Source organism: Akebia trifoliata, chromosome 2 (assembly GCF_017979445.1).
Source record: "Akebia trifoliata isolate Shusen 1 chromosome 2, ASM1797944v1, whole genome shotgun sequence".
NCBI lineage: Eukaryota > Viridiplantae > Streptophyta > Magnoliopsida > Ranunculales > Lardizabalaceae > Akebia > Akebia trifoliata.
In genome coordinates, this window is record NC_141376.1 from 410635 (window position 1) to 535744 (window position 125110).

The following is a 125110-nucleotide window of genomic DNA, read 5'->3' on the forward strand; positions in this document are numbered from 1 at the left end:
TATGTATTAATTAATGAGTTAGTTGAAGCAATTCCAACTTCTAACTAAACCAAATCAATTATTGATAGTTGCACTTAGACGAGAAATGAGAGATTGATGCAGAAGTCAGACTAATGCAAATGCGATTTCAACGAAAGAATTCTCATTCAACTTCCAACCAACTGTTTTCAAATCTAAAAGATATAATACCCTTTTCAATGATCCATCACGATCATATTCATGAAGTGTACGGGCTATAGAGCACTACATGATGATTTGATGCAACGGAAACCTCATCATCCTTTAGAGCTCTATGACTGTTTTCTAATCTAAAAGATAGAATACTCCTGTTGACTTGGCATGTGCTAGAATCATAGATTTTTCCTCGGAATACACAATTGCATATCATCACATCAGGAGAGTGTGAGGTAGTATATCAGAGGGAGAAAATCGCGAGTCAATTTTTTTTTTCAACTTTGTAATATATCTTAATGGGTTAGTAAAACTTTCATAAGATTTTGGTAACCTAAACCTGTACATAAGATTTTGTTAGGGCACACGTTAACATGCAATAAATACACTTTGAAAATTGGAATGTGAGGGTATTTTGATAAAATGAATTTTTTAACGTGCATTTTTTATACAAAGTCTAATTTCTAAAGTGTATTTATTGCACTTTAACGACCCTAACAAGACCCATACATATATAACGTTTTATATTTACATTTGTTGCGTATTGATGGTATGATCTAGGTCCAAAGTCCATTTTAACTTGCCTTCATCTCTATCATCATTAATTCTTGTTTGTCTAGTAAAAGAGAAAAATAATAGTAAATTGTTATATCAATCTTTAAAAAAAAAATAATAATAATAATAAATAATATGGTACGTGATCTAAAGTTAATCATTATGTATATAATAATCTAAATTCAATTTAATCTTTGTTAACAGTATAAGCCATTGCAAATTAATCATACTATGTCAGGGTTTAATGGAGTCATAGAGACATTTTAATCATAAAATGAAGTCGCATTGGTCAAAAGATTAACCTAACTTTCAAAATTCAAATATCCCATTCTTTACATAGCTTGATAGATAAAAGGGTTTAGCCAAAGATGTTGAACATTATGGCATGTCTTGATGTTCTCTATCAGTCTCTCACATAAGACCTTGTTCCCAAACATATACCAAGACCATTAGGGAAGAATCCGACTAACCTCAGTAAGTTAATAAGGATTTTACTGAGGAAAGTTTTTGGCTTAAGTATACGTGAAGGGTACTTTTAATTAAAGCAAACTTGTAATAAGTTTACAAGAGCTTTGCCTAATAAAGATGAGACATCTAAAAACTTCTCATGCCTACTGTAAATTCAAAGAGCCGACACTAAAAAATCGTACGTTTCTACTCCGTCACCTTATTAATAATATCTAAAGCTTTGAAAACTTGGATTCAATCATCCCACGTCGTTAAAAACGATTGGAAATTTTCTAGTCTCAACCCACGGTTGAATTTGTCTATCAAACGAACGGTTGAGATAAGAATATAATTTTGTTTTTTTTTATAAATCAGATTTTGTTTCAGTGGATCAATAAAAAATAATTTAGAGATATATTTTCTAGGCCCTATCATTTCAACTGTCACTTTGATGGACTTTTTTTTTTTCTTTTGAGAAAAAGGGACAGAAAGAAAATAAAAAATAAAAAATTCTTGGTGCTTAGCCTCGAATCTAATGACCACGTATCATAACTATTTGGATCTATCGCACTTGGCTGGTAGCTTAGGTTCATTACATAGATTCGCATATTTAGTTGACTCATGCATTTTTATCATTTAAGTATTCAAGTTATAAATATAATAATACGATTTAAAGTTATAAATACAATAATACGATTTAATCCAATCATTTTATCATTTAAGTATTCAAGTTATAAACACAATAATATGATTAAAAAAAAAAATTTAACTTTTTATCTTTGTAATTTGATTTGTTGAACTCAATTAAAAAATTTGATGAATTAGAATGATTGGATTTGCTAATTGATTAAAATGATCATTGCATTTCTTGAACCTAATACAAATCACAACGTGAATTGATTTGCTTTGAACTTATTCGTAGTTCAGTCATGAAGATCGAATCTGGTAACACAAGATTAGATCATAGCTTCAAAACCCGAAATTGATTCAAATGTTCATCGACTCGAGCTAAGTCGAAATCTCATAAGTTGATTTGTATGAGTCAGATTAAAAATTAAATGTCTTAAAATATTCTCATCTTGAACTTTTGGTTAACTAACCATGATTTCCTTTTTTTTCCAGAAAATGTCATCTTTAATCATACGGCAAAAATCATATAAGATTTTTAAGTAGAAAAGATGAACATTTACTGAGAAAAGATTTGTTCTTCAAAAAGTAATGCTAATCAAGTTTAAGAACTTGAAGATAATAGATTTTCAAATAGTTGGTTCCAATGGGTTGTGACCAAGTCAACTCGACGTCCAAATGATTCGAGTCAACTCGACACGCAGCAATCAATCATGGAAGTGGGTAGGTACACAATGAAAGAAAATAAATTAATAAATAATGAGGAGCACGTGGCAGGTAGTGTCTTTGAGATGTGGATCTATTTCAAGGAATCACATTTAGGACAGAATTGTCTATTGTCCATTTCAAAGTTTGTTAAACAGTTGCCGTCTCTGTTTCACTCGTTACTGAATAAAAATTGTACAGAGGAATTTCCACAAACACCCTTTGACAAGGTAAATGGTTAGTTGTAGAAGTTGACCAGGACCAGGACCAGATCCGTCCGTCCGACAGTTTTTGTATTTTTTTGGACCACATTATATAATTGATAAATTAATAATATAAATAGGGTACGGGTGGTTCCAATCAATTCCCACTTGCTTTATTGGGATATTAATGATTCTTGAAAGAAGAAAACTTTACTATCTTTTTTTTTTATTTTTAAATTACTTAAAAGACCTTGGTGGAGGGATTTTTTTCTTAATAATCTATTTATTAAACTTTTCCCTTTCTTAACAGCCCAACACCTCATCTCCTACATTTCTCACGATTAATTATCTTAATTATTCAAACTCATCGTTTTCATCTAAAAATTTAGATTTTTGACATCTCAATCGAGTTTTGGAGATTCAAGTCTATCAAAAATGATTTAAGAAGGAAGAAAAAATCATTTTAAAGGATTTTTTCTCAATCGAGTTCGACGATAAAAATTATGAACTCGATACTAAATAATAATAAAAAAGCGTCTAGTTCCACAATAACAAAATAGTGGTGAACTCAATAAATAAAAAGATGGTGAGTTAAGAAATAAAAAAAATTACTACATGTCCTATCAAGCAACTCCAGAAAACTTAAGGATTATTTAGAAAGAAACCCTTTCGGAAGGGTCCTTTTAAGTAATTTTCTCTTCTTTTTTTTTAATGGGATCTCAATCTCATTGGGTTATTGATGGGTTTAAATGTAGATAAATGCTATACTCATACACGACAAGGTGAGCACAAATTGTTAGATGTTTTTCCTAGAGATGAAGTTTGGGTGTTCGAGAAAAAACAATGGTTTTCTACACAAACAATGCTGAAGAAAGTATTGAAGGGTGTCAGTGTAGCATGGCTCATTACTTGTTAGTTGTTACACAACAATGGGCCCACACCCACAATTTGAGAGAAGAATCTACTGACTCGAGAGATGGGTACACCATACACGTGATAAATGTGATGCACTGTAGCATTACTTGTTTCAGTCCGTGTGTTTAAAATGATTCTTTTTAAACGTATACTATGATATTGACACATTCTCGAATTCAATGCATGTTTCTATCAGAGGGTTTAGGAAATTATCAAGCATGACTTACTAGACGTAGTAAAATATTTTTTCAGGAGTGGTAACCTCCTTAAGGAGTCCAATGCCACATTTATTTCTTTAGTCCCCAAGGTAGACATGCCCTCTGCTTTAAGTGACTTTAGACCTATCTCTTGTTGTAATGTGATTTACAAAATTATTTCTAAGGTCATTACTAATAGGTTTAGACAGGTAACTCACAAGTTCGTGGGCATGAACCAGTTTGCTTCAATCAAAGGTCGGAGTATTGCTGATAACATTCTCTTGGCACATGAGTTAGTCAGAAACTACCAAAGGAAGAACACCAGTCCTAGAGGTGCTATGAAAGTCGATCTGAGGAAAGCCTGTGACATTGTAGAATGGGTTTCCATTGAAGCTAGTCTCGTTGCCTTCAAATTCCCTAAGAAATTCATCAATTGGACCCTCAAATGCATTTCAAGTGTTTCCTACACCATATCTCTCAATGGTTCCTTTGTTGGTTGGTTTGAGGGCAGAAAAGGATTGAGACAAGGGCACCCCATGTCACCTTATCTATTTGTGCTGGTTATGGAGGTCCTTAATCTACTCTATCACAAGCAGGTGAAGCTTGGCAAGTTCGATTTTCACCCCAGATGCAAGAATCATGATCTTACTCACTTGTGTTTTGCTGACGACCTTCTTATTTTCTCTAAAGGCAATCGTAAGAGAGCATTTGCTATTAAACTTATCCTTGAAGAGTTCAAGGAGTTCACTGGGTTGGAGGTTAATTTTGATAATAGTGTTTTCTTCTTAACTGGGAATGACAAAGGCATGAGAGAGGACTTTGCCACTATCCTTGGGATTAGAAAAGGTTTTTTTTTTCCAGTAATGTACTTGGGTATTTGGTTCATTTCTTCAAGACTTTCAACCAGAGACTATATCCCCTTTGTCGAGAAGATGAACAAGAGGATCCACTCATGGAAAGGAAGATTCCTTTCTTATGCTGGCATATTGAAGCTTGTGAAGTATGTTTTTCTTAGTATCAAGGTGTATTGGTGCAATTGTTTTATTCTTCCGACTATGGCTATAAAAAAAATAGAGAGGTTGTGTGCTAGATTTCTATAGTCTGGGCTCGATAGCCAAAGGAAAAATAGTGTGGTTAGTTGGGAGGAGATCTACAAGCCTATTGAAAGATAACTGGGGTTGGTCAGTATCTTGACTTGGAATTCAACCGCTATCTTTAGATTTGCTTGGATGTTAGCATTTACCAAAGATTCTTTTTGGACAAGATGGGTTAAGTTTCACCTCATCAAGAGCGAGAATTTTTTGTCTTTGAAGATTCCTAGGTAACCTTCTTGAAGTTGGAGGAAGATCCTCAAGGCCAGGAAGATTGCCTTGGGCAATGCCATGCACTTGATAAGGAATGGTAGATCAACCTCGTTGTGGGATGATCCTTGGCACCCTTTAGGTATTTTGAATTCATATTTTCTTGAGACTCTCATTCACGATGCTAAAGTTGGTCCATATGCCAAGGTTTCAGCCATAATTAGATAAGGTAAATGGGTCATCCAACTGGGAAGGAAGTCTCTTTACTTAATGTTTCTATTCTCCTCAATCAAGTTCCCATTTTCATTGATGCCACTGATCATGTGGTGTAGAAAGACAATGTTGATGGCCTTTTTTTGGTCAGTTCTGCTGGGAAGACTTCGTAAACTCCGATTGTTTCTCCTACTTGGGTTTATCTTGTTTGGAACAACAACAACATACCCAGGCAAAGCTTCATTACTTGGCTTGCTCGTAAAGGAAGATTGATGACTCTTAAGAAGCTTAAAACTTGGGATATTAGAGTGGATGCTACATGTGCTTTGTGTGGAGATCCTACCCCTTTGCAAAATGGGTTTGGGTTGAGATTATGAAGAAAGGCCTTGTGAGAAGAATGGTTAGGGAGTGGGCTAGTGAGGCAGAATGGGCTATTATAAGCTTCAAGGGTGGAAACCCTACTCAAAGAATGAAGAAGGTGGCCTTTTGTACCTTTGTTTACCATACGTGGAGAGAAGGTGCACTAAAATCTACCAAGCCAAGTGCAATAGTTCGAATTTGCTTTTGTGTAAAATAGTTGGCTAAGGCTTACAATAGGCTTTCTAGATTCCATCAATAAAGGAATATATGTCAAGGGTGATGATAGAAAAGTTTCTAGACTTTGATGTTTACTTTATGAAAGGAAATGACCTACGATCATCCAGAGAAGGTCAGGATATTAAATTAACTTGCCCACATATGTTTGGTAACAAAAGTGATTGATTTGCCCTAACATACTGAGATCAGTTTAAAGTAAGAGTCGTGATAATCTAATGCCCCCCTCTGACATACATCCCCATCACAGAATCGTAGATTATTTGTCTCGAGATATGTAGAATCATACATCTTTTTCTTATGTATCCCGAGGCAAATGATCTACAATTCTGTGATGGGGTGCGTGGGGTGTTGAAAATCATTATTTTTATAGGAATAGTTAAACTAATAAAAACCTAAGCATGACACATGATCTAACAAGATTTTAGAGAGAAATAAAATTGTAAAAGTGTATACTAGGTCGTAAAGTTGTGGGGTCTGCATTTTTTATAATACTCTAATGATATGTACTTTGTACTTTTCGATAGATTCGATTCTCAGATTCGTCAATTTGGATGATCGATAGGTAGGTTTCATTGGATTGATTGTTTGATTAAGACATTTTATTAGACATGATCATTTGATGATTGATCAATTTGATCATTAGTCAAAGGACATTGATCGTGCATGATTGAGTTGATCATTTTATCGATGCGACAAAATTTATGCACGATGATGGTTTAAGCAATTACCTTGACTTCTACACAATAAGAATTTGAACTCTATTTTCAATACAATTGGAAATGAATTTCTAACACCATTTTAAACTTAAAACTTGTTGTTTGGGGTGTGATCATGCAATATTCAGATCTTTTTCTGCTGGACAAAAATCAAAAGAGAGAACCAAACAACCAGGCTTCATTGCATCTTTAGAATGTGGTTACCAGTATTTTTCTTGTTATTGTAATTCAGAGTGAAAGAGGCTAAATAACATTTAAAGAAAATGTTGATTTCAACGTTCCTCGAAGATTAATATTACTCAATTTTCACTCTTACTAGCTACTTTATCATGCTATCTAAGATACAATATAGAACATTAATTAAAGAAAAACCACACTAACAAAGTGGACTCTTCTTCCATGTCATTGTAAGACTTTAATGGTAGGTATCACTTGTAAACTATAATTGTAAATGTGTTGTAAGGACCAAAGAATGTTGCTCGAGGGAGAGACAATGGCTATTAATTGAGTTTAGGCCTATGAAGATAGGACGACTTAGATTTTAAAATTTCATCCCCATGCAATGTTTCGGATTACAAAAAAATTATTTAAGACTTGAAATTTCAAACATTTCAAAATAGGCCAAGGGTCTTGTTAGTGTAAGGCACACGTTAAAGTGCATTAAATACACTTTGGAAATTGAATTTCCTACCAAACAATGCCCTCAAAAGATTTTGTGTGACTGAAAATACACTCAAATGCTTATTTTCAATGTGTATTTAATGCAACTTAACGTGTGCTTAGGGCACATGTTAACAAAACCCATAATTTGAGATCTATCTTTGATTTTGATCTTAGTAAAATAGAAATATCTCGGTTGAAATATTTCCAGACACAGAATCTTTAAATAATGACATAGCTCTCTCCATGGAGGACAATGTGCATAGATGGGTCATACCAACTTGTGTTTTGCATTATGCATTTAGCAGTGGTTGTTGCATTGAACGTTGAAGAGCACGCACAGCTCGATTCTAATGACCCTACAATCAAAATAATAGAGCAATGTTTTGGATCCACAAACCCGTGAATGCTTGTTATAGGCCACATATATTGAATCAATTAATTGGATGGTTCCAACTTATGTACGTTGAAGGTGATGGGGGCTATAGGACTGTAGGACAAAATACAAAAAAAAGCTAAAAACAAGTTTTAGGGACCCCATAGACATATTTGGCAAGTTTTATTGACTTGCATATCAAAAAAAATAATTGAGATGAAAGTGACTCTTTGATTTTAGCATATTATGATGATTAACACTGGAATGACCTCAATGGGAGACACACATGTGGCATCTTGACATGGTGGCGCGCACATGCCCGCTGATGTGTTTTCTCCAAGATATGAGTAAAATGCATTTATGGACATGCGTGTACCACCATGTCAAGGTGTCCACCATTGAGGTCACTCTAGCATGACTCTATTATGATGCATCACAAGAAAGGTCGATAAATAAAAATTCCCAAATTGAACAATTAGAAATCATTTGTGAAACTAATTTTATTTTGCGAGTCCACCAACAATCTAGAATTAGTAGACTTTAAAGATTTTCCATCTGCCATATTTAATTTCCATTTAGGATTTTAAGAGAATGTATTTCTTTTCTTTTTGTGTTCAAATGACATTTTCTTTTAGTTATTAGCATTTTAGCAAAATCTATGCTTGGAAAAAGAGTCGTTCTACACTGACTTCCTACGACATTGTGTTTGACACAACATTGACGTGATGATGTACACAAAACCATAGATCTTTTCACTTGTATCTCAAGAAAAAACATCTTATGATTCTGTACTCACTGCCACATCAGCACAATGTTGTACGAAGTTAGTTTAGGATATTCTTTGGAAAAAAGAAAATGTGGGTCCAACACATTGGATCCCACAATTTAATCCTATGTACAACCCACAATAATTGTGGAAATATTTTATGAACCAAATCTAAACCATTAATAGATCAAATTTTTTCTAATAAGAATGCTGAACTGACTTTATAGGACACTGCCACATAGTGCAAGTGTTGAGTGTAGTGTCATAGAAAGTCAGTCTAGAAAAACTCTGTTTCTAATTATAATAAGAATAATGATTTCCTAACCAGAAAGTCTTCACTCGATCAATACTCGGAAAATGTGGCATGGACACAGAATCATATATATTATTCCTGCACTTTCATTATTTCCGTGAATCAAAGCTTTTTTAATATTACATTAAATCATTTCATGCATCAAGAGAGCCCAGATATTGAAAATCTTGGGGACCATCATGCTATTGATTTGATTTATAGAGATTAATAATCCAAAAGTAAAAGTATGAAGGTACGGATTGAAAATTTTGTCCACAATGCCAATTTTTTTTTTTTCGTTTTCTAATGATATAATTCACTATTGATGGTTTTTTTATATTAGTAATTTGATATTCTTAAAATCATAAATTAGCATTCTAACTCTGGACCCCATCTAATAATAAATGAATAAAAAGGGTTTTAACTTTAAATTCCCTATTGTGGGCCACCTCATCTTATAAATTATTTAATAAAAAATATAAAGTTACTCTTAATACGCCAAAAAAGGGTAATCAAGGCATTTAATTTATTTTAAGAATAATGATTTTCTAACACCCCTCTTTGACATACTCCCCTTGACATGGTCTGTGTTAGAATCATAGATTCTTTTCCTCGAGAGACACAATTATACATATTTATGAAGATATATAATTGTGTATCCCAAGAAATAATATCTATGGTTCTAAATTATACCATGTCAAGGAGTGTGTTAGAAGATCACGACTCTTATTTTTAAACTTTTTACCTATCTTTAGATCATTGCAATCGCTTTTGCAATGAAATTTTAAAAAAAATTTACTAACCATGTAAAATGTAGCCATTTTTGTCATTGAGAATCTCAAAAGCAATTGTATAAAGAAAAGGAAAAAAATCAATGGTCACATTTTTGCTAGGAAATATAAAAGATAGGTCTGAAATATTTTAGTTGAATTTCCGAAAGGAATGATCATTAACACGATTATTGATTGAAAAGTAGTGATTGGTGAGGATGATATAGGATGCACATTAGTAACAATCACTGCAATACCATAATTGTGATAGTATAATAATGCTCACTATGGTAATTTAGTAATCACTACAACATTACTACTAAATAGCTCTACCTAATCCAATTCGACGAATTTAGAGGCATCAAATGGATTTTATTTGGAGCCTAAGTATATCTGAGATTCTTAAGTAACCCACTAATCCTTGGGGGCATATCTCTTAACTATGGACCCTAGCATCACCCACCTCATTTATTCAAGTTACTCTGAGAAACTCCCATCATTTATGAGATTAATAATTTATGTGGAAAATTATTTTTATTTATGTATGATACATGTCACCGACTAAAACTTATAATGATAGTCTTGATATCATGGTGTGATTGATAGAGAAGAATCATGGTAATGTATGTGTGGTCAAAACTGACCATCCAAGGCCCCAAGGCCTTCTTCATTAATTTGAGTCTGGATTATTCTTGGAAAGTTAGGTGTATATAAAATATCAAATTTTCACTCTCGTTGGGATTTTTTTTTTTTACAAACTTCTTAAGATTTGATGGGTTTTGTATGTTTTTGGGACTTTCAACGAATTATTAAGTAAAATAATAATAATAAGTAAAGAATAAAGATTACAAAAGCATTATTCAAAAAGTCACTTTTGATTGTAAAATGAATATATAGTAAATAATTAGTATTTTAAATTCAACCCTTTTGATGTAGAAATCATATTCAACTCCATGGCCAAAGGTCATCAACTTGCACATAAATATCACAAAAATTCAAAAGGCCACCACGATCAATTACGAGTGGAACATTGCATCTCAAAAGACAAAAATAATTATTGTTTTATCAATAATGAAAATTAAGTTCGTGCATCTTGCACTCTTTATTTATTATTTTGCGTTGGCAAGCGAGCTTATATTCAGTTGGATGCCCATAGATTTTGAACCTAGGGCATGGTACTAAAACCACTCAGACTTTACCTAGTTGGAAATTATTAAAAAACTTTTCTTTTCTATTTTTAATTTCCTATACCATTACAATCCGTAGATAAGTTGGATCTATGGATCCAACTCATAATGCCCTCCACGCGTATGTGCCAGATTGGGCCAAAGCATGTGGAGATATGAACTGAATGACATGGAAGAGAGAAAGTCCTACTTTGATACCATGATAAGTTTGGGCGTCCAAGTCAAAACTAATTGGCAATGAGTGCCCGATGTGGGATTAAACTCAACAGTTACCAAATTGGTTCTTGATAATTGGACAAACTCATGATAAGAAGCAAATTGATTCGTGATACAGTTCATAGTAGTTCGTGGTTATAATGATTTGAGTCACTCGACTCTTATATATTTTTTAAGTTTCACTCTAAGAAATTTATAACATTATGACTGTATTGTAACTTTGTATGGTTTAATTAATTATGTATATGCACAAAACAAAAGATGATTTTTAGAAAAAATAATTAATCCTTAAGTTTTTAAGTCATTTTTCAATTAGTATCAAGGTGGGATATGTCATTAGAATGAAAACATAGGGTTATCTATAATATTCATCAAAACGTGATGGGGTATATCTTGATCATCCTTAAATTGTTTAATGAATGTGATTTCCATGTAGATTATTGGATGAGTTGGATTCCCCAAGAATCAGACAAGACCAAATTACCAATCGGATCTAAAGTTCAGACTCGAACCAAAATCTGGATCATGCAAAGCTATACCATATAGTTGACCAGATGTATCATGATCTAGCCTTTTGGGCCTACTTGTAAAGGGACCCACCCACGACATTTAAATAAGTTAAGAAGATAAGATAAGATAAGATTAAGATCAAGATCATATATATCATCGAAATCAGTTTTTCTATTTCAGCTAAGTGTTGTTCTCATGACCTTTACTCATTAAACCATTCTAGTGTGAACTTCAAAGTGGTTGGCATGGTTTTGGTTCACAATTAAGTTAAAAGTCAATAGGTGTTATAAACAATCCATCGATCCAACCGTTCGGATGTTTGGCTATAATAAATGGGTTTTGACCGAATAATAGATGAGATAGGTCTTGATCTCAATATCATTAAGTGGGTTTGGCCACCTGTTTGACTAATTTATCCTCTCGCACGCTCGTACCAAACTTCTCATGCTACTTTACTAATGACAAGATTTAGAAAGCGTTCATTGGTTTAATTGTTTTGAATTAAATTGGATTGTTGTTTTATTCTAATTCCTTCTTCTAGTTGAGCTCTAGGCATCATTCGCGGTCCTTGTCATCCTACCTTCATCTCTGTTATGTATGAATAAAGGAGGAAAGATTGCATCAGCTTGACAAGATCAGATTTTTTTTTTTTTTTCCTGAAAAAATATAGACTATATCAATTATGGGGTTCATTAATATTTTTATGATGTGGTAATATCACGACTCTTAATAAATTAGACTCTACAGACTGATTTTGCATCATTTTTCTATTTAAAATACGTATAGGATGGTGTTCGGAGGCCCTAAAGAGAATCAAATATTATGCTAAACATTTTTCAAAATAGGAATTAGAAGTTTTACTGACCTATTGAGATGAAAATTAAACACCAGTAGCACAGGACGTTTGAGGCTATCCACAAAATGAACTACTCAAATCGGAAGATTTAACACAAAATGGATTTCCTAAAAACTTTTACTGATCCATAAAACATTTGAACCCATTTATAGAGCAACTGTGTTTTATCACAATATTTGATGGAGAGTTATTTGAGGTCAATTACAATCATAATTACTTAATTAGGGTTGTGTCAACAAACACTGTATTTTAGAAGTCAAAATATAATGACTATTATAGGTAGATATTTAATGGCTCTGTTAAGTGTATTATTCTTGAATCTTGACTAAACATATAAGAGATAAGAGATAAGAGTCAAGTTAGTAGGCGGCGTAATCATTATTATTATTATTTCTTCCATGATTCCCAAATTCGGTCAATCCCAACTTGACCTAGTCAAGTCATAATAGGATTTAGAGGATTGGATCGAGCAAATTTCCAACTATAAAATCAGACCCTCTAAAACTTGAATTATCTTTGGTCTGTTACTTGAAGAGTTTTTTTCATAGATGTAATTGATATATATTAAATATATATATATATGGTGTTTTACACAAACATGTTGTATACATTTTGAAAGGGGTTGAAATTGGCTAGTTTTAATTAGAAAAATAAAGAGTCTTTGACTAAGGATTGAAGTTGAGGGCATTTAGATCATTTTTCATATGTCTATAATAGAAGAATAAGGTCAAGGGATATGTCATCACTTTAAAAATAAGAGGTATCTCAAATATTCACAAGAACTTGGAGGGGTATGTTTAAATCACCAATGACTTTTAAATAAGGTACGATTATATTGAGTTCAACGTGCAATCAACCTTAAAAAATTTGATTATATATAACCATTGGATTCATTAGTGACAAACTCGGGATTGTAGGGAAAAATAAGACGAGCAAAGTCCTTGCGAAATCGGTAAAAAATAATTATATACTATTTCTTATTGATAATATAAAAATGCACATTTCATTTGTTAAACAAAATAACAAAATTTCATATCAAATATATTATAAAAATGTATTTTTCAATACATGGGAATTAAATTGTTGATTGAAAGAATTGTGAACAAAGCGCAACTTTTTCAAAAGAATCGGAGAATTTCGTCACTATGGTTGGATTTAAGTAATTAACCATTTTCTAACGAACATTGCTGGAATAACATTAGAATTGACAATTTATTTTCGTGGTAACCAACAGGCCCATGTAGAGCCCACAACCACCTGTTCCATTTTAATCTAGGGGTGGGGGGTTGGGGGAGTTTGTAATTAGTCAGTTTCAATCAGGAGAGCAAACATTGAAAATGACATCGTTTCACACATTGGTGTGTCTAGAATCATAAATGCTTCTCATTCATATCTCAATGAAAAGCATCCATGGGTGGGTTGATACACACATCCATGTCAACAATGTGTGAAACAATGTCAATTTCAATGTTACTTCAGCATTTTCGTTTTCTCACAATTGGCTTAAATCCCACGCACGAACTAGTTCTTAAAGTCCACTATAATGGCCCACCACATCAATTCCATTATTAAGTCAGTGTTGGGCCTCGTTTGTTTAATCCATAATGGGACTGGGTTGTTATTTGCCTTATTGGGCCAAGGTGGGGAATAATAGCAAGCGACCACAGCAAAATGATACGGATCCAACCCGAATTGGATTGCATTACATGATCTGGTTCTTATTTGAATCAATTAAAGTAAAGCTAAGTAATGATCCGAAACTTTTAATCCAGGTATGATTTCTTAACTATTGCGTAATCAAAGGTTACTAGACCGTATTTAGGTTAGGGGTGTTAATGGGTCGGTTCCAATTCGGTTCCTATGAATATTTGAACCATAATCGCTATATTTTATCGGTTTCAATTTCGGTTCCGGTTTTAAAATAAGGGGAATCGGAACCGGAACCACCAAAAATTACGGTTACCCGTCAGTTCCGATTCTCAAGAATCGAATGAGAAAATTTATTTCAAAATCATTACCAACAAATTCCTTCTAAAAAAAACATATTATTTCTAAAGTATCAATTTGATAATAATTTGTTCCCCTAAAAGGATGATTTAATGACTTTTATTTTCAAAAATTAAAATTTATCTCCTTTACAAGTAATAAATTTAAAAAGAAATGACCGATGTTAAGTTCAAATATTTAGTTTATCTGAAATTTGAAAAACTTTACATCATATATGTTAATTTTAAAATATAGGATAACCTTCAATCATGTATAATGTAAAAATAAATGACAAAATAAATTGGTTCTTGGTACCAATCAGATAGAACCTAATGGTTCCAGTTCCTATCAGTTCAGTTCCATATTAGACCCGACTCTAATCGGTTCCAATAAAAAGGGAATCGGAACTGGGGTTTTCGATTTCGGTTCCGGTTTGGCTCTAGGTAAATGGGTACCATTGACACCCCTAATTTAGGTTCGATATAATAGGAGATTAGCCAATAAACAAGAGAAAATTAAGAATGTGAGCCATTTTTTATATGAACAGCTATTGATCGTACAATTGGTGACAAATTATATATCACGTTCGTAACTCATGAATGACAGCCCACGCCTTGATGGACTTCCTTAGAAAAAATAACCCTTTTTTAAGGGAAAGGATACGTTCTACTAGTTAAAGACTCCTTGAAACTAGAGTGTCCATTAAGCCAGTCGGCCCACTAGCCCGCCCAGCCTGTCCAAGAAAACAAGGGTCAGGGCTTTCCTACTGAACCCGCAAAGGTAGGGCCGAGCTCAATAATTTTCAACCCATCAAATTCAAGTTGGGCTAGGGCCTTATAGTGTCCAACCGCCTCAGTCTGCTATTAAATCTTATATAAATATTTGTACTACATTTAATTGAATGAACATTTTTCTAATGAAAGTAAAATGGTCTACTTACAATTTGACTATCATGTATAAATTTTAGAGGTTAATAAGACATTAATTTTAAATATGACTTGGATAAAAAATTACATTTCTTCATTAAAAATGTTGACTTTTAGTTATTTTATTTAGTTTGAACCTGACCCGAGCCAAGCCTGAGCCCATTAGGGTGGGCAAGGGCTTAGTAAACTTAGGTCTGATAATAGTATAAGGCTAGTCTACGTAGAGTCAGCCGCCTTAGCGTCCGCTTAGGGCTCAACCAAGCCCGCCCTTTGACACCGCTACTTGAAACCATGGGCTCGTAACATTGGATATTTTGTCTTTTTCACAATAATTAAAATTCTTGTTGTATGTTATATTATTATATGGTTGTCAATGGATCAGATCAAATCTGAAATCCGTTAACTTTGGGTCTAGATAGATGTTTTGGATTCCAATACTTTGATTCGTTATCTTATTGGATCGGATTTGGGTCGACATGTCCCAGTCCCATAGTATGTTAGAAAGTATATAAATAATATTATAAATTTGTTGAGATGTATAAAATTTATTAATTATATATTTGATTACATATATAAAATTTATTTAGATTTTTTATTATATAAAGTCGGGTTTAGCCCAATCAAGACCCAATCTGATTGTTAATGGATTGGATTGGATCTCGATCTTAAAATTGAGATCTAATAAAAATCTGTTCCAATAAGTATCCAATCTGATACTTATTGGATCAGAACCAAATCGACCCTGATCTGATCCGGACTTGATCCACTGACATCCCTATCATTATAGATAGATTTCAATTCAAGGCATTTATTTAAAATGGATTTCAATCAGTAATTATCAACCTTCTCACATGTATTACAAGAATGATGATAAATGGATAATAAGGACCTTTTTGTAGTTTCTAAATATTGATTAAAGTAATTTTGAAAATATGATTGACACTTTTTTGAAAACTAATTTACAAGAATCTCGGGACTGTGGAATTGTAATTTTATCTGTTTTAACGAATATAATCTAAATAATATTAAAATTAAGTAAAAAATATTGGGACACTTTTGAACTTTCAAATTTTGGTGTTGAACCACTTCTACCGCGCCTTCTCTTATTATAAATTATAATAATAAAGATAATAATAGGGTGCAGCTGTTAACATATGTCCTAAAGGCACGCTTTAAGACGCATAAAACACTTTTCAGTCAGTAATTTTTATGCCTTTCAAAAATATTTCTTTGCCATTAGACAAACGCTATTTGTGGGATAGGTTCCTTTAACCAAGAATCTCATCTCATCTCACCTGTTTGTGGGATACTCGTGTCCAACAACGTTGGAGGCAAGAATTTTCTCTTCTTTTAATTGCTTCATGGCGCGTTGTTATTGCAGTGTCGGAGAGAGAAGACTTACAAGTAGAAGACCTTCATAGTCCTAGTTTTGAGTTGAGCTAGAGAGAAGAAGAAGAAGAGAGAGTTTTGATTTCCATTTACTTATAGACTAGGACGGAAATGAAATCTAGTCAAAAAGTGTCATTTTTAGATTAAGGTGAAAAATCATCTCTAAATATTTATTCGAATGACCCATGAACCTCAATGACCAAGTATAATAATTTAATTTTTTAAAGAAAAATGCATTTCAATATCCACATTTTTTGAGAAACCCATACTTTGTAGCACTATTTTCCTATACCTCTTATATTAGAGTTCATAAAACACCTTGATCCTCTTGAAGAAAAAATAATACCTTAGTCCTCTTGGTTTCAATTTTTCATTCTTCGTGAAAAATTTGAAAATGAATAGTTGTTGATCTCTCAACGTACGGATGTCTCTGTCTTGATGATGTGGTGTGCTTTGAACCCTTGGTAAGAACTTCAAAAATAACAATCAAGAGATGAGTATTGAATTTCTGATATACGTTTGAGGAATTAAACGTACTGCTGATATAGAAGGCTGAGTACAGATTTTCTAGAGATGAGTATTGAATTTCTAGAGATTCAATTAAAATTGAGGTCTTTTGAAGATCTTTCCTTCTGAGTCATATATGTTTGATGTTCGGCATCAAAAGTTGTACATAAATCTAACAGTAGTTGGTTGGTAACCAAATACTGTAAATAAGGGCCTGATCCATATTTCAAGTTTCATGTTTATGGGCCCATCAGACTGCGGACTTTAGGCCGACACCAATGAACCCAAAGTAGTTTTCCACGTTGCAGTTTTGAGAATAAAGATTTTTCGATACGTTGAAACCAAGGCAGTTGAATTTGGACTTGTCTACGCATGAGGTGATGGCATCTTCTACCATAAAATTTAATTTAATTTTTTTTGACTTATCTATTCTATTCTTCTATTTTCTGTCCCAACTCTGTGTGTGTGTGTGTGTGTGTGTGTGTGAGAGAGAGAGAGAGTTGTTTGGATTTGCGTGAATGTTAATGGCGGAGGTAGAGAAGGAAAGAGTATGTGTAACGGGTGCTGGTGGGTATGTGGCATCGTGGCTCGTGAAGCTTCTTCTCTCCAAGGGCCACATCGTACATGGAACCGTTAGAGATCCTGGTACCTCTCTCTCTCTCTCTCTCATACATTTTCTTCTTCTTGAAGAACCCCTTGTTTAGATTATTTCTTTACTATTCCTTAATTTTGTTAATTTAATTAATGAAATCGAGGATTAATGAGTCCTCTTTGAATATTTGAGAGCACCTTTTACTCTAAATTTTTTTTCCAGTATTTGTTGATTTTATTAGCATAATTAGTTGATGAAATAGTCGATATTTTCTATCTGGGTATCCTCTTGATTCTTGAATAAGTCGATGGGTGGTACCATTTTTTGTGGGTCTTCTTATACTTTTTATTCAATCATCCTTTTTAACATTTTTGTTTTTAATTTTAATTTTTTTTAGATGCTTTGATTCATAGAATCCTGCAATGGGTTGATGAGTTAGTTGGCTTATCTGGATTTGGTTCAAAAATGGGCATAGAACCCGCAACAAAGTTTCATTCACTAAATTCCTTAAACTTTCAAGCAAGGAATTTTAAAAAAAGCTAAACAATGGAGGAACATTACCTTTACTAGCAATTATTTTGTATAAATCGCGCCTCTGTTACTTTCTTATTTTCTTCAGCCATTTATGATTTTCTCTTAATCTTCTGGTCTTGGCACATAAATTCAAGGACATTAGAGATGCCTGCTTGTGTTTAGAATTTGAAACTTATATCCTGTAATTTCTTTCTGATTTTGTTTATTGGTTTCAGGAAAGTTCTTTACTCAGGGACTATTCTTAATTGTTTTTCTGTTCTTTATATTATTTTTATTCGACTAGTTTTTCTCTCACAAGGTCTTTGATTTTGTGCTATTTCCCATTTTGGGTCTTCTGTTGGAGATTTACTTCATTTTCCCGAGAATGGGTTGTTATTAAAAATAAATAAATGAAATCTCAGTTTTGGAAATATGTTAGAGAGCAGAGCTTAAAATTGTTCTTAAATGTGGAGGGCTTTAACAGAAGATACAAATGAATCACTAAAATTCTTTTGCTAAAATTCATAAAACTATATTCCTTTCTTTTGGCCACCTGAAGTTTTTTACATTGAAAACTCTGTTCAATCAATAGGTCTCGACATAATTTTTTTTTTCTAAAATCTCAGATTTGGATTTTTTAACCCAAATTAGGTAATATACTAAAATGAGTCTCTTATTTTTATTTATTGTATTTTTTTTTTTTTTATTACTCTGTGTTCATTAAAAGCTTATCTTCAAAATTTTACACTAACTCATCTTATATCTTTCATAGGAGATGAAAAAAATGCTCACTTGAAAAAACTTGAGAGAGCCTCCAAGAATCTGAAACTCTTCAAGGCTGATTTGCTAGACTACAGCTCTCTTTGTGCAGCCATCACAGGAAGTAGCGGAGTATTCCATGTCGCTTGCCCAGTCCCATCGGGCACTGTATCAAATCCCGAGGCATGAATTCTAGTTTTCCATGTAATCCCATGTTAGGTGGCTTGATAGTTCTAGGGGACGATGTTTCTGTGTCCTGCATGGATCACTATCACTTTAGCTATATCCTACATACCCAAGGAAATATAACTCAAATAGACAATTCTACCTACTGTACCAGATTATTACATGCACATTTTTTCTTCATACATATGAGTTGACATAATGTGTTTTCCTTTCCTCATCTCAAATTAACTGCCTTGCAGGTAGAAATGATTGAGCCAGCTTTAACGGGAACATTAAATGTACTTAAGGCATGTTCTGAAGCACAAGTTAAGAGAGTTGTGGTTGTGTCATCTGGAGCTGCTGTTGCATTGAATCCTAATTGGCCAAAGGATCAAGTTATGGATGAGGCTTGTTGGTCCGACAAGGAATACTGCAGAGAAAGCAAGGTAACCAAGGGGCAAGCTATACTGTTTAATTGGCTGTAATTTGGCCAAAAAAAATGCTATTTTGATTTTGATCTCTTCCTAGATTCCTTGCATTAAAGAGTTTCCATTTGTATATTCATTCAGTGGGAATATTTTTGTAAAATCATGATGGCCCCACCTTTCTTTGTTTTAGTAGCAACTCCTGCCACAAGAATGCAAAATTTTGATGGGAACACACTCTATTGATTAAATTGCTGCAACATCCTATGTACATGGATTTACTTTGATGAAATGGGTCCTTTTTTTCGGTTGTGGGGGGTTGGGTTGTTCTCCAATTAGTTAAGACTTGAAGTTTTCATAGGATGCACATTTAGTTGAACCAAGACTTGAATTTTTGAACTTAGGTTTAAGAATTTGGAACTCAACAGAGACTTTTCTTGCCCCTCTACCTGAATGACATTTTTAGCTTCACAAGTAGCAAAATTAAGTTAACAGCTCTGGTATGTTCACTGGCTAGTGACAAGGTTCTCTTTCTTTTCTATCTTTTAAAAAAAATAAAAATAAAGAAACAATATATCAGCATTTGTATCATGAAAAGAAAAGAAAAGAAAAGGTGAGGAGGAAGACGAGGTGGTGTGACAAGTTTTCTCTTAGCATTGGTGATCCTAAGTTCTCTATTAATTTGTATTTCCTCTACATTACACTAATTCCCAATTTCCATGAATCAGAATTGGTATTGTTATGCCAAAACAGTGGCAGAAAGCAAGGCTTTGGAGTATGCGAAAGGAAGTGGGCTTGATGTTGTAGCAGTTTGTCCCTTCCTAGTTATCGGGCCAATGCTGCAGTCTACAACGAATGCTAGTAGTTCTGTTCTCATCAAGATTTTGAAAGGTCTCTCACCTTATGCCATAAGCTATATCCATTTTCTTTGTGTCTGTGTTTGTATGCATTTATTTGTCTGTGTGAGTGTGGTGCATGGATGTCTGCATATATAGGTTTAGAATGCCAAAACAATGTTTCTGTTCGTCTCCATACTACTGGATTTCAATGCTTAATTTGTCCATCTTTCATGATGTGCATTAGCTTTGTTAAACTCTTTCATGAATTTATAAAATCAGAATTTTAAATCATTAGTACACTTGTTTCCATGTGGGAAGTTTGAATATTTCTCATTTTTTATGTTACATTCTCATCCTACATGTGTCTGTAAACAGATGGAATTGACACAACGGAAAACAGAGTACGTCCGATGGTTGATGTCCGAGATGTTGCTGAAGCACTGGTGCTTGCATACGAGAATCCTGAAGCAGAAGGGAGATACATATGTGCGTCACACACGGTCAGTGTGCGGGATTTGATCGACAAGCTGAGGATGATTTATCCCAACTATTACTATCCAAAGAAGTGAGTTCATTACAACCACAATTCAATATAATAAGATAGAACTCCATACATACATGTTGAGTAGATCATATGTAGTACTACATTTGGCACGTATGAAGAGTGGGCCTATGGAATATCTTATTTCAAAAACATATTTGCCCATGTTATGCAATCCTTAACCATTATCATTTCTTATTCGAGCCATGCATCCTTTATGCTGCTGAGAAACCATTATCATCGACCTTAGATTTCCCTGGTGACATGGGTTTTACCCAATTTTACTAATTTATCTATCTTTGGGCAGTACTACCGAGGTAGCGACAGATGGGACAGTGACTTCACAGAAATTACAGAAGCTGGGATGGAATTACAGGTCACTGGAAGAGACCCTGATTGATTCTGTTAAAAGCTACCAAGAGGCCGGTCTCTTGAACAAGGAATAGATCTCTTTATCGCTTTCCTTCTTTTTTACTTCACTTTATTTACTCTTCAAAAAATAAACAATTGGATTAGATTGTTGGCAGTATCATGTAGAGGTAAACTTCTTGGGCTGCTGGTGTGAAGGGATTGGAGAAATTACTTACAATGAAGCCGAGGCATTCATATATATATATATATATACATATATACATATATAGAGACCATCCTCACAAAAAATCAGCCTATCCCGAAACTTCTAACCCATCCATCGAAAACAATGTTTGGCTCTCTCTAGGGCCTCCAAACGCCACCCATATATATACATATATGGATAATCCTCACCAAAAATCAGCGCATTCCGAGACTTCTAACCCCATCAAAAGTGGTTTACAAAAAAATGGACGGTCCACAATTCTTGAACTTGTAAATTGGGTTAGAAGTTTCATAATGGGCTGATTTTTTGTGAGGAGATCACCCCATCAAAAGTGGTTTATAAAAACTGTTGTCATAGATATTGTCACAATTGTTTTCATATATATAGGGTGGCGTTCGGAGGCCTTAAAGAGAGTCAAACATTTTTTCAATGTATGGGTTAGAAGTTTCGGAATGGGTTGATCTTTTGCGAGGATGATCTCTATGACAAGTAGGACATCCTCATCAAACAGACTATGGATTTATATGGTCCGTTTAGCAAGTAAAATTGGATGATACAGTGACCATTCCAAGTCTCATAAATGAGCCAAATATTTGTTTTTTTTTTTACTCACTCTCTCAAGATGCCATCAAATATTCTAATAAATTTTTGTGAAGCACTTGATGAGTGATTTATTTACACTGTTTGGATTGTGAGAAATGGAAAGAAAAGAAAAACTGTGAATTTCTCTTCATTTCTCTCGTTTGGATTGTTAAATAGGGAGAGAAGAAAACACTTGGAGAGAAAAAATGACTGTTTTTTCGTCTCTCTTTGATTTGGAGAGAAAAGAAATGTTGGAGTTTGATGGACCGCTTAAAAAGACTAATGTACCCTGATCAAAAGATTACATTTTCAACTTATGTCTTAAATCCTAATAAATCAGAAAAACTCAAAATATTTCAGCTTCCATTGCTCTCTACCGCCATAAGGAATTAATGGGGTTTTTGGATTCTTTTTGTGATATAACTAAACTACAACTTTGGGATTGTTAAATTTAATTATGCTTTTTGTGATATAATTTGACCATAATTTTTGGTGATCATTATCAATAACTTAACTATAAGTAATGGATATTTTATTATGATTACTTTTTGGAGTCAATATATAGATTTTAAGATTTTATTTTAATATATATTTATTAAGAGATGGGATTATATTGATTGAAGGACTATTTCTATGGACTACATGTTAACGTAGCACCAAATACACCATTAAATGCCACGCCTATATTAGAATATGAAATTTTATGAATTCACTAAAAAAATAGAATTGAAAAAACAGATTTTTTCATTGTTGGATTTAAATTTTAAATCTAAGAGTTCAAAGGCCGGCAATTTTTAAACTTAATATCTAACTCCCAAAAATACTCATTTTTTTATTTTTTATTATTTTTTCAAACTCAATTTAAACTACAAACAAGAGGCCTCAGTTGTCATTTGGACCAATAGGGTAGTCCACGTGACTCAAATGTGGACGTTGGTCCATGCAACCTTTTCTCATATATTAATTTACCTTAATTTATTTTCATAAATAAGAAAATCTTGCAAAATTGTTGGTTTACAATAAAATATAATTGTGACAGATTTCCATCGAGCTTGATCAATTAATTAATTTGATTTGATTTAAAAGTATCAAATGAAAAGACTTTAAAACTTGTAAAAGACAAAAATGAACATAAAAAAGACAAGACTAAAATTGACATTTATACCCAAAAAATAAAAGAGGACATTATTGATTATCGAAAATGATGAATAGTGATAGTTGTACCTTTAAATCTTCTCTTTCCTCATCAAACATAAAATAATGAATAGTGATTTAAAGGTGTTTTCCTCAAAGCCTAATGATTTTCTTATTCGAGTATTTTCATTCAATCTATCATGGCAAGGGCATGAAACCATTGATCAGTTTCTTGTGTACCCCAAAGAAATCAATCGCAGCCCTGGTTCTATGCACTTGCCATTTCAAATCGAGTGAAAATACTCGAGTTAGAAAAACATGACTTCTTCAAAATAAAAGAGTAATTATTTGCTCAAAGTCTAACATTGGTTTGACATGTGGCACTTATGACATAAGTAACAAGAGAAAAGTTTCTCACTTACCCGTATATTCGTTGAGCAGAAATCTTAATTTTTAAATTTTAAATTTAATAAAATATTGTGGGATCGACATGGGGCAATATTGCCAATTTAACACTACAGTTTTTTACATTTCATTAAAAAAATGAGAAAAAAAAAAAAAACAAACAAACAAAATTTTTTGAACTTAATCAAGGGTGTTGAAAATTGATGGATACGGAACACCCAAATTTAAAATTAAAATTCAACCACAAAAAATAATTTTTTTCTGAAAATTCATATAATTGCATCCTCCACAACTGTGCGAGAAGGTTATTTTTAATAAGAAAATTTTGTTTTTACACTGGCAGGAGGGAGAAAAGTTATCTTCTTATTACTGTCATGTGCAGCACATGTCAAAACGGTTTTGGGCTGTGTGAGCAAACAATCACTCAAAATAAAGGAGGTATTGGTAGTTGGGGGAAATGGGAATCGGGTCCTCTGTAATAGTTTTTAATGCAATTATCTATAATAAATTTAAAATAGCAGAAAATGAGATGTTAAAAAGAAGATCTAATATCATATCCATGTAAAGATTATTCTGTAAATCAGATCTTTAAAAAGTTGAGAAAAAAAAAAAAAAAAAAGAAGAGATTTTTCAAGTATGATCTTAGACTTAACGATCTCCAAACAACTTTAAAAAAAAATTTAATGAGTGAATTATTATTTTTATATGACGTGACAGTCTCTCATCCGATAAAATTCACTAAAGATCGTGTTGGGACTTTGCGAGTCCCAGTTGATTTTATTTTGAGTCGTGCTGGGGTGACGTTAAGATTGTACCTTACATCGTGACATGAAAGTATGATGCTTTTTGAATTGTATTTCAATGAAAAGTATCTATTGGATTTGGTCCTACATACTTTCTCGTCAGTATGTGCAATTGGTTATCATGATTTTAAAACTTGTTTGTCTCGTTTATGAATTAGATCGGGTTGTCTTCGATGAATTTTTCCATGTATTTCAATCATCTCATTTAAAAATGAGAAAAATACATTATAATTTTAAATCTCGTCCTCTATCCAGTCGTCTCTTTCCTGGGCGATACGGACACGTTCCGTCTCAAACAAGATTACTTAAGAGGTGGTCCAAATTTACGTTGGGACGTGGATGTCTGTCTCCCACAAGATCCCAAGTGTGGGGACCATATATCAGAGAATAATGATTTTCTCACGTAAGTGCTTGCGTCAGCTAATACGGTGATCCGTTCCTAAAAGAAAATGCACATGCCACGTCAGAAGAGTAGAGAGAATTTTTATTGTATACAGGATCATAGATGAGTCCTGATAAATGGATTCGCCAGTGGACTCGCTGACATGGACAAGTTTGAAAATCATAGATAATTTTGCCTTGGGATACAATTTTTTTTAATGGAGAAATATAATCGTATATATTAAAATATATAGATTTACGATTTTCAAACTTATCATGCCACTGAATTAATTGAGTATGCCACCTGACGAGTCATTTTATTTAGACTCTTGATAGATATTTCTCATCCTATCTCTAGGAGGAAAAGCACATAGGATTTTGTATACACTTCCACGTCAGTTGAATGCAGTTTTGTGAAATGTCAGCCTAGCATTTTAATGTAATTGATGTATGTATATAGCATGTACAAGATAATATCTATGTTTAGTAAGAAAGAAAAGTTAGATATGAAGGTGGGAAAATGCCAGTTGGCATTTGGCGACACTCATACTTCATTTTAAGGTCTAGCCCTTGGATGTTCCTAAAGATTTGTTCAGTTTCATTTAAAGGACCATCAGCGTTCTGGGCTTTGACATTGGAGCTCCTACATCATTCTCATCAAACCAGTATTTGTATTCTAAGCATAAATACTGCATAGATTAAAGAAAGAGAGAGTGCTTGGAACATATATACTGGTTTCAGATTTCACAGAGAGAGAGAGAGAGATGGTGGAGAAGGAGAGAGTATGTGTGACAGGTGCAGGAGGATATCAGGCTTCATGGCTGGTGAAGTTCCTCCTCTCCAAAGGTTACATGGTCCATGGAACCGTTCGAGATCCAAGTAAGCTTCTCCTCTGTCTCTGTCTCTGTCTCTGTCTCTTAAGGCTGTTCTTGAAACTATCATTCTAATTTAATTAATCCTATTTATTCTATCATGTACCAATACTATTTGTTGTTTCCTTTCTTTCTTAGTATATTTGATGAAATCATAGAGACAAGTTTTATCTGGATATATCTTTTAAATATTGGAGTCTTATTGTTATGGTTCTTGTATATAAATTTGATTTCCCTTCACTTTCATAGAGTAGTTGATGAAGAAATCATGGATGATTTTCCTCTGCGATCGCTAAGGAAATTATGTAATATTTTCTTAATGGTTATCATTTCTATTTTTGGGGCCCGTCTCTGGAGTTGAGAGACTTCCTTGTTTTATCTTTTACTGATTTTCCTTCTTTTACTCTAAAATAAACAAGACTTTTATTTTACTACCGTAAGATGCTTTCAATAAATAATGTAACTCAACAACGGCTTGTGTGTCGAATTCGCGGAAAATCTTTTCAGTAGATTCTGGCACTGTGTATTTATCATCTGCCCCTATGCTTAACTTGTTTCTTCTTCTTGGTGCTCTTTTTTGTTCATGAATGATTTTTTTTTTTTTTTTTTTTTTTTTTTTTAACTTTTTTGTTTATTTCTATTTCTTCCATGAAACTGATCAAGTTTGTGCCATTTCCGATATCTATTTGGAATTGAATTAGTCCCATTTGCCAAAAGATAAAGAAATCTTAGAAACTGATGTATGATCTGAGAAACAAAGAAGAAAAAAACGACATAGCAGGGGAGGAGCCTGTATTTTCTTGTAGGGGAGAAAATTCAAAGGTTTTGGTTAACGTTGAAGAAGAGGGCATTTAGGTCATTTCGCAATAGTCTATGAGAGAATGCCCAAGTCAAGGAGCAATGCCATCAGTTCAAAAATATTGTCCCTCTTTTGGTTTGAAAAAAAAACATTGGTTATCTCAGCTATCCACCTAAACACCCGTATGCCCCCTGACCTCGGTGTTATCCAGTAGCAAAATAGGTAAATGACTTCATTACCCTCTTCAACTTGAAACCAAAATCCTTTCGAATTCGGTCTCTTCCCAAAGTCAGTCATCTTCAACCATGTCAGTAAAAAATTTATCCTAGTTTTCAACCTTAAGATCTACTTTAACTTTCAAATCTAAAGATTAAAAGATTTTTGAAGTAGAAGATGATGAAATTTTTTATAGAAAATTCTAAGGTTTTATATAAGGGATTAAGACAATGTTCAAACCAATGGATTGAAGATAAAGTTAAATAGACCAAAACTAATTTTTTTTTTTTATAGAAATTGAAGCACTTAAAGATGACTAATTTTTGGAAGAAGAAAAAAAAGTTTTGATTTACAAGTTGAAAATGAGGGTATTTAGGTCATTTTATATAAGTCTAGAAAAGAAGAAAAAGGTCAAAGGGGGCATGAAATCAATTTGAAAACAAAGGTAGGGGTATCTCAAATATTCACCAAAGTGTAAAGAGTGTCTAATCACCCAAAAAATTAAAGGGGGGGCAACATGGTCAAAGTTGGGGAATGTCATCAGTTGAAAACACACGGGTATCTCAAATTAAAACCAAAATACACTTGTATCTAAAATCACCCAAAAAAAAATTGAGCGGGGGCAATTTCCCCCTCTAGCCCGTTACTAGCTCCGCCAGGGGCGGAGCCAGGATTTTCTTGTAGTGGGGGCAAACTATGGTTAGTTGTATAGTTGAAGAACTTGATGGTGGGAAAATTATTTGTGCTGGAAAATACGATTGGAGGGAGGTGAGGGTGTGGGGGCAAATAGGGAGAGAGTGAAGGAGTGGAGACAAATGTGGCATGTAATTAGTTGAAAATATAGGGGTGTCTCAGAGTTCTGTGGGGGCAATTGCCCCCGCCAGCTCCTTACTAGCTCCGCCCCAGCGACATGCATAGTCCTCGAATATCAATTTAATGGAAAAAATTTAGCCACCCTTTGTTTAAATATGTTCTTTGGCTGGTTTTTTAAATTATTATTATGTTTTTGTTATTTTGAAATTTAACAAAAAATTGGTATATTCTCTTCCATAAATTTGGATATTTTCTTCTCTTTTTATAAAGTGATTATAGTGTGATACTATTATTTGAATTTTATATTTTCAGATAAATGTACTCAAAAAACTTTTTGATCAAATTTTCTTAGTAACTTCTGTTGAATTCACAACAAAATCTCTTGCAGGTGATGAAAAGAATGCTCATTTGAAGAAATTGGAGAATGCCTCAGAAAACCTGCAACTCTTCAAGGCAGATTTGCTAGACTATGATGGTCTTTGTGCTGCCATTGCAGGATGCACTGGTGTGTTCCATGTTGCAAGTCCAGTTCCTCCAGGCAGTGTGCCCAATCCTGAGGTAATAATACGTTAAAAAAAAAAAAAAAGTTTTTCTTGTGTAATCAATCATTAATTGGATGAAAATCTGTGTGAGACCAGAGTAATATATAGTGTTTTACATGAATTTGTAGAAGCCCATGGGCTTAACTCTTCCTCACATGGTCATATATTCATGCCTCTTGAAACAATATGTTGTACAGAAAATCGCTCCTATTCACATTTTTGGATGTCTGTCTCACAGGTTCAACTGATCGAGCCTGCTGTAACGGGTACATCTAATGTTCTAAAGGCGAGTTCCATGGCCAAAGTAAAAAAGGTTGTGGTTGTGTCATCTGTTGGTGCTGTTATGGTGAATCCAAGTTGGCCAAAGGATCAAGCCATGGACGAATCATGTTGGTCTGACAAGGAAGCTTGCAAGACAACTGGGGTCAGTAACTAGCAAAATAATTTTTAATGGTAGATTTTGGGTAATATTGTCTGTCTTGAATGTTGACTAGCCATTGTAAACCAATAATTTGAGTTTTACTGTCTCAAAAAATTCATTTATTACATGTCGTATAAAATTGTACTAGCCATTGCTTTGACAATATAATTCAAGTCCTTGTAGTCATTTAGTGGTCAAGGTCTTAGTTGCACGAAGTGGAATTGGGTGCGTGAATCAGAACTATTTTAGGAAGTGGGATGAGGACCAGAACATATGATAGAAGGTTCATGCAACTAAGATCACAACATATAGTTTTCACAAGCTATTGTCAATATAAGGCAACCTGTCATTCAATTATCGCCTCCTTATAAAAAAAAATTGTCGCCTCCTTTCAAATGAGTTCATTGTTGAGCTTCTAAAGGACTCAATTTTATGTAGATCTTGAAAAAACTGTATTATCTTTCTTGACTGTAAGTTTTGTATGTACCATAGTGTTTTAACGTTTTTTTTATATTTTTAATCATGGAACCTGATAAGATTGATTAGATCACTGATTCCACGTTCACTATTCCAACTTTTCCTTATAAATGGATTACATTGGAGGTTTGTGTTCTGTTCTATTTTAGATTCCCACGACCAATCTGACTCTGGATAATGTATAGGTAGGGTTGTTTCATGTAAACTTTAACTTCCTTCTATTTGGAATTAGAACTGGTATTGTCTTTCCAAAACGGAAGCAGAAAGTCAGGCTTTTGAGTATGCAAAGAGAAGTGAGCTCAATGTCGTAACAGTTTGTCCATCTCTTATCATCGGGCCAATGTTGCAATCCACAATGAATGCTAGTAGCTTGTTTCTCGTCAGACTTTTGAAAGGTATTTCCTCCTACTATAGCTATCATTCTTATATATGTAGTTACATTGACGGATGCGGATATTTATTACTGTCACCACCTTCATGTATCTAAGTGACAACATCTCATGCTTTCATATTGGCTAAGGTTTTCCTATGGAAATAGATCTCTGATGCTTATAATTATTCATTATTGCCAATAATCTATCAGATGGGTGTGAAACTTTGGAAAACAATGTCCGGATGATAGTAGACGTGCGTGATGTGGCTGAAGCCCTTCTGCTGGTGTATGAGAAGCCTGAAGCAGAAGGGAGATATATATGTGCATCTTACAGAATGACAATGCGTGATTTGGTTGACAAGTTGAAGGGCATGTATCCTAACTACAATTACCCAAAACTGTAAGTCTATATTTTTAGTAAGGGTAGTGTCAGTTTATTTATTTTTGTTACAGTTGATACTCATTGTGCACCGCCATGTGTCCTCATTTGTTTATTTTGTGTATATATTTTCAGAATTACTGAGGTAGATGGAATTCTTAAGCTGAGTTCAGAGAAATTGCAGAAGTTGGGATGGAAATACAGGCCATTGGAAGAGAGCCTTGTAGACTCTGTTCTAAATTACCAGGAGAAAGGGATCTTGGATAAGGCATAGTCAACACATGGTTTTCTAGGATTATTGCTAGTAGTTCTTAATTTGGGCCAAGCAGTTGCTTATTGTATATTGTTGGCTATTATATGGCTTGGATTTTGCACATGTTTCCTTGATAATGGATCTTGGTAATAAAAGATGTAGTTTCAGATAGAATTTGACAATTGGATTCAACTCAGTATAAAAATTTTATTTATTTATTTTGCGTGTGGCTAACCCGAAGGGTAGCCGAACATGTATGGGATTAGTGAGCCTGAAAGATTGGTGGATACACTTGCGTATTCGGGTGAAAATTGAGAGCTTGCAAGAAACCTTGCTAAATAACTTAATGATTAAATCCATATGGACATCCTCAATGTGACATGTTCGTTTGAATAGTTTCTCTATTGTATCAAAAAAAAAGTTTGTGCGTTCCTCTTGGGTTTTATAAAATAAAATGACAGCTATTTAATTGATGAAGATGATGATGATGATGGTACAGTTCTCAATTTGCACTTGTTTAATGGAGAGGATACCTCCATTAAACACAGAATTTGACAATTACATTGCCTGCAGCTTACTAAGGGTCGTTGAGCTCACCACTTTGCATCAAAAACATGATCCGATTCCGCAGGGATGTACAGGACAAAATTCTATCAACCTTAAAAAGAATATATATATATTTCACCGTTAAATTCTAATTTTAAATGTGGGAGTTCATCAGCCATCCATTTTAAAAACCTTGGATCAAACCCTAATGAAATTAAAAGAAAGTGTTTCTCTTGATAAAACACTGGATTGTCAATCTTTAGAGTTTGTTCTTCTCTAAATTATGTATTTTCTCTGAAGAAAGATTTGTGAATTTGAACTATTTTTGACACTGGAGTCCAAACATCCTTCATAAATTTGATCCAGGGTCTAGGTTGGAGTTCTTATAGGGTCGTCAAGGGTTAAAAGGCATTGGAGGGCTTGTTGGGCTGTCAAGGGCTTGGTTAAGCCCTAGCCCAGTCCTAAGGAGGTGGGCTGCATCCCATCCAACCCTAAACCCCTACCAGGCCTGAATTGGCCCCTTTCCAAATGAGCCTGGGCAAGTTGAGTTTCAAGCTAGATTAAATTTTCAAGGATGCTTGAATTCAAGGAATAGCTAATACCTAGATTAGTTTAGATTTTATCATCTCCTAAGACATATGTTTCTTGAGATGTGTTGTGTGTGTGTGTGTGTGTTTCATTGTAATGTTTGGGAGCACTTTGTATGTACCATGCACTATAAAGGGAATTATTATTTAGCTGGATTTTGAACATTTAAATATATTAGGTGTTGAAAGAAAAAGAATAAAGGATTAAGACTAATGATAATCTGACGCTCTTTTTTCATTCACCCCCTGACCTGATAGTTACAGAACCATAAATCTTTTTCTTGTGTATCCCGAAGCAAAGGATCTACCATTTTGTGATGGGGATGTACAGGGGCCATCTGAAAAAAGAGCGGCATATGATTACGACTCAAGGTTTAAAGTTTCAGATTCTAGTCTCTACCTTTCTTAGCGATCTACTTGAAAGGAAAGAGTGTTGGAGTAGTATGTTTGCTGAATCTCTAATTTCTCCAATCCCTTCATCAATGTTTGTGCCAATATAACCAAATTGAACTTTTTTTAAGGACTTTTCTAACCTCAAACACACGGTTGAGGCTCTCCATCAAACTAATTAAACTTCTTCTCTTTATTTTTTTCTTAATATCAAACAAGCTCCTTAGGTTAGTAGAGAGAGAGAGAGGTGGAGGTGGGAGAAATGGAGAATCCTCTCAAGAATTTAGGGTTTGTATTTATATAAAAGAATCATTTTGACCTCAAAAAGGTCACATGGATCCTATAGCACACTTTCAACGGTTGTAAGAGCACCACATCAACGATAAAATTAGATCTCACACTTAAAATATGGAGAGTTCAATAATTATTCATTTTAAAGACATAGATTTGTATAAAAAAAACTTGTATTTTAAATTTATTTTTAATCAAATTTAAATCATGATCACAAGAGATTGAGATGTTAATTTTTTTTTTAAATACCCCTCTCTCATCCTTTGAAAGTGTACTATAAGATTGCTACTAAAACCATTTGCTAGGGAGAATCCTTTTCCTACTTTTTCAATCAGGCTAGATTGGGTTAGTTGACTAGCAGGTCCAATAAACAATCCTAATGACTTGTTCTCTAATGGGGGCTCAAATTTTGGTCGTAATTTCAAATCTTGGAATTATCTCATATAAATGCTCCCCAATGCAAGTGCATATGGTATGATTTTTCCAAAATAATGGAGGGGAGGGGAGATATGCAAAGAAAGGATACGATGTTTTTTTTTTTTGCCTCTACATCTTTGAGTTAACTATGTTTTAACACTATTAGAAAAAAGAAGGAAGAGTAAGTAGGTAAGCAGTGGGTGGGCGGGCGGATGCGTACGCTAGACGAACACGTGGCCTTGGGTTTACCTACTTTCGATAATGCAACCCAATTCACAATTACTCTCTACATCTTACTTCACTAATATACAGAGAATACGAGTGAAAGACAGTGTGAGTGATATCGAGAAAGAGAGGGAGAGAGATGGTGGAGAAGGAAAGAGTATGTGTGACAGGTGCAGGAGGGTATCAGGCGTCGTGGCTGGTCAAGTTCCTCCTCTCCAAAGGTTACATGGTCCATGGAACCGTTCGAGATCCAAGTAAGCCTCTTTTTAACTGTTTCTCTTATTCAGGTTCTTCTTAAACTTACAATCTGTTGTTTCTTTCATGTTCTTAGTTATTTGATGAAATCATATATAGACAAGTTGTCTTTTTAAATGATTGAATTATTGGAGTCTTGTTATTGTTGTGGTTCTCCCTTCACTTTCATAGACTTGTTGATGTTGAAATCATGGATGATTTTCATCTGTCTTACTCCTTTCTTCAATTTCTGATTGTTCTTCGTGTTCTTGGCTTGGTTCATGAAAGGTTGATCTTTAAAAAGAACCAAGTGAATTTGGCGTCTTTTTGTTCTTTTAAATTTTCTTGCTTCTTTCTATTTCTTCCAGCAATGTGATTGTGTTTGTTCCATTTATGATCTGGATTTGAAATTGAAAAATTGCCCCATTTTCCAACCAAAAAAAAATGTCAAAAGGCGAAATACATACGATAGAACTGAACTACATGACATGGTTCATTGATATCAACTTAAGAGAGGGAAAATGTAACATTCTTTGATTAAATATGTTCTTCCATTTGAAAATGTTTTCTAGGTTGAGGCTGCTATAATCGGTGTTTTCTTTGTTTTTTTAATAATTGGTACTTCTATTAGAGTTTTATACTTTTAGATACATGCAAAATCTCTTGCAGGTGATGAAAAGAATGCTCATTTGAAGAAATTGGAGAATGCCTCAGAAAACCTACAACTCTTCAACGCAGACTTGCTGGACTACAATAGCCTTTGTGCTGCCATTGCAGGATGCACGGGAGTCTTCCATGTTGCAAGTCCAGTTCTTCCAGGCAATGTACCCAATCATGAGGTAAGATCATTTAACATTCAAGTTTTTTTTTTCCTTCATTTTTAAGTCGTTGAAATCTTCTGTTTCAGAACAGAGTAGAATCATACTGATATATGAATTGAGACTTATTTAGTAACATCTTGCTATTGGAGAAATCTAAGCTGAAAAATGGTAGGAACATAAGGATGGTCTTTCCAATGGAGTATCCATGGGGCGTGGACATTCCATCATTTGAAGACCCTTTGATTTCCATTTATGGGATACTTTTCATCCCATGTGTCTCTGGCATATATGCTCTCATTCATTCCTTGGCTTTCAAAGGCTGTCAAGTTTCCCATATTAATGTCCTTTAAGCATCTATCCAGTTTTCGTGCCTCTAAAATGTATATTATACAGAAAGTTGCTCTGGTTCACATTTTTTGATACCTGTCTTGCAGGTACAACTGATTGAGCCTGCTGTAACGGGTACATCTAATGTTCTAAAGGCAAGTTCCATGGCAAAAGTAAAGAGGGTTGTGGTTGTCTCATCTACTGGTGCTGTTACAGTCAATCCAAGTTGGCCAAAGGATCAAGTCATGGACGAATCATGTTGGTCCGACAAGGAAGCTTGCAAAACAACTCAAGTAACTAATTAGCAAAATTGATTAATTATTGTGAATTAGGTATACAGATAGTCTGAGTTTTATCATCTCAATCAATGTGCCTTTAAACAATGTTTCCTAACCATTACTTTGATAATAGAGCTCAAGTCATTGTAGTCATTTAATTGATCAAGATCTTAGTTGCTTGAAAGAGTCGGTAAGGAGCAGGGAAGCAAGTGCTACAAACTAGAATGAATAGAATTATTTTGAGAAGCAGAAGTGAGAACTGCACTGAAGATAGAAGCCAACCTGTCATTCAAATCTCACATCCATCCAAATGAGGCTAAGCTATAAATCCATTCTTGATCTTCTCAAGTACTCGATTTTCTCTATATTTTCAAAAAACTAGATTACCTTTCTTAATTTGATGATTATAGATTTTATATGTACCATAGTGGTTCAGTGTTTTATCATGGAATGCGATAAAATTATCTAAAAATTAGTGAGTCCACCTTATCTCTTTGACATACTTTTTTCCTTGTAACTGGATAAAATTGGGGATCTATGCACTGTTTCATTTCTAGATTGACGTCGCCAATCAGAGTCTATAGTTATGTATGGGTAGGGTTGTTTAATGTATACTGAACTTCCTTTCCTCTATGGAGCCAGAACTGGTATTGCCTTTCCAAAACGGAAGCAGAAGGTCAGGCTCTAGAGTATGCAAAGAGAAGTGGTCTCAACGTCATAACAGTCTGTCCATCCATTATTATTGGACCAATGTTGCAATCCACAATAAATGCTAGTAGTGGGTTACTCCTGAGTCTTTTGAAAGGTATCTCCTTTTCATACTTTAGCTATTATATTTTGTATTGAATTATTGATATCTATGGATGTGGATTGATTTCTACACTTTAATAAACCTTCGTACCAAAATCTGATATTGTCTATGGTTTTAAGCAATGTGTTATCATCATTCCTTCCATATTGTCTAAATTCCACTTATTCCATTTCGATGCGATGAAATGAAAACAGATGGGCGGGACAGACTGGAAAACAATGTCCGGAGTGTCGTAGATGTGCGTGATGTGGCTGAAGCCCTTATACTGGTGTATGGGAATCCTGAAGCAGAAGGGAGATATATTTGTACGGCATACACAACGACAACGCAGGATTTGGTTGACAAGTTGAAGAGCATGTATCCTAACTACAAGTACCCAAAGAAGTAAGTTATACATACGAATCAAGATCAGGTAGGGTGTCCCATTCCTATAGAATAGGAACAGTGTCTATGTGGCATGTTTTGGTTGGAGTTTCATTGGGCTCCTGACCAAGCCGTTTACTAGATGGCATGCAGCTCGAGATGTTTAATCTCCAACCAAAATGTGCCACGTAGACACCTTATGTTGCTCTAGCATTGGAACACCATTCTGGATCACGACTTGTTAAGTTAATATACCGGTAAGGGTCAGGTCAACTAGTCAATGTCCCATGTGTGCCAGGGGACTGTTTGGGCAACTGTGGACAGTCCTTATTGTCTTCCAGCAGCTTATTCTTATATTAGAATATGTGTCACCCTCTATTTAGGAATGTATTTATGTCTCTCTTTGCAGAATTACAGGGGAAGATGAAGTTTATAAGCTGAGTTCAGAGAAATTGCAGAAGTTGGGATGGAAGTATAGGCCATTGGAAGAGAGCCTTGTAGACTCTGTTCTAAATTACCAGGAGAAAGGGATCTTGGACATGCCATAGCCAATTTTGATGATATTATAGCTAACGCTTATTGTATATTGGCTATTATATTTGGAATGATTTTGCAAATATTTCCTCAGAGTAATGATTTAGGATGATCTTCAATAAATTTCAGGTTTACAAAACTGGGTCGATTTGTTGTTATACTCATAACTAGGGCTGCAACCTGGGCAGTCTGGCTCGAACTCAACCCAGGTTCAACCTGATTGATGGGTGAGCTTGGGTTGAGTTATGTAGAAAATGAGTTGAGCCTGGGTTAGAATATCTCAGCTCAGGGCCAATTTCAATTCATGTTGAGCTTGGATACACGCAACCCAACTCAACCCAAAACCTATTTTATATGCTAATATATAAATATTTTTATATTAATGATAGATTTATTTTACTTAACTTTATTATTCCATCTTATTATTATGACTTGTGGATAATTAGTTAACATCAATAAGCTAAAGATGGAATTTGGCCTTTGATATCATGTGAAATTGATTAGTGATGAAAAACCATAACATTCAAGCACCCGAAACGTATTCTTATCCAATGGCTAAAATTCATCCCCGATAAATATTTAATATCTGATGCAAAAAAAAAATCACCAATTAAACTGATTTGGGTGTTTAGATATAGACCAAGATGGAATAAACTTCTCTTTGAACGCAACGGATCAAGCTTTCAAGAATAGAAGATTAAGAAATGAATATTTGACCTCTATCTTCCAAATGGCAGGAAGGAAAAAAAAAAAATAGAGGTTTGATTAGCTAAAGCAAAAGATGATTATCTATATAATAAATTATTTGATTTTGATTTGAAAGATTGATACATTATAAGGGAAATTTGATGTGACAATGAAAATTCTAAAAAACAAAACATGGTGTTTAATTGTGGTGGTAGTTGTTCGAACGGGTTTGAAACTGAAAGTGCTTCATGTGCTACATACCTTACTGGTATCCCTTTCACACGTATGGACCTTATTATCTTTTTAACTATTAATAGGGAATACTGGGACAAGACTGATCTTCAATTCATGTTGTTAGTGAGCTTTTATTTATCCAATTAAGGATTTTCACTTCAACCAGGATCAAAACCCCCCCCCCCCCCCCCCCGCCCCCAATAAAGTGGTCCCCATCTTACTCCCTAGTTTGTTAACATTGACAACTTGGCCCAACTTAGTTGCATAATTAGGGCCCATTGGACTCAGAAACAACATGTCAATCTTGTGCTAGTGGCTGGTATTTGAAATCAATGGGGCCCAATTACAACTGTATTGGGCCATGCTTTCAATGTTCAATATGGGGACTACAGTGTAGCCACTAAGGTACTGAGAGTGACCTTTTTGTAATTTTTCAATTAAAAAAATGGATAAATGAATATACAAACCTTTTTAATGAAATAAACCATGAATTACAAACTCCATCATCGTCCTTATTTAAGTGAATTTCAAAAGTGGGGATGTTTGATTTCATATAAAAATATATGATTTTATTTGAAAAAAAAAAGTTTTATTATTGTAGTCGGAGCCTTATCCCTAAAATTTGGCTAATTCAATTCTATCTAAATACATTTCTTCTGTTATTACAAATATAATAATGAACAAAATACACCAAACATTCACTTCATTCAGATTTTCATTTAAAAATGTTGCATACAGACCAAAGAAACAAAATTAATGTGTTGAATTAAGCTACAAAATCTAATTAGAGAAAAATATATATTTAAATATAAAATTTAGGATTTTGAAGGATTTTGGTTCCTAGTTCCAATCTTATATAGAAGTTCAAATCAATTTGTAACTCCAACAATCTCTGAATATCTACGACTTGAGTACTAATCAATATGCAATTCTAGAATTCAATCTTGGCATTTTCCCTTTTTTTTTTTCTTAAATTATTATCTCACTCTCAATAATAATAATAAATTAAGGACATTGTAGATAAGGGTGTCAATGGATAGCCGAAATCCGAATTCGAATTCGAATTCGAATTCGAAAAATCGGATATTATCCGAAATTTTCGGATATCGGATTCGGATTCGGATGCCATTTTTACATTCGAATGAGTTTCGGATACGAATTCGGATAGTGCGATATCCGATTCGATAATATCCGCTCCGAAAATAATACATATATTATGTATTTCTGTTGTACAACAAAACATTATATATGCAAATATATGGTGTTAAATATTCGTGTCATACAACAAAACCTATTTTCAAATCTTTATCTTCTCAAACGAACCCACCTTCAACCCAAATAACAGAGGACGTTAACAGTGGGTTTCCGTTTCGATCGAACTTCGTGACTACGGTTTTCTCCGGCCGGCGAGCCTCAGGTATTCTCTCTCTCTCTCTCTCTCCCTCCGATCTAATCAATCGAAGTGATTTTTTGAAGGAAATATATGGGTTTCACTTCAAATATGCGAACTCCGACATGTCTAATCCGGCCGACGAGCATCCAGGTATATATATTCTCTCTCTCTCTCTCTCTCTCTCTCTCTCTCTCTCTCTCTCTCTCTATGATCTGAACCCGCCGGAGTTTTCAGATGAAATCTATGGATTTCGACTGTACAAACTCCGATCGGATCGGATCGGATATTATCGGATATCCGATATAGTTTTCGAATTCGAATTCGAATGTTTGTTAGGGATATCCGATCGGATTCGAATTCGAATTCGGATAGTATTTTTTTTTTCGGATTCGAATTCGGATATAGCAGTATCCGATCGGATAGCTATCCGTTGACAGCCCTAATTGTAGAATGAGAGAACATGATTTGTTTTACTAAGCCCAAATTGTTATTGGTAACATGTTTATCTCCTAGACCTACGACTATGTTTGGATTGAGAGAAGTGGAGAGAAGAGAAAAGAAAATAAATGAATTTCTCTCCATTTCTCTTGTTTGGATTGTTTAGTGGGGAGAGAAGAAGAGAGAAAAAAATGTGGATTTTCTTTCTCTCCAAAAGTGAAGAGAAGATGAGAGAAATTTTAAAATATTTTTTAATGTCAACTCTGCCCTTAGATCTCTTTTAAGATATTTTAAATTTTCAAAATTGCCCCAAGTTCTCTCCCATCAATCCAAACATAGTGGAGAGAAATTGAGTTTCTCTCAATTCAAACACAACCTTAATGGTTGAAGTAAGGTGTTTAATGTGACAACCCTTGAATTATTTATCTATTTAAAAAGTCCATGTTGTGAGACTCAGTCATTGATGCAGCATTTTAAGAGGTAGCTGTGAGTTTTGAGAATTAGATATTGGATCAATATTCTTGAGTCTTTTAGGCATGTTTTGACACTCATATATAAAAGTTTTAGCTGGTGTAAGAGTAATACCTCACCACGTACTTTAGCTTTAAACAAATTACATCATAAGTCACTTTATATGAAATTATTTAATCATTTTGATTTTTGTAAAAAAATAATAATTAAATAATAAATATATTTATCATAATTGTATCAACAATGGCTATTATGTATTATTATTTCAGTTATTTAAATTAAAAATCATCATGGGATTAGCTGAGATGGTAAGGGCGATTGGATTTGCTCCCTAAGTCATACTTTCGAATCTCAATATGTCCTTACACATAAAAGTGATTATATTTAACTACTTAACACATGCTAGGATGGTTGGTACGTATGGCCCACCAAAGAAAAAAAAAATATATATATATTATTTAAATTAAAAACTCAAATATAATATTATATATGAAAGGCCAACCGTTACAGAAAAAGAAAAGAAAAAACCGTCATCCTATTTGTGAAACATTATCAAATCCATTCCCTCTCAAATCACTTTTAGGTCTCTTCCTTTGACCAAAATTCATCAATGTTGACTAGCGGGGAGATTATGTTGAACTAAAGTTTTTAATGTTAAAATTACTATTATATATATTTTAAATTGGGTTAAAATTGGTCTAATCAATGTCATCCATCCATTCATCATTGAACAACGTAAATTATATTTCTTTCTCTTGATAGTCTCTCTATGCTCTCTTCTTCTTATTGATCAACCTACATGCATCTTTTGTCGATCTTATTATCTTGCCTCCTCTTATCTTTCTCTTCCAAGTTCCCTTTATTCTACTTTAACCTCCATCAAAAACTAAGGAGAATGTAAAATAAAAAATTAAATTCTTCAGTCTTGTAATGTATATATATATATATTGGATGATAGGGGTTCTGAAAGCATAGGCACGACTACTAGAGGCTAGTGAGGTAATTAATATCTTAGAGCATCATATCTCATCAAATCCTCAAATATATGCAATACCCCCACAAATCACATATACAACTAGCATCTTAGAGATGCAACAAACCATATATACAACCACACATAGAAGGTAAGTCATAAGTAAAGACAAATCCCTATGGGTGGCCAATGTGAGGATTTGAAATCAAGACATCTCCCTTTAAAGAGAAATGCCTTGACCATTATGCTTGTTGATTACTTCTAGTCTTGTAATAAATAGAAATAAACACATAAGATATGTTTTTGGGATAAATTATCACTAATAAACATGGTTTTTAAACTCATCCGAGACCGAGACGTATCGCCCGAGTTAACTCGGTATCAGAGCTGAACGAGACCAACTTACAAAGTGATTTTTTTGACCGAGTTTTATGTCTCACGTTATATTTTTTGAGTTATCTCACGAGACGTCTCAAATGTATCGGAAAACTCGTCCGAGACGACTCGGTATCGGAGCTGAACGAGACGAGACGCGATATCGAATTTAAAAACCATGCTAATAAAATGCAAAAGTTAAAAATTGATTAGTAGAATTAAAAAAATAATCATTAATTAACGTTACTTCTTATAGGATATGCGAGTATCTTATTAAATTTAAAGTTATTTCTTTTTCAAAGGAGAATGAGATCGGTTTTTTTTTTTTTTGTTTCGTTGGGAAATGATTAAAATACTCTCGTGTTATTTCTTAATTAATTTAAAAGCGATTTTCCAAAAAGTACTTTCTAAATACAATCATCAAATGTCCACTCCAATCGCAATTCCTATACGAGCCCTTAAAATTTTTGTTTAATGAAAGCATTAGTTTTGAGACATAAGGGTACAAAAGAGACAGAGAGTGTGTGTGGGGTCCGCATCCCCTATTCCACTGTTTGATTTGTTGGAGAGTCCTCACTCCTCAAAGAAGGTTTTTTTATTTTAATATTTTTCTTGCTCTCTCCTATGGAAGAATAGTGTCTCGGCTTTCATTTACCTTCTTGAAGGAAAAAAGGATTTCCTTCCCTCTATCTTTTTTTTTTTTCTTTTTTTTTTTTTTTCCAATCTGTAGTCCTCGATTCTCATACAGCTCTTCTAAGTTGTAAATCAGATTTGTTTTTTTTTTTTTTCTTTTTTTTATCAAAACCCATATCAGATTCCAACCAATTGTACGAGGCCCATGTCCCTTTTAATCCACTTGTCACCAAACACATCGAATCTAGGGTTTTTCTAGTCTCTCCTAATATGAAAACCCTATGGTTTACTTGATCGGCTACTAGTATCACTTGGGTTCATCAAGTTTTTAACAGAAATAGGTCCCGTTTTGTTCGAATTCAATGACTCATCTCAGTGTTTCAACAAAATCTAGGGTTTTCCTAGGGTAAGATGAGGCGCAGGGTTTATTGGGTTGACAATAATATCACTTGATCTCCTCAAATTCGATTGAGTTTAAGTGGAATCTGCTTTCTGGGTTTTCTTAGTTAGGTTCTCTTTTATTGGAATTTCATGGCTTTTCAGTCGATTCCGGGTTCTGGATCAGGATCGGGATCGAGTTCTAATTCTGGGTTTCAATTCTTGAATTCCCCTTTTGGAGATACCACTTTCACCAAGGTTTTTGTCGGGGGATTGGCGTGGGAGACACAGAGTGAGGCTCTGCGTCTACACTTCGAGCAATTTGGAGAGATCCTCGAGGCTGTCGTGATCACTGATAGGAATACTGGGAGATCGAAAGGCTATGGTTTTGTGAGTAATTCTTGTTCTGGGACTCAAGGTTCCTTCAAATCAAATACTATATGCTATTATAATGCACAAGAAGAAACAAGTTTGCATTTTTTTTTCTTTTTAGTACATCAAAGAAGATAAAAATTTGAACTTTTTGGACGCAGGAGATACAAAAGAGAGAAGGAAGAGTTTAATTTACTTTTATTGACTATATATATATTGGTATGACTTGGTTTTAATGGATCTTATTTTTATGGAGGCATTAGGTGACTTTCCGTGATCCCGAAGCTGCAAGGAGGGCGTGTGCTGATCCTAGTCCTGTTATCGATGGTAGGCGGGCAAATTGCAATTTGGCTTCGCTTGGACGGCCCAGGCCACCTCCACCTTATGGTATATTTTTTTTATCCTTTTAATCCATGCATGTGAGTGAATTGCCTTGTATTCTTGTTTCTGCCACTTGGTTTGCTTTCAAAAATATCATTTTTAGATGTCCTAAATTGTAACTGTCGTCTAAAATTTAATTGGATTGGACCGACAAATCAAGGTTTATTTTGTTCAAAATATAAAAAATATTACAATCATGAGTGCATGGTAGGATTCATATACTGATAAAAATCAATGTCATCCTCATTATCTAACACGTCATCGGTAAAATGATTACCATCATCTTTATTAAGGTCATTTCTCTTATTAGTGTATCAAGGTCATCTTTTATTTTTCCCGATTTAATCACAAAGTTCATGATTTAATAGCAAAGCTCGTAATAGTTGTGATTAAATCGGTAAAGAACTGTCGATTTTAAAAATTGGTGAAGGAAAAAAGTCATGATTAAATCGTCATTTTTTCAATAAGTCACAGATTTTGGTGACTGGTGCTAGTGTGCTATTGTGGACGGTAGTGTTCTTGTAATCCACCTCATGGGGGTGCTTTAGACTTCCACTTTTGTACATTTCTGTCGGCTATTGTTTTTAAGGATTTAAGGTAAACTTTTGTTTAATTATGAGACTGTATGATTAGATGTGTGGCAGCATTGATGATTGGAGACTTGGGTATCCTGTTGAAAATGAAGTTTTCCCCTTCAAAGTTTCTTTTATCTGTAATTGTTTCCCTTCACTGCTGTTGACATACTTTTGTTGGGTTTTTGTGCTTCTTGTAGGGCGTCTGAGGGCAGTAGCCCCCTACTATGGAAGTGTGCAAGCCCCCCGGGGGGCTTTTGTTGGAAGCGCTACATATCACCAACCAGTTTCTTACAGCTACCAACAAGGATTTTCATATCCTCCATATGGGTGAGTAGTGATACCTCAATAAGGTGGTCTTATCTCTCATGGAGTGTTCTAAAACTCATCAATCTACTAGGAACTTGTCTAAACTGACTTGGTTTGTCTTGGTCCTAAGTACTGAGTCCAAAGTCCAAACCAACGAAACAGATTGAATCAATGATCAAAATTGACTGACATTTTGTGAATCAATAGGTTTTGCATTGACTTCTTTCAAGATGCTACCAAACCATACAACTCATATTTCATCAACTTTAAGTGTAAATGTTGTACAAACTACCCATTGTGCCCTTTTAGCACAGAGTAATGTTGCCTGAGATGAATCTAACTTGGATTTCGGAAATAATATGTGAAATTGTAAATCGGAAACAATGGGTTCAAAAGCGTTAGGTAATGTCTTGGCAATTGAGGTCCCTTAGGTGAGGTGGCGCATATGCAATAGTTAATTGTCAGGCACTATTTATAGTTAAAAATAACCATTTTTAAAATATTCTTTTGAGAAATAGGAGTAGAACTGTAATGTTTCCTTCAGTCCCCATGAGAGGTGTTTCCGTTTATTTTATGCCAGATTTAATCCTATGATCATGACAAGCATCCAGTGATGATTAGTATCATCAAATGGAGTCTATTTTCAGATAACATGCAGTTTAAGAGATGGCTTATTGATGAATGTACAGTATAGATTTGACGTGCATGCAGGAAACATGTACAACGGGGAAAACTGGATCAATATTATATAAGGACTTATGCCTATTACATGGGCTTTGTTGAATTCAGAGTTGTTTTCTTTGAGGACTTTATTTGGGAGATGGGATTGGGTTTGTAGGTTGTCCTGACTGTTTTGGGTGACTCTTTTCTCTTGTACTTCTCATGTTGGTCATTTCTCTTTTATGAAATCTGCATTTATCTATCATAAAATAAAAAATAAAAAATAAAAAATTTCATAAACTAAATATTCTCAGAGGATGCAATGGTTTTCTTTTCGTGCAGGTACACTTCATATGGACCCGAATATGTCTACCCACAGGTGGAAAGCTCCAAAAACATGATCCACCTTCAAATTATTTTTTACTAGGGAAATGAAGTGTTCGAGAATAGTCAGTTATTCTCTCAATACTGATTTGCTTGCAAATTTTTGTGTTTTCTTTTCTGCAGGGTGTCTACAGTCCATATGTGGGTGGTCAGCAATTCCTTCAGATATATGGGGTACCAGGGACGGTTAACTCAGCTGTTTACCCATTTGGGCAATTGCGTCAACCACTTCCAGGAAACCATGGCTATGCAGCAGTTCATGGTTATGCAATGCCAGGTCAACACATAGTACAATTCAGCAGGCCCAATGTCAATGGAGTAACAGCAGCACCTATTCCTACAATTCAAGCACCATATCCCGCAGGCAAATATTTATTATTTGCTTAACTTGAAATGATTTATTTCTGGATGTCGAGCAATAACATGCTCGAGTCTGATTGATTTCTGATATGAGGTCAACTTGGACACATGTTGGTACCTTCTACACCAAATGATCTGTCTCATGTTCTTACACTGGGTTAATGTGAAAGGCATGATTGTTAGTATGAGGCATGTGTATGTCTTTCCTTGATAATCATTTCAGCTAAGTATATGTACAGAGTCCTAATTAGGCTAGTTCCTTGCATTTATCAGTCGTAGCGGCAATTCCACCACAACCACAGTCTATAGTTCCTGCTCATTCTCCTAAGTTCACGCAGGGTAGCAGTTCAGACCAAACGGCAGATTGAGGGATATAGTGAGACGAGTCACATCTTGAGGTAGAATAATATTTGTCTCACTTCTTTCTTAAATGTTGAGAGTACTTGATCACCACTACCATCGTTATAATGTTCTTTGCAGGTATCCTTAGATTGCAGCAGGACTAAGAGCAGCAGCACTGCTACTTGAGTGGCAGGCTTCAAATCTTGCCTTGCAAGTTATCATCTTTGCATTCTAGAGGTAAGATTGATTTGCCCACATCAAACAAACAATGTTGGTGGTGAGCATTTTTCAATTTGTTTCCAATTTAATTAGTCTTCTACACTCAAAGAGGTTGCAATAGAAAGAGGAAATCAATGTTGGTGGCCATACTGAGGTGGGTCTACCAGCTGGGTAGCAAACTCCAAGGAGATGGGACCACCAATTTCCAAATGCATTACTTTTGGATATCTACGGCAGAAACCAACTTTGTTGGGTGATCCTTCTGATCCAATGTTTCAAATTCTTCTTGAAAGTTTTGAAAGATAGTTCGGAAAGATTGAGATTGGATCATTCAAGTTGGGTTAATTTTTTCCCCAAGATACACAAGTCATTAAATGATTTGTGAACCATGAACGCTGTTATCTCATTGGGAAACCATGCTTATAGTCTATGAGATAGGAGGCATAAACCATTTTATGAGAGACCGATATTCCTGTTTTAGCTGGATGGTGAAAACTTGGAACCGTTTTTTTTTTTTTTAAATCTTCCTCATAAATTCTGACTTCTGACATTGTGTGCATGTGTGTGCGTGTGTGTGTGTGTGTGTGTGTGTTTGTGTTTTTTCTTCAATTGTTCATGCCATGGAGCTTGTGAATAAAAGTTTAACTTTATGTTGTTGCAGGTCATCCATAGTTGTGGTCACCGGAGATACCACAAGTCATGTCAAATTGCTCCAAATCGCGGAGCCAGAAACAAGGAAGAGCACGGATGCTCTTCTGTTGTCTCATAGTGTGTATAAAGTGTGTGCCCTGCCAGAACCCGGCAGCAATTATTCATGGGATGCTGGAAGCTGGTTTCCAGCATTGTTAGTGTAGAACTCAAACTGAGTAAATTCATCATGTAGAATCAAAATATGATTCTTAATGGTCTATAATATCTAGACAACCCAGGGTTTGGGTTGTTTAGAGCCTGTCCCCTAGTGTTTGTGTGGTTCGTGCTTTTGTGGGGAGGATGGGGGGTCTTGCATTGTCTTTGTTGGTCTTGTGCATATAGCTGCAGTGACTGTTCATGAGTTAATGAATGTGTTACAGCACAGTTTATTCTTCCTATACTGGAAACTACTTAATTTGGATCAATTGCACAAGCGAATTAAAAGATTTTCTGAATGTATTGGTTGTCCGGTGTGTGATTTGATTACATTTGAAGGCAAGTTAAAATGGAGATGAGGAACTTCTCTTCTCTAATTGTATACTTGGGACTGCTAGTCTCTTTCAACCCTTAAGATTGGTAGAGCATGCATCGACATTTGAGTTGGACCTCAAATGACACAACATTCTGGTGTCTTAAGCGGTTGTTGACATGAGAATTCCAATGATATTTGTGCCAAGCACAATTATATGAGGCCTGCACGAGTCAAGTGTGTTCTTTCAATGTACTATTCTACTACTTGTGTTTATTTGCCAAGGAGAAGTTGAAACAGGACACCATTCAAAGTGCAGTTCTACAAATGAGAAATGATCTGCTGCAGGAGATTTATTCACAAGTGGAGAATAGAATCTGGTCTCCAAGCAGCAGTCTTAAGATCTTCAAAATTTCTTCTAATAATTGTTAATTTTTCATTGTTGATTGTCCTTTGGAGCTCTTTATTGGAGAAGATCAGAATGGGACTGTATTTCCAGTCAAAAGATTCGATCAGATATACCCCTAAACTGTGCAATTTCATACAGTACCACTTATAAGAAGGTGTCTAATTTGAGCCTACATGAAGAATTGTAAACATGAGGTGACTTAACAACATTTTTTCTTCCTACTACATGTAACAATGTTGGCCAACATTGATGAGAGGAGGAATATGATTGGCTTGGCATACCAACAATAATGATGCTCAAGTTATTGTGAATCCCAAGAACCACAAGTTAAAGATAGAATTCGTATAATAATGCCTTGGTCAATGCACAGAAATTTCCTTTTTTTGGTTCTTAACTGTCCGGCTAAGGGAGGCTAGTTACCATGGGTCGTCCACCTCACCTTGTGGCATCCAAAAACATGTGTTGTAGAGGGTAAAATTCTATTTACTCGGAAAAAAAATAAAAAATTGTTATTTCTCACTATTGAATTTTAATTTTAAATTTGAGAGTGTTGTAGAGGGTGAAGTTCTATTTACTTGGAAAAAAAAATCAAAAAATTGTTATTTTTCACTATTGAATTTTAATTTTAAATTTGAGAGTTATGTGAAAATTCAGTAGCCATCCTTTATTGAAAATTTGGGGGGGGGGGGGGGGGGGGGGGGGGGAGCTCAAGGATGCTTGGTGAGTTAAAATCTTACTGTTTTCCGCAGAAAAAAAATGACATATCTAGACATATTGGTCATATAATAGTGCCTAATTTAAAATGTCTAGGGGCAATCCTTGATTTTTCTATCCAAAATTTATCCATCAACCTACCTAAAAATCTTTTCTTATTGAAGTCTTAAAGTTTGAAAATGTAGATCACAAGGTTGAAGGCTTAAAAATTTACCTTGAAGTTGAAGATGGCTTTAGGGAGAACCAAGGGGACTTTGCGATGAAGGCATTTTAAGTCATTTTATATATAGTCTCTTAAAAAACCTAGGTCAATGAGGGTATTTCATCTGTTTGAAAACAAGATCAAAACGTGAAGATGCATGTCTTAACTCGCCCAAAAAAAAAAAAAAAAAAATGTAACTAGATGCCTAAACTAACCACAAGCATCTAACAACTGCTGCTCTTGCTTGCAAAAATGTTAAATCTTTCAACATATACTCAATTGCCTGTACATCAAGAAACCCTGTTCTGGCCTCTGCATATTCTACAAAAAGAAGTAAATAATGCATTGCTTACACTCCAGCCAGCCACAAGATCAAACCTGTGAGATTATGACTTACTTTTGGGGACAAATATATATATATATATATATATATATATATAATATATATATATATATATATATATATATATATATATATATATAAAACTAATAAAATATCACAAGTTCACTATTATGGGGCCTATATATGATTGGAACATGTCACTTAGGACGCGCTGCACTTCACCAGAACTGTGTTCGCTTCGCACGAGCTCCACCAACAAAGGGAAAAAATGAGACACGTACCTCCTAAATGCATTATTCTCCAAACCGCACAGTACCTGCATCGCTAACACAACTAAAGAAGTTCTAGCTGCCAGCTCTTCTTTCTTTGCTGAACCTAGTGGAAGTATCCAGTGTACAACCTGCTGATTACTTGGTTGCTGCAGTGTGGATCTACAGCCTGCACAGTTCAGGTATATCTGTATAATTTCTTCACATACTGCCACAAGTTGGGGTTCTATGTTCATCTCTTCAGACACAGAAGGGTTGTCCGAGAGCATAGTCTGCAAGAAATTGAGATAATTCTGGTAGGACTCATTTTCAAAGTGCACAATGGGTGGGTCTGAAACCTCCAGGACAGAGCACACCTTCTGCAGCTTCACCTGTAGGGAGGTTTCAGAGCTCAGATCATGGGCATGAGATACAACAGATGAAAAAGTCTCCAGAAGGATTGCAATGTTAGCTGCTGACAAGGATTTTTGGTGTGTCTTATACAGCTCAGTTATGACCTGAAAAAAAAAAAAAAAAAAAGCCCATCAATATTAAAAACTGAGTTACTTAAAATGAAAATTGTTCAAATTGATCACTGCCCAACAAGGAGAATCTTTACAGGTAAAAACTCCATTAGCCCTAAAAGCCAATGATCTCCAACTATTAAGAGTTTCTCTCTTTAAAAATTATCATATGATAAGGGGGGAAAGGGAAGAAATTTGATACAGGATTTCAGGCATATAAGCAAATATTATACCTCACAAAAGGATGAACATGTCTTTATTTGAAAGGCCACATATTATCATATGGTAAAATGTGAATCCCATCGTCCAACACAGAGTGCCAGGACTATCTTCTTGCAAGTAACCAAACGGTGTAGTACTCATGGCATTTAAATCTATATGTGCATTTGTCCCACAAAAACGAAATGCAAGACCAAATATGGCCTTGCACCAAAGAATCTCAGCTAAAGGCAAAAGCTGAGTTCACAACTCCTACAGTAAGATTTCTTTGTGGACATCTATCACCTTCTATAGAAGTAGCAGCAGCAGCCCCCAATACAATAAATTTAATTGATCATTCAATGTCAGTTCACAACTGCATAGTTTAATGTTGTGTGATCTTAAGTGGAAAAGGGTGTGCAGAGGACATACTCCCATGAAACAAACCTGGGAAAATACAGTCGGTGGGCACTCACAGTTTTTTTTTTTTTTGTCTATAAGCATGCTTTAATTAGATCAGCAACTCTGTAACGGTGGAAATTGAACCAGGTCTATGGTATCATTTTACCAACTAAGCCAGCTGGCACCTTCGGTGGGCAAGCATAGTTGAAATCCACCTTTTGATAGGCCCCACTTAAAAAAGGCTGGGGGTAATTTTGATCAGGTTAAATGATCCAAATGAAAATTAAATTCTTTCAGAATGCCAAAAGAGAAATGAACAAAATCTGAAATTACTCAAGATAGTATACGATCATCTGAATGGGAATTCAAAGATCACCCCCCCCCCCCTCCCTCCCTCCCTCCCTCCCTCCCTCCCTCCCTCCCACCCACACACGCACAAAGGAGATTTTCTACGTGAAGCCTCACATATGGTGGATCCCTGGTCCCTCGTTAAGTGTACCACAAGCATGGTACATGTAGCTAAGAACTGCAAACATCCTAATTTTCCACAAGTATTCTCCAATCCATAGATTGAAACTTTAGTTTAAATCAATAAAAATAAAAATAAAAGAGGACTACCTGTATTATCAGGAGCTGCACAGTTATATGGCCCTTCATTCTAGAAATTATGTATGCTGCAGTTTGCAGACTATCATCCTCAAAATCATCATCGGCTAACCCATGGTCAGAAAATAATTCTGAATCATATGCTTGAGCAACATCAGGGACCTCAATGCTATCCATTGTTCTGACAACCTTTAGAAATCTAGGCAGAGTTGACACAGCTGCTTCTTTCAATGCCAGAAAGATCTCTCTCCATTCATCTTCTGAAATCCTGACACCCAAGTCGCCTGCCAAACGCAGAAATGCAGCAACCCCAGTGCTAGCAGAACTCTGACCATGACTGCTTATGAAACCAGTGAGAACTGATACAACACCAGGCAGCTGAGACCGCACCATATCAAAGAAACAAACAAATAGATCCACTAGACACTGTGATGCAACCATACAAGTTTCTGAGCTCCAAATGTTTCCCTCGGGTTGTTGGGATTCAGAACCTGGTGAAAATTGAGCATCATTCATATCTTGCATTTCTCTCTTTTCTTGGGTGCTACTGAATATGGGGAACACAACAGATTTGAAAACACCAATCCAGAAGGAGCGGGAGAAATGATGCCCATGATCCTTTAGAATGTTAAAAAGAACCTCCAGAGCACTTTTTCTGATAGCTGGTCTAGGATCAGATGTTAGTTTTGACAAACCTGAGAAAAAGACGTCGTCAAAAATATTTTACATCATGGTGGAAGTATATTTCAATCTCAACCAGTAATAATCATGAGGAATCTAGGAAACTTCTTGGTTATGCATTAAAGACGGTCTACCAACAGAACATCAGCACATATTGTAGATAAACAAGGAACTGGTGACTGGTGGCACCACCATTTGATGGCGTCCAGCCAGTAGATTTCATATGCCCAAAGTGGACTCAATCATATGCCTGTACCAACATACCTAAAGCATCCTCATTGGGGCTCAGAAGAATACAGGGCAACTGGTTGAAAAACAGAGTTAATGGCTGGTTAAATCATATAATCAGGTCAATTTTTAGAGCAAAAACTCTTTTAAGTAGACACCAATAAAATGGTGGATTACGCCATCTGGCATACCTACTGGTACGCTGTTGGTGCCCCAACCAAGGCTATTGCAAATTCCATCAATAATATTTTCTTAGAAACTAAATTTGGAAGTTATCTGTGAGCATTCTCCCAGGATTCATTTGCCCAAAATGGACTGAATCAGACGATTGTCACCATCTATCTACAGCACTATCTTGTGTGCTCTCCTAAGGCAAGCAATTGATTAAAAAAAACTGAGACTTTACCAACTTATCAAGCTCTTCAACAATATATGTTTAGAAACTAAATTAGGAAGCAAGTCACCTGTAAGCAATGGAACCCAAAAGTACACATGATCATCTTTATCAGTGGAAGTATTTCCATCAGAACCGTCTTCATTTAATGCTGGAATAGCTGGATCACCTTCCTTGCAAAGCAATCCGCCATCAGCAAGTTTGACAGCACAGAATCGGAGAAATGCAATGGCATTGAGGCTAACATCACTGTTAAATCGGCTATTTGTGAAGGTGATAAGACATCTAACGCAATCAGTGAAAGTTGTACTCTCTGTCTCAGTTATGTAGGGGAAATAATCCCGAACAATTTTCTCCATTGTCTCAAAAGCCAATAAGACTATATTCTTGCGTTCATCAGCAGCAGCAGTGGTAAAAACCTGGGAATACAACCAGCTTAAGTGAGGAACCAGATACCCAAAAGGTTAAACTTGCAAACATCAGCATCTCAAAAGAAAAGTAGACTACTTAGAAGTAAGATTTGGAAAAGGAAAATAATATCACAAAGACCAAACCAATATAACAATATATTACATGTGGGGATCAACTTTGATAGTTTAGTTTGGGAATCAAACATGTGGACAATCTAACAGTTCTCTGCATTGATGATTAACCATATTTAAAGGAACTAAAATAGCCAACATTATTTCATTATGTTTTTAGGCATTCATACATGCACATGGACTAAATATCTTAACTACCCATAAAGGCATTTCTCATCATCATCAAAGCCTCATCCCAGAAAAATACAAAGGTTCTAAATATTGTACTTTTTTCCATAAGATGTCCTTCAGTGTTGAAATAACTAAAAGGGTAAAAAATTGTCTTTGTGCAAATTCTAGTTATCTAATTTCACTTTCTTTTTTTCATCCACCCCTAGCACTACCCTGCCCCTTTAGTTTCCTTTTTTTCACTTTTCTCCACAATTACCTCTACCAGTTCATATCTCACACACCCTGACTCATCATCATCAATGCCTATAGTTGAGTAAGTTGATTCCGTGACACAGGTCTTTCAAACCTCATTTCAATCTCAGACAAAGTATACAGTCAAAAACCTCAACATACCATAAAAACACTTCTCCACCCAGATTTCACATTATTGACACGGCTGAGGACCATCTGTGAGATGCAGCGAACAATTAATTCCCTGATTTCTACAGAGTTGCTTTTCTGCATAACAATCACAAAAGGCCTGAGAAATTCATTCTGAAAGTTGTAGTTTGCCAGCTCCTCACGCTCCAAGAACTTCATAGCCAGCTGTCGCAATGAATCCATCACAAATATCGCCACTGAGAGATTTTCTGATAACCCAACTGAGACAAAGAAATCAGATAGAACATTCCATATGCGAGTCCACACCAATCTGATGCGGTTCATATTGTAATGCCTGCAGATAGAAACATAAGTCCCAATGTGACTATAACATTTTACCCCACAATTATTTTTCATCCAAATAAACGGTCAACAAACTCTTTTTGTCAGGAAATGTGTCGTGAAATTCTCAGGAGGCTCATCTTTTATGGTTATCAGGAAACAAAAAAAAAAAAAAATAGAAAGGAAATAGTAAAACAGTACATACTGTTTTTTTTTATAAATAGAACAGTACATACTGTAGATATTGGAGATATTAAAAGTTTCAATAATTTCAAATATCAAATTGTGAAATATTTACACTATTTTGCACAAGAAAATTAAAGAAATTTAATTTATTGCAGAATAAATGAAACACTCTTTGAGTGGGCCAGTAATGCTTTCCATTCCAGAAAAAGACTCTTGTGGGCTATGCTTCCCTCGGCTGATTGCTTGGGGGGTTTGGAATGAGAGAAATAACAGGGTGTACAATAGTAAGATTAGAAGATCTCATGCAGGTTTCTTGGAGATCTTGGGCTCTTTGTACCTTTGGTCAAAACAGTACAAAGAGTTTGCGGGATTTACCTTCGATGACTTTGTTTTTAGATGGAACACTCTTTGTAATCATTGATGTTTTAGTTTTTTTTTCCTTATTGCTCTTTGTGAGGCTTCCTCGGCCTCCTTGTATGTATTTTGTTGTTCCCTTTTATCAATATATTATACTTTTCCAAAAAAAAAAAAAGAATCCTCGCAAGGAAGTGCAATTTCTATCAGTTTTTACGCAGGAGTTCTTGAATATGTCAGAGATATTCAAACCATAATTAGAAGGAGAAAACAAAATCTTACGCAATTTCGACTATTTTCGTAAGGCTGAAAATGCGAGGATCTGTTGGAGACTGCAACTCAACCATGGAAACTTTGCAGAGGGCCCTCACAAAAGCCACTATCGCCTCGCTGTTCAACCTTGGGCTATGAGCGAATATGTGGTTCAGCTCGAAATTCCCAATCTGCTCGAGCAGATTCAAATTGGAAATAAAATTATTAATCTGTTCTGGAGTTACCAGACCCAAGGTATTAACTCCAAGAGTAGTACTATCATATGAACCCCCTCGAACAACAGCCATTACAGCAGGATTCTGGAGAGTGTTTCCTTTTTTCTTTAGGGATGGAAAACCTGTGGACTTGGGCGTTTTCTCTTCTGTTTCAGAGTGTGAAAGTGTTAAAAAGGAAGCATCAGGTGGTGCACCCTCTCCCAAGAGTTGCAGATTCTCAAATCGAGACAGACATGTTAGGATGTGCTCCCAGGCTTCTTGAAGATAATTACCCTCTTCAAGGGCAATTGATATTATTGCCTAGAAAAAGAAAATATATCAATAAAAGTGGATTGAAATGAATAATGATAAAGAACAACAGACCTCCCAAAACTATACACATGGAATATATGCAGAAGGTTGGGACCTACCATGCAACATGCAGGTTCTAATTTTATGTAGCCAGAGACTTGGAGTATCCTAACACCAGACCTATCAAAGTTTCCAAACTATGAAAAACATGGCTAATGATCAGAAGCAAAAAAGTCCTGATGCAATGCAGGATTATACAATCAGGTCCATATGAATGGCACGGGTAAGTTGGGAAGGAAGCTGGACAACTGAAAATTCCGATGGAAGTATTAAACCCACTCTCCACTGAGGCACATTTATATCAGAAAGGAATGACAATATCTACTACTTAGCTATAAAAAAAAAAAGATTCCTCCACTGAGAAGAACAATCACATGCTTACTTTCACAGCATCCACGTTCTTTTGCTTCATATCTGCAGCACAATGTAGGTACGTAAACTTGGCCACAGTTGTAACAAAAGCATCCCTCTGTGTCTGCATGCCCATCACTGCAGTAACATGCACAGCATGTCTGAAGCCTTGTATGCACTGAACGGTTGCTACCCCGTCATCATTCTGGTCAAGAGTCACACTGAATGCAGCTAGCATTGGAGCCCAACAAACTTCCATCATAAACATCAGTATTGCTGCATCTGTGACAGCATAGTAAACAGACCTGCAATAAAAATTGAATGTATATCACATTAAAGATCTAAAAGAAAGAGAAAACTAGGATACCTACTGTATTGGCATGTCGATACTTGTGGTGGCCAAGCAGGGGGAAGGGAACTGTCATTCAATGGGACCCATAGATCCATTATACAAAGAGAACTCGGACTGGATGATCAAAACCAATCTATCACTTGTCTTTACTAATAAGAAGAAAAAAAAAAAAGGTGAAAGTATAGTTAAATATCCAAGATGATTTTTGGCTTATAAGATTTCATAGGTGGAACAATAAAATAGTGGCTCCCAACCCACTGCTTGTGCACCAAGTGCTGTTTGCCATTGCTAGACCATGTGAAACAAAAGAAATCAGTCCTTGAACATGGTATAAGTTAGCTCCAAAAGAATCAACTCTCACATACGATTGAGTTAGCTTACTCTGATTTGTCTGTCTTTGCTTTAAACTGCTCTTGAATGTGCTTAATGAGAACACCATCTGCACCTAATGGTTTTTCCTCTGCCTGCTTCCAGGTAACTAGATTGAGTATCCCTTCCAGGCCTAATAGCTTATTCAAGCTGTTTGCCTGCTTGTTCTGTGGGGTAGAAGAATCAGCACTCATCTTTATTTCATTTTTCACAATCTGATCATATAGGGTGCCCAGATATTCTTCAGGTAAATCTTTCCCATCATCTATCCCTCGGTTATTCCGAATAAAATCAGCCTTAGACATCTAGAGAGACGAACACAGTGCAAACAGGAAATCAGTACAAAATTCAAGATTATATATATATATACATCAATTAAAAACCCAAGGAAAACAAAAGGGAATAATTTCTGTCCAAAAATTTCCTGGCTGAAATATCCTAAAGAATAAGATTCGAGACTTCGCTTAAAAAGTAGAGTAAGAACAATTTAACCAAGCTCACCTTATCTTTTACCATGCTATTATGTGCATCGGTGTTGAGCATTATCACAGAATAAGCAAGAACATAAGCGGTATCTGCACTCGTGAAGGAATTTGGGTTGCATTTACAGTAGCGTTCAGCAAACTTTTCCATGATGCGGTCGATCTTTTGTGCTTCACCTGGCAATCTGAAGCCCCGCAGGAAAAATCTAATCGCTTCACCAAAATCCATCTTTTCAAAATTAAATGAATCCACATATGCATGCATAACTTTCAAAGAGAAATCTTCCCTTTCACCCAAATAGTCTCCAATCATGGTTTCATTCAGGCCAGTAGTGTTTTTCAGAAATGAAGCAACTTCCTCTGGAGAACCACCAACTTTCTTGGCGCTTATTAGAAACTCAATTCCCTTGGAAGGTTTTCGATTGAATAGTGAAACGCCTTTCTGCATTTAAGCCATACAATTGTCACCACAAACAGCAGATAGAATAATTCCCATATAAAACATAACAATAAAAGAGTAAATACTAAAGGAAGAGAAAAGAATGTGATGGCCACACATTTTTATCAAAAACCTGATGTCGTAGCTCAACATCATCGAGTGTGTGCACCATGAAATAATATAAAGATCCGGAACCTATCAAAATATATCTAATCTAGTAATAGCTGACCTGAAATTCAATTTTAAAAGCACGGCGTTGCTCAAAAGTAGCAGCCTCTGATAGTTCAGAATGCAGATCATAGTCAAGAGTAGCCCCTTCTTCTCCATGAACTGTGGTGTTATTCTCTGTTGCGACGTCACTTTGAGGACTCTTCGATGGATAAAAATCTCCAATCCGCAATTGTTGGTCCATCCAAGCACCCATTGATTTAATGATGCCAACCAAGCACTTGACAGATTCAAGTCGGAACGTAATATCTTGGGCAGGAGACAATGTGGTGGTAGAACCAGGAGGTGGACCCAAAGCAGTCTTTAGAAGACCATTTACAGTCCTGCAAATATCTGATGGAATTAACAGGGTTTTAATACATCTTACTAAAAACCAGCTACAAGAAACTGACAGTTTGAAATCCAAAAAAAAAGTTTGCATATGAGAGGGAGAGGGGGATTACGCCTTACATGTCTCCTAGGAATACAGAAATTAGTTAGTCTTAGTAGCCACCAAACAGCCATCTCTGTCATGATTTGAGACCATCTAATCAGTGACCATCCTTGGCAGAGCCATAGCATCACAACGTTCACAAAATTGGATGATTTAAATATCTGAAAAAGTTGACTAACGTGGGCACAGTTTTTTTCCCCTTCTTTATAGATAAAACCAAGCTACTAATCAAACAGCTCAGATAATCCAATCAGTTTGCTTGTGAGAGAACGTTTCATCCATCATGTGGCTTATATTGTTAGATTGTTTGGATCAACAGAACTTGCTTAGTTGGGAAAGTAAGTCGTGGCTGGGCAGCTAACAGTCTATCATACCATTTAATAAAAGGTGTCTAAGCCAATCATGGACAGCTAACAAGACTATCCAAGACAGAAAAAAAGGCAACCATTAAACTCAATTTTTGACATGAGCTAGGAAGATACCTTTCAAAAATATTTGGTGCATCCACATCACAGTCGTAATTCACAAAAACATCAATAATGATTTGTGGGTCCTGAGAGATCTTCAACAGCAAGTTGAGAACTGTCATTTTCTGTAGAAAACTAGGCTGAAGCACATTTTCAAGCACTCGAAGGACGATCATGGGGAAGAAAATTCCAATTTCTGCCTTCAATCCTAGTCTAAACTTCGATAACAAACTCATAAAAATAGAACATAGAATCTGGAAAATGCTCATAACTGACAATGCACTATTCTTCAACAATGATAAGCATAGATATTGCTTGATAGCACTTAGAAACCTGCTCCAGGACAAGAAAATGAATAAATATATTAGTCTGAAGAAAAAAAAGAGGTTAGAGTAACCTGAAAATATAATGAGAAAATGAGAGAGATGCAAAGTAAATTGGTCAACAAATCATTTGGCAAGAAAATTGGTGTCAAGACAACTCGGACAAATTCCGTATGGATTAGCAGAGTTCCTTGAAAAATTGATGATTCATTTCGACTCAAAGAATTTTATTTATTAATTTATTTTGATAGGTAAAATTTCATTAAGGAAAAGAAGGGAAAGGAAACCGAGAAGGCCTGCATACAAGAAGAAAAAAAACCATAACTCACTCTGTAGACTTACATATCTGACCCCACCTAAACAAGATATCCTTAAGAAAGACTCACTCATAAAATAAATAAAATAACAATGATAGGAATGAATCACTACCAGGAGAGAATGCTCTTTTCTTTCAAAGATTTTGCTGTGCATTTCATTCCTGATTCCCCATCACATGACAAAAGGAGCTGATGCCCACACCATTCTCTATGTGCAAAAAGGCCTTAATCACAGCCAAGAGTGGAGAACCTAACTAGGAAAGCACCAAGCAACATGGAGCAAAGAGAAAAAGTGAGCCCAAACCTCACATACAAAAGAACAATGTGGTCCTAGAAACCAAAATTGTGAAGAGAGAAATCATATTCGTAAACTTAGGTGTAGAAGGTGCCACTTAGCTAAGTGGTAACGCTTGTAGAGAGTTGATCCCAGGACCTAGGTTCAAATCCCCTTGAACTCACCTTCACCACCTAACCACTGACCCCTTGCTTGCCTAGCAAAAAAAAAGAAAAAAAGTCTATGTATAGCACCCTGAGTTGAAGTAGATTTACCCCCTTTTGAGAGATAATCTCTTATGAGAGGCAAAATTGTCTCGAAGTGTTCTACCATTTGAGTCCTGCATAGAAGTTGACCATTTCAAAAGGCGAGATAAGATAAGAGGATGGGAAGTGGTCAACCTGAAAGGCTATAATAACAACGTTGTCTAACACTTTTAAACTATCCTACTTAGTGCTTTCACCACAAAAATGGGAATGGAAGAAATAAAGGACCACTTTATTAAAGACAACAGATTTCCATTAACAACAATCAAGGGAGAAATTGTACAAATGAATACCTTCATGCACTTTCTCTATCCAAAATCGAAGCACATTCTCCACATTAGGTACAAAAAAGCTCTCTTTTTTTTTTTTTTAGGTAAAGATGGGTTAGTGGTTAGAATAAAAAGTATGAGTTCAAGGGATTTGAACCTAGGTTGTAGGACCAACTTTCCACGCATCTTACCACTTAGCTAAGTGGCACTTCTTCCAAAAAGGCTCTACTTAATGTAGTCATACTTTGTTTTTGAATGTCCATTTCAAGGAATACTCAAAGTCTCCACTCTGAAGGCTAAGGACAATACATTCATTTGCAACAAGAATATTCTCAATGATTGTCCACCATGAACAAAAGTTTCCTGATAAGAGGATATGGGACTCAAAACACAATTCATAATCAAAGTTACAATTTTGGCCAACATGTAGATAAGATCCACCAAACTAATAGCCAAAATTCCTTAAGACCCCAACTTCTCTCCTAAGTACCAAAGCAACTGCTCGAGCTGAATCAAGACTTCGTCCTCAGGCTATCACTCCAAGCAGTAACTCACTTCAAGCTCCAACTCACGCAAGGAAAGCGAGCATTAATCTCAAGTCCTCCTACGCTCGAACAAGCAAAACGGAGTCAAGCCTTCACTCCCAAGTACTTAGCAAAAAAAATACAAAAGCAATGTGGGCCTTTGATTTCTTGAGAAGAGTGTGTTTACATAGAGCTCCACAAATCATCATCATCATCAAATGTCGTCTTACTATAGTTGGGGTTGGTAATATGAATCTCATTTTCGAAATCAGTTCTATCTTGAACCATGTCTTCAGTCAAGGCACATTTCTACATCCACTTCATTTTCAGATTTTCTTTTTCTCGCTATTTTAGAGCCTTGACTTGCACCAAAGCTCTCCTCCTCACTGGTGTCACTATTGGTCCTTGATGTACAAGCCAAAACTATCACAATCAACTTTTTCTATTTCTCTCTTATCTGGGATATTCTTAAATTCCCTCAAATGTACTTATCAAAAAAAAATCCCTCAAATGCATGCAATCCTAATTTTGCGTTTCCTAGTTTTTCCACTTTTCTATCTCATCCGATGAGCATGTTTCTTGAGTTCCCAACATTCAACTTTAAAAGCCCATATGGTCTTACACTTGTCTTGTAGAACTTCCACCCTATTTGATTGGTAGATGTCAATCACATAATGCTTCAAAACTACTTCCATAACATCTTCTTTGATCGTTTTCCGATCATGTTAAAACTCAAAACATGGGACAAGCTCAAGAAGCATCGATCCCAATGAATCCATAAATAAAAAAAAAACTCTAAAAATTTTAAGAACAAAAAAAAAAAAAGCATGATCAATTCTCAAAGTTCAAATTACTAAGAATATAGCAATCAACCACTCTCTCTAATCTCACAAAATATGATGGTTTCCATGGGTCATCCACCTCCTAAAAACCCTAAGCCCACTAATTTCAATACAAATGCAAACCTCTCAGTGGAACCCCAAATAAATCCAAAAAGTGAGGCCTCAAATCTTGTAAAGATGAAGGCCCCATGGTCATTCCCTTCCAAACAACCCTGATCCTCCAAAAAATGGTACAACCATACAAATCTCTATAATGAAACCTAGAACAATACCCAAACAAACCTCAACTAAAAAATCACAACACCCATTTTGCAAAATCAGAAGAAAATGCCCTTGAAAATCTTAAGCATAAACCCAGCATCGATCACACTCAGTTTCAGGGTTCTTCAATGGAAATTAAGACCAAAAAAAAAAAGCCCGAATCATCTTTAATCCAAAGGTTCGCTCCAATTTGGAATTTTTTTAACAGAACACTTGGGTTTAGGCAAAACTGAAATAAGACATTGAATGTCAAGGAATGTTTTAGTCAATATCGTTTTGATTTTTCTCATGACTGAAATGTTGCATAACAATGAGATTTAAACCTTGTTTATAACACCCTTTTCAGCCCTTTTACTCTAGACCTTTACCTCCAACTTATTTTTTTCCTTGCAAGTTTGCAAGAATTCTTTGAAGACCACTTCTCTTCTCATTTGGTCTTCAATATTTTTTTAGGAACACAAAAAACTATCTTTTTAACACCCAACAACTTAAAACCTATCTATCACCTTTAAAATGCTAGTTCCTTTGAAATACATTTCACTTCTTCAACTCTTCCTTCAAAGCTTTAAGTTTCTTGTTAAACGTGTATGTGGCCTTATCAAAAAATTAATAATTCATTAACACTATTTCATCCCAAGCTACATCAAATGACATTTATTCTCAAGTTTGAAAAGGGAGGTGAACTAAAGAATGATCATGTCCTTATCAACAGTAAATCTTCGAAAACTTGAAAAATATTTTGGTCATTCTAATTATTTTTTCCTTTTGTTTATATTCGCATCTATATTGGTGGACAAAGAAATTCACATCCACCAACTGTAAATGTAATCACAAAAATTATGTTTTTCATAAGTGCAAAAATTTATTTGAACCAATAAACCATATAAGGAGGCCTACCAATTTATTATTATTTTTTTTTAAATATACACAACACCACTTACAATAAAAACAAATAAACTAGGAGTTATCCCTACATACAAGGGTCCACCTAAAATTGAAGCCCTCATAAAAGAGTCGTCTAAATTCTTCATACAGCTTTCAACACAGTACAATGGGAGATAATGATAACCTCAGCCCCTTTCCTTCAGATATTCTCTTATTCTTCTCCTTCCAAAGACCCCAACAAACCACGACTCCAAATAATTATCTTTCCAGACTTTAGGGTCATGATTTGCCAACCTTGGAATAGAGATGAAACAGAAAATGAAAATTTTCAATTTATACCAGGGATGCATATGCATGAAATAAGACCAAATGACCTTAGCAAAGAAGATCTCACCATCAACCAAACCATAAAATTCATAATCAAGAGTCTTTTCTTATAAGAAAAGATAGAAAAACGAAACTTGTCATACTTATGGGAGAATCATCACACCAGTACTCTACCCAGAAATGCACTATCCCTACACTCTACACCCACTGGAAATCTCACCACACTGCTCCCCCAACCCAAAGAAGTTAAATTTGAACAAGTCCCATCTTCCATGAAAACCATGCAGTATAAAAAGTGCAGCTGAAATACCAAAGAATTCAAACAAACTAAATTGCAATTCTCTCATATTTGAGTAAATAATGTCAACACTGGGTGAATTAGTATATGTAATATCAAAATTCAGGCGTTAAGTAGCAAAGGAAGACTTGCCTCTCATTTGTTCGCCAAATTGGACCAGCATTCTCCATCACAACCTTTAGAAGCTCCAGTGACAAAACTTTCCCCCTCAAGATAAGATGATCTTCAGGATCCCCCTGCGTCGAAAACTTCATCGAAAATTTGCACATGTTCTTGAACAGGAAAAACCCATCTTCTCTGATCTTACTGTCACCACCCGATTCACTCCCTTCATTTGACTCTCCTTCGCCACATTCAACTTTTCCATTCTCAGTGGACCCCGAAATATCACCATTCTGCGATCCCACTGGTTTCAAATCTGGGTCTCTTTCGTTTCCCCCGACTGCCTCATTGATGAAGTTCTGAACAAACTGAACCAAAGTCCACTCATTCAAGTTCTTATCTGACAAATCCAACAATTCACTAACAGAAACCGCCCGAACCTTAACCTCCATGCAATCCTCCTCAACTCTCGCAAAAACGATTGTCAAAATCTGTGCCAAAACTGCTTTTGCACAGATCTGATTCGTGCTACTCAGACTTCCAAGATATACATTGTAACAGGTCTTAATAATCTGAACCAAACAATCTCCACGGATCAACACACATGGGGACCGTACTGCAGACATCAAAACCTTCAGGAAAGCAAGCTCGATCCCATCGTCACCGAGCCCAGCACATTTACATAATGAATCAATGATCCGGAATTCGATAGAAAGAGTGTTGGTACCTTCGGAGCGATCAATCTCACCTCGGATCAGACCTTGAGAGAACAATTTGAGAACACAATCGAGTGCAGGTTCAACAACCTTAACTGATGCCGAATCGATGGCGAGAATTAGGGGTTGGAGGACGCATTCAGCATCGGCGCGAGTGAATCCATGTAGAGGAGAGTTGGGGATTGGATCAGGGGAATCGATTAGAGTCTCCAACTTGTCGAGAGCGGATTTACAGGCGGATACGAGGTGGGAGTGCTTTCGCCAGGCTACATTCTTGATGATCTTATCGAATGAGGGACCAAGAATTCGACCAGAGCGGGAAGTACCGCCTAGGGTTTGCGAAGCCGACATGACAAAATATAAAATTGAGACAAGAAAAGTTGTGATTTCAGAGCTACAGTAAGGAAAGAAAATTAACCAGACATGAAACTCAAGAGAGATCGAGCGATGGAATAATGATTATGATTAGGGTTCCAGAAATTCAATTTTGAGATTTGGGAGGAAGGCAGCAGCCACGAAAATGCAGAGAGAGAAGAAGAAACTTCTCCATCTGACTTCGTCATTCACTGTAATGGCTTTTGGTTACTTGGATTAGATGCGATCATGAGAAGGGTAGTTTGGTACATTTCAATGTTTTCGGTAGTCTATTTGGACTTGATAGACTTCGTTCGTACCGGATCAAAAATTAATTTGATGAAAACATTTAACCATCTAAGAATAATCATTAATAGGGATCAAATTAAAACCAATGGAGTATGGAATATGGATATTTATGTGAAAAACCATTACCAAGAAAAGAGTAGACAAATATATTTTTAGGATCAAATTGTATTCTGATAGTAATAATAAGAAAATAAATTTGAGATATTAAATAAATTGTCTTGGATAATCAAGTTTACTCAATAATATTTTGAATGCTAAATGATATTTGATGAATAAAAAATTATCAAACCAATAATATAAAAGAAAAAATAGGAAAATATAAAATGCATCGAGTATCTGGACATAAAATTTATGATTTACATTAAGAATTTAAGAAGAAAATATATAATAAAATATCTTGATAATTATTTTGGTTGGTATTAGAAAAATAAATAAATTTCAAATGAATACATCGACACAATTAAGATTGTGTATAATAGAGTAGGCACTAGTATGAGAACAAATGGGAAGGAGACAATTAAGGTCACAGATATCATTGGCCTAGATCAAAGATTGATCATAAAAGTTGTCACAATAATGTAATGACAAATGGGAAAAGACCGTTAACATCATAATACAACTAGTTTAGTGCATGGTAAAGCTATGAGTTCGTATCGATTGGTTTACTCTAATTTTAAACAAAATAACTATTCATGTTCAAGAATAGGTCCATTGAATAGGAAATTTTTAGGTTATCATGGGTATCCCCACCCTTCGGGTGAGACTAATCCTATGGTCACACGCCCTGCCCCCTCAAAAAGTTTGACATGCAACTGATTGAGTCGACGGTCAAGCAAACTATGGAGGGTGGACTCAAGGAATTCATTGCTTCGTGGGGTTTCAAATATTTAACATATCCTTGTTGATGAGTTTATCAAGACTTGACTTGCCACTAGGCCAACTCCTTAGCGTTAAAAGGTTGATTTAAATTCAAAACTTCTTATATTTTGAAGGGAAGCCTTGGTCACTATGTCCAACACTAGTTTTTAATAGGTTGGGATTCAAAATAATAGGAATCCAAACAAATTGCACTTAGTGCAACTAGATAGTTATGCCGAAGTGAGAAGTGCCTCTAAAAATTTGTCTCAAATAAAAACCACAAGGTGATACGAACATGGATGTTTAAAGTGGAGAGATATGTTTCTATAATGCCAATTTACATATGCATCGCAATGAAGTGAAAAAAGAAAATTTTAATAATACAACAATAATATCAACCGTACTTTATTGGCTAAAAATAACATTACATCGATTGATGGTAAAATGAACTTATATGAATGTGCAGTTATATTTCCAACTAAAATGAATGTGCAATTATAGTGAGAGTAGATATGAATACATTACAATTAATATAAGACATAGTTTTAGACATTAAATGATTGGATGAAGAAGATTTATCCAACCAACTCCAAATTTGTGATAGAATTCTTTTGACAATGGCGGTGGCATGATTCCATTATTACTGTCCAATACATCTAGAAAAGATATAACGGAGTGCTTATTCAAATCAACCCACGTCTATGGTTTCATTTTCAATCTTCAAGAGCCTTGCATCCTTGGTCATCCTTAATTTTGATGGATCTGTAATAGTAGAAGTTACCCATCAGTTCAAAGGGATGATAGTCCGACATAGTTACAAGCAAACAGATTTCTTATCGTCGTCACTTCAGCTTGTTTTACAATGGAAAAGATATATTGATTAATTTACTCTGTTTTATATTAAAAATTATTATTTATTGGTAAAATATGAAATTTTGTGGGTTGTTTCAATAGTTAATCAAGAAAATAATTTCTTTATTAGAATTTCAGTTTTTGGTTCGCAATTGGCAGGAAAGGATTTGACAGCCCACCTTGAACTGGAAATCTCCTATATTATCTGAAAATGACTCACCTTATATAATTATATAAATTCAATATTTGCATTTTTTTTTTTTTTTTGGACTGCAATGCATTATTTAAATCTTAAGTGGATAAAAATGTTTCTAGCCTAAACCAACATAATGATCATCACTAAAATTGGAAACATGGTCCCGTGTTTTCCAATTTTAATATTATGGTCATCTTCATTAAGCGTCTTTTACAAGGCAAGCTTCAAATCCAAATACAATTTATACATCCCCTCTAAATTTGAAAAAACTTCCCCAAAATCTTGTTTTCAAAGATAAGTTTTAAACTAAAAGTTAGGTATATTTGTGGTGTCCAACGTTTTTGGACTCGGAATGCTTCCAAAGAATCGTACCATGTGTTTCCTAGAAATCCAATAATAAATAAAAAAAATTGTTGATGCACACAAAAGGCAAAGTCAATTAAAAACCATCAAAGAATTTTACAGGATCTAATCCTTCATATCTGATAGTAGGGTGAACATTATCGTGTTGGATGATCATAAATGACAAAATACGCATACCATACAACATAAAATCCTGGGGACTCTTATCAAAATTACGAAAATCCAGTGAGATACAGTGACAACAGATTCTAAAAGGGCCTCAACCTTCTTAAATGCTTCCCAGTCAACTTCCCTCAACATTTTGAATCTTTCATCTAATGTTATTGTTAGATAATAAGATGCACTATATTAAGATGTATGAGATACATTGTATCATTGTTAGTGTATCTCATCACAAATGGAAGGTTGTGATGAAGGATAAAAAATATACCAAATCTGTCATGATCTCTCTCCAAAAGCAAAAAAAATAGGATTGTGCCATTTAAATGAAAGAACTCTCATTGGAGAGATTTTAGATAGGGAAAAAAAATGAGATCATGTAACATGAATGTGTGAAATTGAGAGATTTGTAGAGATATAGAAGAAGTTGTGATTTTTATTGGAAAAACAAAAAAACATAAAATAATAGCAAAGAATAAAATAAAAGATATCTAGATCCAGAACATAGAGAAAGATAGTATTTTTATTGAAAAAAAACACTAATAACGTAAACAAAATGATTAAGGTTTGGCGATGATGGTAACGCCATCGCCGAAGAACAACGCACCAAGATCGATGTGCTTAGTGGAACTTGAACTCTGATACCATGTAGAAATATTGAATTTCCAGAGATTTCTTGGATGAATATTTCAAAAGTTCCAATAGGATATTTATAGACATTACATCAATCAAGATATATGAAAACTACCTAATATAAATATTCTAGAATATCCCAATTGATATATTCTAAATATCAATATATATTCTAGAATATCATTTATTACAACCTTCCATTTGTAATGAGATACACTAACAATGATACAGTTTATCTCATGCATCTTAATATAGTGCATTTTATTCTCTTAACACTTATGAACTCTGCTTGAGGAGTAATAAGACTGCATGGTGTCCCAACTTTATACAGTAAAAGCACGCTAGCCCCCATATATAGGCCATGGAGCTTCCCTGTCAGCAAAACTCGAAGAGGCATGAATAGAGATTTTCCCTGCCACAAGCATTGAGATGGGTTTTCAGTTTTGAGTCCGAACATGACTATTGGAATGAAAAACTAATTCATTAAAGTAAAAAAAAGTAAAATCCTGAATCTAGTGAAAAAGGATATTTCACATCACTCGTCCATTCAAAACCAACTTTGCGTTTCAGTGATTTACCGAATGTCTTCACCCATTTATACCAACCATCATGACCCTTTTCAAGTGCATCGCTGAGCTCTCCATTGTCATAGGTAGTGAGTAAGCTAATTGCAAATTCAGAAAGTTTGTCTTCTGTGAAAATCGATTTTGGGATAAATCAACCTCGATCACGATTTCCACATTCAATACACAAAATGTTAATAAAAACATGAAAAAGAAATAGAAGACAGATTTTTAAGTGATTTGACAAACATGCCTACGTACATGAGTTTGAAGAGCCGTTTTACTATAAAACTCATGGTTACATTATCTTCAATCAGAAAGTTTGTCTTCTGTGAAAATCGATTTTGGGATAAATCAACCTCGATCACGATTTCCACATTCAATACACAAAATGTTAATAAAAACATGAAAAAGAAATAGAAGACAGATTTTTAAGTGATTTGACAAACATGCCTACGTACATGAGTTTGAAGAGCCATTTTACTATAAAACTCATGGTTACATTATCTTCAATCACATCATCTCTGAGTTAAGTCTTCATTCTGTTATAAAAGATTTGATTTTTCTACCAATAGATCTCACATCTTGCTCTTTAGGTGTAGAGATTGAAGGGGAAAGAATGACAAGGTTGAAGATGAAGAGTGTAAAATTCTTTTTTACTGTAGTGGTTGAATGTAAGGTCATTTTGGTCATCTCAGTTAGTCTTGAGAGTTGAGAGTTAGATAGAGGTCCGTCCAGGGCGGTAATTTTGTAAAAGAAAAGGTTGTCTATAAATCACAGGTGTTTGTTGCTCGTTTAACAACATAACAGCCTCATTTGCTAACAGCAAATCAGGATTCTTCGATCTACAAGCTTACTCATCCCACAACAATGGCGACACAGTCTCCAGTCAAAGAAACTGTCGAGCCCTCGCCGGAAATTCCACCGGCAACCCTTGCAAATCCGGTTCCTCTCTCTATAAAGGCAGAAATTCCGGCGACTGATTCAAGGGAAACATCCACGCCAATCAGTTCCCGGTTACCGGAGACATCTCCTTCGGGCATCGATGTCATCACCATTCCCAGCTATTCAAGTAAGAACAAAGTCTTTCAGTCTGAAAACCCTAACTTTCCATTTATAGTAAATGGTTATAGGTTGTGTATCCTTTAAACCCTAAAAAATATTTATATTCTAAGTAATTTTCCTTTTTCTCTCGCGTTAGGATGGTTTTCATGGGACAAGATCCACGAATCCGAGCGTCGTTTCCTCCCCGAATTCTTCGATGGGAGATCACCTTCGAAAGACCCTATGGTTTATAAGTATTACAGGGATTTGATTATCACAAAATATAGAGAAAACCCTTCGAGGAAGATCACATTTACGGAGGTTCGGAAGGTTCTTGTTGGGGATGTTGGATCAATTCGTAGGGTTTTTGATTTCCTCGAGGGTTGGGGGTTGATTAATTACACCGGGATAGCAGTGAAGCTTCAGTCTAAATGGGAAGAGAAGGAGACTAAGTCTAGTGGTGATTTGGGAGGTAGTCCGTCCCTGGATTCTTCAGTGTTGCTGAAGAAAGAGAGCTCGAAGAAATTGTGCAGTGGGTGCAAATCTGTTTGCAGTATCGCATGCTTTGTTTGCGATAAGGTATTTTTATTGTTATTGTTTCATGACCTTAAAAATGTCTTTTATATTTATTTATTTTATATAATCTACATCAGTTTCTAGCTTGATTGCTTCTTAGAGCGAATGGTCTAATTTCGATACGGGGGAAGATTTTTCTTTTTTTTCTTTTTCTTGATAGGTAAATGCATAATATATTAAATGTGGTCTGAGTTGACCAACAAAGAAAATGCAACGATACCGAACATGACACCCCGACAATATGACACCTGACAATAGTCACTCTTAATTACAAACCTATAAAATCTTCAAAGAAAACTCCTTTGAATTCATCAAAGATTTTACACCAACAAAATAAGAAACCTTTTACAAACACTTAAATTGACTCCACAGAAATCTCTTTTCCTTCAAACACAGGCAGTTCCTCTCTTTCCAAAGACCCCAACACACAGCAAAAGGAAGAAGAGACCATAACAGCAGAGCTGTTTTCTGATCCAAATTTAATAACTTAGTAGATATTCTAATTCACCATAAAACAAGGGAATGTTAGTTTTGACCAAATTTGAGGACCTTTTATCCTTTTGTGATTTTCCACTCATTCCTTCTTTTTTGTTGATCATTACTTGTATAACTGTTTTGTTTTTTTTTTTATGACTGGGGTTCTTGACCTGTAGGCCTGACTAACAGGCAGGGGCAAGGCAACTGGCCTCTTAGAGCACCATATCTCACCCAAATCCCCTGAGTACGTGCAATACCCCACAAACCACACGTATCAGGTAGGTAAGTAGGGATAAATCCCTGTTGGTGGCCAGTGAGGGGGCTTGAACTCAAGATCTCTCCCTTGTTGTATAACTTAGATTTCTAATGAAGACCTTGTTGTTACACTATTCAAGTAAATCCTGCAGTTATGTGGCGGAGCCAGATGATTTTTCGTGGTGTTCTTGAATATGTTTCTGATTTCTGTATTCTGTATTTTTGTGGGCAGTTTGATCTGACTCTCTGTGCAAGATGCTATGTTCGTGGCAATTATCGGGTAGGTGTTAGTTCTTCAGACTTCAGAAGGGTCGAGATCAGCGAAGAAACTAAGACAGGGTGGACTGACAAAGAGACACTGCACCTTCTAGAAGCCATTATGCATTATGGTGATGACTGGAAGAAGGTGGCAGAGCATGTAGGTGGAAGAAGTGAGAAAGAGTGTGTTGCTCGTTTCATCAAACTTCCTTTTGGAGAACAGTTTGTAGGCCATCCAGATTCTGAGGACTTTGATAAGTACTATCAGATGAAGGAGCAGAGTGATACTGAAACTGGAGCTGAAAATATTCTCCCATTATCCCCTCCAAAGAGAAGGCGCCTTGCACCACTCGCTGATGCAAGCAACCCAATTATGGCTCAGGTATGGACTTGCCTCAGTAGAAATTAATATAAGATCCTTTCAAAGACCATTTAAGTGTTAGTGTTAGTAATGGGTTATTCCCACTCCCCTCCTCCACCCCCCCCCCCCCCCCCCCCAAAACAGGTATTTTCAATCTTGAAATCCTGGTTTTTTTCCAAAAGATTTGGAAAGATTGAATTCTTTGCTTCAGTTTAATCACCTTATGTTTTGGACTTGTAGTGCATAGGACGCACGCATTGGTCTGCATCATAATTGAATACTTGAGAATGATAGACCCTAAATGTTGTTTACCAACTCATACTGTAGTTTAAGGTGTACCAGCAGGGTTTATGGTTTTGGTATTCACCACATCGACTGGTCCTGCCAAAGCTATCCACTTTGAAAAAGGCTGGCCTGGTTTTGATTGTAACCATCTGTTCTTTTACTCTCTTGGACACTTCCCATATATATGTTTTGAGAACCATATATATATGTATAGGGTCCCGTTCAATGGCTAACTTTTTGGCAAAACATTTTTCAAAACATGAGTAAGAAGTTTTGGAATGGGCTGATTTTTGGTGAGGATGATCTGAACGGTGAGGAGATCATCATCACCAAAAATCATCCCATTCCAAAACTTCTAACCCCATCAAAAATAGTTTACAAAAAATGGGCGGTCCACGATTTTTCAACTTGTAAACATGGGTTAGAAGTTTTGAAATGGGCTGATTTTTGGTGAGGATGATCTCCTCACCAAAAATCAGCCCATTCCAAAACTTCTAACTCATGTTTTGAAAAATGTTTTGCCAAAAAGTTAGCCATTGAACGGGACCCTATATATATATATATATATATATATATAGATAGGGTCCCGTTCAATGGCTAACTTTTTTGGAATGGGCTAATTTTTGGTGAGGATGATCTCTACGGTGAGGAGATCATCATCACCAAAAACCAGCCCATTCCAAAACTTCTAACCCCATCAAAAATAGTTTACAAAAAATGGACGGTCCACGATTTTTCAACTTGTAAACATGGGTTAGAAGTTTTGGAATGGGCTGATTTTTGGTGAGGATGATCTCCTCACCGTAGATATCATCCTCACCAAAAATCAGCCCATTCCAAAACTTCTAACTCATGTTTTGAAAAATGTTTTGCCAAAAAGTTAGCCATTGAACGCTACCCATATATATATATACAACTGATGGGACGGAGATGATTATCAAAGCAAGTTAGTTTTGAACAAAGCCAGTGGAATGGGCCATCCCAACACACATTACTATCACCTGTATTCCATAGGTAAGCGTATGTCCTTGGGTTTTTTTTATGGTTTCCTTAGTTTTCCAGCTTGAGTACTCAGTTGACTCTGCGAAGTGCAAGATGACTTTTTAATCAGTTCAGACTCAGGTTCAGCCTGACTTTGAAACTTAGAATCAAGCTAGGAATACTGTGTTGGCCTATAATGTGAAGCATATGATGCCTTTGCATCTCACCTAACAGATAGCATATGATGCAGCTGAACTTAAGAACCATTTTGAAATTTTGAATATTGGCTTTCTCAGGCTGCTTTCTTATCAGCTATGGTGGGCTTGGAGGTTGCCGAAGCTGCAACGCAGGCAGCTGTGGCAGCTCTGTATGAGGGAAACCTTGGCATTAATCAAAGAGGGAGCAGAAAAGGTAAGCCTGATGAAACAGAACAGAAAGGTACAAATAACTTCTTTTTTTTTCTTAACCTTGATTAAATATATAGACATATCAGCACCATGGGCTTTCAACCAATCCATAGTTGATGGTCAAGGCTGGGTTGTTACCATCAAATGTGCTAACCTTGGTGTGAAAGTGATGCATGAACGTAATGCTCACAACTTCCCTCTAGACCTGGCTGCTGAAGGTTCAGTGACAAATGGATAAGACTTCTTCAGTCTTAGTATATCCAAGTCCTTGAAGGTGTAATACACAATATGTATATGTCATGGAGATCATAGTTATCGCTTAGTTGGTGCTGTATGGCAATTACCAGTTGTGGTTGTGGAACCAACACTTAATAGTGTATTATCCATGGTGTTCAATTCATTTAGGTGTAATAGAATATATGGTCTTAGAATCATCCTAGCAAGCCCATCAAAATAGTGCATCGTAGAGATGTGGAGAGATTCTTGAGTGTATGACAGTGTAAAACCAGACAGGTTCCTTTATGATAATATTGGAATGTGCTTTCTTTTGGATCAAAGAATCCAACCCAGTCTCTTTTGAGAATTTTTTAATCCTATTCATAGTGAGAATATTAATGTAGGTTTAATCGCAGACCCATTTGAATCAAGTTTAAGCTACCTGGGTGCTAGTTTGACTGATAATAATAGAAACTAATTTTATTATTCCTTTAATCCTGGTCATTATGGAAGTATTTCACCAACTCACATTGAAGTTAATGACAGGATTTGGTTTCTTCTTTTCAATGAGACCAACTGGGATTCTAAATAAGGTAAATTGTTTTACTTCTGATGCAGAATATGCTACCGATGCCAATGGTGATACCACCATGAGCACGTTGGAAGAAGAGGCAGTTGTAGAAGCACAGGCACTAATCGAGAAGGAAGAGCAAGATCTGGAAAGATCCATCTCTGGCATTATTGAAGTTCAGGTTTGTATGTTTTGGTTTGGTACTACGAATTTTGAAACCTGGGATCTTCTTTGGGAACTGTTGGATTGAGAGACCCACAATTACAATTATTGCAGATGAAGGAGATCCAGGATAGAATTGTCCATTTTGAGGAAGTTGAACTGCAGATGGAGAAAGAAAGGCAGCAATTGCAGCACATGAAGAACCTTCTTTTTGCTGATCAGCTGGCTCTTCTATTTCGAAGAAGTTCTCCATTGACAAGTGGGGATAACACACAGGAGGTTGTTAAAACTACAGATACTGTTACATGAAAATTGTACATTTGATATTCTCTCTAAGCCAATATTTGTCTTTGCTCAAGTGATTAAAGAAAAAAGGGATTTAAAAAAGTTATTAACTGCCACTGTATCAGTTAGTGGCTTCACAAGTCTTTTTAAATATCACATTAAGGCAAATAAAGGCTTCAATATAAAGGTCTAACCCTTTTCAGCATAATAATGGTCATTGTTATGTTGCAATGCTGTTGACACCATGGTTTTAAAACTCATTTTGACATCTCATCCCATCCATAATCGAGACAGTCATCTCAAAGACAAGTTTTCTGATGCGTTTGAGAAAAATGAATGGTGGACAATACCTAAGTGCGTTGGACAAAGCCAAACAAGCACAAGTGAAAACCATATGTGACTGTTGTTGGGTTACATATCATTTTGAGACCATGCACCACCAAACCGTGCTTCCTGGTAAGATTGATGGTATACAAGCTCAAAGCTCGGATAGCTATAATTCATATTCATTGATTAGTCCTGGTTTTGGGCTAACAAGTGCCCAATACCCAAAGCCTGATTGAATAGCGAAATAGGATTCATGTTGCCTTGTATCTTATCAAAAATTCATTTTTGAGCTCATCCCAGACATTGAGCTCGTGTAAAACAATGCCATTGCTGGCTCAGACCAACCCAGACCATTAACACCACTACTCAGTAATGGTTGCCATTCAGCATACTTGTACAATCTGTTACAAAAAATGCAGTCGAATAGATTTTGACACGCGTCTTCCACATGAGACCAAGACCATAATCATGGTTGCTCCCTATTAAGAAATGAGACCCTTAAATTCTCTTACAAGGTTAAACATCATATGTAAAAGTCACTTCAACCAAATTAAAAATCTCTTACAAGAATAGTAGAAAAATGTAGACCACTTGACTACAAGTCCGCAAAAAAACTTTTGGAGGCATTATTGAAACCCCGTCCTTTATTTGTTTTCTTCCTGCTGGATCCTGCAGAATAAAGAGAGAATTAAAATTAAACAGAAATTTAAATTGGTGATCAAATCCTATCACCAATCAAATGATCATAACAGTTCAGAAATTTAACTTTATGTTAAAATCATCCACACAATGGATTCAGAAATTTAACTTTATGTTAAAATCATCCACACAATGGAGTGTTGTAAAAAGGTGCAAAGGATTCCCTGTTATTGGCGGCTTCAGGCACAGATGTTGTACATGAAGCAACAATTTTTTATTTTTATTTTTTTTGACAAATATAATAAGGTACAAACATACCTTTGGAAGATTTTGAGGGTTTGACATCCAAATCCATTTCATCACTATCACTATCAGCCTCCGACTGACTCTTCTGGTTATTTCCAAAACCTTCCAACAGATCATCCAAATCCCAAAGCTACATGCAGAATTTATATTAAGTCAAATACCATAGGAAACAAGATGTTTTCTGTTAGGGTATGAGATGTAATGATGTATAAATGACTAATCAAGAATTCACAAAAATTCCCATAAAGAAAATGTTTATTTTCAAGAAAATTGGCAAAGGGAATAATAGGACCACTACATTAGAATCATATTTATGGAGGTACATATTGCATTTACGATGAAGGTACAACATGTGATCAGACTTCCTAGCTAGATAGAGCTTTTTTAATATATAAGTAAAATCCATTCATTATCAAAAAGAGCTGGTCGAAAAAGTTAAAGATAGTCTATCATCCTTTCTTGTCTCACAATCAATCCCACCTCCCCCCACCCCCACAAAAAAACAAAAAACAAAAACTCTTTTAACAGTGGATTTGAAATTTTCAGATGAAGTTTTGCGTTGATGGAAAAGGTAAAGATGCCAATAAATTGTTTTCATGCAATTCATATCTTAATAAATTTTTTTTTTTTGTAAAGTTGCAACTTAAAATATTTTATTATGTTTAAAAGCATGTATCGGCTTCTGACTGCAGCATGCGTGACAGTGTGAGCCATGTCTAAGTTACACGGGTTCAGAGATTCCAACATACCTTCAACATTTGATCATGTGATATACTACCCAAAAACTTCCTATCATGAGAAAAGGCTGCAAAACAGAATTTAAGTAAGGCACTCTCATTTTCACATGTGAAACATTAGTCTAACTCGAAGAGAAAAAGGGACAGATGGAGGTATAGTCCGAGCTAAAAAAACAGAAGCAAGGAATTTAGGTACCCACCTAGTAGGTGGCCAGTATATTATTACCAACAACATATAACACACATGACCATCATGCAGTGACAGGTACCCATCATAATGTGGGCCCAACGGAGAGATTTCCTCAGCCAAAAATAACCTAATCATACCATCTAAACCATCCACTCTACTACACTCTTTTGGATAACTAGAAAAAAAGGGTAACAAAAAGGTAACCAAATAAACTTTTAGGATAGCATAAGCAGGATGATTATTGGTTGAGATGATCCCCCAGACGGACCGACAATTCCATAGGTCTCGCCACTCTGCTTGTGCAAAAAGAGTACCATTCTCCAGATGGTAAAAAGTATCTTATATTTACTGATAAAAAGGGACTTTAGGTTTCCTTAATTCACACATATAGTAGAGAATCATACCAAGTCGCTCAACGGGGTATTCCGAATGCTCAGCGATCGGTTGAATTATTCTGTTGGGTAAGATGCCTACCAAGCTATACTTGAATTAGAATCTCACAAGGTTAACAAAAACAAATGAATAATTAGCAGTGCAAAGAAAATGGCATCATAATCTGATAATGTTAGTGGTGGTCTTCCCCACTCCCCTGCCTTTGTCATGTAGATGGCAAACATGCAGGTGAGTCGGCTCAATTTTCAACCTACAAGACCTTGCAGAAGAAAATGCACAGTACATGCATCCCATGCTTTTTCATTCTACAAAAATTATCCATCTTACCTGATGAGTCCATTTTCTGATCCGGTGATGACTGTATCTTCATTAAGCTGACACAATGAAGATGAAAATTAGAAAATGTATATATTTGGAGTAATACAGTTCAGTGTCCAATGGAAAATTCTAGTGGGCGAAATTGTTTTACCTTGAGTAATACATCAATAGAGTTGGATTGAAGACCAGTGAAACGGTCACTGAAAATCCAAAAACATGTTAATTAAGTTGAATCATCTCATAAAAGATCAAAACTTAGAAAAAACTCCCGAGTTTAACAATTGAATCGATACTATCAATAGTTGCAATTTCATATTTCCCAATATAAATTCCGTAACGATTGTATCATCGATGTTCATAGCAACATACCTGCAATCCTTGAAATATCCCCAAGAATACAATAACAGAACTCCATTCTGAGTTCCACATATAACTTTTCGACCATTCTGAAAAGATAAAACTACTCATCAGGAAGAGATAAATAAGTAGAAGTGATGAAATAACATAGCTAATTTAAGTGTTTTTTTCGCTTATCAAAAAAAAAAAAAAAGTGATTTTTCACTCTTTGGAAGTTTTTTTAATTACATTAACCAAGGACATGCATCAAATATTTCCATCTTTCAAGGTAGTTTACAGTGTGTCACTCGTCCTATTTCCTTAAAACTTAGGCAAGCAGCATTCATGTAGTTTCTGATTGCTAGGAACAATCATTGCATAGCTATTTATCGTGTTGCAGTCATTATTTAAAATCTAGACCATTTTGTTGATTGATATTGCTTCAAATTTTTTTCCCTTCAAAATTTAGGTTCCACTATTCTTTCTCTAACTCGCATAAAAAATTAAGAATTTTTCATATGAAATGTTGAACAAATCAGTGCTGGATAATCTAATAAACTTCAACAGGCACAGATTCACGCGCCACGGGGGACCGGGGGGGGGTGATGACAAGTACACAGATTCCAGTTTTTTTTTTATATAGGTAAATGCTTGATTAGTGGTTAGTGACAAGTACTATGGTTCGTGGTTAGCATAAGAAGTATGGGTTCAAGAGGGTTTGAACCCAGGATGTGGGAACAACTCTCACATGTCTTACCACTTAGCTAAGTGGCACTTCTTACACAGTTCAGGTTTTCAATCACCACTAACTGTAAGAGGAGTAAATTTCTGCTTTCTTTACACTCCCCACCACTCCCACCCCCACCCTTCAAAAAAAATCCCCATTTAAACTTCCTAGGCAGGTCTGTGACGTAAAATCCTTTATAGATGTCAAAGAATCTACTGGTCATCCTCACAAACTCTAGGCTATCACATCTACTTGTGACGAAGTGAACTTTAAGTCCCAGTCATCTTCAGGTCAGGACAAATTGACATGCACGTCAAAACATTGAGGCATTCTCATAAGAAGAATCTATCACCACAGATATCTAGGTAAATCAGTGCTAAAAAGTGCACACCATCTACATTAAAATTTACCATTTATTATGAGTAATATCTACTCATTCCAGTAGAAACATTACCATGTTTTGAAAAAAAAATAACAACACTAGGGTTCAAAATTTTCCCTAGAAGAAATTATGTATAGTTTGTTTCTGTATATATGGTCCATTATTGATGCCAAACCCAATATTTGGGACACGGGATAGATGGCAGGTGATGATGGTCATATATAGTCCGTTGTTTAAATTCAAATTATTACAAAAAATGTCCTAATTTTAACTTTAAGAGTCGGACAATTCAATGCCCCCACATGTACAATTGCCCATGCAAAATGTGAGGCTAATTATGCGTGTCATGCTCATCTGTCACAGCAAAGAACTAGAAAAGATACAAAGCTCAAAAGCAAAACATAAATGGTACCTTCATAATAACTACTGACAACGGCTCATCCTCAGAAAACTCAGACTGAGTTAGCACCTAACATCAGCATATAACAACTTAATCAAATTCTAAGCTTTAAAATATATTTTAAAAAATAGATAGTTTAGGACATTGTACGAAATAGAAAATATATTATATTCGGCATTAGATATTTCTTTCAGAGAGGGAAATGAATTACTTACCTTATTTTTCCGAAGACTGCAAACAGATAGAGTCCCGTCTCCACTAAACAATAAAAAAACAAAGGGAAAAAAATCTTAGAGATGCATTTCAAACATTTACCAATAAATACTTAGTAATAAGCAAGTGAAAAGCTCTCCACAGAAATATTCAATCTCGGAATTAAACACAATTTTTATTTTCGTCCGGAATAAGAAATACAAAGTCACAATTTCATAGAAAAAATTCTGAACAACAAACCACTTCAATAATAATAACATTCATCAAATAAAACGCCATACACATCCATGTTGTATTCACATCTTGACTGATCCTTACTTCAGATATAATATAATTCATCAAATTTCATGTGATCATTCAGCTAAAACTTCTGAGTAAAAGGCCACCCGTACATTTCAAATAGTAATTTCACTAAATCATAAATATTTGACAACTTGACTACCAAGAGAACTAGGATTCTGAATCATCCTAAGCACAGGTGATTTACCTTGTTCCCAACAGTTTCATAGAATCTGCAGCAAAAGTCATATCAGAAATGTAGTCTTCATGGACATCAAAAGAATTGCAGCAGGAGCGTTGTCGGGTATCCCAAACCTACATAAATAAAATTAAGGCAGAATTAGATGCTAGGATGGAAAAAACCCAAATCATCAAAACCCTGCACCACAATTATTTCCATAGTTCAGCAACGATCCTGTTCATGGACACTGTGTGCCGTGTCTGAAGAGAATTATTATATTTTTGTTGAGCGTTTACATTAGTCAAATTAACTGCAATATACTAGCTATGTTGCATGTTTTGATGTTCCTTGTCTATAGAGATTTTTGGTAACTTAGTTAGATGGCTGCCGTGCAACAAATACTTGCATTGAAAACCAAGAATTATATGAGTAGTCTTTGATCCTTAAATAGCATAGATTTCTTGAGCAGAGAACAACCACCTACTTGGCATAAAAAATACGGGCAATTGGTCTCGCTCTCGCCTACTCCAAACAATTAAAGATTTCATTGAACCGATAATTATGACCTATAGAAAACAATCTGGACCCTTAGTCTAAACTATTTGTTTTAATTATCAAAAATTACAATACAGATAATTACAACTCTCTAGAAAACAATCTAGATCCTCAACCTCTAAACTATTTGTTTTAATAGCTAAAACATTACCATATTGAACAGTTGTTTCTTGGCTAACAAAGAAACACACCCAGAGGTAAACAAACAAAATACTGAAGGGTGCCAACTTGGTAGGTTGGTAAAGTCTGTGTGGGGTAATACCAAGGACCTGGGATCAAAAACCACCTTTACCCTATATCAAAAGAATAAGAACTTGTAAAATACAATTAATAAAAAAAATTACAAAAGATATTAGAGAGAAAATAGAGAGAATTTGAAGCAAAGCACCTTAATGCACCCCTCATCATCTCCTGAGGCAACAGTTGTTTCAGTCAAGTTGATCAAGCGATTCACAGCAGCCCTACATTAGGACAACATATCATATAGATTCTCAAGCCTTCAAAACACAGACAATCAAACAAGGGAGATAGAGAACAATGAGTTGAAATCAATTGGGAAATTTTAACCTAAAAACTCACCCATGAGCATCTTCCAAGCGAGCAATCGTTGCTCCGGTTTCCAAATCCGTGGCGAGAATCGACGAATCGGGAGAACCAGTCAAAATCGCTAAAACACAGACATATCCACCCAAAACAACGAATTCAGGGGAACAAATTACCAAAAATAACGTATATAAACCTCAAATTACAAATATTAGGAAAAACAATTTCATTTCAATTACCACGTCCAGCATCGATGAATCGAACAGCTCTACATGATTCACTGTGTGCACGAATTTCTAACAATCTAAATTGACACAAATAAGATAAAATAAAAGAATTAAACTTCTGATTTTCTGATCCAAACTAACTTCTAGAGTTCAATAATAATTTCAGATTTCAGAATCGATCCAGAACAAGAATCCATAGAAATATAATCCAATGGAGCAGGTGATATATTGTACCTCTGCGGTTGAGAATCTGCAGCGTAACGATATCTGTTTCAACAAGGAGCCGATATGATTAATCAAGATTCGATCATTATAGGACCAAAACAGGAGAAATCGATATTAATCAGCACTGAAACTTACAGGTGAAGATCGCCAGTGATGAGACCTACACTAACGAGAGGACTCGAAGGATGGAAATCGAGATCGAATGGAAGTTTCCCCAAATTAATCTCCATTGAAACTTTTCTGGGCCTCGAAATTCTCTAAAACCTGCGAGGATTCATCAATTGTCGTCGAATACGAGTGAGAGAGGACTGGGGTTTCAGATTTCTGAAGTTCTCAAGTAGAATAACTAGGGTTTTGACTTTTTTAACTTTTGACTTTTGACTTTTGACTTTTGACTTTTGAGTTATATAAATCATTGGGTTGACTCAATAACCGATACGAGTCGCTTTGAGGTATGGGATGGCGGGTTAAAGTTGACGTCATATTTTCTCACTTGACCGAACATTCTTTTTTAACAGATTGAGGAAAAAAATTCGGGGCACGAAAGTGTTTGAATTTTGATTGAAAGTTGAGACTTTTGGGAAAAGGATTGAGAGAAAAAATTCACTCCTACTTTCCTTCGTGGTGGGGCCGTATAAAATGGGTAGAAGAGGAAATAGTAAAATTGCAGGGGTGGTTATTGAAAATAGAAATTCTTTTCTTAACAAATCTCGATGTCTAAGAAAATATTGTAAAATTGGAGGGATATTATTTAAAAAAGAGATTAGGAGCATAGTAACATAATTCAGATTCGATAATTATTTGATGAGGGTTCAATTTGATTAATTCTGATAAATTCAAGTAAATTTCATAATAAAATCGACAAATTTTCAAAGATCATATAAAAATACATTTTTGGACAAAACCTATCATCTGCAACTTTTTCCCAAATACCATCTTTCTCTTTTTGTTTAAATGTTGAAAAAACTAAAAATTTGGAGGTGAAAGGTAAAGCTATTATCATCTTTCATGATCAATTGAGGAATCGTTGTTTACTTCATCGTATTAATCGACTAACCCCGAATTGGGAGAATTTTATGAATTTTTTGAAAAATTCAAAAAAATTTGTAACTATTACTAGGAGGAGAGGAAAAACAACAAAATTGAAGGGGGGTGAAGAGGAAATAACTAAAATGCTTGACCTGATCATATAAGCACAACACCAATGGAACCTACCCTCCATATGTTTGTATCATTTGAATTATACTTTGTGTGTATCTTTTGGTTTACAAGTATAGTTGAGTACAATGTAACAATGAAATCTCCATGAAGAATGTGATATGGATGAATTTTGGACAGAGAAGAAGGAGAACAGAATTGTGTTAGGAAGAATAAGGATTCTGGAAAATTGACATGCTTTATTCCATACTTTTGACTACTTAAATAGCCTTAACTCCTAACAAAAATACAACTACTAAGCTGGAAAATAGGACTACTATCACTTACGCTGAAAATCAGCACAACCTGAGCTTATTCTGCTAACAGCTTAACAACTTAACAAACTTGACCTTTTGCTAACAGTTTAACAACAAACTTGACCTTTTGCTAATAGCTTAACAACAACTTGACTAAATCCTACTTGACTAGATCTTCTCCAAATCTGCACTTCCAGTTGGCACACATCTGCACTTCTAGTTGGCATGTTATTCATTGTAGCACATATCATTTCCCCCCTACTTAAGAATCCTTGTCCGCAAGGATGAAATCAGGGTATGTTTTGGTAAAGCGCCATTCATTTTCCCACGTTGCATCTTCCACTGATGCACTTGCCCATTTGACCAATATTTCAGATTTGGGACGGTATTTTCCCTTTTGGATCACACGTCGATTGAGGATAGCTTCTGGCTGTGGAAGGATGGTTGAAGATTCCGTGACTGGTGGAAGTTGAGGAAGATAGGAAGACTCCGGTGCTAGTAGTCCCAAATGCTTCCATAACTAACTCACATGGAAAACATTATGAATTTGGGAGCCAGGAGGCAAAGCCAGTTTATAAGCCACCGAACCTATTTTTTCCAAGATCTGATATGGACCAAAGAAACGTGGGGCTAGCTTCATAGAACCTCGAGAAGACACAGAAGTCAGTCGATATGGCTGTAATTTTAAATATACATAATCTCCAACATCAAAGGAGACCTCACGCCGATGTTGATCTGCTTGGCATTTCATACGTTCTCGAGCTAACATAAGGTTGTGACGTAGCTCACGTAAAATGGTATCGCGGTCACGTAGGTATTCATCTACTGCTTGGACGCAGGAAGTACCTGGTATATAAGCGAGTAGACTTGGAGGTGGGATGCCATAGACAGCCTCGAAGGGTGTCATCTTGGTAGAGGAGTGAAAGGATGTATTATAGCTATACTCAGCCCATGGAATCCACTCTAACCATTTTCGTGGCTGGTTCCCTGCAAAACATCGCAGATATTGCTCCAAGGAGCGATTGACAACTTCAGTTTGTCCGTCGGTTTGTGGGTGGTAACTCGAACTCATACACAATTTGGTCCCTTGCAGTTGAAATAGTGTTCGCCAAAAGGAGCTGATGAACACCTTGTCTCGGTCACTAACAATTGACATCGGAATGCCGTGGAGGCGAATCACGTTGACAACAAATGCCTTTGCTACCGTGACAGCGGTAAATGGGTGTTTCAAGGCCACGAAGTGAGCATATTTTGTCAAGCGATCCACGATGACCATGATGACAGTATACCCATTAGAAGATGGTAATCCTTCAATAAAGTCCATCGAAACATCTGTCCATATTCGAGAAGGAATTGCAAGTGGCTGAAGTAACCCCGTTGGCCTCATACAGTCGGTTTTGTACCTCTGGCAGGTATCACATTGACTCAAAAAATCCTTCACTGTCTGGCGCATATTAGGCCAAAAGAAACTTTGTTTGATGCGAGATAGAGTTTTATGAAACCCAAAATGCCCACCAATTGGTGAAGAATGGCAGTCCTCAAGTATCTTTGAAATCAATGTTGAGGTGGGGCCCAAAAATACTTTGTCTCCTTTGAACCATACCCCATCTCTTTGAAGTAGATGGTGATGTAAACGTGAGGGACTATTTTTTACCAAGTCCTTATAATATGAATCGTGTTGGACTTCTTGTTGAAGAATTGGCCACCAATCTGCATGTGGTATAGAAATGGATAAAAATTGAAACTCAACTACACGTGACAAGGAATCCGCACCTTGGTTTTCAGGCCCTTTTTTATACTCAATTTCATAATCGTATCCAAGTATCTTTGGCAGCCATCGGGTTTGTGCCGGTGTAGTAATCCGTTGCTCCAACAGGTACTTGAGACTTTTCTGGTCAGTGCGGACTGTAAAGGGTTTTCCAAGCAAATAGGGACGCCATTTTTTGATGGATTTAACAATAGCTAACATCTCCTTCTCATAAGTAGATAAAGCCAAGGCTGAACCCTTCAATGCTTCGCTAAAATAAGCCACAGGTCGATTTTGTTGGGAAAGGATTGCACCAATGCCGATGCCACTTGCATCACATTCGATCACGAAGCGCTGAGAAAAATCTGGTAGGCACAAAATAGGTGGTGAAGTGAGCGCCTCTTTCAATTGTTGGAAGGCCATCTCTGCAGTCTCACTCCATTTAAACCCATCCTTGGACAAGAGTTGGTGCAAAGGAGCTGCTATACATCCAAAATTGCGGATAAACTTTCGATAGTAGCCGGCTAGGCCAAGGAATCCACGAACCCCTTTTGTTGTTTTTGGTGTTGGCCATTGAATAACAGCTTGTATTTTGGTTGGGTCAACCGCTACTCCTTGCTCTGAAATTACGTGACCCAAATAGTCAACCTGTAAAACACCGAAGCAGCACTTTGATTCTTTTGCAAACAAATGATTAGTTAATAAAATCTGTAAAACAGTTTGCAAATGTGACAAATGGTCTTCCCATGATTTTGAATACACAAGAATGTCATCAAAGAAAACCAAAATAAATTTTCGGAGATAGGGATGGAAGAGATCATTCATCAAACTCTGGAACGTTGTAGGGGCGTTAGTGAGGCCAAATGGCATTACTAGAAATTCGTAATGCCCTTCATGTGTCCGAAAAGTTGTTTTCGGAATATCGTCCTCTTTGACTCGAATTTGGTGATATCCCGCCCTTAAATCCAATTTAGAGTAGAATTTAGCTCCATGAAGTTCATCTAATAATTCATCGATCACAGGAATTGGATACTTATCTTTGACTGTAATGTTGTTCAGGGCTCGATAATCCACACAAAATCGCCAAGCTCCGTCTGTTTTCTTCACTAACAAGACTGATGAAGAGAATGGGCTATTACTCGGCCTAATCAAACCAGATTGCATAAGCTCGTTTACCAACTTCTCTATCTCTGTTTTCTGATAATAAGGGTACCGATACGGCCTTACACTCACCGGTTCCGTGTTTGGTTGCAATGGAATTTGATGGTCATGTGACCGTGGCGGAGGCAAGCCGGTAGGTTGTTCAAAGACATGAGAAAAGTCAGCTAGGAGGTGGGCTATATCAGGTGGATATGTGTGTGGTTGAGTGCTGCTAATAGAAGGAATAATTTGAAAAAAAAATCCAGTACCTTTTAAGGCATTGAATTCCTTGTCAGATAATGCTTCCATGCCAGCACGTCTCAAACCCTTGAAGCTGTGAGAAACTTCTCCGACTTTGAACGTCATGCTTAACTGTTTGTAATCTGTCTCGATGGGTCCTAGAGTTTCCAGCCATTGCACACCTAGCACCAATTGGCATGCTGCGACAGGAAGAATGTAGAAGTCTGCTGTAATGGGATGCCCTTGAATGATGAGGTTGAGTGCTTGACATTGCCCAACACAATCTATTTTTTCTCGGTTTGCGACCATAACTTGAAATTTCTTGTCTTGATTCACTGGCAATCCGAACTGAGAAACTATTGTCTGATCGATGAAGTTGTGAGTGCTGCCGCCATCTATTAACACTACAACATTCTTATTTTTCAGCTTGCCCATAATGCGTATGGTTTGTGGATGGTCGGCTCCTGCAATTGCATGAAAAGAAATTTCAGGTAAATCTTCATGATTTTCTAGTTCTGGGGAAGTGTCGTTGGCATCATCGATGGTGGAATGAGGTAATTCTTCTATCATGAACATCTGTGGTCGTTCACAACGATGACCAGGAATGAATTTCTCATCACAATAGTAGCATAACCCTTTCTCTCGACGTTCCCGTGCCTCTTGATTGGTGAGTCGACGAGCTGTTGTTGGTAGAGAAGTTGAGCTTTTGTTCATATGTTGAGTTGGGGAAGGTCCGAGCACTCCAGCTGTTGGGTAGGATGGTGCCTTCTGTATTGCTAAAGCAGATTGAGATCGAAATTGCTGGCTGGATTTTCGTTGTAATTGGTTTCTTTCCTCGATCAGCCGAGCCACACCTATGGTATCTGCCAAGGTTCGAGGTTGTTTAATTTTGACATCGAGGCGAATGTCATCTCGAAGTCCTGCAATAAAACAACCAATTAGAAAACTTTCAGGCAGGTTGTCAACTTGATGGGAGAGGTTTTCAAAGGCTTCTTGATAAGCTGCCACAGTGGAGGTGTGTTTAAGACGAGTCAAAGCTTCTGACGGATCCTCATAATCTGTTGGGCCAAAACAGAGTAGTATAGCTTTGGTGAACTCATCCCATGTGAGTGGTCCACGAAATTTTGTCAACCACCTGTGCCACTGTAAGGCGATGCCCTCTAGATGGAAGGAGGCCAGCTGAACTTGTTGGGGAGGCACAATATTTTGGAAATCAAAATATTGTTCGGCCTTGTAGATCCAGCCATTCGGGTCTTCTCCATTGAACTTTGGAAATGACAACTTGAGTCCATGATTAAGATGACCATTGCTGGTGTTGGGACGACCCCTAGTTGGTGAGTGTGAGGTTTCACCTGAAGCGAACGGGTTAACGTCGGGTTGAGAGCCTCGGTTGGCTCGTAGAGCTTGTAGTTCCGTCAACACTGTTTGTAAGGCAGCATGAACCTGATCGAAGCTGGATTCATGTCGTGCCAAAATTTCAGTGACATCATTGCGGAATTCTGCATTTGATTTGCCACGGGTGTCCATGATCGTATGGCTCTGATACCACTGATATGGATGAATTTTGGGCAGAGAAGAAGGAGAACAGAATTGTGTTAGGAAGAATAAGGATTCTGGAAAATTGACATGCTTTATTCCATACTTTTGACTACTTAAATAGCCTTAACTCCTAACAAAAATACAACTACTAAGCTGGAAAATAGGACTACTATCACTTACACTGAAAATCAGCACAACCTGAGCTTATTCTGCTAACAGCTTAACAACTTAACAAACTTGACCTTTTGCTAACAGTTTAACAACAAACTTGACCTTTTGCTAACAGCTTAACAACAACTTGACTAAATCCTACTTGACTAGATCTTCTCCAAATCTGCACTTCCAGTTGGCACACATCTGCACTTCTAGTTGGCATGTTATTCATTGTAGCACATATCAGAATGACACATGATGCCAACCCTATAAACATGACACCCAACAATTGATATTTGTCCTCAAAATATGTATCCTTGAGATCTGTTTTATTTGGATACATATAAATCTCAATTGTTGACTTCATGTGTTTTCTTACGAGTCAAATGATCTCAACCCTTTAAACATGTTTACACAGTTGAGATCATGTGTTTTCTCACAAGTCATCAAAATCCGACTCATCTCAGAAATTTTCATTGCAAGATCCATATAATTTATTTCCTACTTTAGAGGTTGATTAACTTTTTTTATTTAAGGAATGTTGGATCAATCTTTGGATTACAAGTATCATGTTAATATTCACAACATAAACTTTTTATGTTTTATTTCCTACTAGTGATTTGCTAGTTTATAAAATCCCCAAGATCTTCTTTGTAAGACACATTGCCTATTTTAGAGATTTGTTGGTTTATAAGAGCTTTGTTACCTCCCTTATGTAGGATATATTTAAGGGAAAATTACTTAAAGTATCTTGTTAGAGGGATTAGAGGGATTTATTTCTAAATATCCTTAAGTTTTGGATGGTAACTTGATAGTACATCTAATAAACTTTTTATTTCTTAATGATACCTTGTTATTGGCAAACTCACTGCTTGTTATTTAGTGTCGAGTTCATCACTTTTTATTTATTGTCAAGCTCATAATTTTTATTATTGAACTCACCATTTTTTTAATGTCAAGTTTTACACTTTTTTTTTAATTGTCAAACTCGATAATAAAAAGTTGTGAACTTGACAACGGTAAAATCCATCCGTTTTAAAAAAATTTAAGTTTTTCTATCTAAAATACATTGAAAGATTAACTAAAAACTTGAGATAATGACTTGTTTTATGATTTCAAACCAAAAGAATTATTCTTAGTTGATTTTTATAAAATAAAAATAAAAATAAAAATAAAAACAAAGAAAAAATGAAAAAACCTTTGAACATAGTTTTTTTTTTCTTAAATCCTTTTCAACGAAATGAAGTATCCGAAACTCGATTGAAATGCCAAAAATCCAATTTTATTTGGATGAAAATGGTGTGTTAGAACGATTAGGGAATTCAATTGTGAGAAAATGTTGGAAATCGAACCAATTAGAAATAATTTTTTTACTAAATAGACTATTAAGAGAGGTCCTAAAACTTAGAGACTAATTAAAAAGAACTTCCTCTACCAGGGTCCTTTAAGTAAGTTCTCCTACATTTAATGAATCTTTTGGGTACAATGTGATTACTATGACATCTAAAACATCCATAATAAAAGATTATTAGGATATATTTTCTTATTTATAAATTGGTTGATTTGTAGGATGCTTGTGATATTTCTTATAGGATTTATTATTTTTTTCCTTGGTGATTCATTAATTTTATTGGATTTTTGAGATCTTTTATACATAGGATATGTTTGATCGATCTTTTGGATTACAAATATGATTATGTATGACTTATGATGTATATGATTACAATAAAGTCTCACAAATCTTTAATGGGATTAATTTCTTTGTTTAAGGATTGACTTGTATGATTATAGGTTCCAGTAAATCCATCTGTCTAGATAAGATCATTTTGGTAAAAATATATCACATATTCTTAAAATAAATACATATCGTTGGATCTCTCTCTTTTATTTATTTTTATTTTTTTGTTTTGGGTGGGGGGAGCCCAGGGAGTATCCCCACCTTAAGTGAGACTAGTCTATTTGAAGTCATATGTACCATCCCATCCTGTCACATGTTACAATAAGTAAGTAATCACTTTACGTGGAGAGACATATAGAGACTCCAAAACATAACCTAGGGAAAAAACTCAATCATGTCTTATCATGTCAGCTAATGAATCTCGATTTTACTGGTCAATATTTCATATTTTTAATTTTCTTGTTGATTTGACCTCATTTTACACTAGGGTGGGATGTATCAACATGCCACCTCCAATGGACCAATAGCCAACAAAAGAAAAAAAAAATCGTCTTCAATGAGGCTGCATCGTCTCTCGTTTATTAAATTTGGATGGATTTTATCTAGCACATGATGTCTAGAAGTCAAGACTCGTGCCGCACGGAAAGAAAGTCAGTTGAGCTTTCTAAGCAAGTCAGTATCCACTTTATTCACGAGTTCTTCTCACTAAGTATGTAGGGTTAGATGTAGTTCACATTACACACACCATAAGATCATCCAACGGTCTAGATTCTAAGGACGGCGTTTCTCTCAAGAGGACAACACTGTTTCACCTTTTTTTCATACCTAACAAAGGGGCGTTAACTTCTCTGTCGGATTTCTTTTTTGTTCATTTATTTATTTTAGAAGTCTTCTCGGTAAGATAAGATTTCAGTAATTTATTTAGAGAGCTATTATTGCCACATCAACTTTTACTAATGCCACCCAATTCCTCAATAAATCACCAAAAAAATTTGCACATGGTTGGTGTGGCAGTAGCAACCATCTTTATTTATTTATTTTCTAAATAAGTAACAGGTTTGAACAGTAATTTCGCTCAATAGTAAAAATATATATATTTTAAAGAAAACAAATGTAAAAAAGCCGTCTATTACTCCGTGGAGTCTGTCTTTTCTTTAATGCTGTAAAGATTCTGTCTAAAATGGTTGATTTTGTTGGCGGACCTTAAGTGTGGTCCAAAATCGGTTAAAACAATTAGTTATATTTATTTTAAAGGATGGTACCTTTAAAATATTATTTATTATCTTGTTATTATAATAATCCCACGCCAGAAAAGTAGTACAATTTTGAAAACCATTTTTGTCCCAGCAACCCATAGAATTAAAAGCTAAATTATTTTAAAATAATTTTTTAAATATATTTAAACAGTAGAATTACATGAAAGAGAGCGAGAGACAAAAGGCTTTTTTTTTTTAATAAAAAGTCACACTAATAAAAATGTCTTACGGAGATGAAACGTATAAATAAACCATCGTTATAAATAAGAATCGTAATGAATGAACATGATAAATCATACACAATTTATGTGGCAAGAGCACAGAACCATAGATCTTTTCATTGTGTATCCTGAAGAAAAAGAACTATGATTTTGTGCTCTTGGCACATTAACCACGTACAAACTTTACAGTGTGCATTTATCACGACTCTATATATATAAGTACATATCATCCTACTTGATATCTATTATGCACCTATTATTTAAAGTTTTTCAAATATTAATTTTAGAAGATAAGTTTTTCAAATGTTTGATGATGTAATTGGAGTAAGCCAAAAGGCCATTTGGCATAATGTTCTAAGCCTCGCAACACACTTTGGTGAGGTTGCATGTCAAGCATATTTTGATCAATGATTTTTAGCTAGTGGATTTGAGTGTTTTTAATAGAGTAAGGCTAACCTTGGTTGTTGAGCTCACCTTGTGGCATCTAAAAACGTGAACAAATGCCACAGGGATGTAGAGGCAAAATTCTATGAACTTTAAAATAGGTTATTTTTTATCGTTAAATTTCTATTTTAAATTTGGGAGTTCAATGGAAATTCAATAGGTGTCCATTTACAAAACATTATACCAAACCCTTTTTTTAAAATTATTTTTTTATTTGTATCTTAGTTTTTTCCATGAAGTCTAGAGGATTGTAGTGTTGGATTGTCAATTTAATAATCCATATGAACTCACATAACTCTTAATAAGATACAAAATTTTACTAAGTTAGCAAGCAAAGTGTTTTTCTTTTTAATAGTGAAGAGAAACAATTGTATATAAAATAAACTAAAATGCGTCTAAAACAACAACGCTTGAATCAAATCTTACTACATGAAAGTATAAATTTAATCTCTTTGGAAGCAGTCTTTTAGACAAGTGTGAATCCCTCTATAAACGTTGTTGCACTACTAGAAAAATACTTTTGACATCACTTTTTAATGATGTCTATAAGAGTGATAAAAAAGTGCGTGTAAAAGGTGGTTTTTAGATGTCGATTTAAAAAAAAAACGATGTTTAAAGAACAAGCATAAATCGATGTCTATAATTCCACATTTTTTTTGCACAATCCCTATACCCTGGAAAAATGCACTTTAGTGTTTATTTTTAAAAAAAGTGATGTCCAAAGTCTCTTTTTTCTAACAGTGTTGAAAAACGAAGTCCAGGCATGTCACAACCTTATAATGTGGAATTAACACATAACAAAAATCACATTGAGTATACTTTCTGAGTATTGGATGGTAAATCATAGTTTATTTCCCAAGTGTTTTGGTTAAAAGACAATAGGTGGCTAATAAAGGAATTCAAACGAAAGCATTAAAATATGAAAAATCTACACCAAGAGCAACACTTGAATAAATAGATAAATACATGTAGTATCTAACCAAGAGACTCACTCTTTTTGAAGATGGACTGTGGTTATACCATTATCCACCCTCAATAAGGAATTGGATTATTGGAAAATATGTACTTTAATCTTGGTTGGACATGTGGCACTTTTTAGATTATAACCAAAGGGGTATAACAAATGTCGTGTGTCCTATAGTAGATAATGTATATCCCCCAGGTTGGATGATGTTCTCCATCTATGACTTGTGTCACCTTGATATCAAACCATTTAACAGTTGGAAGATATTGGTATCTAACAAGTTGACCGACTGATCTCACAATTTGGTCTCTCTAAGAAAGGTTGTGAATCAAGTAACAATAATGAAGATACGATAAAATAAAGTAAACATTGAAAATAAAAAATGGTAGTAAAGAAGTCAAGCAAATGCACGTTTTGAAATATAATTCAATGGGGATTCATATGAACGCTTAAATAAGAAATATGACTTAAAACTTTGGGAGTTAAAGGGGTGCAATTAGGGGTGTAAAACATGCTCGGTTTCCTTCAAGCTGGGCTTGTACAGTATCAAGCTAGTCATAAATCGAAATCACACATTCAAGACCAGACCACTTTAATCAAGCTTCATATCGAGCTTGGTTTGAGCCTATATGAAAACTAAAATTTGTTTTTAAATAAACCATTAGGAGGGTATAGGACGGTGGTAGTATTTAAAACAAAAATGATAGTTGAGGCATGAGCCCACATGGGCTTAATCGAGCTGTGTTCGAAAAATCGGAGCCCGATCCCAAAAAATTATAATGGTGGGTTAGACTGGGCTTAATAGAGATTACACAGGGCTATGTGCCATTTATTTATTTATTTATTTTTTACACTTTTAGGTGGGATGATGGAAAAATTATAAATTGGGATAGTTCTCTCAAATAATGTAGAGAAAAATAGGAGAAGATACAAAGAAAAAAAAAAGGTGGATTGAACTTCTGGGAGATGTATTACATTTGTTCGAGAAGTCACAAATTATAAATAAATGCTTGTAATAATCTGAGGAAAGTGAACTAATTCTTTATGGAATACGACAATGTTGACATCTATTTGCAATGAACTTCATCAATAATTTTCATGTTGTAGAGCTCTTCTTTTGATATTTTTTTAAACTTAGGATTTGTTTGATTGCAGGAAAATTCTTTTTTCCATGTTCTCCCAAGTCCATGGGAAAATGGTTATGATGGAAAAAACAAGTTTCAATGTTTAGTTGCATTTGAAAAAAATAACAGAGAACAAGAAAGAAAAAAATTAGAAAAAGGGGAGGAGGATGAAGAAGAAAAGAGAAAGAAAATGAAATTCGATCTTTGCTAAATTTTTAGATGGGGGTGCATTTCCATCTTCCATGGAAAAAATCAAACAATGAAAACTACAACTTTTCATGGAAATGCAGTCCATTTTCCATGGAAAATGGAAATCCAGACCATTTACGATGTGTAATCAAGCAAGACCTTAATGCATTTCTGAATTTTGCAAGTATGTGGTGGTGGTGTTCACATCCAAGAATCGTTATATTTGGTGAAAATGTCAATAAAATGGGAATGTGGGAACCCCCTTATATTTTATGTGCTGTATAAATTTCCATGCATCATTGTATTTTCTTGAAGTCAATTTTTTTTAACCAAATTATTTTAATTTTCCTGGAATTGTCGAATTTGTCTTGATCTTAAAATATTTCATTATAATTTTTCTATATTCCAAACTTATAAACTTGGGTTTACAACTTTAGATCATATCACAACATAAATATTACTAATTTAAGCATACTGTAAGTTTAAAATACATGGAGTAATATAAATTAATGAGATAATAAAATCGATTCCAATGCTTCTCATAATTAAGATAATTTGTGTGTGTGTGTTTTATATACTAGAGTTTGCCCATGCCTACGACACAACATTCTCTTTGAGGTAAAATGGGGAGGATGGTAAAATTTTAGGGAGTACTATTGAAAAATAAGATAAAAGAAGAAATATAGTAAAATTAAAGGGATATCAGTGAAAAATCGGGGAAGAGGAGAGGAAAAACAATAAAATTAAAAAGATAAAGAGAAAATACAATAAATTAAAGTAGGGTAGCATATACCCAATTCCACTGAAGTTGGAGTGAAACGTTTTTACCTTACAAAACTGTAGTTAAGTGTATTTTATTATACAGATGTATATCATTTAGGATATATTTTCCATGAATACTTATAGAGACGACTAAATTCATCATAAACATTTATTCTTTCTAATGCTTCAGGAAATGAGATGATAATTATAGATGCATTTTTTTTTTTTTTGCACTACCTCAAAATTTCAATCCAAATCAAATGTTGACATCTACGAGTTTCGGGAACCATTCCACTATATTTCTAATCCAATATTACATGATTACATTCACCCCCTTCCTCAGATCCCTATTCTTTTCTTATTTTTTTCTCTTATTTTTCCTCATATTTTACAATAACCTCTAATCCTTTAGATAGAAAAATCATACACTTATAAAGGAAATCTAACCCTAATTAGATTACAATTTTCATATCTACTCATATCCAAATAAATAATTATCTGAAGGAGAATAATTCCCTCAAATTAGAATTCTTACTTAATTAAATAGAGTTTCACTTAAATAGTGTCACGTGTCCGTCTCAAGATTCCTATCGCTTTGATGTGAAATGAATGATCCAAATGGGAGATAATTTTTATCCCTCCATAATAACCATCTTACAAATGTATTTCCAAAAGGTACCATCTCTTTAAAAATATGGATTCCCATAACTTGTTCCTCATTAACACATATGGTGTAGCCCTAGTCATTGACATTGGACAAGACATAAAATTATTTTAACCTTTTTATTCAATGAAACTAGATCACAAGAAAATTTTCTATAAGAACAAATGCAAAGTAAAAAAGAGTCAAGTTTGGAGTATGCAACATATTAATTAACGAGATATACGTCTTTAAACATAATTGAGTGGGGGGAACAAATTAATCGTCCAACTAGGGAAAAGACTTTAATAAGGACATACATGCTCATGGTTAGATCCCAAAAATAACAAAGATTTGACATTCACTATTGACATGGTTTAAAGTTTTGAATCATTTCAAGATATTTCGCTCAAGACCAAGTTGAAACATTAATCTTGAATTATTCTGTATTTTGAGAATATTTTAGATTGTCTTGAAATGTTTTAATTGCCTTGAGACGATATTTTAAATATTGATCATTGACATAATCTTTTCCTTATTTCCTTTATAAACAAATCATACTCAAACCTTTTAAAACGATTGAATGTGATCTATCCACTCAAGGCCTTGATGACGATTGATCTTCATATGATATCATTCCAAAACACTCGATAATTCAATTAGCATTGCAATGTGTAACATCTCATGATTTCATTTTTTGCCTTACAATATATTTACTATTATTATGAGAGAAGGTGGAGTAGAAGTGGTCAAACTAAAATTTGAATGGTCATAAATGCCTTTTTATTATTATTATATATATTTGAATTTAATATAATCAAAATTATTTTGATAAAAAATTAAGAAATTTGTAACCTCTATGTTACTTAAAAAAAATAATCATTTTTTTATTATGCAATTTTCAAAATTCCTTTAATCAATATTTTAAATTATAAATAAATCCTTTTCATAGATGTGAATTTTGCACATGCAACTTTTTATTATCGATTAAACTAATGAATTTTTTTTTTTATGCCTCCTCCCTTTCACATCCGCTTCATCATACAATCGTAAATCATTTGCATCGGGATATGAATAATCATAAATCTATTTCTTGTGTATCTCGAGGCAAATGATCTACAATTCTATAGAGTATTGTTTATTACCATGAAGAGTAATTGAAAAATATCAGTAACAAATTAAATTCAGCCGATTAATCGTGGATTGCTTGTCAAATAATCGTGAGCTGACTCTCAGTACGATAGTAGAGTGTGGTAGAAACAATTAGGAAGAAACATACGATAAAAATAGGAAACAGAGCGTATTATTTAAAAATAAAATGGGAGAGAGAGAAAAAAAACCCTGATTTGAGCTTTTAGTGAAAAATAAAAAAAGGGAGTTTATACATATACATATATATTATAATAAAAAAGTCGTGGTTTGGGTACTGAAATTAATGCATTATTTATTTTATTATTTTTGTGCGAAAGCAATTTCGGCCTGCTTTACCTGCTTTTTTAATAAAGACTCTAGAGAGAGAAGACATGAAAAAAAGGAGAAAAATAAAATTAAAATATTACGAAATGCTTCGAAGAATTCTCACATTTCTCTGAAAGCTTCGGAGCTCTCTCCTGGTTTTCTCTAAGAAACCCTAAATTTTTTCGTCTCTCTTGCTTTGATCTTAGGGTTTATCTCTCAGATTACTAGAGTTTTTGTGTTTTTTTACAGGTAAGTGTGAGTTTTTCTAGTTGTTTTTATAATTTCCCCGATTTTTCTTAAATTTGGAATGTTTTTTCGGAAAATTTTAATGCAGTAAAAAAAATCCAAAAAAGAGAGATTTTTGGGAAAATTCCAAAACAGGGAGAGGGATTTGGTGATGGATATTAGAATTTAATTTGCATTTTTTACAGGATCTTTGCTTGGATTCGAGAAATTAGGGCATTTTCCTGTAAATACTAGTGTTTATGACAGCTTATTGTTTTTTCAGGTTTTAGTTAGGGTTTTTGCGTACGATACTCGATTGCACTCTGATTTCAGCAGTAAGGATAGATTTGCAGGACTAGCGACTAGATTTTAGGGATTTCTAGGGTTAAAATAATATTAATTCCATTCAGTTTTTTTTTTTTTTTTTTTTCTTTTCAAAATTCTTCCTTTGAGTTCCCTGCAGTGGATTTTTCTCAGTAAAGTCAGTGTTTTGCTAGGGTTTGTACCTGTTATAGGGTTGTTAATGGTCTGATATTTACATTCTTCGGGGCTTTATAGGATTCAGGGATTTGGTAGTACAGCGGGATGTCTGGATCCGAGCCAGGAATGATGTCGGCTAGAGAATCGTTCGGCGTTGGTCTACAGAAAAGCTCCATACACTCTCAACCTTCGGGGACACCTAATATGAGATTAGCTTTCAGTTCAGATGGTACAGCAGTTTATAAACCAGTCATTGCAAGCTCTCCAACATACCAATCCAGTGGTGGTGGTGGTGGTGGTGATACCTCAGCTGCTAACATGGTCCAACATGGGCTTAATATGAACATGGGTGAGCCCATGAAGCGAAAGCGAGGTAGGCCCAGGAAATACGGGCCTGATGGCACCATGGCGCTCGCATTGACACCCACAGCACCCGCTGCCCCGCCCCCCAGTGGGTTCTCTCCTTCTTCGGCAGCAGTGTCCCCATCTTCAATTAAGAAGGTTAGGGGAAGGCCACCGGGCTCTGGAAAGAAGCATCAAGTTGCTGCTCTGGGTAATTGCTTGCTTCTGTTGATCTTATCGTTTGTTTGATTGTTTGTGATGTTCTCTTGGAATATATCTCGGCTTTTTAATGTACAGAGGAATTTGGGAATCTTAATCTTACTGCAACATGGCTTCTTACTTTAATGCTTGGGGTGTTACTGTTTGTTATTGAGTTAGGCTTCTTACAGCGGATGCCTCTTTAAAAGGGGTGAAAGATGATGACATTTGGATTTGCTGGAAGTTAGGATCTGTTAGATCTGACCCAGAAATGATATCTGGAAATTACCTGTATACCCTTGTTAGTTATTGACACTGTTGGGTGTTGAATTATTGTAGCATACTGCTATTGTAATGTAAAATCAGCAAGGCTGTATCAAATATTGAGAATAAAAACTTGTTTAAAAATATATTTTTCCATTCACTTTTTAGTAGAAATTTATTACTGAAATCTATTTTAATTTTGAAATAAAGAAAGATGATAATTTACCAACGAGGGGTTGGCGAGATGGACCACACCTCAATAAGTGGAGATTCTGAGTTCGACTACCCCCCTTGGTGGTCACCCTGGGGGATTTATCCTGGCACACTTGGTATGTGTGGAAGGGGTGACATGCATGCCCCATGGGATTGGTCGGGTGGTCAGAAATATTGATTAATGATTCTGTAAAATAGAAATTAGTGGTTCCTTGGTGAAATTTTGTTTTTATTTTATTTCTCTTATTACAAAATGATAAATCAGAGGTTTAAGAGTTTAGACTAACATAGTGGTTTTTATGGTGCTTATAACATAGTCAGAAATTCCTGTTTTTCTTTGCTAAAATAATAAATATCCTGAGTTAATTTGTAGAATCCTGTAAAATTTTCACCTGGATAAAAAGGGAAACAAAAATCTCTGGTTAAATCTTAATTGTGTATGGTTTAGTTGATATTATAAATTATAAATTCTAAAAGGGGAGGTTCTAATATATGTCTTGTTGAGTTTATTTATTTAATTTGGCCGTAACCATTCTGCAGGTATTTAATTTTGGAAAATAGAATAAAAAACTTAGGATCAAATATGTGTGTATTTAGAGTTCAAATTTGGAAACCTCAAGAAACTCCATATTCCTATCGATCCATGTGCACTGAAGGCATCCCCAATTTACAAAAATACCCGTGTTGGAATGCCGTCAATACCCGTGGACTAATAAAAAAATAGGAGTTTCTCGCTGTCTCCAAATGGCACTCATGTTTTTATGCATGAATCATGTTTTTTCTTTCTTTTCTCATTTGAACTCTTGACCCAGATTCTACCAGCTGCTGTGTCTATTCCCTTTTTTTTTTCGTTGATTTGTTTTGCGGCTTTTTTTCCCTCTTCAAATTACCTATCAGTTTATTGCTTTGCAGGATCAGCGGGGATTGGCTTTACACCTCACATTATCACTGTAAAAGCTGGAGAGGTGTGCTCTTTTTGTTTTGTTTTGTTTTTCTGTCCTCTTCTAATGTTTCCCGTGCTTGGCTTCCTACATTAAAGGCATTTCATGCATTCAAGGTTGATTTTTGTCTATAATCCAGAGTGAGATTTTTTTTTTTCCACGATTAGTAGTATTTTGTGGTAATGATCACCAATAATTGCCGTAATGACATTTATAGGCCTAATATTTGACTGGACATAACTATTTGTGTCTGGTTCAATTAGCATAATCATAATCCTCATTTTTTTTATTTTAAATAATCATAATTTCTATTCCTCATTCCAAATACCATAGGTGTGAGAGAAGGTCCAAATTTGAATAATCAATGAACTCCTAAATTACAACTTAAAACCATTTGGAGTACAATTATCTCATAGAACATTCCACAGCTATTGATGCTTACACATGGAAACTATGGTCACGTGTGTTGATTCTCTTTCTTATCAAGTGCAACTAAAATCACAGCGGTCTCCTTAATTCCATCTCCAGGAAAAATTATTTCAGTCATATTTATTTGGGAGGCAAACCATAATCGATAATCCTATAACTTTACTCTCTTCATGATATGGTAAAATACTCTTCAGTTTTATTCAGGCTATTTTTCAAGCCAGTTTGCATTGAACTTGGGTTTTCTTAGAGCTAGTATCCTCATCCGGCTCCAATTTTTTAGCCTGTTGTATAAATATTTTTTTAGGAAATCATCTATTTTATATTTTGATCAATCAACGGCCAATTCTATGAAAATACACTAGTAAATGAGTTGCATTAGCTGCTTTACATGAGTAAATAAGTCCTTCAGTCCAGATAAAAGGTTGATCTTTGGACTGATCATCTCTCACAAGGTTGTTCGAAAGGAAGCATGTGCATCAAAAGACTGTAAGATTCGCTATCCAAATATTTTGTGTTTGTGTCACACAAATTAATATTTAATTAATTTAGCGGGTCTAATGCATGAATAACGTAGCCATCAAACCTGGAAAGTGGAGTGCCAACAAAAGGTTGAGATTCCTCACTTCCACATTTCTCATTAACTCTAGAAAAACACTTTCCTTACAAACTTAGTATGATTTGAAATCTTACTAAGGGTTGTTGGGCCCTCATGGCTTACCACATTAGCAATCCAACATCACAGCCTTTTAGATTTCATGGAAAAATTCAGATTCCAAAAAAAAAAAAATCTGTTTTGAGCATCATCAAAGGTGTTGAAAATGGACGGCTATCGAACTCCCAAATTTAAAAATAAAATTAAACGGTGAAAAATATTTTTTTTTTTTCAAAGTTCTTAAATTTCTTCCTCTGCATCCCACTGGCATCAGATCATGTTTTTGGATGCCACAATGTGAGCTTACAACCTTTAAATCTTCCTAAGTTAGTCGGGCTAGTCTGACTCTTAACTCTACTAGTGCAAAGACTGTACTCACCCTGCCCTCTCTCATGGTATTCTATCTATTTCTCTCTATCTGGGGACATCTAGATGACTAATTTTTTGCTTGTTTTTGGGGTTTTAACTTTTCAGGATGTATCATCGAAAATAATGTCATTTTCTCAGCATGGCCCACGGGCTGTTTGCATTCTGTCCGCAAATGGTGCTATATCTAATGTAACACTGCGTCAAGCAGCAACATCTGGTGGGACTGTAACTTATGAGGTTTGTGAGATTATTATTTAGTTTTGTCTCTGCTCCTTAATTCCTTTTTCTTTGCTAGAGGAATAAATGCCTGGCATGCTAAACATATAATGCTCTTCATTTTCCTACTAAATCTAGAAGTCGCCTAATGATTCTGTTTAGGATCTTTAGCTGCATCAGTAAAACTGGTCTATTGTAGGAAAGGTTATTTAAGACTCCATTAGATAGATACTGGGATATTCCACCAGCAGCATAACTGTTCTTGTGGTACAAATGCACAGAGGGACCTTCCCCATTTGAGGTCTGAAATGACCTGATAGGATGATTGTAACCGTCTTCTATTTAATTTCTTTATCCTGGACTTTTTGTGTATTTTTTAACTTCCAAAAGAATGCGATACATTGGATGTTGCAATTATCTGATTGGATCAATTTTTAATGGTGTTCCCACCGTGTTGCATTTATGTCATTCTTATGGTCCATCAATTACCTTGATTCATCAATATATAATTCCTGAGGTGCAGAAATCTGCCATGAATTTTGTATCCTATTACTGATCAAGAAAAATAAAAAGTAAAACCTGTGGTCAGAATTGCTAAATCTGAAATTGATACTGTAGGAGTTTAAAATAAGAACACAATTTTACTGGCTTATAACGAATTGGTTTTTATGAATCATTCTTGCTCGAGCATAGTTGGCTCATGTCATTGTAACTTGTTCATTGATGTGTCATAGTGTCATACTTGGATATTTGGTATTATGAACAGGATTTCTAAGTGCCATTATACTGATTTATCTCATAATGCATTTATACATATATAATGATTTAGTATAGATATCTAATTCAATGGAAAAAAAAGTTTTAAAAAAGCTCCAATGTTAGCAGAAATTATAAATACCATGGAACCATGGCATGTGTCAACTCCTGTTTACGTGATACATGGTGGATAGATTCAACACTTGTTGAATTTGTTAATTAGTTGTTGAGGTTTACCATTTTTTGATCTTCATATTTCTCGAAAACAACAAAAACAGCAAAATTCTCAGAAAATCTGTTTTTTTTTTTTTTTCTTCTTTAAGGACCTGGTAGTTTGGTTAATTAGCATGTATCTTCTCTTTTTTCTCACCACGTATTGGTGCAAACTATTCTTTTATTTTTTATTGGGCAAAGTTATATTCTAAAATTTGTGTTGGTGCAAGCTTGACCCTATATCATATGATGCGTTTTAAAGCCGTGCGGGATAAAACCCAAAGCGGACAATATCATACTGGCGTGAGTTAGGAGCACTGCATTTTTCCTCTTGCAGAAAGTTCTCCTCTTTATGTTTTTATTTCTTTATAGATAAAACATGTTTTATCAATGTGAAATTCTTTTGTACATCTTATGCAGGGACGTTTTGAAATCCTGTCACTTTCTGGTTCATTTATGCTCTCAGAGAGTGGTGGTCAACGCAGCAGAACAGGTGGATTGAGTGTGTCCTTAGCTGGCCCCGATGGCCGTGTTTTAGGCGGTGGTGTGGCTGGACTTCTAACAGCAGCATCCCCAGTTCAGGTTTGCCTGCTTTTCTTCTGTCTTTATAGTATACCTTTTCGAGGAACTGATATAAAAGTCAACCTTGTCTTGGTTGTCTGTAATTAGAAGATTATGCTTATGTTTGTTAGGTGCCTCATTTCCTTGATTTGAGAAAATATTTTGTTGCTTTTAGCCAAGAAAGTCGCAGAAGTTGTCTTACAACATTATTACATATATTATAATTTGAATACTTTTAGCCAACTGCATTGAGTGCTTGGCCTCACTTGGATCTACTATTGAAGTTATCTCACTATGTTGAAATGGTACTCCTATACTCTACCATGTCTAAAACAAGATTGCCAATCGAAAACAATCTCTTATATTATCTATAAAGACATTTTATTCATTTTATAACTAAGTTGAATATGTGTTATTTACAGCTGCTTTATTTTTTTGGTCTCCTTTAATCCATATGGCACATCATTCTGGAGATCTCCAAGGTCAAAAAAAAATTTCTTAAATTTTTTTTTTCACTTATCTAACCTGCTATTTTTTTTATATTTTTTTTGGGACTTTTGTCACGTTTTGTGATGCTTAAAATTTCCAGTGGTGTAGAAATACTGGCCTAGAAAACCAGAAAACCTGGGCTTGTCTATATTAGGCCATCCTTACACATCTGGTAGGTACTGTAATTTCTCTCTACAGAATATTAGCGAAGCAATTATCTCCTGTGACCAACATATCTTTGATGTTTACAGAACTGCTTTTCTGATCAAAACCAGAAAAGAAAAGAAAGTAAACTCTTTGAAGTATGTTTGCACCTTGGCTATTGTGCTTCAGTTAATTGATGTTGACAAGTTGTGTGGCATCTGTCTGACTTCTGTATATTGAACCTACTATTGAGCTTGTATGTTTTGTACCCTTAGATGATCTGCTAGTCCATTTCAGGTGGTCGTGGGTAGTTTTATTTCTGATGGACGCAAAGAGTCGAAGTTGAACCAATCAGAACCATCTTCTGCCCTGTCGAAGCATGGCCCAGGTGGTGGTGGTGGGATGGCGACTGGCAGTCCACCATCTCGAGGGACCATGAGTGAGTCCTCTGGTGGTCCCGGCAGCCCACTCAACCAGAGCGCAGGAGCTTGCAACAATAGCAATGCTCAAGGTATGGCAAACATGCCATGGAAATAGACAGGAGAGAGTGCATTAGACAGTTTCCTCGCCAACTTGTGAAGTAAGCTTGTGCTCAGATGTCACTACCTCTAATCCTTGAGTCTCAAGACACCACACCCCATTTGTAGTTTGAGCTTTCTGTTTCTGACCGTGTAAGCTTAGGTGCGTGCACCATGGAAGGATTGCTGGTTATGATCCCTACTTAACCTGACTTGCTGGGAAGTACATTCTGGGGTGGTGACCGCTGCCCTTCCGCCTTAGGTCTTGTGTGAGTTATTATTTATGTAGTACATTACAATTAGCTTTTTAATGGTTTTTAAAGTCTCTTAGATTCAATGGGATAATGATTAAGGTTTATCTTTAGCCATTCTGAATGCCTAATGCCCTGGTGGTTTGATTTTCTCCTCTTACTAGCTCAACCAAGTGCATTTTCTGCTATGAATGGCCTTCTGCTGTGTTTTTTTAATGCCCCGAAGGTCCACCTAGGTCTGAAGGTTGACCATGTTTTTCTTCGACTGTGACACATCCAACACTTGTATGATGGTATCACTTTTAAAGAGTAGTGGTGAAGAGTAGTGGTGCTGTCCCCACGGGAGTTTCCAGTTGGCTAAAAGGCTGCGTATAGTGGGTACTAAATTTTGGTATGGGTCCCCTCCCCTCCCATTTTAAGATCTGAGGATGCTAGGATGGCTCCAATTCTGATCCCAAAAATTCAATTGCATTGTTTGAATGAGCCATTCAATCTCCTTTAAGATAGATCCCTATGTGCATGCATTGGATTAGGTTTTGTTTTTTTGATAAGTGTAATATATTGATGAAAGAAGGAAGAACAAAGTACAAGGAGGCCGAGGAAGTCTCTCGAAGTGCAACAAACCACAAAAAAGCTAAAACATTAACGATTATAAAGAGTTCCATCTAAAAATAAAGTCATCAAAAGAAATTCTCACAAATTCTATGTTTTGTTTTGACCAAAGGTACAAAGAGTCCATGATTTCCAAGAATTTGTTGCGAGAGCTTCTCATCTTACTATTGAACATCTTATTATTTCTCTTATTTTACACTTTCAAATAATAGTCGAGGGAAATATTGTCCAAAAGGATCTTTTTTTGGAATTGAAAGCATTACTGGTCCACTCTACTAATAAGGAGAATTTATGAGGAAAGACCCATTGAACATGGAACAAATCAAGGAATTTTGACTAAATAATATGAGAATAAGAACAATGAATTAAAATATAAGGAAAGACCCATTGGATTGGTTTTGATGATCATAGTTTAATGATGATTGTATTTTTCAATGTGTAATTTAATAGCTGGTGGTGGAGTAAGTATATAACGCAACAACAACAAAAAATAAAAAAAAATATTTGAGTAAATTATATATGTATCACACCCCGCCCCCTCGCATCCACATCTAGTCCTACATTCTTAGGAGGCTAGTGGGAAAAATCCCATCTCCGTAGAACTAGAGAAAGAGAGGAAGGTAGGTTCTGGTTCACGAGAGGTTAAATCTGGGTTGGGCTTGGTCTTGACAACAATGCTCAACCAGGCCCAGACAAGCTCAATCCGTTAATATATATTTTAGAATACAGATATAGATGTAAAACATTATAATAAAAAATCACTAGAACATATTATAAACAATAATTTATTTATTTATAATCAATTTTCAATTATGATAGATATCATACCTTATTTTGATGAAAAAATATATATATATATATATATGGGTCAGGTTCAAACGACAACCATTTCAACACACATATAGACAATGCATTTTGTCTTATATGGGCATAAATGTTTGGTATGGGCTGATTTTTTGTGAGAATGATCTCTGTGGTGAGGAGATCATCCTTGCCAAAAATCAGCTCATTATGAAACTTCTAGACCGTCCAATTTTTGTAAATCAATTTTGATGGGGTTACAAGTTTTGGAATGGGATGATTTTTTGCCAGGATGATCCCCTCATCACAGAGATCATCCTCACAAAAAATCAGCCCATTCCAAACATTTTTGCCCATATAAGACAAACACGTTGTCTATATGTGTGTCGCAACGTGTGTTGCAGGAACCCGACCCTATATATATCAAACAGTTTAAAAAAAATGCATGAATTCAATTTTTTTTTTTATAGATACCAAAAAAATCAAGTCAAACTCAGTCCAGAATCGTTGTTGCCAATCTCAAGAAGTTATAGGCTTATAGCACTCCTCATTAGGGACAACCAAACCCGGCCCGAACCCACTCATTATTTAACGGCCCCAATAAACTGGAAGATGTTATCTTAAATTCGTTGGAAATTTCGCGGGAATATTGTTGGTCGCCAATCGGAACACTGCGTAGCGCATAAAGAAGCAATCAAAATACCAGAGAGAGAGAGAGAGAGATGAATTCGATTGGAACTCGCGTTCCATCTCTCTTTTTACTCTGCAACTCTCAATCCAAAACCCTAGATTTCCATGGTGGTCTCCGGATTGTAGAAGCACGTCCAGTTGGAGTCCCTGAGAAACTTTCGTTACTGCGATTTACGAGCCCCAAGAGGGGAATTATCACCATGAGAGACAGAAGCAAGAACCGAAAACCCTTGCAGAGAGGGAGGAACCTCAGCATCGAAGCGATGCAAACTGTTCAGGCGCTGAAGCGAGCGAAGAGGGACAATAATTCGTTGGAGCGAGTGTTTGACTCCAAGGTCAAGCGTTTGATAAAGTCGGACATGATCGCCGTTCTTCGAGAACTTCAGAGGCAGAACGAGTGCATTTTAGCGCTCCAGGTTTTTTTTTTTTGATTATCTATGATTTACTTCTCTAGTGCTAACTTACATTCGCTGTTATGCTCAGTCCTGAACATGTTATTTCTTGATTGCCCAACATCCAACTCCATAAAGCATAGTTGGTCAGCATCTTATAGGATTTTCCTTTTGATTTATCACATCATCTTTGATGAAATAGAATATGGATTTGGAAATTGCAATTTTAAGAGGTGATGTCTCATACCAACAATTCTCCAAGAACCAAAACCTAGTGCCTTTTCCTACCCCAGGGTGTTATTTGGATTGTATAAAAATGATAAAAGTTTCTTAATTCTTTTAACATTTTGCGGGCATTCCCATATTAGTATTGGGTTCAGATTGGATCACAGTGGATCCAAAACCATCAGGTAGAATCACGGTCTGTTATCTTATTCTTATCGATTATGATCTTTATCAGATCCCAAAACTTTGCTCCAAATCTGATTGAACAAGCAGATTGAGCTTGCACTGGATATGATCCAATCTGATAAGCATGTTGCGTATGTGTATGGGTATGCTTAATATGTATACATAAAGAATTGAATTTAATGTATATTTTTCTTACACTATTGTCATGGTTGATCCATAATCAATCCAAAAGCTTATCAGATAGGGGCCTTATTGGATGCCAAAACCCAATCCAAACCCTAAATTAGTGGATTGAATTGAATTTCGGGTCAATCCTATTCATAGACAGCCCTATGCAGAAGCTATCATTTGCTTGCAAGACATGTTTGTAAATCTGATGATAAAATTCTGATTTGATACCACTCACAGAAGGACTGGTGTTTGCTCGATGTCATTTTCTGATATAGGTCTTTGAAGATGTTCGGAAGGAATACTGGTATAAGCCACAGGCTATACTCTATGCTGATATGATTATGGTATTGGCAAGCAATGGGTTGTTTGAAAAAGTTGAACTTCTTTTCTTGTACCTGAAGATGGAGAATGGTTTAGAGGCTGATACCGGGGGCTTCAATTCTCTTTTGAGAAGCTTGATGGGGTTTGGCATTACAAGACTTGCCATGGAATGTTTTGGTTTGATGAAAGCGGTGGGATGCGAACCAGATGAGTCAACTTTTAGAATCTTGATAAATGGTTTGGAGTCGAAGGGAGAAACAGATCTTTCAGCAATTTTAAGACAGGAAGGTGAGAAATATTTTGGCTGGCCCTTGGAGTTTCTAGAAGAGAAGGAAGAAATGACATTAAGTTTTAACTGACCATGTGTGAAAAACTAGAGCTATAGAAGAAATAAAAGGTTTGAACTGCTTTCCATAGGGATAATCCATTTCCGGTGAAGGATCAAAGGGTAAATGCTGTTGTACGAAAACTGATTATTTAATGGGAGTGTAAGATAATTCATTTTTGGTTTCTGATTGCTTGGTTGTGCTGTTGGAAAATTTATAGTTCTGGTTGAGTAGCTTTACTATCAAATGGAATGAAGAGGGTACTTAAAAATCCTCATCATTATAGGAACACCATAGTTTCTCCCATTGGTCATCCAATTGGTGGGAGACATTACTAGACCATCCATTCTTGCCTTTGATTTGTCACTTGGACATTGATTGGATAGTCCTGACAAACAGATACACCACACTCATAAGGAAAGTACAAATAGATACATACATACATACACTTTTGTAAAGACAGTACATGTCAAGTTCTTTACATTGTCGTCTGCTCAATTGCTTTATCATGTGGATCCGATTGTCATGTTATTGTAGGGCTCTGATTGTTCAGTTGATTTACTTGAGGTAAATTACATATACATATTTGGAAAATGTATATGACTTTGTTTAGAAGAACAGATAACACTTCTGATATTTGACTTGTCTGCCCATGCATGGGGCAGTTTATAGCTTCGAACCAATTCAAGTGGTTACTTTGGAATAGGGAATTGATCATTCCATATTGAATGTGCGCATATAAGAGGTAATTATATCTTGTTTTCTTGTATCAGTTAATACACTATCTGCTCAGTAATATTCTGGTGTTCTTTAAATGCAATTGTTCACTAATGATAACCTGGTTGGAATATTGAACAAAATGAAAAATTGTTCTGGAATGCCAAGTTTTCTGTTGCAGATCACATCTTAAGTGGTATTCTTATAGAGGCGATGTTAATATAAATCCCTTTAGAGCAGCTCATCCACTCTTAAGTAGGAAACTAAGTAAAGCTAGAATGTAGCAGAAGGAAAGCAGGAGGTAAGGCACATGTGCTCTCTCTTTTTTATAATTACACTTTCCATCAATATTATATTCTCTAATCTGCTAAATTGGGGGCAAAAAGAGATTAATTGGGATTATATTCTATCCGTCTTTAGCTTTCTTTTCCTGCTAGAAGTATCTTGCTTTCTTTGATGGACTCGGGGACTTTGTGAGACTGCCAGGTACTTTTGAATGACTTATCAGAGAATGAATCTGCAGACTGAACTCATGACTAGGAAGAAGTTTTCAACTATCCTCCTTTCCATCTGCCAGATTCTCAAACTGAGTCCAACTATCCCTTCTTTCTAGAACTGTTTCCCTTCAAATGTCTGACCAAATTTCCAATTTTTTGGAGCAACATTATAGGACGCAACTGTTCTTCCGCTACCACTAGTCACCTCGAAAGATAGAGGTTGCCCTCCAAGATCTATATTGCATTGCCAGTATTGCCCCCAGTTTCTTCCCATGGGTATCCACCCTGTCTTTGATCCCTTCACTTTCACCGCAACCACCTCACCGTCCAACCCCACATTGGTGATCAGGACTTGATAGAAGTAAGAACTCCCTCTAACTGTAAATCTCAGCCCTCCATTCCTCATACATTTCACCCTACACAATCCACAGCCTTTCATCTTCAGTATAAGAGATTGAAAAGCAAAGAAACACCTAAAGTTGTCAGTTAGAAAGGTTCCAGATGACATAATTCCCCTGTTTTTTCCCGATTGCAAATGGTAGCTACATATCATTGGTAACTTTGAACCATTAAGGAAATATGTGGTGGTGCTGGCTGAACAAGATTGGCTCACTGATTTATCACTCCCTTCATTTCATGGGCCATCAATGTATTAATTATGGCCTGAAAACGATAAATCATTGTTGATCTTAATTGTTTGATTATGCTAAAGAGATGCATTTACTGGTCCGGAAAAAGGAGTCTACCCGCCAGCAAGGTAAATGAATAAACCATCAGTTCTTCATGGTTATTGGTATATGCAGAATTCAACAAAAAAATTAATAGTGACCAATTTCATGTCACCTAGTGTAACCATCAAAGTGGATTTCTCATTGATCAGGCATGAATTCTTACCTTCTGTACTGAACCGGCACAATATCAGCTCTTCTCTCTGCGATTTCAGCAAAAGCTACTTCAGACATCTCGAAGTGTTCACTTGGGAAATTACACCAGCCACCATAATCATTAGAAAGTCCATAGTTCGGGGGACAGAAATCCGTAGCGGTAATTGTAACCGAAGGGCTTCCTTGCAGGCACCAGAGGATGTGATCGACACATCTCAGCTCAAAGCAACCACCGCAGGTACGCCCTCTGTTGAACAACATACTACTCAATCCTGCACTATACTTTCCATAGGTCGCCTTGTGTAAGTCTCCATAACCACAAGCACCCTCTGCATCATTATGCAATAACATTTGAGAACAGCTATTTATATACCTAACAGTATGGTTCTGTTTTTTTTAACGGGTAAGTTGGACTTGAACCCACGACCTCAAAGTTGTTTTGCAATGTGTGGGACCAACTGAGCTATGGGTCTAAGCTCCAAAGCTTTGGAAAGAAAAAGCTGAACTAGGTAGTTGATACTGAAACTTATCATCAGACAGGAACCTTAAAAGAATTAGAAGATAAGAAGCAAGAAAAGTACCAGTAATGATAGACCCATCTGTTTCTTTGGTGTATGTAGCAGTAGCAATCTTCCACTCATCATCACTGGCACATATTATGCCTATTTGTAACAAAATGAAGTAGCAGAGTGTGGTTGAGAAAATACCCATTTCTGTAAGAAACGAAAAAAAGGATTCGAGAAGTGGTAGATTTAAGCTTGTGATGGTAGTGAGCTTTTCTTCTTCTCTTTTTTATGGGGATTGTAATGGAGCACAAAAGAAAAAAAGAAAAAAAAAATCTTCTTTTTTAGTAAATGACCAAATTCTCCTCCTTAGGAATTAAGGAGGAGAATAGGGTTAAGAGCTTGAATAAAAAAAAGAGATGAAAACTTGCTAACTTTTAACAAAACTGGTTATGGAATCTTCCGTTCAAATTGTAACCCTTGAAAAGAGTGAAGTGAAGGATGTTTTGAAATAATATATTCAAGTCTGAAGAGTCAAAAAGGATTGGCGCTTGAAATTTGGATGTGTCTGGGGGAGAAGAAGGGTTTAAGGCTTTGTTGGTGGCAGACATTATGTGAAGGTTTCAAGGGGGAAAGAGATAGAATCCGAATCCAAAGAAATTGATTAATTTTAGGGTTTAGGGGTTCTTTCCTGTGTCCTACATGAACTTTAGCTTTGGCTCTTCTTTTGAGACGAAATAGCCCAGGCCAAGCTGACTATATGAAGGAAAATATTGACGAGAATGGAAGTTAGCGGGAAAAAAAAATGAACGGTTCTGTTCAACTTTTTGGTAATTTACGAGAATGCCCTTTCCAAGAAGATACTAGTTCTGAGTATTAACAGTGGGTTTGTTAGCTTAAATGATCCCGTACTGTCCTGTCAACGAGTCTTATAGACAACTTAAAAGCGCGTGATCTAGTTCTGAGTCTTAACAGTGGGTTTGTTAGCTTAAATGGCCCCCCGTACTGTCCTGTCAATGAGTCTTATAGACAACTTAAAAGCGCGTGATTTGCGCAAATAGTCATATTGAAGATTGAGGATTAATAGGTAAAAAAACATATGAATTGCGGTGCTCTTAGTAAAAGTTGGTGTGGCAATAGAATCCTATTATTTAATCAATCTTTCAAGTCAACAAGGAATGAAAAGTTGATGGGAGTGGAGTGAGGTTTTATGAGAAAATTTCAAACTGATGGATAGATTTAGAATCATTCAATCAGCAGATCCCATGAAACAAACCTTTTATTGGATTGTGGGTGGAGAAAAGAAGATATGGGAACCCAGGTCTCAGGCGATGACTACTGGAACTGAAGTTAACTAAATTAGTATCTCACTGGGATGATATATATATAACCTTCATCTAAACCTTACAACTGGCCTAGTAGTACAATTAGTGGCACACATACATTTAACTGGGACCCAAAAACCATATCCCCAGGGTGTCTAACTGGCAACTGTTGCAGGTTGGTAAAATCTTCAATAAATTTACGTGTGTGAATGTTCAAGAAGGGTTTTAAATTAGATCACAAGCGTGTTGTGAGTGGTGACCCCTACACCCATGTCATGTTGTTCTAATATTAATTACAACTTAAATATCAATCTTAAATTTCCCGTGAGCTAGAAGACTAGATGGATAAGCTTCATGTCCATGTACTTGAAAGGATGATGAACCCCCTCCCCCTCCCCCAACACACACACACACACACACATATGACATTTCCAAGGAGTTATTCCAAATATCAATGAAAATATAAGGATGTGAAATAAATGAAAAAAACCCACGTGCATGACTATAAATCTCGTCCAAGACCTAGATGACTTGTCCGATTTATCTTGGTATCATCCACCACCAAGACGAATCATCTCAGACAGTGAAATCATACCCAAAAGTTCTCCACTGTCTTATTGTCGAACAAGATGACGTGAATAAATTGCCGACTCGGTCTAGTTATGAGACAGACTCAAAATGAGTTTTAAAACCATGTTCACATGTCTTGTAACAAGGAGGGTTCCTCCAAAATTTTGAAGTGGCCTGGCCACTTCAAAGTTGGAGTCTCTGAATCCAAAGACAGATGTCATGCCCTGGTCTTGTTCTCTGGTTTGTTTTTTTTTTTTCCCTTCCGTAGGTTGGGTTCAGGTGAAACATCTTGTTTAATCTACATTATCAGTTCAAAACCGTTGTAATTAATAAGAACAATGCTAAAGAAATAACACTAGACGTAGGCTGAGAGTGTACTTAAGTGTGCAGAAAACCGTAGATGCTTTTTTATTAAGATAGTTATATACTCGAGGAAAATTGATTATTACCTGCACACACAGTTCTACATCGAGTCACTGTAGCCAGGCTCAATTCATGAACGACCTGGGAGTCTGGAATCCGTGTTTTCTGATCCATCACACACAGCCTTTCATAAAGAATCCATCCACTAGCGTACCAACACGCTACTTCCCAACGGTGCCATTACTGATTTTTATTCTACATAATCCAAACATCTCTCATTTGGCTCTCCCTTGTTTTACCAATATTAAAGTTATTATTTTATATTTTGCCTCACTATGGACACCCATTGTTCTGCTTGCTCTCCCCATTTGCCAATAATTCACTAGATTACTTGTCACCCCCACTTAAAAAAAAAAAAAACTTAATTTTTTGTTTGCAACTCAGTAGGATCCTATTGAATCCACCTGAAAGGACTTGATAGGAATTTATAGATTGGCAAATTCAATATTGACCTACCTAATGAAACTTTGTTTGAAATTTTTTTTTGGTTACTGAGATTTTCTAACAACTACATTAGGAGTTGAAGTTTTCACGATCATTGCTAATCTATTTTGCAAGCTCTAAGGGTCTTGCTACTTGTACCAAGAAACCCTATTTGAAACTTACCATTTAATACTTCTAAGACTTGTGAGTTGACTCTAAACTTTGCCAAGTTGACTTGATTGAATTCTGAGGTGACTCAGCCCCAACCTTGTTTCCTGAAACTGTAAAAGCTACTGCTGCACATGAACGTTCAGTTTAACAAGATCGCATTCCAAGAAGATCCATTAAAGCTACTATTGCACATACAAATAAGTTCAACAAAACTATCTTTGCGTGGGGGTTGGGGAGGAACTTAGATCACTTCCTGGCTCTCTTCAGCAGTAAACGCAAAGAAAAAAACCCAAGAGCAAAAGTCTGCCAAAACCATCCTTTTGCATTTGCAGGATCCACCCTCTTTGCCAGGCTCCAAGCATATATAGCCTCCGCAACATGTGCAATAGTTGCCAAGACGAAAACTACCTGAACCGTTGTAATTGACCGGAAGAAAAAAAGGATGAGCGATCTGATGAGCTTAACAGGCCCAAATTCTGGTAAGAAAGCTGCACAGAACAATGCAAGCATTCCAATCACACAGAAGAGCCATGCATATATGGTGGGTCCATCCAATGTTCTTCTCTTCCTATCCTGCCAATAAGAGATGGTTGCAGCCATGCCCTCTTGGGGACTCACCATGGGAACATAGCCGAGCTCCTGCTTTGCTTTCAGGAAAGAAAAGTAATGGGTAACACCAACCTGTCAAGCAGTAGCTTAAAATTATGAAAGGGATCTCCGTATCTCCCAAGTGATGCGGAATGACGGGAAATGGCAACATGCCTAAAGCTACTATCAGCATCATTGTGAAAGCCTTATCCCAAATAACTAGGGACTAGAGAGCTACTCGATCACTTAATAAATGTAGATTTTACTGTGGGAAGACTATCAAACTCTATACATGTGCCCTCCTTTAGAAATCTTTCTTTTTGTTATAAAAAAAATAAAAAATCATCAGACGAAGGGTGACCGTATTTTGAGACATGTTTACATGAGTATGCATGTAAGTGCTTGTGTACACGGAAACCTAAAGTGTTGTGTCATCAAATGGCACAGAACTATAGATGATGAGCTTTTGGTGAGCAATTGCTCAAACCAAATGGATGCAGCTGCTTAAGAGTTAAAAGGAAGGTATAATTGTTATAATAATATATCATGCATTTTGATCAAAACAAGGTGATATGGATGGGGAAGCATTGTCCAAGGGTCACTCAAATCGTGATTTTTCCAAGGGAATTTCTAGTGACCAGACTTGGAACAACCATTTCGCTAAACTGAGGAGCTAACGCACACCTGACTCATGCAGGTAGTGAGATGCAATCCCTCCCTTTGTGGGATGTCATGGTTTCAAACCTCCCCTAGTGATGTACCCAATTGTAATTTCCATTGTAACCTCTAGTAGTAGTGGTAAACATACCTTGTATACTTCAGCAGGGAGGATCAATGGTTGCGGCAGCCACGTTCTACTTAGCCATGGATAAAGAAAAGTATACACAGCCCAGAAAATCCGTCCCAATAGAAGAGCATGGGGAACATCTAATGTGAACTCTGGCAAGTTATACTTGAGGCTTCTGAGTACTGGGCGGAGAAATTCAAATGTGTTGACAGGTGATCCTGTAGAAGAAAGGGCAACCATGTATGTAGGCCAAATAAGAATAAACATATTTATCGAAATCAAGCAATATATAGTTTTTACAGTAACAAGGAAAAATAAAAAAGAGAGGCAAAATCACATATAAAGCAAGATTGTAGCCTTCCTACCTGCTTCATAAACATGCACACCTGCAACAGGATATCCTAACCACAGTTGAATGAATCCTACCAAGAGAGAGATTCTCTAGCCAAAAATTGCATTGCTAAGAATATCCTAACCTTCCAATCTTTCAAACAATTTATGGGTCCCTTATCCAATTTTCTGATTGTCAAAAAGATTGTGATGGGAGTAAAAATAACCCAAGCTTACCGGGAGCCCTGGATGAAATCCAAGGTTTCCATAGAGAATAACACAATCATAGAAAGAATATTCGTACTCTTGTTCCCATCTATTAATAGAATTGAGGTAATTTCCACGACAATAAATGAGCTCCCAATTAGCAATTGCCAATCTGAATTATGCATATTGGTAGGGATATTAAAACTGTGAAGAAATTTGTGAAATACAACTGCAGTCTACTTACTCTGAAATATCAAATCTTGAACAAGATCCAGCTCAAAAAAATTATATTGTCTAATACTGAAATTTTGATTGTTTCATTGAATACTTCAATCCCACTAATTCTAGTTAACAAGTCAGAAAGATTAAATAAATTACTTCTAAGGAATGATCAGATGTTACCATCAGATATGAAATATGGCTGTCCAGCAGCTACAGGATGGCCTTCTTTCCCAGGAATGTCATCCAAGAGTCCCATGCTTGCCAATATTAGAGAAAGTACGAGATTATCTAAATAAACCCAATCTGTCTTCACTCTTGCTTCCCCAATTTTGAATGCCAACAGGCCCAACTTTGCAAGTGACACTATCCTAGGAAGGTGCCTCTCTTCGCCTGGTCCATAGATAGCCGCAGGACGAATCGCACAAGTATAAAGGGTGGTGCCCTTCTTCCTGTACAATATGCAAATTTAATCCTCATAACCTGAGTAGTAATCAGGTAAATGATCTGTGAAGGATCATCGTCATCATCAAAGTGTTATCCCAAGGATTTAAGGTTGGCTAAGAGATCTTATAGGTACATTGTTGTGGTCGGATGGTAATATGACCAAATCTACTCTTTGTGACTTGGGAAATACAGCCCCGTAAAGATTCTATACATTGGATGATTATGTGCATTCCATGAGATTCATTGTAGTCATGAGAGATACCCTTGATGGTATTGATGAGATATGTGTATGCTACATGGGTTGGAAAACATGTGTCTGCACTTCTCAAGAAAGGTTTTGCTCATTGTAGACAAAATTTACTCAGATTAATATGATTCAGTGGAAACTAAATAAAATGAAAAATGCTGGAACACTTGCGTGTCTGAACTATTCAGAGTATTCCTCTAAATAAGATTACCTACTTTGAGATGCGACCATTGCTCTTGAGAACCAACTGCTCCGCAATAGATTTGCTACGGCCATATGGATCTACATGGTCATCCATTGGAAAATAAGGCAAGGCTTCATTTCCATTGACAATCTCCTTTCCCCCAAAAACCACATTGTATGTGCTCACATAGACAAGCCTCTTAATCCCAAAAGCCAGGCAAGCATCCAATACATGACAGGTTCCGTTTATATTCACCTCATCTACACGCCCAACTTGGAGCATTTCCTTCCCAGACATACCATATGAAGCAAGATGGAAAACACAATCGGCACCACGTAAAGTTCTTTCAACATCTTTCTTTTGGCTTACATCCCCTACAAAAAATATAAATTTTTCAGTAAAATGACATGGCTGGCATAAACCCAATACAAATTAAGAGCATGGTTGAGCCTGGGGATTTCTCTACTGGCTAAGACCGAAATTGCAAGGATGGTGATGGATAGAGAATCACTTCATTTTACACACATTCATGTTGCAATTGCAGCGTCACTCACAACTGATCATTTAAAGTGAAAACATGAAAACTCAAAACCCCATAGCCTTAGCTTTGAATGAAAAAACTAATGATTGAATCACCGAATCCATCAAATTGACTTATACCCTATAATTTTAGGAGGAAGAAGAAAATCAATCCGATACACTAGTGATGTTAAGGAAAATTCTACCATTTATATTTATAATCCAATGTTTTCTATTCTACACAAAAACAATGGCAAATGAAGCTTTTGGAATGAAATTCCAAAAGTCGGCTTGTAGCCTTATATTTTTCCAGTTTCTCTGAAGGACATTCAATTAGAAAAACAATTCTCACGCAGAAAAACATCAAACGAATTCTTCTCTGAATTTAAAAATCTTAGTTATCATTCTATGTTTGCTTTCTTCGATTGAAATACCGAAGTAACACATTATTAATGACAATGAAAAATAAAATAAAATAAAATGAATCGGGAGAAGAATCATCATAATCATTTGCAGAGCCTTATGGCCATTGTAGATGCAAAAAAATTTTAGAAGGGGGAGAACTCATACCTCTTTTTACCTCTGCCCATCTATTTATAGAGATGAAACCCTAAGATTCCCTTAGATTTTGTTACCGATTTGACCCTTATCCAATTTATAAGGTAGATCTTTATTGATGATTTAGGAATGTATTTAGTCAATATCCGGTCCTCATACATTCCTCTTTTTTTGGAATTTTTTCTCACCAGAATTTTAACTACTTTTGATCTAACCCCTAATTGTATCCAACTGAGATCCGAACCCAGGGTTGGTTTGTGACCGAGCCACCGAACTTACTCTTGGATCTCCACACCAAACTCAGATCCCTAGGTGCCACGTGTCACCCTTTGGTATATCATCCACAGCCCTTATCCAAACTACTTGAGCTGGCAGCATGAATCGTTTTTCTGTTAAAGTGTATGATTTCAAATCCTCTCTTATTACCCAATCCAAGTCAGTTTTGGCCTTCCTTTTTGCGCAACCTCCACTAAACTGCTTGTCATTGGTGCCATGTCTGAACTGTCTTGAAGCTTAGAAATTTTTTCCTAAAAACAATTTCCTTTCATACCGGATCAAGAATTGAAAATAGAAGGGGGAAACAAGATTAAAATTCTAATTCGTCTGAGAAGAGTTAAATCGATCCAGAGTTCGAAACAAGGTCCAATCAGCCATAAAATCACTGAATCTTTATTTCTTAACCAAATAGAGGGAAAAAAAAAGTAAGAGAAACTCCAGATCGCCAAATCAGCTGGATCATCGATCCAAAGGAGAGAACATAGATAGATTAAATTCTAATTTCTAAATCGATGAATCAGGATTATTTAATTCCAAGTACCTTTGAAGAATTGAACTCCAATCTTGTTGAGATGATCCGACCATGGAGAGGAGCTACGAAGATCTAAGGTTCGAACCTGTTGAGCTCCCCTTCTTATAAGCTCAGAGCAGAGAGCAGAGCCCACGAAGCCGAGACCGCCAGTCACCACGAAAGTATTTCTTTCTATCCCCTCGTTCTCACTCAAATGCATATTTTTTCTTAAATTGACTCTCAACTGAAGTTCAGTTCTTTGATTTTTGCAGGGAGACGACCAAGCTCGATTTTGTAGAAATTCTTGCACTCAGACGGCAGACTTGAGGACTGTTAGAGGAGGAATTCGGGCCGGTTTTATTGGGCCCTAAAGATAAGGGCGTCAGTTGACTAAGCCCTTGCCCGGTGCTAATGGGCTTGAGTAGGGTAGGGCCGAATAAAAATGCCGTTACAGATGAGAGATAAATTATAGTTATATAGTATATTTAATATTTTATTTTTATTTTTTTACTGAAAAATTATTAATTTAACTATATATATTATGAAAATGAGTCTCCCACTCTCACCCCCATACTGTCCCCCACGTGGCTGTGCATAGAACCATAGAATCATTATTCTATGAAAATATCTATAAGAAATGGTAGTCCTCGCACTATTCCTAATTTGTGACACCAATATTAAAAGCCCTAGTCCTTGTTTATTCATCAATTCACACCCCACGCAAACCTAGGTTTCAACTAGGGATGAGGAAACTAATTTCTAAAGATATTTAGGTGATGTAGATATGGATTGGGATCTGTAGACTTGTGAAAGTGAACTCATATGTTCACTCACAATCCTTATTGTATTAATGCTAAACCCAACTGTGGAGATTTATCTCTGGGATTTGTGCTATATTCTTAGGATACATTTTTATTTTTATCTTGGCCTTTGGATTTCATATGTTCATGGTGAGGGTTGTGAGAGAACATATGAGTTTCTTTTTCAGTGTGTTTACTAATCCCACCCTTTAGATATATTGTCCTTCACATTTTGGTGAATTCCCATCTGTTTTTAAACTAATAAAATGCCCCTTGACCTCAATCTTCTCTTATACATTAATGCAAAATGATCTAAATGCTCCCATCTTCAAACTCTAGCTAAAAAAGTAGGTATCTTCAAGGACTTTAACCTTTATAATAAATTCCTTTTAATTCATCGAATCTTATCTATAGAGGGTAATATTGATATGTTATCTAGATCGTACATGTATCCTAGTAGAGTAAGTGGCACATGGAGTAAGTTAGTCTTAGCCAGCAGCAAAGCAGACCGAGTTAGTAATGCCTGGTTTGACTGATGGGGCAGGACAGCATAAGGAAAGGTCTGCTCAGCTTAGCAGGGCAGGCCTAGTTTGAATATTTGCATGATTCTAGATTACGCATATCAAGTTCGGAGATCTCGGAAGAGATCTCCTTGGAATCTTAGGTTAAATCTATCCCAATTCCGTTTAAGATCTTGAGAATCAGGGGAGTCACTATAATTAAATCTCGATTAAAGGGGAATCCTTAATTTGAAGGGAGAACCTATAAATAAAGGAATCAATAGAAGCAAGATGATCTTTTTAACTCAGAGAATAAGGGTTGAAACTATTGTTTTTCTTTGCAACTCTAACTTGGGCGTCAGAGGATTATTGATAGGTATCACACTAGTGCTTACAGGAGGGATTGATGAGCTACTTCGGATCAACAGGGTAGAATCGATCAAGGTAAAACTTGATTTCGCCTCTACGTTATGTTAAATCCATTTTTTAAAAACTTACCTTCAATGTTTAAAGCAAATCCTTGATTTTTCTACTAAATTTATATGATCTTACATTTCTCCAAAAGTACTATCTTGCCTTGAAGTATGATGGTTGAAGTAAATGCATGGAAGCTTAAGTTTGGAGCTTGTAAATATTGGAATTTCTTTTACTTCACTTACATTGTAACTGACACTCAAGGTAGAGCTAGAATTTTGTCTACATGGGGGCAACTAAGACTTTTATAAATTTAAAAATACTTGTAAGAGCAATAGCGATAGATTTTTTTTTTCTGTCTCTATTATCATTGCAATAGAACATAAATCTTTATAAATTTAAAAAATTCATGTAGGGACAAGTGTTTCCATTGTAAATCTGACCTTATAGACACCTTGTGATCATCAATTATTTATTTAGAGATACAAGTTAACATTAAATGAAACATGCCTCGGAGGAAAATAAATTTCCTTGGCCATATTACAAAATTGAGGTATCAACAAAATACTTTCTCCAAGGTCATTTCAAGTAAATAATTTTCGGACAAAATCTTTAAATCATAAGACAGTAATTAGTCCTCTCGATTAAATAATAATCCTAAAGTCCTAATCAAATACTATATTTTCATTAAGATCTCAAACTTAGTACTATCTCGGGGGCTTCAAATAGTGTAGATCACAAGCATGGTCTAATTGATTGCATGGGAAAACAAATTTCATGAATTTTCAATTTCATGGGAAAATGGGATGCATGGAAAACTTGATCCCAGTTTTTGATTGAATTTGACAAAATAACAGGGAAAAAGAAAAAGAAAAAAAGAGAAGAAGAAAAAAGGAGATAGAGAGAAATTAGGGCTGATTCATGGGGTTGGGTGGGAAATTGAAATCCACCCAATAGTTGATTTTTATACTGGTGAAATGCATATTGTATGGAAAATGAGATTATAATTTTCATGAAAAATGCATTTTCCACCGGTTTGACTTGTTGCCTAATAAGTCAAACATCTCAATCGTTTGTCTGATCATGGAGAGCCTCAAACATTTGTTGAAGGCTAGTGTATCCCTTTATTTAAATAGCTAACGAAATAAATAGAGTTCCCTTTCATTTTTCAACCAATGAGAACATTAACAAAACCATTTACATGGCTGTGCCTCAAGAGCTAGTGTAAGCTTAGAATTCAATTGTTAACCAACCATGCGAGCTTACAAACATAAAATAAGAACTTTGAAAACCTCAAACGCTGTTTGAGGCTCTCTATCTAAGTTATGGTTAGGATGAGAGGAAAAGGAGAAGGTAGAAACGCAGAATAAAGAAAAAGGAAAAAAAAAAAACTTCAACTCTTCGTTTTACTCAACTATTGGTGAACATTTAACCAGAAAAAGAAAAGGTGACAAAAGAAATATATATTAAAAAAAAAAAAAAAGAAGATGAAGAGAGTGGTACACAAACATAAGTATAATATTTAAAGTTGAAAAACTAAAGAAGTAATTAGAAAAAATTGAAATTGTGAAATCTCAAGCTTGCATGGGTCCCACTGGTGCTGGCATAAGCATTGAGGAGTATCTCATTCTGTGCTGACCAAAAATCAGCCTTCAATCCAGCTCTCCTGAGGGCTTTGAGAATCTTGTTCTTATGTGCATATCCTGTAACCACAACCTTCTGACTGCTACCATCCACTTCCACCTTCTCAATCCCTATATAAATTAAAATATAGGTAATCCATTTTACTGGAAATTTATATCAAATAATTGTAACTTGGTTTATGTTTTGTAATTTTAGCTAATTAATTAATTGTGTAGTTAATGAAGATTGGACTAAATTAAAAACATACCCTTTATTTTAGAGAGGCATTTTCTGAGTCTTTTTTCATGTATCCCCACCATCTCTACCTTCAGTTCCACAGTCTGTAATGCACATTTACATGCATATTAATTATTTTCAACTTAAAACAATATCTCTCTCTCTCTATATATATATACAACCCCCCATGAGCCTAATTAAACTCTGTAAATTAAACAAAACAGGAATCAGTTCAGAATAAAAAGAATCTATATATTGTCTTAGTAAAGGCTAATGATGATCTTATACCGATCAAATGTAACTTAATCATCATCTTTATCTTTAATATTTCAGTAAAATATTGCTGCTACGAGAGGGATATCTCACTACACAGTACATACAAAATATGAATCAAGAAAAAGAAAAAACGAAAAACTAATGATAGTAAGTCATTCTTTCTCAAATAAATGATTAAAGCATCATTTTAAGAGAGACTTTAATTAGGGGTTTCCTGGCACATTTAATCCACTCCTTATTCTCTCCTTGTTTCCCTTGGAACAACTAAAAAAACATTAAATTTTACAGATCTAACTTGGGAAAGATGGAAATCAAATTAATCATATATTATCAATTTGAATGAATAAAGCAGGCCAACATTCAAGAAATATACTATGAGCTAGGTCTGGATTAACAATTAAAATATCAAAATATACAAAATAACTCATTCCTCTTAAATAAAAAATCCGAATTTTGGATATGACTTTTCCTAACATTGAAAAATGATGATGGAAGGAATTTTTTTTTTTTTAAATTTTTGAAACAAAACCCAATATCCCCATTCATGAAATTATGTCGGAAACCATTAGAAAACATGAAAATAATATAGGGAAAAAAAATACAAAAAAGTATACCTCCATGAGAAAATTCTAGATTGAAAAATGATGAAGATAAGAACAACAAAGGGAAGGAAAGGGAGACAAGGGCAATGATTAGAAGTTTATAGAGAACAAATGGAATGTTGAAGGAGGAATGAAAGGAAGAGAGAATGTTGGTATATATGATAAGAGGGGGGGAACATAAGAAAAGATAGAATATTAAGATTAAAGTGGATCTTTAAACTGGGTGGTGTCATCATCTTATTTACTTTAAACACGACAGGAAATCAAGAAAACGGTTATACCGAGGGGTTATAAGCTCAAGCTTCAAGGCAAAGCAATGTGAGTGAGTCTCAAAGTATTTGAAATGATGGGCTTTGACGAGTCCAACTTAGCTTTTGTTACTGCATCTTCATCTTCATCTTTGGGTTTTATGGAGATTCGGAAAACAAATATAAATAACAGTTGGGATTGCTTGAAAAGTACATCTAGAATAAGTACTACAGACCAGAAAATCACAGGAATATTCAGACACGTGGCATAGAATAAGTATGGAAGTACATCTTTGCACGGATCCCTGCCCACATAAGTCCTGTTGTTCAAAATCTCCTCAATATTAATAGACGGTCAAGATTATTTACTAGGTCTTGTAATGAGCAATAATAGGATCATGATCCTATACTCTTGCCACGTGTCTTAATGCTGCTATATTTTCTGCCTTAAGAAAAGAGTCTATATGTAGTCAAGATTGAAGATCAGTAGTTGTTGTCGTAACTCGAAAAAGAAAGAAAAAGATAAAGGAATAAACTCCTCTGCGCATTCAGGAAATGAACCCCAATGCAAGTTAGGTATTTATTATTATTATTATTATTATTTTTTTGGTGATGCTCTTTCCGTGAAATATTATGACGTGGCATGTTATATTTGTTTTTAAGGTTTAGCTATATGAGGTAGCCTTGATAACTTGTGCGTACGTGGCAAAGGAGCTTCGATAGATATAGGTGCAGGATTCATACTAGTTGGATGATCATAATCAAAGTAACCAAATTTTGATTCTGCAGAGAGTTTAATTCGATTAATTTGAAAAAGTTTCATTCACAATTAAGATATATTTGGTAGCACTTTTGAAGTTTGAAGTCTGGAAACAATTGAAATTTAAAAATTAGAAATCAGATTTTAAAAGTTTTTCATCTAACATCCCACATTGTTGGTTCAAATCTTTTGAGTGTCGATTTTGAAGTCTAAAATCTGAAATCTAAAATGAAACAAATAAAAATAAAATTTCTAAATTTTGAAAGTGGATCACCTCTATTCAGATTGCAGAAGTGTTATCAAACACATACTAAAGATCCTATCTTGTTCTTGAGATTTGAACATTAGGGAAGATTACATTTTGAGATTGAAGGGTTTGATCAATAGATTATCCTTTTTAGCTCATTGATTAAATAGGTTGGTCCCTTATTTGATGATTTCTTTACAAATTTGTTCAGAGATTTTTATGGTTATGATTATAACTTCATATCATCAGGACTTATAACTGACTCCTTTTACACATTAATTAGGTTGAATGTAATACACTAATAGAAATAAACAAATACCAAAGATCCCTATAACTCTTTGATCTCTTTCTTCTGAGATTTTCTATAGAGAAGATGTTCCCATTTTTTTGCTTCAAGAATCAAACAGATAGGAAATTCAAAATCTTAATTGAGGAAAAATACCATTCCTTGATTTATAATAAAAAAATCGATTCACCTCATTCAGATAGAATAGCATAGTTTGTATGTTGAAATCATTCCCTTCTCCATCTATTCCCAAATATTTGAAATCAACAACATATACATTCTAAATTTTAAAAGACTTATTAGTTATCATGATCATAAAAACCTTTCCACAATTTTTTTTTTTGGGTCTAATCAAATGGATATTGTTCTCCAAATTATTATTTTTACCAAGCTCTCTCATATCAAATTTATCCATATGCTCTTTTAACTACCTCAAATTCATTCTAATTGAAGGATATGTATATGATCAAACCGTCGCAAAGAATCAACTCATTCTGAAACTTAAACTTCATCATAAGTGATTTACAAGTTGAGGAATCATGGACCATCAACTTTTAATCATTTTTTTTATATATTGGGGTTAGAAGTTTAAAAAATGACTGATTTTTTTGTCAAAATCATCTCCTTATCATAGATCATTGTTGATGGACTCCCTAATGTTGCTCACTGGGATCTCTCTAAAAATATGCCCCCAGGAGCGATGTCAAATACTGTAAAAGACTAGAGTTGGTCTCCTCTAACGTCAATTGGTTTTAGGTGGAATGACGACTCTTGGTCCAACAAGTGGTATCACAAGCCAGGTGGTCATGAGGGAGGCATTGTTGATGGACTCTTCAATGCCACCCCCTGCAAATCACTCTAAAAATAGGCCCACGGGGAACCATGTCGAGTGTCAATGACGAGACAATATATATGTAATTTTAGGCCCAGGAACAGGCCCGTAAGTTAATAGTTGGCCCATATATGATGGGCGAATCCTTCCAAGCATGTGGTGGAACTCCTGAAAAACGTTATGAAGACCTTAGGGTACACCCAAAACTAGCAAGTGGTATACTTTTAGGGCTACTGACTGAATTAATTCTAGGGCCACACCTACACTACAAAGTGAAAATTGTACTAATTGATGATTTGCAGTCAAAGGATTTGAGGATTACTCATTACTAGCCAATGGACAGGCCCATGGAAAGCAGCTCATGATGAAAATTCAAAATCCCATAGCTAGAACTCACATGTGATTTTGATTTCTGCAGAATTGGAATCCAAACTTTTATGTATTTTGTTGACTAGAAAGGGAGGTGAACGATTTGGTGGCACCAGAAAATTACTTTCTCAGGAATTGGATTTGAGAACATTTTCTAACAAATATGTGAAAATCATTTTCTCACAAAAATATGTAATCATACAGATACTCAGTGTGCTATACATAAATAAATTCCCTTAAGAACAAATTTAGAAGAAATAAATTAAGCTTTCAATAAATGGAAAAAAAATCCAACCAAAGGAATTAATCTAGTTCTGTAGCATTGAGCCTGCAACAAAATTTGGTAATTATCTACGTCTCACTTACGAGGTTACAGGTTCAATCACAGCTCAACCATCTAAAGAAAGATGTATAAACGGAAAAAAAAAAAAAAAGAAGGGAAGAAAGATCATACTATGATGTCTTTTAATGGAATAAGGCTACCTATGGTGTTGTTGCTTGTATGATTATGGATGAAGATGTTGTTATGGTTCTTGTTGTCGCTTCCATAGTAATGGTTGGTGGTGTTGCTACTGCTGTTATTATTAGAAAGCATCAATGATGCTTGATCTAGAGTCCCATCTCTATAAACATAGAGCATATCATCATCGTTCATGCAACGGAACTTCTTATCAAAAGGCCGATCGTACATTCGATTTAGTGGCATGCCCCTGTAAAAATAACCCAAAATTATAATGATTAATAGCCTAATGTTACCAACTTATCACACCCAATGCTTTATTCAAGTAATCATTAATCACGAGTAATTACGGAAAATTCAAATAGAATAGAAAGGGTAATTTACACAAACTCATCCTGGATTTGGTGAATATTTGAAATACAACTGCGGTTTCAAACTGATGAACTAACAATCTTCTCAAAGATGCTAACATAGAATGATCGAAATACCCTTAATTAGGGTAAATAATTTATCCTAATCTTCAACCTTCAACCTTCAAACCTTAAGAACAAAATAGGGTTTTGTTAAGATTTTATCTTTATCTTCTTCAGATGAAAAATCTAACATTTTTGGCCAGAGGTTGAAGACAATGGGTTGAATAGATTTAAGAAAAGATTTAGTCTGGAGGGTGAATATATTGAAGACAATGGGTTTTTTTGGAGGAAAAAGAAAAGATCAATGGTGTTTGACTAGAGTTTGAAGATGGGGTATTTAGGTCATTTTCATTTGCTTCTTACAAAAGACCATGGTCAGGGGAATTAATGTCATAAGTAGGGATGGCCATGGCTCGGGTCATGTCAAGTTAAGGGTATTATGAAAATTTACCAAACCTTACCCATTTAATAATCGTGTAAAAAACTTAAACCCAAACTCAACCATTTATAAATAGGTATACTTGACCCTACCCGCATTTATAAAATTTTAATCTTTATTGAAAAACATACGTTCCATTTCCACCACAAAAAATAAAATACCATTACTAAAAATAAAGTCACACAACCATAAACTAATATCTACCAACATAAATTAAGTATCACAAAATTTAAACTAAGTTTTATCATAAAAAATGGCTAATTTAAAAAATTCTTAAATAATTGTTGATATATTTAAAATTACACTTAAACGTATCAAAATGAGTGAAGTAGGTTGATGCCCCTAACCTAGACCCGACCATTTAATAATCGTGGTAGATAGGTTGACACTATTATGACCCAAACCCCACTAATTTCTTGTCATTTTCGAGTTGTGTTTGCAGCTCTGGTTAAGATTGCCACCCCCTAATCATAAATTTGAAAATGCTAGGGAGATCTAATATATTCAACAGAACATGGAGGGGTATGTATAGTATTTCCCAAATAGAAACAAATCAGTGTGCAGAGTGTAGACTGTACTTAAGTTATATGATAGAAAGAGTCTATAAATGAAATAACATAACTTGTCGAACTTGATGGTCCAGAAGGTAGCACTCACGTGAGGTAAGCACCGAACAACATGCCTAGTTTATATGAGAAAT

At 35.4% G+C, this 125110-nt stretch overlaps 12 protein-coding genes across 17 annotated transcripts in view; 7 read left to right on the plus strand and 5 right to left on the minus strand.

The window, feature by feature from the left end:
- The first annotated feature begins 17544 nt into the window (after positions 1–17544).
- On the plus strand, positions 17545–21532 carry LOC147408511 (cinnamoyl-CoA reductase 1-like). Its single transcript, XM_086418956.1, has 6 exons — positions 17545–17733; positions 18966–19135; positions 19378–19563; positions 20271–20433; positions 20757–20946; positions 21230–21532. Exons 1-6 carry the CDS (start codon positions 17607–17609, stop codon positions 21366–21368), a joined length of 975 nt encoding a protein of 324 aa, XP_086275082.1. The 5' UTR covers positions 17545–17606; the 3' UTR covers positions 21369–21532.
- A 3801-nt stretch (positions 21533–25333) lies between these two features.
- On the plus strand, positions 25334–30167 carry LOC147408512 (cinnamoyl-CoA reductase 1-like). Its single transcript, XM_086418970.1, has 6 exons — positions 25334–25683; positions 27893–28062; positions 28285–28470; positions 29177–29339; positions 29528–29717; positions 29832–30167. Exons 1-6 carry the CDS (start codon positions 25569–25571, stop codon positions 29968–29970), a joined length of 963 nt encoding a protein of 320 aa, XP_086275096.1. The 5' UTR covers positions 25334–25568; the 3' UTR covers positions 29971–30167.
- Positions 30168–32475: 2308 nt separating this feature from the next.
- LOC147408513 (cinnamoyl-CoA reductase 1-like) lies at positions 32476–35912 on the plus strand. Its single transcript, XM_086418984.1, has 6 exons — positions 32476–32659; positions 33309–33478; positions 33895–34080; positions 34708–34870; positions 35071–35260; positions 35649–35912. The coding sequence occupies exons 1-6, from the start codon at positions 32545–32547 to the stop codon at positions 35785–35787; spliced, it is 963 nt and encodes a 320-aa protein (XP_086275110.1). The 5' UTR covers positions 32476–32544; the 3' UTR covers positions 35788–35912.
- Positions 35913–40955: 5043 nt separating this feature from the next.
- Positions 40956–46099, plus strand: LOC147408514 (uncharacterized). 4 transcript variants are annotated; one of them, XM_086419011.1, is made up of 8 exons: positions 40956–41745; positions 41991–42114; positions 42881–43010; positions 43992–44028; positions 44157–44582; positions 44667–44791; positions 44874–44972; positions 45616–46099. In XM_086419011.1, exons 1-5 carry the CDS (start codon positions 41509–41511, stop codon positions 44418–44420), a joined length of 792 nt encoding a protein of 263 aa, XP_086275137.1. In that variant the 5' UTR covers positions 40956–41508; the 3' UTR covers positions 44421–44582; positions 44667–44791; positions 44874–44972; positions 45616–46099. The 4 variants fall into 4 exon arrangements, with proteins under 4 accessions (XP_086275137.1, XP_086275146.1, XP_086275154.1 ...); XM_086419020.1 differs by having other exon boundaries at positions 44732–44791; XM_086419028.1 differs by having other exon boundaries at positions 44157–44397; positions 44732–44791.
- Positions 46100–47678: 1579 nt separating this feature from the next.
- Positions 47679–62980, minus strand: LOC147408515 (SEC7-like guanine nucleotide exchange family protein). The gene is made up of 11 exons (XM_086418992.1): positions 61696–62980; positions 56993–57310; positions 56079–56400; positions 55430–55852; positions 54941–55233; positions 54239–54512; positions 53300–53805; positions 52169–52490; positions 51133–51481; positions 49772–50454; positions 47679–48547 (listed from the first exon to the last, which is right to left on the minus strand). The coding sequence occupies exons 1-11, from the start codon at positions 62730–62732 to the stop codon at positions 47936–47938; spliced, it is 5139 nt and encodes a 1712-aa protein (XP_086275118.1). The 5' UTR covers positions 62733–62980; the 3' UTR covers positions 47679–47935.
- Positions 62981–67392: 4412 nt separating this feature from the next.
- On the plus strand, positions 67393–72656 carry SWI3B (switch subunit 3). Of its 2 annotated transcripts, none has more exons than XM_086419040.1 (6): positions 67393–67740; positions 67870–68291; positions 69253–69660; positions 71202–71343; positions 72147–72280; positions 72376–72656. In XM_086419040.1, the coding sequence occupies exons 1-6, from the start codon at positions 67539–67541 to the stop codon at positions 72568–72570; spliced, it is 1503 nt and encodes a 500-aa protein (XP_086275166.1). In that variant the 5' UTR covers positions 67393–67538; the 3' UTR covers positions 72571–72656. The 2 variants fall into 2 exon arrangements, with proteins under 2 accessions (XP_086275166.1, XP_086275174.1); XM_086419048.1 differs by having other exon boundaries at positions 67395–67740; positions 71202–71316; positions 72376–72619.
- Positions 72657–73221: 565 nt separating this feature from the next.
- On the minus strand, positions 73222–79866 carry WDR55 (transducin family protein / WD-40 repeat family protein). The gene is made up of 15 exons (XM_086419059.1): positions 79660–79866; positions 79534–79566; positions 79312–79376; positions 79109–79196; positions 78918–78990; positions 78002–78108; positions 77517–77559; positions 77314–77370; positions 75826–75902; positions 75608–75656; positions 75466–75512; positions 75150–75223; positions 74568–74623; positions 73831–73948; positions 73222–73542 (listed from the first exon to the last, which is right to left on the minus strand). The coding sequence occupies exons 1-15, from the start codon at positions 79752–79754 to the stop codon at positions 73469–73471; spliced, it is 1056 nt and encodes a 351-aa protein (XP_086275185.1). The 5' UTR covers positions 79755–79866; the 3' UTR covers positions 73222–73468.
- A 14659-nt stretch (positions 79867–94525) lies between these two features.
- On the plus strand, positions 94526–101954 carry LOC147408518 (AT hook motif DNA-binding family protein). Its single transcript, XM_086419071.1, has 6 exons — positions 94526–94782; positions 95317–95791; positions 97168–97220; positions 98752–98883; positions 100252–100413; positions 101323–101954. The coding sequence occupies exons 2-6, from the start codon at positions 95344–95346 to the stop codon at positions 101560–101562; spliced, it is 1035 nt and encodes a 344-aa protein (XP_086275197.1). The 5' UTR covers positions 94526–94782; positions 95317–95343; the 3' UTR covers positions 101563–101954.
- A 1824-nt stretch (positions 101955–103778) lies between these two features.
- LOC147408519 (pentatricopeptide repeat-containing protein At1g62350-like) lies at positions 103779–105704 on the plus strand. The gene is made up of 2 exons (XM_086419109.1): positions 103779–104313; positions 105147–105704. The coding sequence occupies exons 1-2, from the start codon at positions 103930–103932 to the stop codon at positions 105549–105551; spliced, it is 789 nt and encodes a 262-aa protein (XP_086275235.1). The 5' UTR covers positions 103779–103929; the 3' UTR covers positions 105552–105704.
- Positions 105705–106034: 330 nt separating this feature from the next.
- On the minus strand, positions 106035–110945 carry EXPA20 (expansin A20). 2 transcript variants are annotated; one of them, XM_086419088.1, is made up of 4 exons: positions 110464–110945; positions 108198–108278; positions 107627–107945; positions 106035–107148 (listed from the first exon to the last, which is right to left on the minus strand). In XM_086419088.1, exons 1-4 carry the CDS (start codon positions 110549–110551, stop codon positions 106845–106847), a joined length of 792 nt encoding a protein of 263 aa, XP_086275214.1. In that variant the 5' UTR covers positions 110552–110945; the 3' UTR covers positions 106035–106844. The 2 variants fall into 2 exon arrangements, with proteins under 2 accessions (XP_086275214.1, XP_086275223.1); XM_086419097.1 differs by lacking the exon at positions 110464–110945 and having other exon boundaries at positions 108198–108974.
- Positions 110946–111169: 224 nt separating this feature from the next.
- Positions 111170–116316, minus strand: LOC147408521 (NAD(P)-binding Rossmann-fold superfamily protein). Its single transcript, XM_086419080.1, has 5 exons — positions 115935–116316; positions 114072–114414; positions 113346–113614; positions 112428–112624; positions 111170–111712 (listed from the first exon to the last, which is right to left on the minus strand). The coding sequence occupies exons 1-5, from the start codon at positions 116122–116124 to the stop codon at positions 111278–111280; spliced, it is 1434 nt and encodes a 477-aa protein (XP_086275206.1). The 5' UTR covers positions 116125–116316; the 3' UTR covers positions 111170–111277.
- Positions 116317–119089: 2773 nt separating this feature from the next.
- The window catches only part of LOC147408522 (tubulin-tyrosine ligase), an 8326-nt gene continuing 2305 nt past the window's right edge, over positions 119090–125110 (minus strand). The window contains exons 2-4 of the mRNA XM_086419119.1: positions 123582–123808; positions 119510–119582; positions 119090–119372 (exon numbers count right to left, since the gene is read on the minus strand). Coding sequence (XP_086275245.1) covers positions 119545–119582; positions 123582–123808 — 265 coding nt within the window. The 3' untranslated portion in view covers positions 119090–119372; positions 119510–119544. The remainder of the gene's footprint in view (positions 119373–119509; positions 119583–123581; positions 123809–125110) is intronic.

Excerpts from the sequence above, each read along its gene's own strand:
- LOC147408511 (XM_086418956.1), top strand. The coding sequence starts at position 17,607 with ATGTTAATGGCGGAGGTAGAGAAGGAAAGAGTATGTGTAACGGGTGCT. Across the intron at positions 19,136-19,377 it reads GCACTGTATCAAATCCCGAG|GTAGAAATGATTGAGCCAGC; the intron begins GCATGAATTCTA and ends ACTGCCTTGCAG. Across the intron at positions 20,947-21,229 it reads AACTATTACTATCCAAAGAA|TACTACCGAGGTAGCGACAG; the intron begins GTGAGTTCATTA and ends ATCTTTGGGCAG.
- LOC147408512 (XM_086418970.1), top strand. The coding sequence starts at position 25,569 with ATGGTGGAGAAGGAGAGAGTATGTGTGACAGGTGCAGGAGGATATCAG. Across the intron at positions 25,684-27,892 it reads TGGAACCGTTCGAGATCCAA|GTGATGAAAAGAATGCTCAT; the intron begins GTAAGCTTCTCC and ends AATCTCTTGCAG. Across the intron at positions 29,718-29,831 it reads AACTACAATTACCCAAAACT|AATTACTGAGGTAGATGGAA; the intron begins GTAAGTCTATAT and ends ATATATTTTCAG.
- LOC147408513 (XM_086418984.1), top strand. The coding sequence starts at position 32,545 with ATGGTGGAGAAGGAAAGAGTATGTGTGACAGGTGCAGGAGGGTATCAG. Across the intron at positions 34,871-35,070 it reads ACTCCTGAGTCTTTTGAAAG|ATGGGCGGGACAGACTGGAA; the intron begins GTATCTCCTTTT and ends AAATGAAAACAG. Across the intron at positions 35,261-35,648 it reads AACTACAAGTACCCAAAGAA|AATTACAGGGGAAGATGAAG; the intron begins GTAAGTTATACA and ends CTCTCTTTGCAG.
- LOC147408514 (XM_086419004.1), top strand. The coding sequence starts at position 41,509 with ATGGCTTTTCAGTCGATTCCGGGTTCTGGATCAGGATCGGGATCGAGT. Across the intron at positions 41,746-41,990 it reads GATCGAAAGGCTATGGTTTT|GTGACTTTCCGTGATCCCGA; the intron begins GTGAGTAATTCT and ends TGGAGGCATTAG. Across the intron at positions 44,029-44,156 it reads CCGAATATGTCTACCCACAG|GGTGTCTACAGTCCATATGT; the intron begins GTGGAAAGCTCC and ends TCTTTTCTGCAG.
- LOC147408515 (XM_086418992.1), bottom strand. The coding sequence starts at position 62,732 with ATGTCGGCTTCGCAAACCCTAGGCGGTACTTCCCGCTCTGGTCGAATT. Across the intron at positions 54,513-54,940 it reads GCAAAGACAGACAAATCAGA|GTCTGTTTACTATGCTGTCA; the intron begins GTAAGCTAACTC and ends TTTTTATTGCAG. Across the intron at positions 53,806-54,238 it reads AGAACGTGGATGCTGTGAAA|GCAATAATATCAATTGCCCT; the intron begins GTAAGCATGTGA and ends TTCTTTTTCTAG.
- SWI3B (XM_086419040.1), top strand. The coding sequence starts at position 67,539 with ATGGCGACACAGTCTCCAGTCAAAGAAACTGTCGAGCCCTCGCCGGAA. Across the intron at positions 71,344-72,146 it reads TGATGAAACAGAACAGAAAG|AATATGCTACCGATGCCAAT; the intron begins GTACAAATAACT and ends CTTCTGATGCAG. Across the intron at positions 72,281-72,375 it reads CTGGCATTATTGAAGTTCAG|ATGAAGGAGATCCAGGATAG; the intron begins GTTTGTATGTTT and ends CAATTATTGCAG.
- WDR55 (XM_086419059.1), bottom strand. The coding sequence starts at position 79,754 with ATGGAGATTAATTTGGGGAAACTTCCATTCGATCTCGATTTCCATCCT. Across the intron at positions 79,197-79,311 it reads ATTCATCGATGCTGGACGTG|CGATTTTGACTGGTTCTCCC; the intron begins GTAATTGAAATG and ends TCTGTGTTTTAG. Across the intron at positions 75,657-75,825 it reads GGATATTTCAAGGATTGCAG|TGACCGTTTCACTGGTCTTC; the intron begins GTATGTTGCTAT and ends TTGGATTTTCAG.
- LOC147408518 (XM_086419071.1), top strand. The coding sequence starts at position 95,344 with ATGTCTGGATCCGAGCCAGGAATGATGTCGGCTAGAGAATCGTTCGGC. Across the intron at positions 95,792-97,167 it reads GCATCAAGTTGCTGCTCTGG|GATCAGCGGGGATTGGCTTT; the intron begins GTAATTGCTTGC and ends ATTGCTTTGCAG. Across the intron at positions 98,884-100,251 it reads GTGGGACTGTAACTTATGAG|GGACGTTTTGAAATCCTGTC; the intron begins GTTTGTGAGATT and ends CATCTTATGCAG.
- LOC147408519 (XM_086419109.1), top strand. The coding sequence starts at position 103,930 with ATGAATTCGATTGGAACTCGCGTTCCATCTCTCTTTTTACTCTGCAAC. Across the intron at positions 104,314-105,146 it reads AGTGCATTTTAGCGCTCCAG|GTCTTTGAAGATGTTCGGAA; the intron begins GTTTTTTTTTTT and ends TTTCTGATATAG.
- EXPA20 (XM_086419088.1), bottom strand. The coding sequence starts at position 110,551 with ATGGATCAGAAAACACGGATTCCAGACTCCCAGGTCGTTCATGAATTG. Across the intron at positions 108,279-110,463 it reads ATGTAGAACTGTGTGTGCAG|GCATAATATGTGCCAGTGAT; the intron begins GTAATAATCAAT and ends TGTTACAAATAG. Across the intron at positions 107,149-107,626 it reads GTGCCGGTTCAGTACAGAAG|GGTGAAATGTATGAGGAATG; the intron begins GTAAGAATTCAT and ends TGGATTGTGTAG.
- LOC147408521 (XM_086419080.1), bottom strand. The coding sequence starts at position 116,124 with ATGCATTTGAGTGAGAACGAGGGGATAGAAAGAAATACTTTCGTGGTG. Across the intron at positions 113,615-114,071 it reads AGCAATGGTCGCATCTCAAA|GAAGAAGGGCACCACCCTTT; the intron begins GTAGGTAATCTT and ends CATATTGTACAG. Across the intron at positions 112,625-113,345 it reads GCCATATTTCATATCTGATG|GATCACCTGTCAACACATTT; the intron begins GTAACATCTGAT and ends TTTCTTCTACAG.